Here is a 144,179-nt window from a genome sequence, read left to right as displayed (position 1 = left end):
TTGTGCTTAATTACTACCTTCACTTACCCCACATCTCTAAGGAAACAGTAGAATTAAAATTATGTAAATAAATATGATCAGATAGCTCATGAAAACAAATCTAGTAGTAAATATTGGGTAGAATATTTAAGTTACCATTGGTTACCAAATTTTCTTTATATAGCCAGTGGTTGAGGTAATTATTGAACAAATGGGTGAATTATGACTATCATTATTGAATGTTTTGGTCAAAATTCATTGTTTTTTTTCTCCCGTGTTAGAGGCTATTCACCTATAACAGTATCTCTTCTTGACTTTCATCATTCTAGTAGCCAAGTGCTAATAGTAATGCATTAAAGACTACAACTAGCATCTCTTAGAAGTTGGGTTATTCATCCTCTTCTCAACAAGAAAAATATGTGGAGATTGTTTGTTTTGTAATTATCGTTGTTAATAATATTTATTTATTTTTAAAAATGTCAGTGAAAGGAGCTTCAACTAAGAGTGGAAGGTGATGAGTTTGGTAATTGCTCTGTATCATCTGTAGGTTCACTGTACTCTTTAGTCAGTCAGCCCTTTCTTGTCAAGCATTGCTTTCTGTTTGCTCAAATTAGGAACATTGTATTTCCCATTACAAATCAGATGATCAGTCTATCAGCTGTAGACTGACCACCAGCTGTAGCTGTACTGCTGATGTTTCACAGCATGGTGTATTAGCTTCAAAGATCCCCCCTTGCTGTCCTTAACTCATAGTTAGAAATCAAGCGTAAAACAGGATAGAATAGGGTCATCGTGATCTTATCTGAGAAGAGATCATACACAGTTTAAATAGGGATGAATTATGCTCTCCACTCAGACATTTGGTTTCTTTGTAACTAGCCCTGAAGACATTTCTGCTTGGAAGATTGTGTTGTTTCATTCACTATTTGTTTTGGAATGGGTTCTACAATGAACATCTCAATTAAAAAAAAATCTGGTGCTTTTAATTTCATGTTGTTTCTGGTGTTTTCAGCTCAAAATGGATCATATTTGTTTCTAAAAGAATTAACAAATAACCTCAGGGTGGCTGTTAATTAACTCAAGTTCTTTTGTTTAGTTCTTGTTTAACCTGACTTGTGTCTCCAACATTTGCGGATTCTTTTACCTCGTAAGATTATTCACACACAGAATGTGGTAAATTGCATAGGGATGGAAACTGCAATGTGTTCTGAAAGGATAGCTTCAATGCTTTTCTTGTGGTTGTTTGGTTACACTTGTTGGGGGTATTCTTAAATGTTTTGTTTGTTTTACCATAAAATAGAACTTCAGTAAGAGCATACTTTATAAAGAGGTTGAACATGTTGCAGGGGAAAATATACTGTCTTTAAGGCAGAATTTAAAATTGGAATCACTTCTCAGTCTTCACTGAATGACCTGGTAATGCTCAGGAAGAGCAAAACAATAATTTAAATTGAGGAAATTGAAATTTAAGAAGAGGGACAGCTGGAGGCTCTTTTACGAAGATTGGATTAGCAGAGCAGTAAACTTTATTTTTCTGGAAAAGGGAGAGCTAGATGGGGAAATACATTTCTTCAGAATAACAAGAATAAGACTATTTCTTCTCTGCTGTCTGTGCTGTACTACGTATCACAAAATGGTGCAGATGTCACCAGAATGTTTATTGTAATGCCTAATTCACAGAAGCTGTACTGGTGAATAGTACCATCAACAAAATGTAGAAAATTGTTAGACGAATAGGATCTGAATGAAATGGACAGCTCTATATAAGAAATGAATTCAAAGTATCCAGTGGATATTCCTGTATTTGATGCAAGAACAATGGCTGTGTTCCACTCTCAGTTCTAAGACTGTCTCGAATTACCTTCACTCTACGACAAAAAATTAGAGCATCCTGAAGAATATCTTAATATATTTTTGAACTCCCTTAAGCTCACTTGTGCTGTGATACTTCCAGGACTGTTCTTTGAACTTACAGGATTGCTCCCGTTTCTTTTCAGACCTTTTCAGTAGAGTATCAGGTCAGAGTCTCTATGTGAAAATATCTGTGATAACCCTAAGACTGAAGATGATTCATGCCTTTTCAAATCTAAAAATCTAATCTAATCATTGCATATCTGATTGTCTTCGGTTACACGGGCTGCTCCTGCTGCTTGACTGCTTAGTACTTAGTTGGTAGAGTATTACTAAAGAATCAAGAATTGCCAAACACTAATTACATGGAAGGAGGAAGACTTTTATTCAAATTTTTGAAAAAAGCAATTGTTCTAATGACTCCTTAAAAGTGGGCATACTGTTTACCTTAGCTTCATAGGCTCTGTTTCAAATGCTCTGGTATTCTTACAAGCATTTGCATTTTTCAGAGTTTTAACATACTTGCCTTGGGGTTAAACATCTTAAAGGGTACCCTGTGGCTGCAATGTACATTGAAATAATTTCAGAAAATGGCATTTCCTCATGATTAATGAGGAAGGGAATCTCTCATATCATCAGTTGCTTCTTGTCGCTCATTCATCCCAAGAAACTCCTTGCATCTTGTGAGTACTAATAAATCTAAATTAGACTAAGGGCCTAATTCAGAAGCTATGGGAGTCAATGAGAAGGTTTCTTCAAAGGGATGATTTCAGGGAAGGGGAAATCATGCCTAACCAATCTGATAGCCTTCTATGATGGAATGACTGCCTGGGTAGATGAGGGGAGAGCAGTGGGTGTTGTCTACCTTGACTTCAGCAAGGCTTTTGACACCGTCTCCCATGACATCCTCATAGGGAAGCTCAGGAAGTGTGGGTTAGATGAGTGGACAGTGAGGTGGATTGAGAACTGGCTGAATGGCAGAGCTCAGAGAGTTGGGCTCAGCGGCACAGAGTCTAGTTGGAGGCCTGTAGCTAGCGGTGTCCCCCAGGGGTCAGTACTGGGTCCAGTCTTGTTCAACTTCTTCATCAATGACCTGGATGAAGGCACAGAGTGCACCCTCAGCAAGTTTGCTGACGATACCAAACTGGGAGGAGTGGTGGATACACCAGAGGGCTGTGCTGCCATTCAGAGAGACCTGGCCAGGCTGGAGAGGTGGGTGGAGAGGAACCTCATGGAGTTCAACAAAGGCAAGTGCAGGGTCCTGCACCTGGGGAGGAATAACCCCATGCACCAGTGCAGATTGGGGGCTGACCTGCTGGAAAGCAGCTCTGCGGAGAAGGACCTGGGAGTGCCGGTGGACACCAAGTTAAGCATGAGGCAGCAGTGTGCCCTTGTGGCCAAGAAGGCCAATGGTATGCTGGGGTGCATCAGGAAGAGTGCTGCCAGCAGTTTGAGGGAGGTGATCCTCCCCCTCTACTCAGCCCTGCTGAGGCCACATCTGGAGTACTGTGTCCAGTTCTGGGCTCCCCAGTACAAGAGGGATGTGGCACTACTGGAGCAAGTCCAGCGAAGGGCTACAAAGATGATTAGGGGACTGGAGCATCTCTCTTATGAGGAAAGGCTGAGAGAGCTGGGCCTGTTTAGCCTGGAGAAGAGAAGGCTGAGAGGAGATCTTATCAACGTGTACAAATATCTAAAGGGAAGGTGTCAAGAGGATGGAGCCAGACTCTTTTCAGTGGTGCCCAGTGACAGGACGCGAGGCAACGGGCACAAACTGAAACACAGACAGTTCCATCTGAACATGAGGAAAAACTTTTTCACTGTGAGGGTGACAGAGCACTGGCACAGGTTGCCCAGAGGTTGTGGAGTCTCCTTCTCTGGAGATATTCAAAAGCCGCCTGGACACGATTCTGTGCAACGTGCTGTAGGTGACCCTGCTTGAGCAGGGGGGTTGGACTAGATGATCTCCAGAGGTCCCTTCCAACCTCAGTGATTCTGTGATTCTGTGATTCTGTGGATTTTGGCTCAGGTCCCAAGTGACCAGTGACAAACTCCTACATCTCTGCAAGCAGAAAGGTCAGCTGCATGGTTTGTGTTGTATTTGAACACTAACCACAGTAGATTTTTGCCATTTCACCAAGGAAAATAGTATCATTTTGGCTTGCATCACCTGGCAGGCCAGTGAAAAAGTGAGAACCTTGGTCTCCTGAATCTTAGTTCTTGTATCTATATACTAAGCCTTGCTGATCTGAATATAAAACAAGATACCATCTTTCTTTTCCAGAGGGACTCATTTGTGAAACTGAAAATGGTATTTAACGTAAGAATGGAGAAATTAAGGATAAAATCAGTAAATGAGTTCTTCAGTCTGCCGTCAATGACAGCAAAGATGCTAAGCTGAGATACATTTTAGCATATTTAAAGAAAAAGTCACTTGTGCCTGGTATTGCAGTTTATGTTCCTATCAGACAGAGCCATTGTTAGTAATGGGACATACACACCTAATTAATTTATTCAGACTTGACAGGTTAAGAGTAGGCAGGAGTACATCCGATGAAAACCGAAAGAGAACATGGACTCAGTGAAGACTTAAATACTGCATGGGAGTTTGTATCCCCAGATCAGCCTGTCTGTGCTAAGGTTACAGAGTAAGTGTTTTTCAGACCTTAGTGAAGAAAAGAAAAAGAAAAAATCTCTATGCAATGTTCAGTGGAGCAATGTTCTTTCCCAATTTATCTATCACAAGGATCAACTGAAATATAATTACCAGTTATAAGGAGGCAAGCTGAAGATTCAGAGTAGGCGTAAGAGTTACCAAGTCTGTGGTAAAATGTGGTTATGTAGTCTTAATAAACTACATATGACAAGAAGCACTAGTGTTCTTCTGCCCTGAGGGAATGACATTAATCGAAGACTGCTGGCACTCAGTCACCTTTCCAACTCAGAGATTACATTCCTTCTCTGAAATATGTGATTTCTAAGATTCTAACTGTGCAGATGCACAACATCATTTTTATTGACAAATTCACTAGTACTCTGGGGCATTCAGGCACAAAGAAAAATTTCAAATGAATATCAAATCCATGTCTGTGATTATGACATTAAAATCAAGTGATGTAAGTGTCATTCTATGATCTGCTTCCAAATATGTTAAATATATGTTAAATATTCTGGAGCTTCCTTATAGAGGCTTACATTAGTGAATAGTCTTTACTGTATGATTTGAAGAGCAGAATATAGAGAAAAATATAGAGAAATATATATAGAAAATATAGAGAAAACTCTATATTTAAGAAAAATAACATATAAATATTCCACTCCAGAGTAGTGCAAGGCTGCTAAAGCCAAACCTAAAGGCAGTGATGAAGATCAACGCTTCATTATGGCGACCTGTATAGGTCACAGGAAGTGATACATAGAAAGAGACAGTCTAAGTCCCAGAGAGTTTAACAAGCAGTAATCCATATTTGCATTTCGGGGCATTTGCTCACACTTCTGTTGGTAGCTCCTCACCAGTGGGAGTTAGTATGTGGTCTTAAACGGAGCAAATAAAGAGTTAGCAATAGGACATATTATTAACCCCATTATCGAGATGGGTTACTATGGAATAGAAGGATTGAGCAGCTTGCCTGGGGATGCATGGGAATGACTGAGTCATGAATTTAATCCTCTTTTTCCCATTCCTATATGGCATCTTATCGAGAAGACCATCTTTTCTCTGAAAAGTTGCTGTTTGAACTAATTACGATTTACTGTGAAGTTCATTAGATGCTAGATAATATGTTCTGTCACGTACATTGTTTTCTGTCTTTCTGACTGTGGTGCGGGATACATGCTAGCTGCTATTTAAATTTTGAAATCACCAAAGTGACAAAAAATTGCAGTCAGATAAATGGATGGATTCCTTGCTCCTCTTTCACAAATTTTATGTAAATTATTGTCTGAGTGAAAAGTACTTAGGAGAGACTTGAATATAAGATCTTAAAGGTTTTTTCCCATTTCTATCTTTCTATTATAGTGTCTATGCATTTAGTACCCAGATCAGCATTCACTAAAGTCAGTAGGCTTTTTTTTTCACTGCTTCGAACAGTCTCCAGATTAGATCTGTAAAACAGCATTCACTATGTACATTATCTAACACAAAGGACATGTTTGTAGTTTGGGCCTCAGGTTTATGATGTACAATATCTGAATCGTGCAAAAAGGCTATACTCTAGAGACATTTTTTTCTCAGCAATGATATTTTAAAATGAAATATCAAAGTTAAAGTAGAAAAGTAGACAGCTAAGCAAAATTTGTCAGTACAGATATTTTTAATTTACTACTTTAGGTATTAAAGAAGTCTATAAAAATGGTGAAATTTCGATGGGATTTGGCATCCTGAGCCAAAAGCTGCATTCTTTATAATAATCCCAATCTGTAGCTGGTAGACATTGAAATTGCCCCACTGAATTCAGTTCAGCCATGCAAACTGAAATCAAAGGATATCTTCCTTATTTATTTAATCTTCTTTTAATTTTGTAACTCTGATCTCTCTTTTTTAAACAAATTAGATTAGCCTACTATATATTACAGCATACAACAGTAACTTTTCAGACAAGGATATTTAAGAGCAGCATCAAGGCAATTAATGGTTAGACTGTTAGTGACTGAGCAAACCATAAATCAGTACTGCAGCTCCATTGATTCTGACATAGTTGAGGTGAATTTGGGGTCAGGAGTTTAAGATGAGTTCATGATAAATGCTAAAGCAATAACAGATATTAAAGCTGGATTATTCTAAAGAGGATTTTAAAATAACCATACTATCATTTAAGTGTTCTCTTTGGCTAACATATGCATATGTTGAAGTTACTAGTCTTATTTGTATGAAATTATAATGGGTATGTTTTGCACTGAGATGACCCAAACTGTTTCATACTTTCATACTGGATAATTTTTTTCTGTCATGATCCTGTGTGGTTTATTATTAAACTTTCCAAAGCCCATTTGGATATTGGGCATCATGTACAAAAATGTATTTCTCTTCTTCCATTTCCAAATACATTTTTTCTTTTAATTTATTTAAGAAATTGTGTCAAATTTCAGCATTTACATAAAATATATGGTATTTCTATTTTAAGTAACTAATATATAGATTGGCATTTTTACAAAATAGGTCACTTGTTGTTTATATACATTTTACACTAGCAGGATATTTAGAGATTATTTAGTAACATCTAGTATATATATATTTCAGAACAAGAATATTGTGTTGGAAAACACTTGTCACCCAAAGTTTAGTTAGTTGTTGTTCTTGTTAAATTAGCCACGTACCACTTGAGCCATGAAGTCCTTGTAGCAACAGGTTCCTGTGAAGAAGGTAATAGTAGTAAATAGGTCCTTTATAAAACTATATCTGAAGTACTGTGCTTATTAGGGCTAAATTAATTATTAGAAATTAGAATTATAGATGTTAGGAATTATATTAGAAATTATAAGCAGATGTACTGTATATTCTTTAAGGTTCAGCACTAAGCAATTTTTTGTGACTATGCTGACCTGCCAGAGAATTAAATCCATCATGTGTGAGGTAGTAGAATAAGTTTAGTAATACAACGTACTTACAGAATGTGTATGTTTTATGACTTTCACAGAGAGACCAAAGCTCTAGTACAAAGCTGGGTGTAATCTGTCAGAACATTTGACAATCCCAGTGGGTACTTCCAGTCATCTGGTCCTTTCTGAGGACCCCTTACCTGGTGCTTTTGTTTATGTAAAGAATACACACATTTCATATGTAAATATGAAGAGGTTACAGTTGTGTTGGTCATGTGGTTTTTGCATGTGTGCTGGGTCTCGGGCACCTGCAGGCATTCCCCCCATTGCATGATGTGGTAACGCATGGTTATATGGCCCTCTGGTAAAGAAATAATAGGTCATGTATCCTGCTCTGGCAGAAAGCTTGGTCACTTTTGCTTTGCTGCATCCTCTCCCCTTTTTAAAAGTTCTGATGCTGTGAAAAGAAAAGAGAGAAATAAATAGCCCTTTTAAACCATTTTTTCAGTACCTTTTCTCTTTCTTTCAGTATTCTTTTTCAGGGCACTTCCACCAGTACACCAGTCTTTCACTTGTTTTGAAAAGATAACTTGTCACCCCAAACTGTAATTTTCAGTTTCCATATATTCTGATCTTTTCTATTTAAAAGTTGGTAGATATTTTTTTTGGACTAAAAACCTGTTCTCAGTACCATTCTTGCATGCTGTTTTCAGTAATGTACATTAATTTAGCAAGTTTTCTACCTTAGTAGTCGATGATTCTGAAATGATAATTCTGAAAATGCTTGTCCTCGCTACAGACATATTATCTCTTGTAATTAGAAATGAATTAATTTTGTGTATGTGATAAGAATTTATTTTTCAGATGAACAGCAAGCTATATCCTAATCTAGTCTAGGAATTTTTAGACATATTTATCTATCACACCCTTAATTTAACAGTAAGGCAGATGGTGTGTTTTTTAAATGAAGGTGACCTTACAAAAATCACCTGTCATCAGCAGTTAAACTATATGGAGAAAAATGATGATGATTCCAGGCTGACTTTATTGTAACTGTGTATGCCAGACGCATTTGGTATGGATATTAGATTTGCTGGGAGTAGAGTGCTGTTGACTTCACTGCTGTCATACCTTATTTATGATAACTAGTCTGTTGGCTGTTAGAATAAAAGGAGTGTACGCACTCTTCAGCGCTTGTTATTCATGACGTTAGGTTATTTTAGCCGTGGTAACTGGGCATATTGTGGCTCCATGTCAACTCTTTCTTGCCTCCAATGAATACCCAATACCTTGTACTGGCTGGGTAAGAGAGGAGCAGGCATTACGTTACAGAAGAATACGGATTTTGTTAATCACTTGAGAATTAAAATGAAGTAATGAAGAGATGCATGTTTATTTTCACAAAACTTTAGCGTAAGGAAAGCATAGCAAATCAGCGTACGAGAAATGTACATTGTGCCATAGCTGTACTTTGGCAATTCACAGTCTGTGCAACAAACCACAGGAATCCAGTAGTTACTTCTATGAATGTGATCAGTAGAGACTTTAGTGGTGTGAGCTGGAAATATTTCCATTTTAGTTCCGGCTTCAAGGCTGATCCTTTTGGAACACAGCTTGCATCATTGATGGACCCATTTTCATAACTGACTTACTTGGTGCATCTCGCTTTCTCGGTGTCCAATTTGAAATACATTATTCATGATTTTTAGCAGTAGTGAAAACTCACAAGTGTCATTGATTTCAATTTGAATTGTTCAACTATCCATGAATGAGAAACTTTTGAAAATGAATGCCTCAATTTCTTCACCTTTAAAAAGGAAACAAAATTAATTGATTACCTACAGTGTACAACTTACTGTATATAAGTTGACTGGAAGATATTATGAATATTATTTTTCATTGATTTGGAATAGTAGTTTTTCCTAATGCCCTCGTGAATTTCTCATAGTGATTTTCATATTTTATATCAAGCCATCTTACACTAAATCTGTGGTATAACTGGATGGATCTCTTCCCAATGATCATCATAAAAGAGGGTTTCTAAAATCCTGGTCCAACCTTTAGTTAAGTTTGTAGGAGTTATTCCAGGCCAATCACATTCTACCCGGAACTAGACAAGGCCATAGTTATTCTACAAATATTTAACATCCATTCTGCATATTTAAAATATTCATGAAGTATGAATTCATTAAGTAGTTTGAATATCTGTTATTAACCTTTCTTGAATGTTTAATGATAAAAGATCAGTTCAGGTTTAATAGAGTCAATGGTTGTGGGAAAACAATTAAGTTTTTAAGGAAAAATTGTTAAAACATTGTCAGTCGGTTCTCAAGAAATATGTTTTCTAAAGCAGCAGAACCATGACTTCTATTGTTATTCTTGTATTTGTTGGAGATGCTATAAAGCATGAAAGCAAAAGCTTTCTTCAGATCTCAGACTGCAAATGAGCACAGACCAATGCTTAAAAGTACACTACATGCCCTATGTGTGTGATAATCTTTTTAATAGCCCTACATATAACACTTTAACAACTTAGAGGATTCAAAAGTGCACTACAATGTAATATACACTTTACATTCAGGATCTTTCACCAAATGCTGTCATATTACTAGATCCATTGTGAGAATGAGAAGCTATTCAACACACATGAACATTACAAAACAGTTTGGGATGTGAAATGAATGAATACCTTCTTGATGAACATTGTAGAGAGAATGTTAGTTAGCCATAAAGTTCTTATGCAAATGACATCTTAAGTAGTCTATTAGAACCATAATTTTTAGATAATTCTTCATGAAAAAATAAAATATTTTTCATAAAAGTCTATGCAGAGTAATTTCTAATTTTTAGAAAAGAAGCAGTTTGCTGGAAATTAGCTTATTAACTCTACTAATTTTATGAAGCATTCCAAATCCTTTTACTTACCACAAATGGGTTTCATTTCTTTTCACATTTTATCCAAAGAACATTGTAATAAAACATAACATCTGAAGAATTTTGTATTATGACCCAATTGGTGTTGCACTGTAGCACTAGTTAGAACTGATTCAGAGGGAAGAGTACCCCACATCCTGAATAACCAGTTATGTATCATCATGTGCTTGCATGTTTCTGACATGTTGTCAAAGATGAGGCAATATAGTCCTGCCTGGGACTGAAAGGGTTTTATGTGGGCCACATGAGGCTGAGCACCACCTGGCTTCTCTGCATTACAGCTTAGCTATAGGGGAGGAAAAGGAATTATCTGGCTTACCTGGTCCATCAAGCATCCTTGTATTTCTGTTCAGAGTGTCCCAAGGAGTTAAACCCCTCTGTGCACATTAATTGTGTGACCATCCCCAGAAGTTTCCAGCACCCTGACTCACCAGTGAGGCAGGATGAAAGGTTTTCACTTCATTGAGTGACATGGAGTGAAATCCCCTTTGAGATACCCGCAGAGGAAAACAGATTTTGTTCCTGACCTTGCCTTAGGAGCTCAGCACATTAGTGCTCAATAAACTTGGTCTGTTTGGAGACAAACCAGGGGCTTGACTCAGTTGCCCACACATAGGTGCCTAAGATTTAGAGTGTCTCAGATATCGATGTAGGACTGGTAGATATGCCCATAGGACCTACGGGGACCGTGCATCCTTCTGGAGTGGCAGCTGGAGACCAGGCAGGCTATTTCAGAGCATTTCAAATATTACCTGACACCTTCATGTGGCCAGCTGAATCAAGTGCAAGGTGTCACAAGGTGGATCTCAAACTGTTTAATTAAGGACTTATCTAGGAGTGCTGTCATTGTAAAGGTTTTGTTAGCATTTCTATTGCAAAGAAAAAAAAAAGGAAACAGATGAGTTATTACCACTTGAAAGCTGGCTTCAAGTGACATGTCAGTCATCAGTTATACTCTGATGGTTCAGTTTCAGTCTCTACCCTTGTGCTTTGAGGATGCACTGAGGTGTGCTGAGGCTCAACACACTTTGACATCTGTCAAAGGCTCCTTGCTATATCAGTGCAGATTAAAAGGAAAGTGGAAGTGCAACAGAACATAAGGTAATGAAACAACTGTCTTCTCTATCACAAGATAAATCACTTTTGAAATTTTGTGCAGTGGGTAAAAATGTAATGCAGTAAAGGCCAGACTATTTGCTGCATTGCACTATCAGCTTTTTATCAAGTACAGTGGTCCAAAGGTGGGTACAAAGCAGCTTGTACACTGTATGCCAACATATGTTCCTTTTATGCCATTGGAAAGTTCACCAGCCAGATAGTCCCACAGTTGCTACATATGTTTAAAGCAGCTGTCAAAAAGAACTACAGACAGGACACAATGTGGACCAAAAAAAAAAAAAAAAGCTTTTTCTCCTGGTCTTATTAAAGAAAGGTCCACTTTAATTTTTCAAGAGGGTGTAGCTTTCTAGAAAAGATCACAGCTGTCTCCCAGGAGCTAGCAGCTATAAATTCTGCTGAGGTGAATGTGCCATGTTCTGCCTTTTGCTTTCATTTTTCTTGGAGTTTTGCTCAGTAGCATTCTCTATGAAAAGATTTTCAGCTGTGCTTAGGATGTGATTTCTCACAATGAATTACAATGCTTCTCAGAGAGGAAAAGGAGAGCTTGTCTTACTTTCTTACATTCGTTTTAATATTATTTCTGGTATTACTTATTAGCATTTTACCATCCATACCATCTTCTAGAAATCTTATAGGAACTTGAAACAAAAGAATATAAACCCATAGCTCTTTATTTTTAATGATCTCCATGCAGTTGTAAAATGTGTAGCTCCGGTATCACGTGTCGCAATGTCTCTCAGATATACACTTTCCCATATAATTAGTATAAAACTGAAATAGATTTTTAGCAAAAGATTATTTTTTAAACATGTGATATTATCACTTCTGGATTTGACAATTGCATCTGTTGTCAGTAAGAGATTGTGTATGTGGAAGTTTAGATGATTTAATCCTACTGATAGTTTAGGACTTGGAATCCAGATGTATCTGTTTTGACAGGGAAGGGGGTGAGAGAGAGAAAGCAAACATATTTTAGCAAAGTTTTTTTAACTAGAATTAGAATAAGAGTTATAACTCCCGAGTACTAGAGCAAACAAGAAACTTTCATAACATACATTTTGTCTTGTCTTTAGTTTGAACAATATTGTTAAAATTGTTATGGGGATGAGTGCTTTCCTCCACTTGTCAGAATTTTAGTTTTCTTCTCTAACTACATATTTAGAGGAACTGCAATACCATAAACCTCAGCAGCTGAGTGCAGCAGCCCATCTTTGTCTGTTCTTTCATTTTAGTAAGATAGAATTACTGTTTTCTAGACTACTAGTAACATTCAAATGGATAAAAAAAAAAAAAGATATATTTTAGGGATAATTACATTTAAATTAACTAATTGAGTCTTGCTTCATTATATCATGCCCATTTAAGGAAATAGTATTAATTAAGAAAATCCTAATAAATACATTCATACTACATGTAAGCCATTATGAGATTTGTTTGGAACATATTCTCTAATGCATAAAGCGATGCTCCACCATACTGCAAATGGCTTCTGCTAAATAGACTTTTAATGAGAAAAATAAAATCCAGATAAACTGCTAAGATGAAATACTTAATCTAAAAACATGCTATGTTTCTGTATGCATAATACAATTTATCCAAAGTTCACCCTTTTTTACCTATGTATTTCTACAAATTAGAGATGTCAGTTCAGTTACTTTTTTATCTGAGGCCTCCATATTTCATCATTGTTAGAAAGCATATGCCATTTATTTATTTATTATATATTATGCAATATGTATGTATTCCTGTAAATTTCTACTGTGCTTTATAGACTTTAGAGAAGACATCATCTCTGCTTCAGAGTGTTCACAGTGTTAATTCAGAAGGGTAATGGGTAATGTGTCCATAGCTACAGCCTTTACTGCCACTGAAATGGAACTACATGAGAAAAAGGTGTAAAATTTGGCCATTATAATCATTATTTATGGTAAAATGGCCATGAATATTAACTGTTAAATATTTATGGTGTTGAACAGAATCTAAGATAGCATGAGAATGCACAGACTCTGAGCTAGTGTAGAGCTGTTGTAAATGAACCATAGTTAATTTATTATTTGTCCTAGTTCTTAGATGCTCCAGTCAAGGATCAGGGTTCCCTTGTACAAAATGTTGACATGTATCAAAGGAAAAAATGATCATTGCTCTCTTAGTCACTACCAAGGTAAATCAATTATCAGCTGGCTGTCAGACATAGCACCTTCTGGCAAGAATCCTCCCTTAAGTGTGAGCATAGTATAGGTGTTGGAGACTACTTAAAGCAAGTGTTTAATTCTGTGTTATCATAGAATATTTTATTACCGAATGTTCTACATGTTGCATAGACTTTTCCCACTCCAAAAAATTTATACTTGAAAACCTAATGGCTTTGTCTTGTTAGTTCATTCTGACTCTTCTAAATTGATCAAGCCTGGATTCTTCCCTTCTACTCTTGCTTTCACAGCAATATCAGAGAAACATTTTTAGAAGCCTTAAATCCTTTGCTTAAATTGGGTAGTGTCCAAAGATTAGACAAGATATAATTTATTTTGGAATATTTTACTTTTTTTTCTACCTCTTCAGTACACTACTGACATAAGGGATTTTAGTTTTCCAACTGCCTTCCATCTAAACGCTATTAGGTTTTAAAAGTGACGTGTAAAAATCAATAGCATTCACTTACAGTTCCAGATAAAGAAAATCTAGCAGTGCCTGTAGTTTAGACTTTGGCTCCTCTACATAACCTTGAAAAAATTAGAATTAATCAATTGGGATTGTACTGGAATGCAACCAGAAAGACTAGATTGCGAAGGACACCACTCCCAAGACATACATTTTTAGTAGTACACAAAATTATAACAAGATGACTTCCACATCACTCCACCTCTGGGGTGAACAAATGTACTGTATGAATTTGCAAGTTAATGCTTTCTGCTGTGTGTTAATATTTCTGAGTCCCCCAAAAAACTCTTCTCAGAAGATCAATAATGCCTTAGTGCCTGAAAAAAAAAGTTTATTTTTAATATAGTCATTTCAAATTCTAGTGGCTTCTATGAGTTGCTAAATCATAAAATATTTCTAGAATATTCTGTGCATGTCACTTTCTTGGATAAATACTTTAATGGTAAAATGTTAAATGAATGACCTAGCAGTGTGAATTAAAATAACATCTAAAAGCATGTTTTGTATTGACTGAAAAATTTATTTGTATTGCTGAAATCAGAGTGTTAAATCACAGAAACTGCTCTTTCCAGGGGCTCAGTCTTTTCTTTTTTTTTTTTTTTTTTAAGTCTGCAGTCTTAGGTTTTTAGCCGTCCACCTACAATACAGAAATGCTACTAGAAATATTTTTAAAAAGTTAGAGGCATTTTGCAAGAAGATTCATTTATTTTTTCCTAGACTATTCATCCAAGGAATGTGATGAAATTTGTCTTGTCGGTACTATACAATAGCAAGAAAAGTGAAGAACTTTATTTATTAGAATATCAGCATCATGTAGTTTTGCTCTATCTGTTTTAAAATGTGAATCATCTTTTCACTAAGGACTGATCTCTTTGAATAGAATAATTTGCCTTTTGCTTGCATGTAACCAGGAGTCCAAGTAGGAATTTCTGGGACTGAAGTCCAGGGCACAGTTCCCATTGGCACTGATGGGGGGGTGATTCCACCCCAAGCGTTATGCAAGGTCACGTGAATACCTCACTATCAAAGGCTGAGATGTATGTCAGTGTGAATACGCACTTTGACAACAAAAGTCAGGTATACTGGATAATGTTGACTTATGAGACAACACTAAAATGATATTGCAGTAATTAAAAAATGCTTCAGTTTACTGGATACTGCCACATCTGTTTAAATCTGTTTTATCTGCAGTGTCTTTTCACTGTATTGTATTCTGGGGGTAATTTGACACATGGTTTTGTAGTTTCTTAATATAAATAAATTTCTGCCTTTTTTATCTTATGACATGATTTTTTAACATGATAAAAATTATAATCCTTATCCTGCCAACCCTGCGAAATGTTAGCAGTCCCTCTGAAGTCAACAGGGTAATTCATGTGGAAGAAAAGCTATTCATATGCTTGAGAGTTTTCAGGATCAGGTCTTAAATTTGTTGCATGACTTCTTCTCAATAGTGAGAACATATATACCTTTAAAATTGGCTTGTAGTCGTTCTGTGTGGTAGAGAAATGTATGTCCTCCAGCTCTGAAAAACTGATATGCTGCGGGAGGAAGTTATACCTCATGACTACATCACATTTTCACTCCATGACAAAATAAAATATATATACTTCTGGAGAAAATTCACTTTTATATGAAGAAAAATAATTAATACTAAAGTAAAAGGAAGATGAAATTATTAGAGAGGTGAGTGAACATAACTATTTTTTCATAATTTCCCTGGTGGTTAATCCTATATGGACCATTTATTTATTTAATGCAATACACAGCACAGGTAAAAAGAAGTACATTGGGTAGCTCTTCGTCTTGCCTTTTCCTTTTGTTCCTTGGTTACTGAAAAGTTTTTATTTACCTGTGTGCTTTTACTACTTATTGTTTTAGATTGATTTTGTTTGTATGTATATTTGTAATGAGGCCTTGCCAACCATATCATGCAGGTGTGTACATCTAAATATAAAATTAACCTCAAAAATTTATCAAATTTCCATAGACTCCAATGCTTGATAGGACTGGGCTTTCAGCAGTTTCTCCATTGACTTTAAATGGGTTTTAGATTAGGCCATTAATACATTTCTTTCAGACCAAACCACTTCAGTATTAACTTACTCAGTTCTGTCTTTCTGTTTTTTATACAGAAGTTCAGCTACAGTTATTGATTATATGCATTTTTTAAGCTCAGTTTATAGGTCTATCCTTTTCCCACAGTGCTGGGAAGCAACATAAGAATAGAAATATCATCCCCATAAAGAAAATGAAGCTTTTTCTTATGCTTCCTAATCTTACCATAAGTACAGAATTTATAGATTGACATGATACTAAAGTTAAGGAGTGACTTCTGGGCTATATGCCCAATTATACTGTGATTGGAAATCTTGTAGAAACAGATTAGACAAGCATCTGGTTGAATTAATGTAGGTATAGTCTTTAAGTAGGGAAATGGAAATTATGGTCTCTAAAGGTCTCTTCAAGCATTATTTTTAAATTTAATTGTTTCTAATTGTCAGATGCCTACGATACATGTATTGTGAATTTTAAATTGTCATTGAGATTTCAAGAGATTATTTGAATGTAGATCGCCTACACATATGGGTCAAATTTATTAGAGTGAAAAAGCAGTGTTGGACATAGATCGATATATGCTGGTATTTTTCATATTTTTAAAAAAGCAATAAAACTGGGGGAGAAGAGTGGCTTCTTTGAATAGTAATACTGTTCAGTTAGGGAAAATAAGAATGTTCAGTTCTTTTTCCTGAGGCTGAATATTAAAAATACACTGGTAAGCAACACCATTTAGTTCTGATAATATTGTGTGTGGACACAAAAAATATTTCCACTTGCTGTAATTACTTAGCTGAAAAAAAAATTTGCTCACAATGATCTAAACAACTGAGAAAGTAGCTTACTAAAAGCTGCTATAAAATGTTTATAGTGGTCTCTCTGAGAACAGATAGTATATTAATGGAATAATAGAAATAGGGAAAGACTTCATAATTTCCACAAATTCTTATGGTTCCATTTATGTTAGCTTTGCCAGAGAAAAAATAAGAGGCACATAACCAGTGAAATAATAGAGAATTTTGTTCCTGCTCACTCTATGGAAATGGAATTTGTAGAGAGTATATAAAAGTTATATAATTTGAATAATAACGGCAGAAATAAAGCTATTGGGATAAATGGAAAAAAAAGAATCTTTCACATTTCAAGCAGAAATGAAAGAATACAATGAAATAATAACGTATACCACAAGCAGTGCTACAGCCTATTGCTTGATGGGAACTCGCAATAAATTTTATATATATTCCAAATTATAGCTCTACAATGCTCTAGTCCATGAAATTGCTGCAATAGAAACAGCAGTGGAGAAATTACGGTGGAAAGATAACCCAGCACATTTAAATTGATATTGCTGAAAAGTATAGGATTATCAGCAGATAATTATAAATGTTACTAAAAGTACAACTGGAAGGAAAAATGTGAAATTATTTCTGCAGGATTTGTGTTAGGCATGAACAGTCATAAAATGGATCAGAAGAGCTCCTATAACTTGGAAGATGTTATATCCCAGGATAGAACCACACAAATGCACAGTGGAAAGAAAAGAAAAGAATAAAATAGAAGGATGCTATCTCAAGACACCTTTTCAAAGCTTGTGGTGGTCCTTTAAAGTCATTCCATTCTTCGTTTCCCTTTGACATCTCTTTTTTTTTCTCCATAAAGAAAAGCTCCAGACCCTTCTTCTGTGGTCTGGAGGGATAGTTCAGCCATAAGGACAGCTCCTTTTATTTAATTCAGGAGTGCTCAACATCCAGTCTAGCTTCCTCGGCCACTCATATTGTTGCTTTTTGAGATTTTGTGAATTTTCAGTTGTGCGTTGGTAACTCAGATCCATACACTTTTCCCTTCTGGTGTTTCCCGTTCTGGGGGAAAGAAGTAGAACATACACATTTCCTACTGCCACAACTTTATCAACTAGAGCAGGGACAGAAGAGCCCCACTTTCCTTACAATGAGAGGATGTTGACCTAGAGCCTTTAAAGGTTTTCCTTCCTCCCTCCTCACACCTCCGGCAGAAAATATTTCCAAGCATCACTGGCTCTTTCCGAATACTCATTTTGATTTTTCGTCAAGTTTTTATCTGTTCAAGAACTTCAAAAACCTTGTAGAGCCACATCATATTTTCTAGCTTCCATGTAATACTGTCCCTGAACTGGACATTCATAGTCTTGTTTGCAGCTTATGATATGCAATGGAAATGGGATTAAAAGCCTTTAAGCAGTGCTGATTCTATCTAAAGCTACATTGCAGTGTATTCTCCTGCCACGTGGAAAAACACAGGGATATGGACTTATGGCCAATTTGAATGGAAACAATTAACTTCAATGCAGTGTTTTGAAAAGAGTAAATTGCCTGTATTTTTTTGGAGTCAGATGCACAAAGAAGATAATTCTTCAGTGGTATGTTGGCTTCCTAATGTCTGTACCAATCTTAGTATGAGGGAATTTCCAATTTTCATAGGATAAATGTCTTGTCATTCACTTTTTCATTTTATGAAGAATTGTTTTCATCTTATGAAAACAAACTACAAATCCAAGTCTGCTGTATGTGTTAAATGTAAAAAAAAAAAAAAAAAGTATATTGATCTGATTTTTTAGCTGATCTAATGATAAAACTTCCTGGACAACACTGCACCTTAGGAGACTGAGTGACATAGCAGGCGAAATGGCAGATGAACTTCAAGATAGACACAGGTAAAAGGATAGACGTGGGGAACAACAATACTAGCTTCACATATAAAATGATTGTAACTGTTCAGGAGTTGGACCCTAGGTTATGGAACATCTGTGCAAAATTTCAGCTTAATACTCTGTCGTAGTCAAAAAAGCAAATCAGGTATTAGGAGTTATTTTAAAAGTAATATGAAATAAAATATAGATTGTTATGCCATTTAAAATATCCATAGTTCTCCCACACCTTGAATAGTATGTAAAGTTCTGATCCCATTATCTCAGGAAAAGTTATATTAGAACTAGAAAAGGTTCAGAGAACCGCAACAGGAATGACCAAAGCATGGAAAAGCTTCTTTACAAGGAACAATCGAATAAGATAGGATTTTTCAGTTTAGAAAAAAGAGACAGGTTAGGAAGTGCTGTGGCAGAGTCCTGCAAAATTGTAAGTGGTATAGAAGGATGAATAAATTCAGCAGCTCTTCTAACACAAGGACCAAGGCTAGTAGGAGCCAAGTTCAAAGCAAGCAAAATTCTTCAGACCATGAGTAACTTGTCTGTGGAACTACACACTAGAGGATGTTGTGGACAGAAAAATTTGATGTTAATTCAAGAGAAGCCTGGACTAGAACTTGTAAGAGAAATCCACTGAGGGTGTCTAAATAGAAAAAGCCAAGGAAACCCCCTGAGCTGTAAGTAATCAGAGGCTGGGAAAGTACTTCTGGGGGGGTATCACATATGCTTGCTCTGTTCTTAATATTCATTGGGCATTGAATGTTTCATGTCCTTTGGACAAATAATAAGGTAGCTGTGGCATGTTGATTGAATTTGATCTCATGTAAAGGGCCTGTTTCCAAAGATGCTGAGGGCTTCCTTCAATGTGTCTTTAAGTCAGTCTGAGGTTACCTTTTTGTTAGTATTTCTTCAGATGCTATGAATACAAAGCAATTACAATAAATCTTACCAAATTAATTTTCTTAGCAGGATGGGGAATTCATCCATGGAAGTTCTGCAATGGGTGAACATTTTTTTTCAGATGAAAATGGGATGCATGCAATGATACCTCTGGGTAGTGATATATCTTTGCCTTCAGAAAGCAAAGGAGGAGAAATTAAGTAATATATGAGCTAGTCAATTCAGGGATACATTAGCTGCCTCAACCTGGTTACATGCCAATGCCTCATTTGCTCATATAAGAATATAAATCAAGACAGATTTTACCTTTACAACCTTTTGATACAGGATATAACTGAGGATAGAATGTGACCCACAGAAGTAGAAACCTGTTTATCCATTTTTGGACTGATAAATTCTCTTTGCAATTTTGCTGCTTAAAATAATGTCTAAATTCTTAGAAAAAATCCACAAATATATCGATTTCTTTACGAATGTCTACATTTTTGCCTGTAGCAACCTGTGTGTAAAAAAGTTCACATTATACTTCTCTCTCTACCTCTTCCCACACAGTCTAATTTGTTATATAGCAGCTGCCAGAATTTATAGGTGACAAACTCAAGGTTTTTCACAGAAAGGCAGTTCATAAAAATGTCCTTGAGCTTGTCATAGTAATCGTCATCTCTTCTGCTTATCATTATACTGACTATACTATTAATTATTGTGAATGAAGATGTTCTGTGAAAATAGCCATGTTTTCAGCACACCATTACTGAATTTCATGATAAATTTATGTAATAGCAGTAATGCAGAGAACACAGTGAGCCTTCACAAACAGACTTTTATTGAATTAAATTAAAAGACAATGAGGTTAAGGGAGCAGAGCAATTAATACCTCTTCCCTTATGCTCTAACTGACAACATGAACAGTTTCTATTTTTGGATGGAGCAGGAAATCTTTTTCTTTTCTTCAAATCCATGTGAAGCACTTTTTCTGAAATTTAATACGCTGATCTCAAAAGATACATTGAGCTTCTTTAGGGTAATGTTCAAATAAAATAAAGCTTGAAGCTTTCTAATTCATATGTGGTGGAAGAAACTCGAAGCAATCAATAGCATAAATACAAACATAAATATCCTCCTTTTGAATGCAGGTTAGCAGCATTTTTAGCGCCACACTCTGCCCTGATTTATTATTTGTGAAATATAATTGATTAATATCTGCTCTCAGAGAAAACATAAAAAGCAGTGATCAGTCTAGTGCAATATTTATATGTGGAAAACCAAATAAGATCAACCCAAATCTGAATATGAACTAAAGTACTGTAAAACTAGTTAATTCTAACAGGAAAGCCAGACTTAGGTGATGATGGATATATTTTGCTTCTCTTAAGTATTCTAGTGACAAATATGTGTTCCCATCCATTTTCATACAAGCCAGTATAGTGGGACACCACTCTTCACCTGAGTCTGTAGATTCTCCTATACAAAAAATATTTGGTCTAGGCTGCAGAGCCATAATTCTGTCATTTAGCACTGCATCTGATCAATTCCCCAATTTCAGGAAAAATCCTAAGTGTCAGTGGGCAGAATGCTATTGACTGGGAGGACAACCAGAAAGCCAAAAAGGGGAAAATGGAAAACCCGTAGAATCTGTTTTGCCTGTTTAGCACTGCAACGCTCAAGCACCTTCGTAATTGTCCATTAATCAAAGAACTGTTTGATAGAAAGGGCAAAATGTAAATGCACTCACGCTTGCCAGAACTAGGCTGGAAAATGGCTCCCAGAAGGTGAATAAGGTGCACAAAGGACATAGCTCTGGGTATGTGAGAGTAAAGGCTGGACAGCAGGCTTTACAGAGGAGGAAAATGAACCCTTGACATTTTTGGTAATCAAAATTAAGGTATATACAGAATTAATGGCAAATATAGAGTTCAAAGGATTCCTAAAGAAAGGTAGCACACAGGAAGCTTAGGTGTTGAAATGGAGGGAGCCCTTGATGCGTACAGTAAATTTGGCTTACAGAGACTAAAGAATACATGATCTCTCAATAAGTAACAGGATATTTTTGAACATTTTATATGATATTAAACGAAAAATAATTGGCTTTGGGAAAGAGCTGCTGCGATTCTCTCAGCAATCTAATTAATGATTCCCCTCATCTGCATACAAGTTTTCACCCCCCACATACTTCCCATTTAAATTTTCTCCTGCTATATGTGGTGACCTCTGACCATATTAATACAATATGCAAAGTAACTTAGTGCTATTATGAAACTTTTTGTTTCATCTCTCAGGCTGAGGAAGTTTCATGGGAAGCAGACAGCACGCAGACGGTGGTGGGACGTCTTTGAAAAACACTGGAGGCCATCATCTGCCATGTGGGAAAGGGCGAGAGCTCTAAGAGATGATGAGAGAGGCAGAAGTGTCTAAACCCCCCAAAAATTTCTTTTGCACTTTTCCCAGCTGCTTCTAATAGACCTTCCTCTTCTGCTTTGTCGTTCATGTAACCTATTCTGGAAGTGATTAGGGGCAGAGTGGGTGAGCCGGTGACTGAGGAACAGCAGTTAGAACAATGGCTGGCAAATGTGCATTTTGGACAGCAGCAGGCACTTTGTTAGTACGCTTTGCGTACTGAGAATTAGTACACTGTGGCTAATTCGCTATTGATTCTGTCAGGCAGAATTTGAACAGTTCATAAAGTTAATAGAGAAATAGCAGGATTTGAGGGCAGGGTATTGGGGTGTAAGAATAATAAAAATGTAGATTGGGCACTGGACTAATCATTGCTTCTTGTCAAGGGAAAGGATTAGAGAGTACTGCAAGTTCTGATGATGCCAGTTCTTGAATCTTTTAGCATTTGGCATAAGAAACAAGTACAATTTATAGTATAGTTTGTGATGTCCTAGCAAATGTAGCATTTAAAAAACCCTGAAACTTAACTAATTACTGTTACAAAAGGAAGTGGAAATATTGCAGAATAGCTTGAAACACATAAATGGTTTATTTGTATTCCCTGTCTATTACATTAAGAGAGAGAAATACACACAAAAATGCAGAGTGCCTGAAAAATATTGGATATGTTTCTATCATAGAAGATTAAGCAGTATTTCTGCTTGATTTTTAATTCAGCTTGCAGCCAGAGTTATGAATACATTTCTAAAGCATACTGAAAAGGGAAAATTTGGTAAAGAGAATATAAGGAAGTACATACTACTGAAATGTTACTTTGTTCTAAACAGAAAAAAAAGTCTTTAAAATAATAAATGAAAATTCCATTTTTTAAAGTTTAGATCAGCTTTAAACTAAATTAATTACACTTGGAATCATAGAATTAAATTAAATTAGTAGCTTCGTAGTAAAATCAACACACTGATTTATAAGCATCCTAACACAAGGATGTAGTTTTATTTTCAACAGTTACTGGGAAGCTTAACTTTGACAGAGATTTTAAAGTGGGAAAACCTTTTAAAATACATTATTTTGCAAAAAATCTTTCTATTTTTTCTTTTCCCTAAACTTTGAGCTTTGACTGTCATTTTTATGTAAATGAAAAATATGTAACTTCTGATGAATTAGGGTACAGTCCTCAGCCACCTAGATAAATGACAGTGATTCCCGTTGATTGAAGTGGGTACATGATTTAATGCTTAAAACAAACAAAATCCTCTTCCTCCATGCTGCAGCCTTAGATCAACGTTCACATCACTATCTCTTAAACTTGAGAATGCTAACATTTTGCTGAAGTGCCACGGTGTTTCTGCACCTCAGCATGTGATTCTCATGATGTAGTCTTTTCAGTCCTTTCACTTGACATGCGTCATTATTTTTTCATTATACAATTTAATGGCTTTATTCCCCAGTTGTAGGGAAATAGATTTCAATACAGTTGAGGCATGGCCACAATGAAGATATGCATGTCCCCTTTCTTCTTTTTTCATGTAAATGTGATTTCCACCAGCTTTTTAAAAGCTGGACCATTTTTTATGGTCTATTAGTTTGGAAGGCATCAGCCAGAGCACCCCACATTTCCACCTTTCTCTCTCATCTAAGAATATTCCCAGTTTGTAAGGAGTTCTCTTGAAGAAAAACTGGGAATAGCAAACTGCCAAGAAGGCAGCTGAATCAACAGTTCCAGGATTATGGAGAGAAAAAATTGGATGTTTGTCTATGGATCAGACGAAATAAGCAGCCAAAGCCTGTTTTTGCTTTTTTACTTTATTAATGACATTCTGTCAACTGCTTAATGTTGTCTGATATATGATGATGATGTACATGGGGATTCTCAAACTGAGCATGCTTTTCACCACAATTGTCAGCAATGGTGGAACTATACTGGCAACAGCATGAGTTTGTGCCCCTTTACTGGGCCACGTTCATGCACAGGAGAAGGTAAGTCCCACCTTTCTCTCACATGGAGTTAACACATATTATTGGGCTCTCTACATTCAGAGGAGGACTATAAAAGGCTCCTTGTGGTCCTAAAATTTTGGAATCTATAAACATACATCAACCCTAATCTGCAACGCACACTGCTCAGCCCAGTCAGGTAAGGCTCTCTCCTTCACGAACACTGCATGCTGCCAAATTGCATGAATTTTAGAACAAATGAAAAATATCCAGTTTGCTCTTTTCCTATTTGTAGGCAGGCATTTACAGCAGCCAGGAACAGATCCCCCTTTAGTGCCTCTCCACACAGGGCTGAGAGCTGGCTCATCGCTCTCTAGTTTACTATGTTGCAGTGGTTTGCATATCACAGACTGGGAACACTTAGTCTAAAACAAAAACTTTTGCTAAAAGTTAAAAAGTCAAACAATTTAGAGGATCCACAGGAAGGAATTAACTTGTGGCAGCAGCTTGTATTACTTCCCGTTTAATTCTATTTTTAGGTGTACAGATCTTCTGATGAACATGAATTAAGACTTACAACATTTGAAAGGCAGAAATTTGAAAGGATGGTGATGGAGAGGTTGTAGTGAGAGCAGTCAGAATGACTGGTTTGACTGGTTTGAGTCATGAGAGAGTGAAAAAAAAGCAATATTTAGAACAGTATAAAAGTTTAAAATATTGGATGGAAGGAGGAGTCATATGGTTATTTCTTCCATGTGTGAAAAGAACGAAGTTTTTAACAAACTGGAGGAGTAGAGATTTTAAGCTGTTAAGGGAAATCTGAACTGTAAAAAGCTGTAAGTGATGAAGTTATGTATTTTTTTTTTTTTGTACATGTTCTTAATTTAAAAACATCTAATCATTAAATATTTTAACACGGCAAGGAAGAATATTTTCCTCAGAAGAACACTCCATAAAGGAAATTTTATAGGCTTCTGGAAACAGCAGTTGAAATCTCAGTGCAAAACAATGAATATTAAAATGAAAGTGGAAATTTCATGGGGCATTAAGTATCTTGTTCTTGTAAACTTTGTGATAAGGTACTTTTGTTCTTGTAAACTTTGTGATAAGGTACTTTTTCAAAATAAAAAGCTTTGAAAAATCAAGAGGCCTGGTATCTGGCAAGCTCTGTTATTTTACTGAGCGCACAGGAATTTTCAAAAGAGTCCATGAAGGCAATATGCTTAATCTGGGATTAAACACTGGAAGTCTTTTTTGGCTCACTTGGAGCAGCATTCATGCATGTGCATCACAGTGTCATTAGAAAGTTCAAGCCGCAGCATTCCTTCCCTTTTTTATGTACTTGACATACCCCATGGTATGCCTGTGTTTTTCTTAATGATTAATAGTACAAACATATTTTACATGTAGCAATTATCCACTTTCTTCACCACTGCAACCTAGAATAATTGTCTGGAATTCTAACCACCCCAAACAGATACACTTTTTCTTTTAACTTCTGAGATGTGGAAGACTATAGTTTTCCCTGTTGCTTTACATTCTTCACTTAAATTCTAGAATATATTGAGTCAAATTAAAGGCTAATGAATTGCATTTTTTAAGTTAGAAATCATAACTTAACTGGAAAAAGCCCCTACAGCTTTTTCATACAAAAATAAGTCTCTAGAAGTTGTTACGTTGCAACAGCCTTTTTAGAAAAATCAGGGGAATGCAGGAGCAAAATAAGTATTTGTGGAATATGTCCATTTTGTATTAAAGTTGATATAAAATTTGAGGAGAGATTCCACAAAACAAATCACGAATCCTAGTAATGCAAGACTCTCTGATTAGTTGCTTATAAAAGTGCAATTCTTAAGTGTCTGACAAGACCCTGTAATATTAATTGGAACTCAATATATGTCCACTGCTCTTTGATGAAACCATCTTTACAGGCGGAAAGCTTTTCATACAGAACAGTTCAAACCTCTCTGCATAGTCCCAGGTGTCCACCCTGTAGGATGCTAAAGGAAACCAGGTGAATTGTCCTGGTGAAGCTGCTGCTGTGAAAGCGAATCAGTACTCCAGCCACCTAATTAGGGGGGAGTCATGCGTTTCTGTGACCCAGTGACACTGGCACGGTGCTGATAGCACCTGACAAGATGGTTAGCATGTGTGCAGGGCAATCTGCAAGATCACAGTTTCACACCAGCAAAATCTTTCTAATGTCAGGGATAACAGAACAACAGCACATTACCTATGGAGGTTTTTAGGAAAAGGTGATCAAATGTCTGTTGAGACTAGCATGATGTATTGTTTGGAAAAAAGGAGTGAGCAGATGACTTCTTAAGGCCTCCTTCTGCTGCACTGTTTCCAGTTGTTTTGCAAGGAAGGGTTTCTAGAAGGTTTTGGAAAGCTGCAGTATGTTCCAGACCTCCCCTAGAAAATGGCCCTGGGCAAGCAATCAAAGATTTCAAGATCTTGAAGAAGCCCCAGCACTTACACCTTCCACACTTTCTCCTCCACATTTATGATTATTATAAAACAGGATTTTAATAAACAGACTTTTAAAGCTTTTTTTTATAAGTTTCCAAATGAGAGAAAAGAAATCCTTTTATTTCTTTAAAGTCGCAGGCCCATGTTATCTCAGTTCCCTGAATGCTACACTCCCCTGAGCAAGGAGCGAGGAAAGTGCCTAAGCAGTTTTGCTTTTGCACAAGTGTTAGCACAAGGTCTGTTTTATAACATTTATAGAGTAGTGCTCACAGCCATCAGGCTAGGGTTCCGTTGTCCATGTTTACTATGTGCATCCATATACAGATACACAGGAAATGCCCACAACCTGAGTGAGGCAAACATATCATAACTAAGGTGCTGAACAAGCGTCCTTATTTCTATCAAGGGCGGGGAGGGGGCCGAAGCAGAGGCAGCCGGGAGCCCACCGCCAGCCGCGCTGAAGGGGCAACGGGCGGGAACAGCACCAACGGCCGGCACCACAGCCCGAACGTCACTCCCTCGTGCCGCTCACGCCCAGGGCCTCGCTTATTGGCCACTTCCCCTGCCCACCAGCGGGTCCCGCCCCCTCCCGCTGTCTGGCGTTCGCTTTCCGTCTTCCGAGTGGTCGGCGAACCTGTCAATCTTCCGCGCAGACGGCGAGAGGGGCAGGCCCATGGTTTGGGATCGAAGCCCCTCTTCTTCCCGCCTTCACCCAATCCTGCCCCTCTTCTGCCGTGATAAGCCACGCCCACGGCCGCGTGCGCCCTCTCCGCAGTCGGGCGAGGTGCCCCGCCCGCGCGTGCTGCCGGCGCGCGGGGGGCGGAGGGGGAAGGGGCGGGCGCTCTGTGCCGCCGCCGCCGGGGCCGTTTCCGCCGCCGCTTCCCCTCTGACTCGGAACACCTCTCCGGCTGCGCCCTGCCCGTCTGGCCCCACCTCTCAGCCCGCACCGCAGGCGGGGACGGCGGCGGCGCAGAATCAGGCGGGATCAGTGCCGAGAGGTGGGGGCTCGCCGCCGGTTCTGCTGGCCGGACGTCAGACGCTTGAGTCCTTGCCGCTGAGCGCGGAGCCTCCCTCCCCAGCGCACTGCGGAGCCGGGTCCCTTCAGCCCCCCGCAGCGGCCGTGGCTCCTCCTGCTTCTCACAGCCGGGAGGTAACTGTCCCCCGCCACCCTTCCACGGCGCGTCGAGCGTCGTGGCCGCAGCAGCCCCTTCGGCCAAGGCCAGCGCCTTTTCCCCGTCCCCCTTTCCCCGGTAGCCCGTGGGGGCAGAGCCCCGCTTCGTGCAGAGGAGGGCAGGGACCGCGGCCGCGGCTCGGGGTGCGAGTGGCCCTGTGTGGGCGCCCTGACCCGGGTCCTTCGCGGGGGCAGGCTGAGCGTGTGCGGCTGGCGGTTGCAGGTGGGGGCTCGTGGCGACGGTTGGCAGGGCTCGTGCGCAGCGAGCGCCGCGCGCCCGCGGCGGGCCCATCCCGTCCTCGCAGGGGGCTGCGGGGTGCTGCCGTGCTGGGCGAGTGCCGGGCGCGGGGGGCGGGTGCGCGTTAGGCGTGAGGGTGGGAACGGCGGGCAGCGGTCCTGACCCTCCCGGAGGTGGCGTGTGCGGGGGCTCCGCGCCGTGCTGCTCCAGCCAGGATCCGGGAGGGAGCGGGGAGCCTGATCTGCCTGCCGGGTAGGTGAGGAGGCTTAGTGAAGCCGGCTGAAAGCCCGCGTGAGAGTTTGTGGCGGTGCTGGGAGCGCGGAGCGCTTCCTTCGCCCCCCCGCCGGGAGACGACTGGCGGTGGAAGGGCCCCTCACTTTCCTGTAGTTTCTCTCCTGTGTGGCAAAAGCCATCGCTCTGAAACCTTTAACTACACGCTGTTTCTGAAGGAGTGAGGCTACCTGCTTGTTTCCTTTCCTGCCTAATTGTTTATTTTAATGCTATTGGTGACGTTTAGTCTAACCACGAGTTAAGCTGTTTTTGTAGTGAATAAGTTTGTTTTTCTGTTCTGTAAAAGTAGGTTGCTGGAGTACATTGTACGGGTTTGGTTAGCAGACAGTGGAGACAAGGTGAGCTGGCATTGCTGGTTTTTTTGACAATAGTTTACAAATGTACACTGAAGTTAGTGGTTTTAAGATTAATTAATTAAAATCTTTAAGAGCAATCATCTGGGTGATTTGCTGTGAAACTATTACAAAGCTTATGTTTGAGGGTTTTCCTGTTGACTTTGCAGGCAAGCCCTTAATTGGTATTAAAGTGATGTGCTGCATGTAAAAGCAGTTAAACGTGATAAAAGATCTTTTTCTAATGCACGTTATGTGTAAGGCGTTTTGTAACTAAATATACACTTACAAATTGTGCATTCAAAATTGTTAGGATTTATTTTAAATGGGATTGTTTCCATTTTTCAGTTTTAATAACTGATGAGCCATAATATAGGTGAAGACACATAATGTCCTATAAGTGTAGTTTTTACTAGAATGAATAAGAAAAAATTCCTTAAATTCTTGTAATATGGTGATTTGATGTAGGTGAAAATTTGGGCTTTATAACTTCAGAGTGTTCTAATAGCACTTTGTGTTTTTCAGTCATGTAAATATTTGGACTGGAATGAATGAGTATGCAAAAATATCTCTTATTGTGCCTGTTTCTAAGCATGATCATAAGCGAAGCACACTGTTAAGTGTATTAAGTTTTGCCACCTGGGTTATGACTGCTGCAGTGATAAAGAACTGTAGTGATAAATGCACTGTAAATTCACCCCTTTTCTGAAAACTGGTATATCCTAGTAGATACATTTTTGTCCTGTGTCAAGTTGGGGTGTTGTAATCTAAGATGAGTAGTGCAGTTGTTTTTCAAGGAGAAAAGATGAGATTTCTCTGTTAACTAAATTTAAAGAGATGTGTTCTATAGACCTGGCATCCTTGTTTTCTGTTAGTTTCTTTTGAATGGAGATGTTTCAATAAATGAAACAGTATTTACTTTGGAGATAAGTTGTATTGTATTGTGCTGGTCTGAAATACAGAAGTAACCTGTCAAACAGGTAGACAAATTCTTCAGTGGAGAATCACTTTCAGCTGATGAAACAGCTCTTCTGTCTTGCTACTGTACTTTTGAATCAAGTGGATGTATTTGCTAATAAAATGTAAATAAAATTCAAAATTTAGAATACCAATTCTGATACTGCAATACTTTGCTTTTTCAGTAGCTTTTTCTGCATGATCAAGCTAAAGATATACAAGGACGGTTAGGAGACTCAACCTGCTTCATTTTAATACCCTTTCTGCAATTCTTTTTTCCTTATAAAAGTCATTTAACTGTAGAGAGAGATTCTGTCATCTAATTTATGTGCAGTTAACAAGACTGATTTGACTTGTGGTAATATTTCACTCTTTAAGTCTCATAACTTTAAAAAATAAATATATTTAGTCTTGTTGATGCAATGTATCAAAACTTAGTGTCCCAACTGCACCTGCAAATATGTCCTATAAAAATAGGGTTGTTTATGCTTCCATAATGACTTTGCTAAGTTGTTTAATGGTTAGAAGTACCAAACTGGTATGTATTTGTAAGATACTTTTGTCTTGGAAAGCTGAACAGTTGTTAAATTGTGCTTTAATAAAGAAAATATTAGGAAGTCTCCTGATGATCAGGATGAATTTATTTTTGTTAGGTCTTTGAGATTGACCATAGATGAAATGTGTGGAGTAGAGAAGTGGCAATAGCTGTTACTTTTTACAAGTACCTTGTAATTACAAAAATAACATACTAAAGGACAGACAGGATCCTGATCAGCAGTACTAACTTTGCCTAGTTTTTATCAATGAAGTCATATCAGCTACACAGTCTTCTCAGTCTGTTGTAAACAAAACATAGCTAGTTCTTATTCATTAACTTTGTTTTTATTTGTAACTGTTTTTTGAAAATGCCTACAAAGATGATAATGCACTTAAAGGCAGACACACCATGGGAAGAACAAAGTTGTTGCAAAGGATTTTTGGGTTCAGTTTCACAGTTTAAGCTCACCAAGCCAGCTGGAAACTAACACTGAAAGAAAGTTTTAGTCAGTCCTATGTGCCTCTTGGTTGAGCAACAGAGCTGACCCTGTGTTAGGGGAAGAGTGGGACAATGCTTTTCAACAGCAGAGTGTGATTAGATGATCTTAAACTGATCATGAAGCATGGGGGTGGTTTAGTGATGAAAACGGGACTATAGTATGATGGTTAGGTATATCCCCAAGGAGCAACTAATGTACCCTGGAAGAGTGGGCAAAAGCAAAACAACTGTGTGCTTTGCTTTTGTGCCTTTAACATTCTTTTGAAGGGTTTTGAGGCTTATATATAATTTTTCCCCAATCTGTTAAAAGGTAAAAAAATTAATATTTAGCTAACTGTCACATACTTAATTTGTGGAGGCCTTAATTTGGAGATTTTCTGGCTATGAAGGCATTTTAACACTTCAGTGCTGGTGCAGAGCCAATGCAAGTGAAATCAAGTGTGCTGATGATGGGCTTATTTTTCTGAGCTTCTTTCTGAGTAGCCCCCTAGACATTGTTACCTGGGTTTTGGAATTTGCAGGCCACAGCTGAAATAGTTTGATGAAGGAAAAGGTGTGTATTTACTTAAGCTACACAGTTGCATAAAGAGAAGCAGAGTGGTAAGAAGGTTGTCAAAAACTAGGCTGACAGTTATGGTTGGAGCTAGTCATCAAAACATCTGTCCCTCTCTGTGACCTTAGATAAGCTACTTATCATTTAATAAGTCTACTCTTCTGCATAGTGAGAATACCAGACTGCTGTAGGATTGTTTTGGATTTTGACACATCTGTTTCAGTAGTTTTAAAGTTTTTTTAGTAAGTAATAAAATACTCAACTGTATTCATCAAAAAGATGAACATCTTTTGGTCAGGTTTATCTCACCTCTGTTACATTTAGTTCTAGTGTGCAACAGAGGATATATTCATTACCTTAAATGATTGAATAGGAGGCTTCTTTCTAAGAAAAGGTTTAGAGAATATTTGTAAACATAAGTATATAACACTTTTTGTATTTCAAATGTATTTACCAGCGCATTCTCCTAAGATGTTGATTGAACTGTTTTTCTCTCAGCTATTGCATTAAAGAACTTTTATTTGGACACGTTTCACTAGTTAGTCCTCATCCGCTGCCCTCACTTGCTGATTTTCTTTATCTGATGTAGATATCCTTCAAAAACATATTTAAAAAAAATCTATATACATTTTATGAAAGCTTTTCAATACAAGATAGACAATATCTACTTTTGGCTGTTCAAAGAGGATCATTTTGTACAACATAAAGTTGTACCTTGTAGGTCTGGGAAGATGACAGGTTTTTTGCTATTAATATGGCTAATATCAGTGCCTTGTGCAATGGAGTTAGGAATAGGAGGAGACTCACAGGTCAGAGACCTGCCTCTGCAAAAATATGTACTCAGATGACAGAGACACAAATAAGGTATTTAAATATTGTAACTGTGGGCTGATTACTTAATCTGACTCCGTGTAGAACATCACTAATGTATTACGATAGCTTTCCCATTTCCCTTCATTTTCCCTTTCAGCTTACTAGCCTGTTTAATTTCTAAGATACAAAGACTTTTTTATAGCTGCTGTTGTACTTAAATATAATCTGTTAGTGATTTTAATGTCATTTTTCCCCAAATGGATTTTTCTCCAGATTACACAGCTATAACTACCTGTATGGCATCTTCAAATATTAAGGCAATGAGAATATGGAGTGTAAGAACAGAAGACAATCAGTAGTAAAAAAAATCCTGAGGTGTTCTCTGACAAGCAGGACCTATTCCTTGATAAAGTATGTGGTTTATCACACTTTATTGCATGTTTATTCTCTGAGTAATTCTTGAGATGCTATTTTGGTGGTCTTTATTTAGTAAACTACATACAATAACAGTAGCTAAATCATTTTAAACAAAAGCAGTCATAATTAACAGCAGTGTTCAGGTGGCAGTTAGCATATGGAGTTCACTGAGAGCAAGTGTGCTGTCTTTAAAATGGGCCTTAAACCTACTGTGAAACACCAGTCTTTGAAATTACATGAGCTGGTTTGTGATTTAATGTCTGGCTGCTGCCAAGTGAGAAAATTCTGATCTCTACTGCCCAGGCTTTCCTCCCCTGCCCCTATTCCTGGCTGTAGTTTTGTACCCCCTCTCTTGCTTTGTATTTGTCTCTTGTATCCTCCACTAAGTTGATTTGTCTGCTGGTAAGGAGTAGGAGCAGCAGGCACCTGTAGCAGGAGAGGAGAGCCTTCCCCTTCTGTCTGTGTTGAGCCATTGTATTGTCTCATGACATTTTTTTAAAATGATTTTGGACTTAGATTGGCTGTTTTGCAGCCTTAAAACTATTTTGTTGGTTCAGTTTGTGTTTGGGCTCAGGAAGCTGGTTACATAGTAAATGTTCATCTGTTATATTTGAATGGCTGCATGGGCTGGATTTTTGTAGAAAAAAATGTGCTGAGCTTCAGAAGTAGGAGCGTCTGTGGTAGATCAGCTTTTCTGGAATGTGTAATTTAGTCCAGGGTATGACACCTTTGCAGTCTAGAAGCAAGTACTATTTTAAAATTGTATTGTTATATGGAAAATCTCTCAAGTATCTTTCTGTATTTAAGGCACTAAATGTTTTCCTTTTTAGGACTTTATATTTGGACTTAAATAAAGCAGTTTGAATTTCTATATAGAAAGGTATGAATGGCATTTCATGTATCAACAGCTTCTTAATGTGATATAAAGCAACTTTAAAAATATTGTGTTGCTTAACAGGAGTTCCACCAGCTTACAATCATGATAGTTATTTTCATATGCTGATGATATTGTCTGTGTCAGTTTACACGTTGATGATATCTGTAAATGCAGAAATCTTTAACAAAAAATTCTGCACTATGTGGAAATAGCAGTAAGGGACATGACTGCAGTTAGGGTCATGGGAGACATGCTCCACTTAAAACCTGACTGCTATTTTCTTACTTGTGGCTTACAAACAGTGACTTTTGAAAGCAAAGAAGCCCAATGTAAAACACTCCTCCTTTCCTTTTCTAGGTAAAATTGCCTCAAACAATTGCTACTCATTCATTTCCTACATTATTCTAGGAGCAGATGGCTCCGTGTATCAAGTTATGAAAGTTTCACATTTTACTTCTATTTAATGTTTTCTGTCAACAGGCTGAGCTCTGTCTAAATCTGAAAGGATAAATGATGCAGCTTGAAGTTACAGTTAACAGAGGAAAGATTTTCATCAACAGACAACAGGAAGACAATGTCTAAATTACTTTAAACTTTTACCAAACTAAGAGATAAATGTCTTTGACTTGCTATCAGAAATGCCTTTTTGATGTTTGTTGTTAATTTTCTGGCTTTAAGCTCTAAAATCTGTTAATTGTACTTAGAATTTTATTACAAAAACTTTACCCTTTTTTTTAAAGAAATGAGGTGTGTCTGATCTGCAGTTCTCATCTGTTGCCTATGTAAGTGTTGAAACTTCTTGAACAGTTTTAACCAAGTTTAAACTTCTGTATCTCCATCAAGATACTATGCTCCTACAAGCTTTATAAAAATCGGTATGGTATTTAGTATTTAGATAGAGATCTATAAATTATCCACAGCCTGGGAAAGGCAGGGAGAATGTTATCTGTTCTGTGTGGTAGTAGCTTGACAGCTATTCAACTTGCAAGTTGATAAACTGGGTAAACAGCAACACATGCTGGCCTGTTAGCTGAGTGAGAAAGGAAGGTAATAGTTTTATTGTGTAAATAAACTGGGTGTTTTGAGAAAAGAAAGCTCAAGGTGTTAGAGGGAGATCTGGAACTGTTGTGGAAACATGGAGGCTATTACCAAGGAACTGAGGTTATTGTAGGGCAGCTGTACTAACCTGTAGATACCAAAGCTTTGCTAATATTGTTGCTTTTGGGGAGCAACCTGAAGATTAGTCTGAATCTGTCTTAATCTCTTAAGTAGTAAATTAGAAACTTAGTATCTTAATGTAGGCACTATGTAGTAAAGTTGTTGTATTTTAGTGTATTAGAATTTTGGTTTAAGTAAAAATCAGTGAAGGTGGTTAAGTTCACCTTAGATCCTTGGCAAAACTGACTTCAGTAGAATACTGGTTATTTAATTCTCAGAGCTTTTCATTTACCCTAGATCGCTTCATGTTCAGCATTAGTTTTGTATAAAAAGATTTGGGAGACCTGTGTTAAAAAGCTCACTCAGTTTGGTAGAAGGTCATTGGCTTAAGTATGTTTTACATAAAATCTTTAATTTGTTATTAGTTATCTTAATTGTGGCTTAATATCTCTAAAAATTAGTGTCACTAGGCATCTTGTGTTTAATGTGCAAGTAGCTAAGTGTGTGTTTCTGGTTTGGTGTTTAAGGTTTCTTTTGCATCTGTTACATGCTTTTTTCATATCAAACTTAGGCAAGAAGAAAACATTTTCTACGAGCCTTTTTGAAAATATAATGCTGTAGTTGTGTTTTAATAAAGATATTTTAAGTAGACATTGTGATGAGCGCTTTGCATGTGAGGGAAGAGCTGCAAGTGTATCTGGTAATAGTGTGTGACAGAGCTCATTGCTGTGGGAGTTATCTGTCAAATTGAGATTTAGAAATTATTACAATAGTAGTATCATATGATTTCTGTGTTTGATTGCTGCTGTCAGAAAACCTTGATAGATTCCTAGTTGCAAAACTTACGAAGGAGACATTTTCATGAGATGTAGTTTTTAACTTGTGCTGTGTACTTTTATATACAGAGTCAGCAGGAACTTCTATGCTTAGCATCTGTTGTAAGGTTGTACTTTCAGTAGCAAAAACATTGTCAAATTAAGTCTGAAGTTTTTCATACTAGTTTCTGCCTCAGAATTAAAAATAGTATTAGGTCAGATTAAACTGGTTAATATCTAAAATAAACTTAGGATGTTCTACCAATTTAGAGAGGCAGGGAAACAAAGCCCTCAACTTATCAGTTCTGGTGCTGTTAAATTAAGTTAGGAACTGGAAGTTTAATGGGGTGGCCTGTCAACCTCTCCACTGATGTTTAACCAAATTCTGTTGAGTCTTAAGGCTTTGAGAAACACCATTTATAAATATCAGAGCTGACATTTCGGAAGAAGCGCTACAAAAATTCTCTCTTGAGCATGTCCAAGTCTAGGCTGCACGAGCAGAGCAAAACTTTTCTGGAACTGGTTCCAGGTGGTAGTGAAAGATCACTGTGGTGCTGGACACTGAACTTAGCACAGAGTGACTTTCCAGCTTATGATTTCAGTGTTTTCTTTGCTGCCCAAGAAAAGGAGGAAATACATGACTTGGACAGTGAACAAGTGAGTAGGGCTGTGACTGGGAGTGTTGTCAAAGCTGGGGGGTCCCAGGAGTGCTTCCTGCCTCCCAAATCCAAGTGAACATAACCATACTGGCCTTATGACAGAGCACACCTTGAGCTGCAGTTCTATACAGTCATTGTTGGACTAAAATAGAGCAGTAGGAAAAAAACGGAGTGATTCGGGAATAGTTGAGGGCACAGACTGGTTGTGGAAGTAAGATGAAAATGAAGAGGCACAGGTACTAAAACATACTCTCAGTAGTTCTGTGTTGTCAAAGCCTGTGAAACTTGCTAGGACCATATCTCTGGGGGTATTAGAGAAGAATAATGTTCAGTAGAGAACATAGAGAAGATTAATGTTCAATATGACAGGTGAAAGACAACTGTCTTATGGGTTCAGATCATGATCTGTCAGGCAGCAGTATGTGACACATTATTTTCCAGCCTTGTTTTTCCCTGAGTTTAGCACAGTAGTGAATGTCTGATGTGATTGCAGTTGCAAGTTGAAAATGCCAGTGTTAGTTATTTAACTTGAGTTTGGTCCTCCTCTAAGTTCTTATGGTAGAATACAATCATGTAATTAGATGGGTAAGGGGAAATTAGTTCCACTCAGTTGAGTTAAACAGATATACACTGTACATTGGTAAAGTGCTATTCATAATAAGTGCTCTTTGTCTAGCATTTGTGAAATGCTAAAGCACACTATTTACTTTATCCTATCCAAATTCTAATCTGAAAACAGAGTAATTAGTGTCTTTTGGCCTTTTAGGGAATGTTTTTCCTTGAAGTGCTGGAGTGCTTCACAGTCATGCTTAATTTTATCTTCAGATACATCTATGATATCAGATGAAATGTGGAAATGTCATCCTTATGTTGTTTTCTAACTTTCAGATATGTGTTCCACTTTAACTTAGATATATTAAACTAATCTAAACATTTCAGTTCTAAGAGTTAAATGCTGATAGTGCAATGATTGATGAAAAAAATTGAAGCATCCATTATGTAGCATCAGCAAACTCAGCATTAGCTTTCTGTCAGTTGTGGACATGTAGCCAGTTTAAGTGAGAGGAGGGAGTTGGAAAAGTGAGAAAACAAGTTATTGGAATGCTGCTCAACTATCAGTTACCCTTCTTTCCCTACTCTTTAGCAAATAAACTTTGCTGTCCCTATTAGATCTTTTTTCATCACCTCATATGTTGCTTCTCTCCTTTGTGCAAAGTCAGTTTTCAGAGTTCCTCTAAAATGATGATTGCATGAAGAGGCTTGATGCTGCAAGAAGGATGCGTGCACAAAACTTTTAAGCAAGCAAATGCATCCACCTACATGGAATCCTAAAATGAAGTTGGTGGGATTTTTGTTGTGAAAGCCTGTAATGAAGTGTGATTTGCGGATTAGCCAAACTTTTCTTCTAGGTCAGTGAGAAAATATAGATGTTTAATCATTGAACAGAAAATAGATATCTGCAGTTGATGTTCATTTTAAGTTTACAGAGATGAAGAGATTGCTTGAGGATCTTAACTTCTATGTAATTAGTCCATTCTGTCATACTTTTGGGAAAACTTATGTTGAGTTAGGGTCCTGAGTACCATAAGTGTCCTCTGATGTGACAAAATTTGGACCAGGATTGCCAGCTGGGTGGCAGGAGAAGACTGCATTATTGTTGGTTAGATAGTCTTTCAAATGACCAAATTAAATGTACAGGTCAGATACTAAAGTTTGAATGTTTATGGCCTTCAGATTTCTTTAACTGTGACTTTAGACCTCGATACAAGAAAAATTGTGGTAGCTAAACTAGAATGGACTTTTAAAACTAGTTTGAATAGATGCAAACTGCATACAAAGTGTATTTTTGGCTAGTTTTTGACTAAGTGGCTTAATGTATTTGGTTTAATGTGTCATATATGCACATTGATATGCAACAAGATTTTAATTGAAAGTATCAAATCTGTTCTGCTACGTTTTGAGTATTAAAGGAGGATTTTATGTGGTAATGTAATTTGATGAACTTTTTCTATGAAAAGAGCTATTTAAGTGTGGATTTGAAAGCTCATACTAGAACTTTGAACTAGTTGTTTGGCAGTTGATACTGGAAAAAGGAAACAATTTTGGGATTTATTTTTTGGCAGATATACATCTAGACAGGAAAACATAATTTTTTTTGAAGACTTGGCTGGCTAAATTTTTATTCATGAGCAAGTTGCTCTGAGTTACCTAGAGTCTTCAGTGAGGCTGCTTCTGTGAGTGAAGCTTGTCGGTATGTGTTTGTGAACTGAGACTCTATGTAGACTTCCTTTCAATTAACAAAAAACATCTTACCTACCCAACATTGAGGTACAATCTTACAAATGGGGATAAGTGAACAAATAAATATTTTTTTAATTCATCAGCACCAGGAATGTTGATAACCTCATATTTGCATGCCAAAATGTGTAATTCTGTTTCTTTTGTATTTATGCTGCTGGAGATTTTGTAAAACTGTTCCGTTAATCAAGAGTGGTGTGACGGCACAGAAGGTGGAAGCAGAAAAGACTGGATGCTGCCTAAACAGTGTAGTTGTTTCAGGTAGTCGTAAAGTCAACAGAATAATCTGTGAAAAACTGAAAGGATTTGAAATCAAAATGCCAGAAAGAGTAATGAAAAAGAAACTTGAGATGCAAACATCATAGTGTTGGAATTGCTGATAATGCAAACAAAATTAAGAGCATTTATGATCTGGTAGTTGCCTCAGACTAAGTGCTGGGGAAAAACACAAATCAACATGGAAGTGTTTTGAGGCCATATGCATTGAGAGGCAAATTGCACAGCGGAGTTCCTGCATACTCTGTTATAAGGGGATTTCAGTTGATTATGTTTGAAATTAGAGTATTGTATTTGCTTTCCTAAATAAGCACTTGTATCTTGTATTTCTGCAACTTGCTGAAGTGTTTGATCTGTAGGTCATCAAAAAGTTGTAGTTGATTTGCTAGTTTTCTCTCCTTGCTGATGAAACTCTAGGAAGATTTTCCAACTCAGTAGTATATTGCATACTTTTTCTATGTGAAATAAATGTAGTGAATACACTTTTAAAGTAAGGTGTAGTGTCCAGGCATCGACCTTCAGTATTCGTGAAGACACAAGCTGGCTGGGAAGGACAGTCAGCAGTGGGTTTTGGTGGCATGTATGTGGGTGCTTGCTGAAGATCTGATTCGGGTGCATCCTTGCTGCTTGTGTTCAGTGTTTCTCATTCATGTAGTAGTTCACTTTTCACTAAAGGACTTATGCTAACCTGAAAATGTTCATTGCTCTTTCTTGGATGCATTCAAATCTGCAGCAAAATATTTGTTTTGGGGGGAGTAGTGTTGCTTCAGAGGATTTGCATGTTTCTCTTACAATTCCTTCAAGGTAGTTGTTTTCCTGACTGAAGCCAGAGTGATATAATGATATGACTAAAATGTCCTCAGATGAATCAACTAACATCTAAAAACATGATGAATCTTGGAGTGTGCTAAAATGATAGAAATAGTCAATACTAAGCTGTATTTTCTTTTTATCTTAAGAGAAAGAAAGAAAATATTAGACTGCTTTAGACTCTGAAAAAATTTCCCTTGTCTGTCAAGTGGATGAAATTGATATGAACAAAAATGAAATGAAAAAATGAATAGTTACAGGTGAATAAGTTCTCATATTGTTGAGATTAATTTAGGCAATGCCTTCCAAGAAATGTAAAATGATAAAGTAATGAGAAATTTAGGTACAGACAACCAGGAAGAGGAAACATCACAAATTTTCTTGAAAATGAGTTTTGCTTTACAAAATAAAATATTTTTAATATTTATTGAAAGACTGAATCATGCTTGTAGGTATTTTGATGAGATCAGAAAGTTGAAGCTGAATTCAATCTCTGCCTGGTAAAAAGTATACCAGAAAATAGTGAGATTCGCTGAATTGTTGAAGAACATGCCTGTGTATGTAGCATCTGTGGAAGTTCTGTGTATGTTCTGAAAATTTCAGAGCTCTCACTTTGTCTTTACTTTCAACTGAAATGCTAATGTGTTTACTTTTTTAACTTCTGCAATGTAGTAAATCATGAAATATTCTTGATCAAGCATCTAATCTGATTTTGACCTATTAAGTTATGGAGTTAACTTTTTTGCTTTTGACTTTATTGTGGAGTTCTTATATGAAAGTGTCTTTTCCAGCTCAAAAATTAGAGCTAAAAATAAATAACCATCCAAGTATTATGATACTGACACTACAAGCATCTGTTTGCTTAAAAAATAAAGCTATGGATATGTTCATTTGTAATATCAAGCTGTTGTAATATCAACTCTACTGTTGTTTTTGGTCGTATGAAGATCAAGTGAAGGTTTAAATTTCTTTCACTGAAATAAAGAGATTGAAAATAATGAAATTACCCAACAGTTGATTTTTTTTTTTTTTTCATTTAAAGTAGATGAATCTTACTAAACAGAGCTGATTCATATTCCATCACAAAAGCTTTTGGAGATTAGAAACTGCTGAAGATAAGTCTGTTGTCCTAAATTTTCAGTGGTCTTCAATTCTGAAGCTTTTTGCTGTGGATTTGAAATTTCACTGTTGTCCTATTGCATGGAGACATAAAAATGAGTGAAAATGGTGCAGTCGTCTTAAAGCTAGCCTAGAAAGCTAGCCTAAAAAGAACAGTCTACTCTTTCAGTGAGGCATGCAACAGTATTTAAAATAGTTGATTAGATCTTTCAGTTGTGTACTGATGACCTAGTAAGGAAGCTGTCAAAATCTAAGCTTGATTTCAAAGTTGTGAAATAAATTAGTCTTTCTACTGTTAAATACTTTTAAGGAGTTTTGCTGAATAAAAACAATTCTATCTATATGCCTGCGTGGTTCACATGTATTTGTAACACTTGATGTTGAATGTTGAAAATTGAACAGGACTGTTCTTTGTCTGAAACAAGGGTTACTTATTAGGTGAATTATTCCATAAATGCTATGTGTAATGTTGGAGGAAGGTTCCAGGAAATCTGAGGAAGAGGCAGTGGAAACTTCCTCTGCAAACTTTTGGAAGGTGTGAAGAGAAGCTCTGCTGCTGGGTTAATAGAAGTGCCAAAAACACAGGACCTTGGGGCTGGAGGTTTGTGAACCAAGAAGCTCGAGGAAGCAGGAACACTGAAAACATGTATGAAAACAGTAGGAACTTGGTTAAATTTTTAAGTACTTTATATTCAGCCAGGGGGTGTTTTTTACCACCTTACTACTTATTTCATGGACTCTTTTCTCCCTAGCTCCTGTGCTACTGTATGCTTCTTGTAAAATTAGAGAAAAATGGTAGTATGCTGATACTAGAACTGATATGGGATCTTGTAGTTAAACCATATATGGTAATGCATATGGTACCTCAGGGAGCAGTTAAGGTTGCATGTTTCATTTAACTATGTCACTTCCTGACTCTAGCATGTTTTATTTAGCAGCTTTAATGCTCTCTTAATAGGTTTATTTAATAGTAGGTCTGAAACATTAACAAGGAATTAACCAGCTAGTGAATTTTTATTTTAAAGGTGACTTGCACATTTGAAAGTGAACATTACTATGACATACACCCCAAAACATGTAAACTTGCATGCTATTATAGTGGTACTGCTGCAGGCTCAGCCATCTGAGATGCGTCTGAATGATGGTGCTTAAATGAGTTAGTCTTCAAACCCCCTCTCATATAGGATCTTTTTAAAGTTTTTATTACTGTTGAGTAGGGTCTGTTATGTGGCATATAATGTCTAGTAGTGTTAACTGAAACAATTTTAACTAACACTTAGAGATGTGTACAGTCCATCTCTGATCCAGAAATATCTCTGATCTCTGATCCAGAAATATCTAAAATGTTTTCTAGGTGTAGCCTTTACTGGTGTGTCATTCCCTGTATTAGAATTTGAATTTTAAGTCTGCTAATAGTCTGGCAGTAATTAGACTCTGCTAAAACTCACTTTGAATAGGATATTCTTATGTCCTGTTGAGTGAGACACTGCAAGAAATTAAATATTCATGTGATGATAAAACTTCATAAACTTCATGTTGTTTTAAAATTGTCAGCCCATGTGGCTTTCAAGTGAATGTGGGATTTTTCACCAGTAAATGTGAAAGAAACTGAGTGGGTATATATGACCTTTGATAGTGGTGTTACCTAAAGAATTGACACTTGTCTTCAAGATGCTTGAAGGAGAAATTTGATACAAATGTTGTGATTATATAGTTGAAAAAGATTCAAGCAAATTTTTTGTGGTCTTGTGTGATTATCCTTTTTGCTCATAGCTGATGTTGCAATACTCTCTTAGATTATGAATACTGAATCTAGGAGAAAAAGGTCAAGAGGATTTAAAAGAAAATTTCTCTAATGAAGATTAAGGAAAAGATTATTTTACTTCATAGCAGTATATGTTTGCATATTAAATAATACATGTTCTATCTGGGTGGTATATGAACTTGGAACAATAGCAGCAAAGCTGCTGATTATACTGATTGTATAGTGGAGCAGAATGGAAGACATTAACCTGAATATTTTTCAACTTGGTGGTTTATACACTCTGTATATAATATTGCAGTGCTTTTCTGAAGTGTTCTTCAGATATTTTTTCTTTGTCTGTACTCACAAGCATAAACGATCAGGTCATCCAAAAATTGCCACCTGCTTGTTGTGGGGATGGGTGATGGGTGAGGAATACTTAAGTTTTTTTACAGTATGGCGGAATTTGGAAGTGAGACATGCTCATTTACAGTTTCTATGTTTCTAATTCTTAGGATAAAAAGTTTTCAGTGTTAAATTCTTTAGGATTATACAGCTGTGCAACATGGATTTAAATACAGAATTTAATTTACGAATATGTTGGTGAATTGCAAGATCATTTTTGCTTACACATCTATAGAGCTCCATTACAACTTATGGAGTTGCTCTGTGTGTAGAATTTATTTAGCAGAGTGCAAAACAGGCATTTCAAATAAGCTGAATTTTCTAAGCTGAATCTCCTTGTCTCAACTAAGCAAGCTTTAGGTAGAAATCATCAATGTGCAAAATATGATTCTGTAAAAATGTCCTTTCAAGGAATATAGGGGTCTGTCATCTTCAAATATCACAAAATGCTCATCTAACCTTTGGGAGAGGACTTTAGGGAATGGTTCATGTAGTTCTTATCTTGGCTTTAGTGAGCAAGTATGTAAACACCTATTGTACCATAGAAAGAACACTACTGAAGTTGTAAGGCCAAGTGTGTAAAAGCTTGGAAATGATAATGTGGGTAGGTAAACTATGGCATGGTAATTTCATGCAGTGAAGCACTGAGCAAACCCTCCTGAGCTGGAAGTAACTACTATAGTTCCAGAATCAGAAGCAGTATAGACTGTGTTGGTGAATCCAAGGTATTGAGTTGCCTTTGGATTCATACCTCAACTGAGATAAAACCAGCCCTGGCAAAAGTAGTTCATTCTCTGTGTATCCAGTAAATGCTGTGTCCTCATATGATTCTTCATTACAAATTGGGATTGTGTTTTGGGCTGATGTTACCCTAATCTTGTGGATAAGTTGGTATTGGGTTAATTTGATTTGGGTTAATTTGGGTTAATATGGTCTAGATCTAACTAGTGCATTGAGAAGGACCAGTAGCCTGGTTGTCTTTTGTCAGCACTAATTTTTTACTTGTCTAAAATTGAATCCTAGATCACTTTTATTCTTCTGCAGGTGTTTGGTGTATCGGTGTGCTTTCCGTCTAATGAAACATGTAACTAGCTATCATCTTCACTTTCTCTTGCATTCTTCACCACTCCTTTCCCTGCTTTTCAGGCAGCCTCTCTACAGTGCTTGGGAATATCTATCAAATTCCATCAGATAAAACCTCTTTTAGCTAATGGCAGTTCTGCATCTTAAGTGCTTCCTTCCTGGTCTTCCAGTTTCATTTCACTGTTTATCTTCAATCTATATGAACTGAAGATCTAATTTCTAATTAAGATCTAGTTTCTTTTCCTACTATGTAATAGCATTCTGACTTTTTTCTTAGCTTCCTTTGCCCTCTCTTTCTCTTCATACTTCCACATAAATAGTCATTTCAATTCTGTGACATTGCTTTGTTAAGTTGGCTTTCATTGAGTGTTTGCCCTTGTACTGTTACTTAATATTTTTTGAGCACATCCTAGCTGTATTTCCTGCTGTCTGGCTGAAACTTATTGGTCACGTTATTTATGCCTTATGTTTTTTTATAAGCAGATTGCTCATTTATGAGAATAATGAAAATGGAACAGAAAAGCAAACTGGGAACTGGAGAAGAGGCAGGTGCACTGTATGGGCAGAGTACACGTAAAGAGAATGTATACCATTTAACTTAATGTAGCAAGAAAAAATATACAAATAATTTAGAGCACTTATACTGTATATGTTTTTCTTTGCCTTAGTTGATATGTGCTTTTGCATGGTGTCTGACTTCTGAATCTTAAATTATCTTGAGTCTTTGAACAAGCTAATCAGCTGGCTCCTACTTAACTTTTTAAGAAAACTAATGCTATTAACCCTTAATATGTACTTTACTTGAATTCTGTATCAGAAGTATTAGAATGCCCAAGTTGATTGCAAATGCTACATACATCTCTTTGCCTTATAGTGTTTTCCTTCTAAAATGTGAGCATTATGGTGAAGAAAACATATTGCTGTGAACAATATAACTTTCATGGGTAAGTGTAATGAAAAAAACCCAACCAAACAAAAGCACGAATGCCTTTTATATTTCTAAGACAAGTATTTCATAATGTTATACAGCAACTTGTGTGCAGTAAAGTTCTAAATGCTCTGTTTATGTCGACTTAGGTGCAGATTATTTTATTAGGAAATGTTGTAAGAGAATGCTTGTATCCTGGAGAAACTGATAGGAATATTTGTCTTCCTTCTAACATGTAATATATTAAAAATGTACAAGGCTTCCCATGTTCCTTTAGCAGGAATCTGACAGAAGGTACTCAGTTCAGTTTATTTAAATAAGCGCACCTGTAATGTAACTGTAATAGCTGTTAATTCAAAGCAGAAAAGGCAAGCACATAAATTGGCATATAATAGATTCATCTCTGAAAACTAAAATGTTTGTGTAAATGTATTGTCTTCATGAATTATTTCTGTATGTTTCAGTAAAACACTCCCTAAACCATTGCTTAATCATCATGGAAGAGTATTTTAACCTTTTTAGGAACACATTCAGTAATGTTTTTTCATGATATACTCTGTTTTGTTTCTTTTTATTAGTGTTTTTTCTTGCTTTGTGATTTGCTGTCAAAATGTTAGTACTAGTTACAAAAATGACTATTGGATAAATGCTCAAGCTTATCTGTATCCTTTGAACACAGTGTAACTTATCTTTTTGATTGTATTCTAATTTTTAAGGTGATGTCTGGCTAACATCTTTTTGTGGCTCTGTGTGGATATGAAAGTTTCAGAAGTAATAGTTTCTTAAATTGAAAACTTCATGCTAGGCTATTTGTACTGGAATTGCTTGCTTCTTTAAAGTTACTCACCTGTACTCACCAAACGCTCAGTGTTTGGAATTTCACAAATTTGAAAGATATGAATTGCTTTTGTAAGGCAGAGACAAGAAATGGAATTAATTTCTAATAAATGCTGAAGTACTAAGTTCAACCCCTTAACTTGGCTATCATCCAGAAAAGGGGTGGAGGTAGTTGTGACATGAGTAAAGAAACAGGCCACAGTGTGACCTGAGCAGGGAATAAAAACCGCTTATATGCAGTTTGGAAACTATATGAATACTGAAAAGGACCATTTAAAAGAACTCTCTTGAATTCCTTCAAGTAGAAAACTCCATTATACTCCCTACAAAGAAGATATAAGGAACAACCCTGGATCAATAGGGTGGCAGAGCCTTATGATGTGTAGCATATTGCCAATCTCTTCTCTTACTACTTTGCATTCCTTTGGTCTTGGTCTTTCTCCCCTTAGTGCCTTTCTAGGTGATGCATTGCATCAGTTACAAGGCATTTTTTTCTGAAAACAACAAAATAAAGTTTCAAGAACTGTGTTTGTGAGGAACATCCTTGCTTGTTGTAGGATATCACTCAAACTTAGATGTAATTTGTGAAAATAATGTTTTGATTGCTCATTGGAGAGTCTGTATAAATTAAACTCTTTTTACCAGGTAGGATGGCATGGATTTGGGGTGCATGTTTTCATTTTCCATAATTATTATTATTAATTTTTGTAAATGCACAAGAAATAGTAAATACTACTTTAAGAATATTTTCTTCTCTTAGACTGGAGAATCTTGTTTTGTGGCACGCTTAGAAGTGAGATCCTAAAACACTAGCTCTCTTGTTCATTTTAAAGTTAGCTGACGCTTCTTGTAGGATAAGTCCTGTCAGATTTTCTGAAGTCTTGGGACAATATAAATAGCTGTAAGATGTGTCTTAAGATATATTATCCAATTAATATTGGCTATTCTGTTCCCCCTGTATCTTTATTTGCAGAAGATAACATTGTGTAAATATATTTATAAATGTTTGTTTTTGAAACTAATTATAGCTGTCAACTACTGTGAATTCAATTGCAGAGTAAAAAGCAGAATTAAATATTGGCAGTAGTTTCTTTAATGCGATTCTAAATTGGCTGTGTTTCAATTTATAAAGCAACTTGTGTATCAAATGCTTACAAAGAACATGTGATTTGATAATTGTTTAGGTGTGCAGTGTTATGTTAAAACACTGTGAGGCTGTATATATAAAAGCAATCAGGAAAATCTTGTCTTGATAAAGATTGTATTAGTATAACTGAGTTGAAAGTCAGTTATTAGTACCTCTATTAGATAACATCTAAAATATTAGACTCTTCAATTTGTGGAAAAATTTATTCAGGTATGCAGATATAATGTTTTAAATGAAGAGTCTAACCTTATTATAAGTCTCCATCTCTGATGACTTAATACTATTTAGAAATTATAAGTATACTATGTGCTTGTCTCACATGCTTAAGTGCAAATCTTGCATTAATGCATTTATAAATGGAAGTCTTGAATAGAAAGTTAGCATAGCATACCATTTGAAGGCATGCCTAACTGGATCAGAGCAGGACATAAGGTGAATCAACTTCAAAAACTAGCAGACTTAAATACAGCATTTAAACAGTCTAGAAACTTCATAAACTGAATATTTACAGTATAACTACAGATATCTTGGAAGAAACTCACTGAACCTGAAAATTTTATTTATGTATTTTCAAATAGGATATTTTGTCTCTATGAATTTAAGAGCTTCAGTTTGGTGTAATCTGTACTCAGGCTGTTTTTACGCTGCTGTGCTATGGGCTAGGTATGCATTAACAGAAATTGAGCTAGCTTCTGTCATGTGCAGTGAATAAAAATATTAAAGTTGAAAAGCAGAGTTTTCTCTTGGTTCTGTTTTAGCTTTATGAATATGTATGAATACTTAAAAGAATCCTTATTTAGGTATTCATTTAATGCTTATTTATAAAGTTACATAGAAGATAGTTTAAAATAAAGTTGAGGTTGTATAATAAGGGATTAAAGAGAGGCAGAATAAAGGAGCCAGGAGCTTGCTATCCTTAACTAAGATACCAGCATTTGGAGAGGTGTATACATAGCATAAGTGTATTATTTTAATGGAGATGAGTGATATGATAGGACACCCAGGCAGATGGTGCTTTATGGCATATATACTTAACTTTGTTATAGTAAACTACACAGAAGATTGAAAGACTTTTAAATTAAAAGCCAGGAGAATGTTATTTGAATGAAAGCTAAACTTAAGCAGGGAGCTAAAGTCTAGGAAAAACAGAACAAAAATAAGGATGTTTGTGCATGGCAGCCCTTACTCGCTGTTTCCTGTTGTAGATGAGCCTCTGCTTCTAGGCAATCTTGTGACTGAGTGTCAGCAAATCCTGTCCTGTCTTTTCTGGTTTCTAGGGACTTCTTTGCCCTCTTCATTAGTTTCTTAGGCTGTGCATGAGTGGCAGGCCATTTACAAAGGTCTCTGGATCTTCACTTGAATATGCTCGGTAGTTCACTTGCCTTACAGGAGCTCTGCCTGGCACAACTCTCTTAAAAGAGCACAATTGTGAACAGAAAAATAAAGCAAATGCCATCTGTCACAGATAGGAGTAGCAGGTTACCGTGTTCTGTGCCAAGTATCTCATTCCCTTCTAGAATTCATCCAGGGCTGTTCACATATTCCAGAACTGTGGAAGAAAAATGAAATTTGGGGCACTGAGTTGCATTGCAGGCCATGATCTTTTATAGATGCAGAATCTTGTGTTTGTCCTCCCACCATATTAGTCATCTTCAGTTTGAGATGGAGGGATTCAGATGGAGAGAAAACAGGAGTGGCAGTGTTCTCTCTCTTCCCTCTGAGTCCTGTTTTAACACTTACCATTTTTGTCCCTTTCTTCCTGGACTTTCCCTTTCTCCTTGTTCCAGTGGCATCTTTCCCTGTTACCTTCAAGCTTTTGTCCTCCCTCTACGATTGAATTGGACGTCTCTAGCACAGTGCTTGGGTTTTCAGCAGAGTCTGTTAAGAACAAGACTGTCATTTTCTTGCTGTCCTTTGAATTTCAGCCTCTGACAACAGGAAGTCTCATTTGTAGGGAGAATAGATATCTACAACAGCTGGAGTTGTTGGAGACTGTTTAACATCATCAAATCTTTTTGTATATGCAGAATGTATTTTTCCCTTTGGGACCTGTAACTTTGTGTGGTTCTACAGTGAAGGCACAAGGCAGTGCCTCCTATTGCGCTTTAGAGTTTGGAGGTTCAGAGGAACATGTTAGTCTGTTTCAAAGAACAGTTTTCTAGATCAGTTTTTCAAATAAGGACATAACACTTTTGTTTTCAAAAATAATTTTGATTGAAATATGCCATCATTTTTCTCTCTCCATCTTCTGAGTTTCAAAAAAGTCTGAGACAGTCAGCAGGTATGGACAACAGTGTGTCTTATGTGGATGACCATTTGTAAACTATGGTCTTGCTAATGGCTCCCTGGCGACCTTCAAGACTGAAATCTAGAAGCTAAGACTAATTCTAGGCATTGCTGTTAGTGTTTGGTTATGTGTGGGGTGGGCTTAGTTGTGGTTTGGACTTTGCAAATTAAAGCTCTTCCTATGATTATAGATGGATTAAAGTTATTACTTGTGCAAATTAATTTCTCACTGGTAAAGCTTCAGCATCTTGGAAACTACTTAATAGGCTTCATCTGGACAAGCATGCACACAGAGCAGCTAGCGTGCTCTGTGTAAATACTTACTCATCTGTCCTTGAGCTCCCAGCTTGGCTTCTTGGTTGGTGCTGTTTTAGTGTTACATGAGCTGAAACAGCATGAGATTGGGAGCTTTTCCAGTGATGATGGACCTTCTTTGGCTCACAGCTGCTTTCTTAATCACCATTGTCTTAGTACTGCTATTGAATCTCTGCCCTTTGTCCTCGTCTTGCTGCTTGTTATTCCATGCTTCTGACACATCATCACTTACTTTTCATCACCCTGACTGTGCCTGTTATAGCAAAGTTTTCTGCTCTATTAGCAAGACTACATGCTGTGCCCAGGTGATACTTAAACAGGCAAAGGCAAAATGGGGAATCTGAAGTAGATAACAAACTTCAGAACTATTTTGACTTTCTGAAGTGAAGTTGTGATGTATTAGAGGAATTCAGTTTAAATAGTTTAATATATAATTACTTGCTGTATATGTTAACAAGTCTTCTACAACTTACCATTTAGCTAGGAATCCTATTTACTCTGAAATCAGATTTGACTCTCTTCAGATTTGTCTACATGCCCAGTCCCTTCTAGTGTTCTGTTGTGGAACCCATTGATATGAACTGTTAGTGCCTCCCTGGCTTTTCACTGTTCCAAGGTCTGTCTCTCTGCTCTTTGCAATATGAACATTTTGGTATGTGCAACATAGTGCCAGGAAGTTGAGCCTTCCCCCTGCTACTGAGATTACCAAGGCATCAGCTATGGTGGCTTTTACTTTTTGGTGCTGGCAGTACTATGCATAGCTTTTATTTGCTATGGAGGCTGCATATTAGCACTTTGAAGTCTAGAATTGTTTACCTCGATATTTCTCATTGGAGAAACTGAGACTTGGAACGTAAGTATTTTTTCTTTGGTACTTAATACATTGTTATGCATGTCTACTGCTTCAAATGTGCTGACCTTCTAAGTAATAAATGTTGCCCTTGAAATCCTACCTCAGTGCATTCCACTCCTAGTTTTCTTATTTCTTCCCTAGCTTGTGTAGCTCAGTGGGTGAAGGAAATTACCTGTCACTTCCCACTGAGTCTGTTCCTCTGAGATCCATAATTTGAAAAGTGCCTTTACGATATCCAGTGGTGCTTGAACTTGTAAGAGTATGCTGTAACCAAATATACTGGTGTTTTCCCCTCTTAAATGCTTCTGTCTGTACCATACCACTACTCAATACTGTAAGCATTTATCCTTTTCCCTTGCATTAAACAGTTCTAGTTGGACTGGAGCCTGCATTTGCTTTCTTTCATTGGTCTCAAAACAAGTCTTTCACTTCCCTCCCCTTGACATTAAAGTGATCGTGTTTCTTTGCAAAATAAACTTCTATGTGCTTCATAATTCAGCTGGTAGGTTAGTCAGCTGTTGATTAGTGTTTTTCAAATATCATCTACTTAAGACCATGCCATGAATAATCCATGATTCAGCAGATGCAACTAGTAAGGTGGTGGTTCATATTCTTTTGCTGTATTTTTCTCTACTGGCTCTTTGACTTTTTAATAAGCTATGATGTGTATGATTTTTATTTTTGAGAATTAGGTTTAAAAAAAGCTCCTGATGACTGACTTTAGGCTACATAAATAACATTTTGAAGCACAGTTTTTTTTTCTAGAGGATGTTTTCTTTGACTACCTTGTATTCCCAACATTCAAAGTAGGCTACACTTCAGTGAATGTAGCAAAATAGTTTTGAACAAATATTTAACTCTCCTTAAAAGTTGTTGCTATGTAGTAGGCAATTATCTGAATTTTGGGCTTTTTTTGCATCACTGTTGTCAAACAGAAAACAATAACCACTATTCTTATTATGGCCCAGATAAAAAATAAAAGCTTTCTTGTGTTTCTTTATTGCAGTAGTAAGCTAACATTATGTTCTTGCTAAAATCCCTGTTGGGATGAGTGTCAAGGCAGTGAAATAAAGGAGGGGAAACAAATGTATGATCTAATTAAATGGGAGGGGCAGAATTGCTGTGGTAAGTAAATAGATCTTATTTTCAAACTCAGGAGTTACTAAAAAGTGCAGTGTCCTTATCATTGAATTAATAAATCATGCGTCTCAGAAATTGTAATTAAGAAAGAGGTAATGCAAACATTTTAAGTTTGAATATCATTCAGTGTTATTTAAGTATTTCCTTTAGTAGATAGACAGATACTACTTTGAAAAAAGTAGAAATTAAATGCTTTCTCTTGCAAAGCTGGCATAAGCTGCAATGACTGTTTAAATAGCAATGTTAAGTGTATTCACTGGGTCAGAAAGTGTTTTTTCCAAAGAAAAGCCCCTATAAAACTGTTATATTCAGCATTGATTTTTTTTAGCTCACTTCAAAGCTGCACCAGTGTCTGTTGCAGTTGTGCTATAATCAGAGGATTTAACCTTACAGTAGTGCTGTTCATGGAGGGCCTATAAAGCAAATATCATTAGTTATATTTTAATTGTATAACTTTAGTTGAAGAGAGGTAATTCTCTACAAGAATCTTACTGCATTGAGTAACTTTGTTTTTCATTTTCAGAGTTCCCGTAGACCCTAGTAAATTCTGCTGGTAGGATATATTCTGGAGATTTACTACAGAAACTATCAAGGAAAAATATTTTGTGAATGGGATGAATACGCCATTGTTGACTGCTAACTGACAGAAACCAGCTGGGCACTTCACTAGTGATGTTTTCATTTTCACATTGCCGAATTTGAGTTTGCTTATACTGATTTAAAAAGAAGAAATCAAAGTGGAGTACCGTAAGCTTGATATGGATAGTAAAAAAAAAGACAAGGACAAACCAGATGAAAGAATGTCACGGCCTAGTGGGAGATCAGGCCACAATCCACGAGGATCTGGTTCTTCAAATTCTGGAGTGTTAATGGTTGGACCTAACTTCAGAGTTGGCAAAAAGATTGGATGTGGTAATTTTGGAGAACTACGGTTAGGTAAGATCTCTATTTCTTTGTTTTGGTTTACATTATTCAAAGCATGCATGCAGACTAGGAATGAACATGTCTGAACAGACCGTTACAGCTCTTTAAACTACTTTCAGATATGTTAAATTTGCCTTACAACTCCACCGTATGTTAATAAGGGTGTATGTAGTAAGAGACTTTCTAGGACTAATAATACTTCATACCTAATTGCTATTCTGAATTTAGTCAGTTGTCTCTAAGATGCTGGAAATGCCTTCATGGTTACTGTGTTTTGCTGTATCTCCTGACCTCCTAAAACAATTCTGATTTTTGGGGCTAAATTTGTAAAACAGCCTCCTTCCATACTTCTAGCATAAATACTGTATTCTTGGAGATTTCTGGGAGACAGCAGAGAGCACAGCGTCTGCAGTGGGCACGCCAGAACTGCAGCAAACTCTTGGTTTCCTTGGTCATCATTAGCAGTATGGCAAAGCTGAACAGGAAACTGCTTACTGTTGGTTAGGCACTAAAGATTCATCTGTAGAAAACTTTGGAGGTGGGGGTAATGCTGTAAGTTAGCTCTCTCCTCACCAAGTCTTAAATGGATGAAGACAAAATGGTGGAGAGGGGCAAGGACTAAGGAAGGACCTGTGGAGTTTTGAAGAATTTCTGGGCCAAAGTGTGTGTGTGTGTTTTTTTGTTTTTTTTTTTTTTTTTCTCCTGTTAGGATAGACACAGTGTATAAAATAGGTGTGTGCTTTTGGAAGAGTTCATATTAATTTAGTTTTTTGGGGCTTAATTTCCATGATGGCAGCATGGTTAGCCAAGGCTTTTAAGATCTGGGAATTCTGTATGCGTTAGCAAACAGAGCTCAACATTTAATGCCAAGAATTTATTCCAGTATTCCTGGAAGGCTTGAGTTAATGCTCTGCTTCAAGGTTTAGAGAGGCGTGTTGAAAAGCAGGGTATTTGAGTAGGGTGGGCTGTGTAGAGGTAGCTATTGTGTTTCTGTTCATGTTTCATTTCTCTGGTAGAACAACTTCTCATTGTCCTGCAGAGAGACAATATAACATGGTTTTAGTATTGCATTTTCTGTGGCCGTTATATCTGATATGAGTCAGAAGTGTAAACAAGCGCAGCATGAATGTTTTTGGACTCTTTACTGAAGAAACTATTTAACACAGTCTCAATAAGAGGTGTTCTAATTATTTGTAAGAATAATGAAGCAAGATTGATACATTTTGACTTTTGAAGTTAGATATGTGCCTTTGCAGTTTACAAGTTATGCAGTTCTGTTTTCAGATCTTCAACTTTCCTAAACTGACCTTGAATGTTTTTCTTTTAAAGCTCTATGTGAACTAAACCATACCAGTCTAATTACTATGTCACATTTAATACTATAGACAACTGTAAACTAATCAAGTTATTTCCAGGGTTTTTAGGAAGAAACTTTTTGCCTTGCCTGTATCTTGGATTGCTCACACCATATGGAGCTGATAATCTGATATTAATCTAAAATAGGTAATCTTATTTACTGGCAGCAGTTGAATACTAGAGTGAAATCATGTATTTCATTGAGAAACACTAATATAAAAGTGGCAAAGCTTTAAATCTGATAATACTGAAATAAAATTGGGTGAATAAGTAAAAGAAAAAAGGAGGAGAATAGCATACTGCCCTCCCAGCAGCCAAGGGCAGCAGGCTTTTTTCTTTCAACCTCTGCTGATTTTTTGCATATGTAATAGATATTTCAAGTACTAATTTACTATTGTATGTAGGATAAGATGTATAAATTACTGAAAGTAAAAGTTAGGATTGGTATTGCAGATTCTGATTTAAATATTTGGTATTTTTGCAGTTGTTACTACACTAGCAAGTAAATTAAAACAGACACCCCTCCTACAAAGATGTATGCAAGCACTTGTTTATGTACTTCTACAGAGCTGGGATATATTTTGAACATGTGTGTAAGGGTCCAGTCTTAAAGACTTAAAGGAGGAATAAAGTTAATAAAGAGCAGTGAAGTTATACTTCAGGAAATAAGAAATTTAATTACAATCCAGTAGCTGTTGTGGTTCTTTCACCTGAGAAAAGAATTGCCAGACTTCTATGTTGGCATATCATAGGAGATCAAATAGTAAATTTTCTGTATGTAGCGAATGGATATCTGTGTGCAACTAGCACATTTGCTTGCAAAGGGACTGTGTGCTAAATTGGTTTGAAGATTGAGCTGTTAATCTTAAGGCTGTCCTGGGTTAAAAGTTAGACAGACTGATGGGGTAATAAAAGAAAGCTTACACTGCTGCTGTATGTGCTGCATTACCTATTCTGTGGTTAGAGATCTCAACAGAGGTGTCAAATCTGCTGTCCTCTATATTTTAGAGACAGTTGTCTTGAATTCAGAGTTACAATGCCCCTTCTGATGGTGTTTTCAGAATGATAGGCCTGCCATTATGACATTATGACTGGATATTGAGTTTCATCACAGTAACTGGATTTATTAGCTACTGTAGTAGCTGCCTGTGATACCTAATAGATTCAAAGAGCAAGGCCCATGCAAAAATTTCTTTTTAAAGTCTACAGATCCTAATAGTGCGCAAAAACACAGAAGTGGCTTCAGAGTATGTTTTTGGTCAAAAAACATAACTAAGATGGTTGCTAAATAAGAATTATTATTTAAGATGCCTGGAAATCTGCTCAAGTCCCTGGATAAATCTTGAAATTCTCTTAGTCAAACTAGACCGCACTGCCCATACCAACTTTCAGTCTATAGCCTTTGGGTAACTCCTCTTCCTTTTTGTAAAGCTGATCTTTTAACAAACAAGTGACTTTGATATTTTTTTTCTTCAGCTTTGCAAAAATAGTCTTTTTTTAATAGGGATTGGAGCTGAGATCAGTCTTTGACTATAAATGTAACATTTTGCTGGGAACCTTTTTATCTTAGTCCCATACTTTTCTTTTTCCATCTGATTTCTTTAAGAAAACTTTTGAACTAATCTGAATTTGGACCAGAGTAATATTAGAAATACAAATGATTGTCATTACAAGTAGTGCATGTTTTTCATTTCTTTGCAGCCTTCTGCAAAGGAGTTGAAAATGTTAAAAGTGACTACCTATTTTTTCGTTGGATATTTTTCAATTTTATACTTTTAAAGCTTGTTTAACATCTTAGTTGTCATAAGGATTTGAGGTAATGCTGGTTGAAGTACTCTTATTAGGCTGTATATCAGTGTTAAAATAGCAGATACAACTTCCAGAGATGTAAGCATTTAATTTAGTAATATTCTTGCTCTCTCTCCTAATGCTGAGTTTAGTGAATTACAAAACTGAGGGGGGAAAAAAATAGCTTTTACTAATTCTAAGTTGTGGTAGGATCTGACATTCCAATACCATAATATAATTTAACTCAATTTTGAATGGCTTGCAGTAATAAGTCTGAATATAGCAAGTCAATACACATTCCACTTGCAGTAATTTATCAATTTTTCAAGCTTTTTTAGGCTATCAAAATTTCTGTAAAATTGGTGAAATAGCCCAGGCTATATCTCAGTGAAGGGATAAACCAGTTCTTACGCTATTCAAGAATCAAGTTTTCTGTAAATTTAGGTATCACGCTATTAAAATCATGTTTTAAATCAGTACCAGAACATTTAGGGTCTTAGATCAAAAGTATTAACAAGAATTTATTGAGATTTAAATGATATTTTACTTGAACAGGGAACATGATCCCGCAGTACCAGAATCTGTCCTTTTTGTCACAACAGAGCGTGGATTTAATTGGCCTTTTCTTTTTTAACCTCTAGTCTTACATTAAAAAAAGTGCGTATATAAAGCTAATGTCTAACCAGAAACCTCAAGTATGCATAGTAATTGTTTCTGATGAAGACTTGTTTCATTTATCTTTTGTGTTTTAGTGATGTGGTTCTGTGTTCTAGTTAAAGCATTTTCAGGATATGTTGATATTAACTTAAGTGATTTTTTTTCTGAAGGCTTCTTGTCATATACTTAACATTAAAAAAAGCTCTGAAAACTTACTAAATTATTAGTACAACTTGAGTTGTACACACAGTAGATCATTTCTGTGTTTGATTGTGAACTATTAAAACAGTGAACTATATTAAAAGTTGACATAAAAATACAGCATGTTTTAGATTGTTTCAGTAATTCAGACCAAAAATGTTAAACTCTAAACCACAAACCAAGTCCTTAGACTTTCTGTTAATCTGACTAAACTACTGTTCATGTTTTACTTGCAAAGGTCATGTGTTACTTTAGCACAATTAAAGCACAACATAAATTGTTGGCAGAACTAGTCACAAGCCTAATTATTACTTCCCAGTAAGCTCTCTGGCAAGTAGTGGCTGAAGAAAGTGGTCATAAGTCTATTTTATATGGATAGTTTTTGGCAGAATAGATCTCCCACAGTTCTGTGCTTTTATAAACTGTCACTGCCAAAGTCTCACCTTCTTGTTTTTTTTCTTTTTTAAGGAAAAAATTTATACACAAATGAGTATGTGGCAATTAAGCTGGTAAGTTAATTTTTTTTTTGTTAAGATTGGGGGTGAAGAAATCATCAGACTTCCTTTCATATATAATGGTTTGATTTCCTTAATTGAAATCTTTAGTCTTGTGTATTTTCGACTGATTAGATGAAAGTAGTTAGTGGTAGACATAATTATATGCCTTGGCCATATTGAATAAAACCAGTGTTAAATGTTGTCACTGATCTCAGAAGTAAATTTACCTTTGTAAAGTCAATGATGGTTGACTGCTTCTTCAAGGATTGGTTGACTGCTTCTTAAAGGATATGCTCAGCAGTCTTACCTGGTAGATTCCTGTCTTTCAGCAAGTGGAAGAGAACAAAATTTAACATCAGACATCAATGACTACAAAAAAGCTCCAGAAATCCTGCAGAATACCTTCTTTCCAACACCTTTACTCCCTCCCCAAATTCAGTTTTTCATCTGTTATCATTGCTACTCACACTTCTGATTGTATAAGTGTGTTTTTACTTGCTAAGATTGGTAAAATGCTTCCTTACAAATGTACATAACTCACATAACTGCTAATATGACGTTGTTCTGCTCTTTCCAAATCTTTCTTTAGAATGATTTAGTTTACTTCATGTTGTACTTCTGGATGCCTCTTATGGAAATAGTCATTTACTTAGAACTTAACCAAAGTATACCAAGATGAAATTCAGTTCTGTAGGTTTTGTTTTTTGAAGGCTTTTTAGGACTTGCATAATTCTCTTGTTGCTGCAGTCAGACAATTTTTTTCATAGCATGCTATGGTAAATACTCTGGTTCCATAAAGTAGAAAGTAAACTCTGAAAATAGAGAAAGATATAGCTTAAGTCTAAAGATCTTTGCATATTTATATAATAAATGTCTCAAATATCTGTGTAAGTATCCAGTGGTTAGAAAAATAATTATTTCAGGTGTAGTTATAGATCTAAAAAATGCCCAAGTTACTCTTTGATACAGCAACAGTGGATGCGCTTCTAAGGGTTATTGTTTGTATGCTATATCTGATTTAAATTCACTTTAATGTATTGAACTTATTTTCTAAGTCTAGTAAAACTTGAAAATGTTCTGAAAATTCCTCTAGTTAAATGTTGTTTACTGAAAAGCACATTCAGTGATTTTTTTGAAGCACTAGTTAATGTAGAGCAAGAGAACTTTAAATTTGATTACTGGGTTTTGGTAAACCATTTTTTTCTGATTCTTTTTTGTGATATTAAACTCACTTTTTAAAAATTATAATGCATAAATTTAAATTACTAAGTTACTTCTATATTAACCCATTTCGCTTTTCAAAGATATCGTTCAGTGGCAAGCTTTACTATATTGGTTTCCAAATGACTCAGTCTCAAGTTTATTTAAAACTGTGCAAAAGGCTTTAACTATTATTGAATAACTTCTTTAGAAGTTACTAAAGATCTAGTGTAGTAGAGTGTGTCTGATTTCCTACTGCTGCTTAAAGGAATCTGAATATATAGTTACTTTTTGAGTTGTCCTCTTTTTCATATCAATGTGTCTTCATAATAATCAACAGCTAGAAGAATCAGTAAAAATACTTTTAGTTATTGGCAGGTAGCACTAGTGGCTTCCTTCCACATCGTTCTCAATTATTTTTCTTTCAGCTTTTTTGGAATTTTTTCTCACCATTGAAAGGGATTTGGATTGTAAGGTTTAGTCTTTCTGCTACAGGCAGCTGCATGAAACTGTGGGATTTGGTTTAATTTTGCTGTGTGGGTTTTCTTCTACTCCTATCAGACACTGTTCCACGACTTTTTGTGTTCTAATGGTTAGAAAGGTTGTGTTTGTTTGTGACTGGTATACCTTCCTTCCTCCTTGTTAAGGTTAGTCTAACATTAGGAGATGTTTTTCCCCCATGCCTGGCACTTACTCTGATAGCGTTTTGAAAGCAGTCATCAGTTCCTGTGCTCAGCCTTTTGTTTTGTTAGCCAAATGAGGCAAACTCATAATTTCTTCTTTATTCCAGTAATCCTGTGCCCCAGTTCCAGTTTGAGTTTTTTTCCTGAATGGGGTAACTAGAATTGTGTATTGCATTTTGATGAGCAGTAACCCTTGCCAGGTACAGTTACAAAAATACCTCTCCTAATTTATTCTTGAATCACACTTGCCCTTCTCATGGCACCATTCCACTGTTGACTTACTATTCCCTTGTAATCAGCTGGTAGAAGCATCTTTTTCCTCTTATGCAAGATGTTTTGTGCGTAAATGGTAACCATTTACCCTGGCACAGAAGGGTTGTGTGGGTTACTCCTGAAAGGATGAGTTTTAGTTGCTGCATTTGGAAGTCAACTTACAGGCATGTCTGTCACTACTGCTAACAGTAAATGGATTTTTTAACTGCTGTTTTGACTTTAGCTTTCCATTGTGTGGATCACTTCTTAATGTTTTCCCTCCTAGATAAGTGTGTGAAGTACTTTACTATGCATGATGCTTCGTATCTTAACTTTGGGAAGATAACTTTAGGAATTACTTCTCTAAGGAAAGATAGTTCAGACTTTTAATTTTGCTTTTATGACAGTCCTTGCACAGGTACACATTTTAAAGCATAAACTTTATATGTAAATGCATATCCTAGTAAAATGACTTCAGTTGCAGGGTTTTAACACTTCTGGCCTCTTTCAGTTTGTGTTTTGGGCAGGAATTTGTTTTAAAGGTCAGAATGGACTTTTTAAAACTAGAGTGAAAATGTTTACAGCAGGGTTTTGTCAGTTGTATGCCATCTGTATGTGTTCGTCTACCAATCTGAGAGTAAGTATACAGATTGGTATCTTGCGACTAGGTAGTTCTTCAGTAACTACCATTTGCTGCATCTGAACTGTACCTTTCCTGATAACCTCTTCGTTTATTGTCAGATTTAAGTTTCTTACTACATGTCCCTCTACTTTGCTTTTGCCTCATGTTTCCTACTCTGCTCTCCACTCTGTATCATGTTTCTTCCATTTCCCTTTGCCAAATTTCTTAGTTGCAGAAACTCATCTCCTTTACAGGATGTTTAACCACTAACCAAATTACTAAATATTACTGCTTGAGCTGCATCTGGGAATAACTATTTTTTTCTTTCTATCCTTGTATGAAAGAGCAAATTGAGGTAGTCACTGCTGTTTTTAATCTGTTTGGGGCGGAGAATGGGAGGTTGCAGTTGGTTCCAAGGCTAGAATTTTTCTTCCTTTTATGTTTTGAAGAATTACTGCTGTCCAGGATGACACCATTTCAGAACCTCTGTGTAGATGCATAGACCACACAAGCAGTAAATCCAGATCAAGTGCAACTCTGTTTTGTAGGCTGATCTTTTCCTTTTTACAAAACCTGTATATTTTATAGAAATTTTTCTTGGAAATAATTTGTTTGCTCATTATCCTTAAAGAGACTAGGAAGCAGAGATAGAAGATTACTGAGTAATAGTTCTCATTGGATTATTAAAACTAGGCAATTTGTAGCTGAATGTTTATATAGTGCTCTAGATCAACATCAGAGATCTTAAATTTCTAACCTTATGGTTAGAGCAAGTAAACTGCATCCATTGTTTTCTCAGAGTCTTTTAGAAGGAAGATGCCTTATCTTCCAAAAGTGTACAGTAGCTTACTCCATATCTTTGGAGCAAAAACAAAATTGCAATAAAGTGTCTTTATCTTATTTGAATATATAAGCATCCTACAAAAGAACAAGGGAAAACCTCAGCTGAAAGAACTTGAGTTAAGGAGCTGTTGTGTCTGTTTCTCGGGTAACTTGTGCTGAACAAGCTGCAGGCCAATTCTTTGGCAGCAAGAACGCAGCTGGAGCCCCAAGTCCCTCATTAAGAGGGAGAAATGCTCTTTTGCAGGGAAAAGGAACTACCTACTTTTTTATATAGCAGCTTTAAAGTAATTAGATTTGAATGTGAACTGTGTATTGAAGGTGGTTTGCAGAATACTGGAAATCATGGAATGGTCCTTTGAAGACCTGAGCTCTTAAGAAAATCAAAAATACACCTCATCTCTTGATAAGAGGATTAGGTGGCTTTAAAGTCCTTCAGGATTAACTTAAGTTTGAACAGTGCTCCAGTTCTGGGTTTCCAAACTTATCTTTAGATACTGAAGCATACTGAAACACTCATGAAAACAGGAGGAGTTCTTCTGGTTTCTTTTTTATCCTTAAACTTTTTTCAGACTTACTCATAAAAATGCAGTTTCAGTGCTGTATTCTTCACTTCTATGTTACAATGGAAGCTAGTGCTTATCAGATATTTGTCTTGATTTATCCTTATGTGTTCTACTTTTCTTATATATCAATAGTTCACTGCATGCTCCAGTGTGTATAGAAACAAAATAAATTGGCTATCAATACCTTATTGTGCTTTTCCTCTCAAGTTTCATCAAATGAAAGATTGTATTTGCTTTCTGTTTGAAGCAGAGTTACTGAACAGTTGAGGATGTACCTAACTCCCTTCCCCAGCCACCACCACAGTATATTCCAAAAATCCTACAACCAGTATATGGACTATAACTGCTATTATTACACTTTTTTTCACAATTAGGGGAGGGTGTAAAAGTAAAGTATTTAAAGTATCTTTTTTGCAAGGTATGTTTTTTCATTTTAGTCTTTGGCTGGTGTGCAGTTGTCAGGTTGACTTGTTTGACTTTTATGAACGTTTTCCTTCTGAAGGTCTATCAGAACTGTTTGCTGCTGAGCAAGCAGCATTCATTTGAAGATCTGTCTTGTAGGTGTGTAGGTCAAAAATCAGAATTTGTTTTCCCTAGGCAAATTCAGTTCTTTTCTGTCTACTTACTTTTAGTAATACACGGAAGCCATTTTCCCCCCTTTTAATGGAAACATCTCATAACACTGGTGATAAATTGATAATTTAGTATCAATTAAAGCAGAATTGTGTTACTGAAAGAACAAAATCAAACACAGTCCCCAAAAGCCAGTGTCTTGTGTTGGTAAACTCCACAAACATGAAGAATTTTATGAACTTCAGAGCCTAAAATATTTTCCTCTTAGCAGGCAGAGTTACAAGCAAAGCAGAATTAAAAGCTTTAATTAGAGAATGTATATATCATTGTATACTGTGTAACTGAGAGACTTTTATGATACTGCAGGCAAACTAGTAGCAAAATTTTTGTGCAGTTTCACAACTGGATAAAATCACTTGGTAACATGCTTCAAAGTGGGTTTATTAAAAACCTGTGAAAGCTGATTACTAAAAGCTGATATATTTTTTTTGTTTGTGTTGATATGCTTGGACCCATATTTACAGTGTTATTGAAGGAAAAGTAGTCTTTAATGCTTGACACTGCATTTCATGTGTTTTCCAGATTCTCTGTAAGTGGGAGTTTGTGGTGGGCCAGTTAGTCTTGCTTGACAATATGGTCATTTTGTTTTAGGAAGTTCTTGCTCAGGTTTTTGCAAAGAACTTAAAGTATTCAGCTAGGATGAATGCTCTGAAGCTTGGAAAGTGTGTATTTTCATTAATTTCTCCTCATTTTCTGTGGAAACTGTTAATGTGTCCATTTTTGCTTGTGTTCCTCAACTTTTGGTACCCTGCCAAAACCAAATGCACAAATGGACTGTGACAAGGACTTTGGCACTGGCAGCAGCAGCAATTTAAAACACCTGAATTAGATGGACTGGGAGGGAGGACTGGGTTTCTCATGATTGCACTTTGGTTTCTATGGCCTTGGATATGCCACTGCAGAATATAATAGAGGCTAAAGAACTCTTAGCTTCTGGAGAAGATGGTATGAGAAAGGAGATAAGAACCTTTCCCAAACTTTTCCTGGAAATTGCCATCTAGCAGTATATCCTCTTCGTTCATGGATAAATAGTTTGTATTAACACTTAGCTGTTACTAGCTACAGTCTTAGTAGCAGCCTATGCAAGAATAGTTAATATGCAGTTAATGTTCAAATGGCCACTAATGCATTGTAAGATGTTATATATTATAAAGCCAAGCATGACTTCAAAAAGGTGCTCTAGGAAGGTACTTAATGGTCTTATGATAAAGCACTATTTACTTTACAAAGTGAAATACTTGGAGTGTAGTTTTATGTTGCTGCTTTTTTCTTGTGTGTGAGTGCAGTCTTCAGTGATGATGTGGCCTTTTTTCTGAGACCAAGCCACATTTCTATGTAAGACATAGAACCAAGATTTCATTAACTTATATAATTTATCTCAGGAATAGAAAGATTTCAGTTGGAAAATTATTTTGGTGCTTTTTTAGGTGTCATACATGTAGTTTGGAATTGTGTGACTTAATCTCTATAAGCTATTACTGTTTGGAGGGATTTGGTATTTTTTGTCACAAACCAGCTGTAAAACTGTTGCTGAAGGTGCATCTAGCACATGTACCAGAGGTGTAGACAGTCTTTTTGATTTGTTGAGCTGCACACCAACACTCCCTTTTGAAGGCTGCAAGATGTACATCAACCACATGCTTTGGAGAGCAAAGAGGAGGGACAGGTTAGCTCAGGTGGAAGAAATTTATTGTGGGTGGGGTCTGGATTGGGTTTGCAAGTTGGGCCCTGAGATGATGGAGCAATACAGGATGTAAAAGCCCCTGTACACTCTAGTCTTACCTGACTGGGGTTTAGGTTTCCCAGTAGCCTAATTACCAGTCATTGTAGAAGGAATACTCAAATTTTTTCATGTGGCTCAAAAGCCACAGGGTTAGCATGGTTGGTACATAGATTAGGGCATTGATTTTTAGGGTTCAGAACAACAGCTGAGAGGCTTTATTTTAAATGTTGTTTTTGTTTTTAAATCAGGAGCCAATGAAGTCAAGAGCACCACAGCTACATTTGGAATACAGATTCTACAAGCAGCTAGGATCTGGAGGTAAAAAACTGTCATGCATAATACTGTAATGTAATCCAGTATCAATTTTCACATTACTTTGCTGATCTAGGGTATAAATCTTTTTTATTTTAAAGTGTCCCTAGGGACTTAAAGCAGCAAAAAAGACCTTGAGTCAGTGGATTAATCTAAATTTTTCTACTGGTGAAATATTTTTGTTCTTCTTTAAGGTGTGTCCATTAAATCCTCAGACTATTTAACAAATATTAAATATTACAAAGTTTGTGCCATATGGGTATACCTTATACTAAGTAGTCTTACAATATTCCCAGTGTTTTCCTTTTGAATAAACAGCATAAATTACCAAATAGCTAATCTACTAATCATGTATTTTTATTTACCTTAAAGTTGCTAAGATATTTAAGTAGCTGTTTTACTGTCAATTTTACTTCACTGTTAATTCTATTGACACTGTCTCTTGCTTCATGTAATATTTAAGCATCTTAAACACATGAAATGCATTTAAAATTTGAATTTCTCGTTTCACTGTCCTTGGTGCTTTTATACAATAAATACTTTTATGATTGTCCTCTAAGTGACCTGATAAAGACCTTTTGCTGTTATAGGTGAGCAGTGCCTGAAACTCTCATTTTGCCTATTTTTGCACCTTTCACAGAACTGTGTATAGTCAGTTAGCAAGAGATGAAACATCTTAATCTAAGAAAGTGAGTACAAAGTTTCCCAAAATTAGTTAAATCAAAAAAAAAAAAATTATTGTATCAATTCCTTGAAAATGTTCCTTAAAACTTCTGGATTAGCTTTTAATAGGTCATTTAGTTATAGTTATTGCTTCCACTTTTTATTTACTAATGTAAAAATTTATTTTATAAACTGGACTAATAGTTTGTTTTATACATGCACACTAACTTTTCTGTCAAAGATTTGATTTCTGTAACAGTGACTTTAGGAAAGTTATCCTTAAACTTCACAGAATATTTAAGCAGAAGAGCTGTGTCTCCAAAAGTCAGGGAATGCAAACTGAACATTGCCCATGCCACTAATTTTGTCCCTGCGTGTATGTTATGATGAATTTTAATACTGTTTTTAATACCGTTCTTAAATATTTCTTTTGCCTTTTAAAATTTCTGATTGTATGTTCATTATACAGGCTGGCTAATAACTGTACAGGCAGTGTTTTTCTGGTTGGGTAACTTTCAAAATTTTGTCCTTTTTAAAGAACCTTTATTTTGAAAGATATTATCTAATCCTTTCCCTTCATATAGAACTTATTTTTTTTTGATGCTGTAGCATAAATGCTGTACAAACAAGAACTCTTTAGAGAATTCCTTCCAAGACAGGACAGTATCTATTCTAGTCAATAGATGGAAAGTTAAGTTGCATATTGTAGTCAAAATTGGGTGCCTTGGATGCTGACTGATTTGAGAAAGTCATCAGGGGATGGTGTCTTTTTTTAAGTAGTTGTAAATTGTCAGCATACACTAGATTAGCATCCTAAAATAGCTGATACATTCAGAGATTTTTGTCACTTGACTGATGAGACAGGGCAACCAAGAAGTTAGGACCAGTAGCCAGTTGTGAAAGCCAAGGTGAAATCCTCTAACATCACAAAGGAGCCGTGTAGCAGAGGTAAGAATAAAAGCTGTTGGATTAGATTGCAGAAGCTATGCAATGCTTCCTAGAGACCTTTTGGGAGAAAATCATGACACATGAGTGAATATTCCCAAAAGAAATGAGGTGATTTTTCTGGAACACTGTACTGAAAGCCTGTAAAGAGTGTGATTAGGCAACATTATCCTAACTTCTAATGCTTTTTAATGGAGTAGTTTAGTGCTTTCTCTGATCTTGCATTGTTCTTGGAAGTTTTGTGAGCCCCCCGATGGAAGGAGTAGCATTTTGAAATTGCATATTTTCTTGGTATTCCCTTACCTCTAATCAGTATTTGCCTACTATGTCTGGTTCCTTGATATCCCTTTCTTTCATTTCTAGTGACCTTGTGACTTAAAGTTTTTTTTTTTTTTTTTTTTTTTTACTTTTCTGTGATAAGTTTTTTCCTATTCTGCTTCTTGAATGCAATGAATGGGTAGAGGACGTGCCTGAGTTTGAAAAACATTTTGGGGACCTCTTGTAGTTCTGCTCCCCGAAAGAACAAAATATCCAAGAAAAAAATAGAAATGAAATGCTGATAGGTGTGCAGTATTTATACACAGGACCTTTGAACTGAGAATCTCCATTCTTTAATAAAACAAAATGCTTGATCTGGATGTAAAACATAAGTGTTTCAAAATTCCCTTGGAGAGAATCTGCTATTAAAGAAGCATTAATCTGTAACTTTATACTCAAATTTTTTTTTATACAGTGAACATGTCTGAATATACAGTAGCACGTGGGAGTTTGTCAGGAAAAAGTATGCAAAGAATCTGTCTTAAACAGAAAACATTTTCTGTACTTTTGGAAAACTCCTGAAACACTTAACTATTTGGGGGATGAATCTAAATGTTATTAAAAATGAGTTCTAAAAATCAGTTAGAGAACTTATTTTGATCCCATCATTATTTAACTTTCATTTAAGTTTTATATGATAAGAAATGTTAATTAAAATTGCTTTTATTTTTTTGCCATAATTTGAGTTTTTCAGTAACTGTGGGCAGGAAAATCTTGCTTGAAATGTGGTCATGAGGTCTGAAATTTTGTTGTCATTTTTGCAGAATATCCTAGTTAACTGAATAAGCAATCTTACGCAAAGATGGAATTCAAGATGAATTATCTTTTGTTCTAATATAATTTTAGTTAAAAGTATTTTTTCCTAATACGAGTATGAAGGACAAAAACCATGATACATAAGCAAAAGCATAATATTACAAATACAAGAAAATCACAAAAATACCTGTGTGTACCTGAAATTATACTAAGACTTTTAGAATGAAGAGAAAGCAATTCATGTTAATTTTTGTCCGTATCTAATCTTCATAGTATCTATATATATCACTTATACCTACCAAACTTGTTTAAAAAATGTTTTGAATACACTTTTGTCTTATGGCATTGAAAAGTATTACTCAAGCTGAGACCTTGAGTCTTTTGAGAGTTGGAGTCTTCTATTCTGAGGAACAAGCCCTCCACACAAAAAAGCCCTGACAACTTGACAGGTTCAACAGTTCATGCTTTTAGAGGTTTTAAGCTGGGAAATGAGCTATGCCCTCATGTTTCATTTTCTGCAAACACAAACATGTCCCATAGTGTTGCAGTATATGTACTGTGAACTGTTATCTTAGTGACCCTAATATTATGGCAGGTGAAAGCAGGGGAGGGTACCTGAGGCATCCTTCTGCTGGGCTATGTTAAAGCACACTTTATTGGCTGAATACTTTCATTATTACAGTCCACTCTTATTTACTCTTAAACAATGTTGCTTTTGGCAGCTTTGACAGGAGAAGCTTTGTTATTCTGTGTTTAAAGATCTTACCATGTAAAAGTAAACAAAGTAAGTTTTCTCATAGCTTAATCTTGTGGGCTAATATATTCTCAGCAGGGACAGTATTGGGAGAGAGGCTGAAATCAAAGGTAGTATGGTAGTGTATCTACAGCTAGACTAACTTTTTTGTAGGTACACTGCTAAGAATTATATGGTAAGTGTAAATGATAGAAAAGTAATGTCTAGCTTGCTTGTATGATGTGGAAGGTCCCCAAATCTGCCTTGGTTGAGGAACTTGGGTTCTGGAGCCAGATGTTTTAGGTTCAGTGCAGGCTATTTCCTGACCAGCTGACCTAGGAACCCAATTTTGGGCAGCAGCTTACTACCTCCTTGTATGTCCCAGTTGTATTCCCTTTTTTGGGAAATGTAGCAACCTAGCAGTTTTGTAGTTTTAGACTATAAATCTTTCTCTTCATGGTAAGAAAGTTAGCTTTGTAAGATGTGAGATCTTTTTCAAGTGCCATGCCCATAATTTAACTTCAACTAAATTCAGTGTGCTTTCCTACTAGGAGAGACTGGCGGGGAGGGGGAATCAGGAGCTGCTGGCTCAATTTAAGGATTAAGTAGTAAAGCTGAGATTTTTTGTGTGTTTTTTTTTTTGATTTAAATCTTGAAAAAGAATGTATAAGCAAAACTATTGAAAAGCTTCAAAATGCCTTATTTCTTTGACAGGTGTGTGAAATTTACTGTTTGCTTCAGTTTCCTCTTGCAGTAAGGAGTCCGCACACATTTTGAGGTGTTACGCACATTTAGTAGTGCACAAATTATTCAGCATTTACTATCTGATTTTTCTAATATCGCTTAATAGTGTGTCTGTGGGCCATTGATTATAATGGCTTGGAAGTGTCTACAAGTGAATGAACTCTATTGTACTTACCCATCTGACAAGTAGAACAAAAGAATGGTTACTTCTGCTGCTGCTGATCCTACCTTAGTAGAGCTCGTGTCTGTAATGTTGCTGACTTACTAGAACAGATTGTTACCATGGTGTCTGTTTATAGCAGCAAGAGGTATTCGTGTCAGGTTTTCATTGGAGGTCTTTTGTGGAAGAGACAAAGATCTCTTCAGCTGTGGATTATCATAATTCTGGAACTGCTGTATTAACATTTCAGAGAAGGCAGATGCTCAATATTGTTAATACTTTATTTTTCTTAAATTCTATACTTCTCTCCTTTCAGATGAAGTTTAATTAGCACTTCCATTCTTAAAACTGGTGCTAAAACCCATTTCTTAAAGGGCAACCAAAAGATGGTACTTTGTCAATGCAGGTATAAGATATGCAGTTGTGTACTATAGAAAAAAGTGTTTTATCTTAAAAGGCTATGACAAATGTGAAACAAACACTAAATATTGCATGCTCTTCATGAGAATTTTTTCCGTGTTTGGGTTCTAGTAATGTGGTAATGCTCTCTGCATGGCTACATAAGAAACACATGATTCTATTTTGGAGTTGTGAGAACCCAAATAGATAAAGCAAAAAATCATACTGTTTGGACTCTAATGAAAAAGTTAACTTTGGGTCAATGGATGAACAAGTTGCAGTGCTGGCATAATGTGATTTTTTTGGAAGAGATATACACACCTAATAAAGTTTGTGTATTGGTTGGTAAAGCAGTGTTGGGTAGGGTAAGAGAAAAATCAATCTGTACTCTTGAGAAGCTGGAGCCACAAAAAGTACTACGCATTTATGCCAGTATGGTCAGCTCCTGTTGTAGAGGAATGGAATCTGCTCATTTTAGCTAATTAGGCTCAGTACCATATTTATTTTTATTTTAGTGTTTGGAGTATGTCAAGATTCTCCTTGTATCTGTGATTTATTTTGGTTTTGGGAATGTAGCAAAGGCAATTTGAAATACATTAAGTTTAAGCTTTCTGTGGTGCAAAATGCCTTGAGGTTTGTGGTAAAACAATTTTTTGTTGTAAGCTACTTTCTGCACTGTTCAATGTGACCAGTAGATTAGGCATTACCAGTTATTTTCTGCTCTTTTCATTATTACAAAATTGTTTGAAAGGCTGATGTTACCAAGAGTAAAGTTGGTGTTCAGTACTATTTCCACTATTGTTAAAGACCCAAATATTCATGGTAATGAAAATAAGGTTGAACATGTGTATTGAAAGATTTGATGTTCAATGACAACTTTTCAATTTTTTGTACAACCCCTGCTCAGTGTACAGAATACCCTGAATTGAATACGTGATTTTGAAGCAGAAATTTAAGTAGAAAAGGATGCTGGCTTTTGTATTTAAGGTAGTGCTAGATGATAATTTTAGTATTTTACAATGAGTTACCAAAAAAAGTTGCTTTGATCTGAGAGAGAAGAGTGGGAATTCAAAGAGTTAGAGATGGATCCATAGATCACTCCTGTCTTATCGCTTGGTGCTTAGTCAGCCTTCTTGAGTAAGGGAGGTGGTCGTCTCCGTCTCTGGAAGACTTCACCCCATGTGAAAATACAGTTTTGACTTTTCTGTGTCTTTTGGTTTTCTCACTTCATAATTGCCCACGTATCATGCTAATGATCATCAGTATAAACTCAAAGTGAACTTTGAGTAACTTTACATGGACACTGCTTTAAGCAGTGTTCTTAGGTTATTAGCAGAGAGTTTGCTCTTAAGCTGAAAACAGAATGCTGATTTTTTTTTTTAACTGTCCTGCGTTTACTATTGCCTTTTGTTCAGTTTTCCCTGTGGATGTTATATAGGAGAATAAGCAATAAGCAGTTATATGTATTTATGTGTATGTATGCCTGTGTGTACATATATTTATATACATGATGTCTCTATTAATAAATACAGATCAGATGATCTTAAAACAAAGTTCTATGCTTAATTTAAAAATTTAATGTTAGTACTGCTTAAAATGCATCAGTCTCTTGAATGAAGAGGTATCTGTTCATGCGCACTGTATTGTGTGCACAGAGACTGCTATGGTTCTGTAATCAATTGTTTAGGAAATAACTGGCTCAATTTTGAGTTCCACTGCAGCTGGTATGCTTTGCTAACAGCAAGGCTGAGCTGTTGGTATATCAATTATTAATGTGACTATGTCAGTATTTACATTCAAGAGAATGTAAATTTGAGGCATTGTGGGTGCCTGCCAATTCACTGCAGGGGTGCTGTTGTTAATAAATACACTTACAGTGTAAGTGATTTGGTAAGAATGACAGTTGTATAGATTTAAATTAGACTTAGATGCATGTGTTCAAATCTTTTTGAAAACAGGTAATTACTGACTAAGAGGCATGGTAGCATACAAAAACTTATATTGATTTGGAATATGACATCACACAAATGGTTTCAGATGGAAATCTGTGCATTTTTGTATAAAATAAAGGAGATATCTGTAATCATAAAGGAGTTTTGATATGGTACAATGAATGTTCTGAATATGGCAGATGAAGAATGGATATTTACATTTAATAGAGATGCATTTGTTTTAAATTTATTTACTGTTTTCTTTATCTAAATTACTTTAGATGTTAGGTCTATTTTAACGGAAAAAAGTCTTGTAGTAACTATTTTAAAACTTTTTTCCTAAAAGGCTTGTACATTCTGTAAATTTGAGACATCTCTTGTGAAATATAAATTTTTCTGACTTTACCTTTAGCCTTTTCTGATGTTCTTGAGCCATAACTTTCTTGTCAAAAAAAGATAGAAAAGGGGAAGTAATGTATGACTACCTACTTCCAAATGTATGATCACTAGTTCAAAACAGGAAAAAAAATGCACGTATACACTGCTAAATTACGTATTGTGTTATTTCCCTTATTTTTTGACTCTACTCAAAAATAAGACTATACAAAATAAGAAAATTCTGTATAATAAAATGATATACTATATGTAATATACATTACAGATTATATATGGTATATATAGATGGTATATAGAATATACTAAATATAGTGTAGTTTAATAGATATGCAGTATATATAACAAGATATACTTGCTATAACATGTTATAAAATGATTTTATTCTATACAGTAGTGTGCTATGTGTATATTATAAATTTATGATCTATGGTATAGACAATCTATAATTTATGGGATGTTATATAACATAACATTAAATGTAATGTTCTGTAATATTATGTAGAGTTGTACAGATTGTCTAGGAATTATTTTATATAATACACTTTAAATGCTGTAATATTGTATAGTAAACAATAGTACTTTAAGTCTTACGGTAAATATACAATACTGAGTCGTTTTTGGGGGACTAGCTAATAGTTAAAGCTTTATTACTGAAAAAAACTGTGCAGTAAAAGGATTAATGAACTTTGATTATGACTATTTTCTGTTTAAACAGTGAATTTTTGGTTATGTGCAGAACCATATCAGAAACTGAAACTCGTGACCAGTCAAGTATAGGGAGAAGATACTACATTACCCTTTCACAACTATTGCTTGCCTACATCTTCCCTGTAATGGCAGTTGGATTTTTCTCTTATGTAGTTCGTTGATTTTTTACAGAAATAGACCCTTCAATTTAAACTAGTTTTTGCTGATGCTAATGAGTTTTCAGCATTTACTGTAGGCAGTTAGTGTTTTTGAGTTCAGATGTTACCTAGTTTGACACCTTTTTTTAACTTACCCTATCTTTCATGAAGTTTTATATAAGATCTTATTTTTAAAAATTTATTGTGGAAAAAACTGATACTCTTAATTAGTAACATGTTACTGCTTAACTTACTGCTCTTCTGAGGAGGTAGAGATGTGCAAAAATAATATGAATAACTGAATATTGTTAGGTTAGTGTTTTTAAGCAAAAATAAGACAAACTTTCAGGAGACCTTTGAATTGTTAGTATAAAGTGATTTTATGAACACAAGGAATTTTGGAAGTAAAACTCCATTTCTGCCTCTTAGAAATTAGTAAGCTAGTATGTTGAACATCAGCCTTTTGGGGAATTCTGGAATTTTTGTCTAATCAGAAAACAAATTCCTTCCTACAGGTAACCAGCGTGTACTCATAGAGATCAATCGTAGAAATCTAAAGGAAGCCCAAAAGTCTTCTGACTTCCATATTTTTGAAGCACTTCTAATATTTAAAAATATTATGAGCAGATACAGAGCAGAGGCAATGGTAATAGTGGAGATGAACTTTTTGAGAATACTTTTGAGTGAGATGGCTTTAAACATCCAGATATAAGAGTAGAGATTCTCAGAATATATCTCTGTACTGTTACAAGTGTTTTCCTTTCTTTCAATCTCCTGTTCCTTTTTTTCTATCTATACCCTCAGGCTGTTGTTTTTGGACTTGTGTTTCTGCTTGTCTGTTGGGTAACTGCTGCACGCTATTTCTGGGTATAATTTCTCCAATGGTCTGAATTTCTGGGTATAATTTCTCCATACCGGAAAGTGGAGACATAAAAGTTGAATTCTGTGATTACGGTATCCCTTTATGTATATATGTATGTATACTTTGCCTGAACCTTTATCTGCTAATTAGGAATGATTTTTTTAAAAAAAGGAAAACCAGTAATAGTACTATGTTCTGATGTAGTCTGTACTCCTTCCTTTGTAGGAATCAGCTATTCATGTATAAATCTTTCTGGAATGGGTATAATTATGCATGTTAAATATGTTGGTATTGATATGACTGTACATTTTTATACTAAACACAAGCTCTAGTCTTCAGCAAATGGAACAGTTAAGTTGACTGGCTGTTAGGGGTCTAATGAAAAGGTTTTAATTATCACTTGTAGGAAAAGATGAAAAAGTAATCACAAAATGCTGCTTTTTCTTGCTTTTACATTTGCTAAGCAGTAAGTATTTTTTAGCCAGGGCTGAAATGGATACAATTACATATTCTTGCTTTGAGTGTAAGTAGCACTTTAATAAGATATGAAAGCATTGAGACCTGATATACCTCAAAGAAAACACTGAAAATTAGGGATGTTTTTATATTTAAACTTCAATTTGACCTCCAGAGAAAGATGAGATCCAGTGTCTCATTGTTACCTTAATTTATAGGGGGTATTTTTATTCATTTCTGTTTGGAGATGCTATGTGATGTTTTATTCTGAACTTAATTTTTATTTTCATAACAATCAAAGTAAAAATGTACACAACTAAAATTTGATTTGTATTTATTAATATAAACTTTTAAATGTTTTTGAATAAAACATTTTCATCTTAAACCATTTTAATGATTTAACAGTAATAATTGAACTTAATGGATTGTGTCTGGACAGCATGGACTTGATTTTGAAAGGAATGTAAGAATTCAAGATGAGTTTCTGGTGTGATTCTTCAAAAGTGGGTTCAGGGTGCGTTCAGGATGAATTTTTTTTATCTTAGGTTCCCCTTGAGACTTCTGAAAAATCTCCCATGTTATTTGTTCTTAATACATTTAAAAATCTGTCCTTCAGATGGTTTGAATGAATTGATCTCAGTCTACCTTACATTCTATTAGAAAGCTAGATTTTTTTTAAGTTTAGCTCTGGTGTTTAGATTTCTAATGAACTAATTCAGATTTAAGAAAAATGCTTTTATTATGTGCTGTCTAAATAGAAATGAATAGTAGTGGAGGAGGAGAAGACAGGAAAGGCCTTCCCATGCAAATTTAAGCAGAAAATACTTGTATTTGAAAAATAGTAATACTAACAAGTGATGACCATAACAGCTTGTCAACAGCATTTTCATTTTAATAATGCATGTAAAACTTAATGTCTCATTTTAAGTATTTTCTTCTTTGTTCTATGTAAATTAATATCAATACCCTTTAACTTACCAGTACTTGAGGATTCATTAATCTATTGAATTTTTAAATGATTTTTATTGGTGATAAGGTGTCTTTATTCCTGAATGTAGCTTTGTCAGTCCTATTTTAAAAGTTTATTTTGTGAAAAGGTACTTATTTAAAAACTCTCTTGAAATGTTTTTTTAAAACCCTGTTTCATTTTACCCTTTGAAAAGCTAATGGACAGGTTCTCTTTTTTTAAAAGCTTTAAATCTTTCACAAGCCAAACGTAGTTTTCAGAAAAAGTTATTGAAACTGATACTACCTTCATTACTCCTGTTGTAACTGTAGTTTTTACAAGGTTTTACTGTTGCTTTTATGTGAGACAAGTATTTTTAACTTCAAATCAGGTAAGAATTTTATGTTCATTAATCTTAACCTTTTATAATAGTATTTTATCTTCCTTTTACAGATGGAATACCTCAGGTCTACTATTTTGGCCCATGTGGCAAATATAATGCCATGGTGCTAGAACTACTGGGACCTAGTTTGGAAGATTTATTTGACTTGTGTGATAGGACATTTTCTCTTAAAACCGTTCTTATGATAGCCATACAGTTGGTAAGTAAAATACATTTATGCATGTTAATTTGAGTGTTAGACTACTAGGTCAGTTTTTAAAATGCACATTTGACTTGTTGAAGATTTGTATTTTTCATGATTTAAATTGGTGTTAGTGGTATTTCAGTCTTCTAAAGAGCCTGTGGTAGACAGTTTTAATAGGAAGACCTTACATAGTTTTTCTTGCCTTTTGTTCTAGTTTTTCAAAGAATCGCTGTGTGAAAATAGTATTGTTGTCTTCTCAGTTCTCATATTTAATCACAACCTGAAATCATGAATTCTAGTGATATTTAGTTAAAAGCAAAATCTTCTTGAAATAGAAGTATTTTTAATCCATGAAAGCAGTTGGATGATGGGATTCTTAACATTTTTCCTGGATGTTCTCAAACATAAAGAAAAAAACCCTGAGAAATACTAGGATAGTACAGATTACTCAATGAAGATTTTTTCAGATTTTTTTGAAGCATTTCATGGTATGCTTTTCACTTGAGTAGAGAGACACAAAGCTTTTCATTCTTTCTTTGGTGCAATATGTTTTAATAGGTCTTTCTGAAATATTAAAGATCCAGAGCCTCCTCTTCTCTAAATAGTGGAAGAATTTTTCCTCATGAAGAGTAAAAATGTCCCTTTAAAACACTTCTTTAATTGGATAACAGAAAGGTCTGAAACTATCATTCAGCTTATTTACAGCATTTATAAATAGTTCATTTTTAAACCTTAAATCATCACAGATCTGAAGTCATCATTAGTAATTGCTGTTCCTTTCCAAATACATAAACTTTGATAGCAATACACCTAGAAAGGAAGTTATATGGATACTGGTGACTTTCTAGTGCTTCTTTAGTTTGATATCTATAATGTATAATAGATCTACATGGAGCTTTGCTGCTTACAGCTTGATGACATAATTTCTGGTTATAGTTTTAATATGCACAGAAACGTACTTGTTGGTAGTTCTCAAAGAAGGTCAAGATTTGTAACTTGTGTTGTATAGTGACTGATGTCTGACTTCAAGTGTGAATAGTTTTCTGTACATGATGTGGTGTATCTACTCAAGACACATGTGCCATTTGCTTAAACTTTAACTGGGAGTTACCATGTTAAGAGCAATAGCCCTTTGGTTTTAAAGTTAAGAGGGTAATGCCCTCTAAATACAAAGCTAATGTAGAAATACTTAGCTTCTACCACAATTTCATGTGGCAATCTGAAGCTTAAACTAAACTTTCTGTCGTTTTTTCCTTTTATTAAAGATTTCTCGTATGGAATATGTCCATTCAAAGAACTTGATTTACAGAGATGTAAAACCCGAGAACTTCTTAATAGGACGACCTGGAAACAAAACCCAGCAAATTATTCATATTATAGATTTTGGTTTGGCAAAGGAGTATATAGATCCAGAAACAAAGAAGCACATACCATATCGAGAACACAAGAGCCTTACAGGAACAGCTAGATACATGAGTATAAATACACATTTAGGAAAAGGTACGTGTGCTTTTTAAGTGCAGAAACAAGAATTCAACAGCTGTCATTATTTGTGTGAAATCATCTTGTTTTCAAGTTGTAATTTTTATCAAGTCTGTAGTCATTAAGAACTGAAGTTTCCTGTTCTGTGCAAAATTTTAGTTCAGCCTCATTAAAATACCATTTATGGGATTAAGTTACTCTGGGTTTCCAATCATCATGGTCATGTCTCAGCAAGTAACTGCAGTATTTTCATTAGATATGTGTTGAAGAAAGATGAAGTGTGTTTTTGTTTATCATAGCATCTTCACATTAGAGATATCCCAAGTTAAAAAAAAAAAAAGTAAACCAGTCAAATCACTGCATGGTAATGACTAAATAGAATGCTGTTTGAATCAGTGATAATGTTGCACAATGCTTATAGTTCAAAAGTACTTTATTTTAATATGGCAGATGTGAAACCATTCACTCTTTCATAATAGCAATAAGGGATTTTTTCAATAAAATCAAACAATTGTAGCTTAAATAGTGAGCTACTGTAGCTGAAGAAATTAAGTTAAAAGAAAATGTGGTTTAATTTCTATTTTTCATAATGAAGTCTTGAGATTCCCTTAAGAGGCTAATCATGTACACATGACCAGCCTTTATCCCTTTTTTTAAAAAGGAGTTGAGTTACCTTGTTTAAAGGCACAATTTTATACTTAATCAATTTGAGACTCATCTTCCTATTTCTGCTTATTCTTTTCAGTTCAAAATTTATACTTTTGTGATAGAGCAGAAATTGCTCTTGGTTCCCACTTCAGTCTCAGAATAAATCAGAATGAAAGACCTGTCTTTCACTTTCACAAATACTTATGCTGGCTTCAGATATGCCTTTTCTACAAAAATGTAGAGGGAAATATATACACTTAGTGTTCAGTGTTTCATGGCAAATGCAGAGCCATATTTACAACATGGCCTTCAATAGCACTTTAGTACAGTAAACTTGGGAAACTTGCAGTATCTCCAGGCAAGCTAAAGAATGCAGAGCTCTTTCAAAGTAAACAAAAAATGCAGATGTTCAAAATAGTCAGAGAGAAGACTTGAAGTAGATACCTTTAATTGATGGTGAAGAGGTGATGTTTTTGTTGACTATTCCAAAGGGTATTGATTTAAAATGGCCAGAGATTACTTTCTCATGTTAAATGTTTTGAATTGTGGTATCATGTGACTTTCATCTCTGCATCCTCTGGCTACTTTGTTTTTTTATAAATATAGCTGAAGGGTTTCGCTTTTATTATGTGCAAACCAATTCTGCTCTGCAGGCCAGACATCGGCATAAATTAGTCTTGCTTTCTCCTTGAAATTCCCAAAGCAGCCTCAAATTTTTCCATTAAGTAGGGAGAAAGAGGCAGGTATATGTAGGCCTATGTTAGATATCCAAATATACGATCAGCTATATGTATCCCCAGATAGGAGTATATAGTCGGAAGTCACTGAATCAGACAATTGCTGAAAGGCCACCTAATTAAGTCTGGTAAGAGTTATAATTGCATACTCTTCTTCACCTCCATCTAAGTAACTTATTACATACTTACACAGATTTTTCAGAGAAGTAGAAGAAAGCTGCTACTTAATGAATAATTGCCTTGCCTTTATATTTGATAACTGTTTTTTTGGAGGCAGTCTTGAAGTTGCTTTTAAAAATCTCATTGGTAGTCGTGCCTCTTGGAAGCATCTTCATGGGCTGATTAACTTCCTTAAACATATGTTCAAAGGGGAAGTTCTAAAAACAAGATATTATTAACAAAATTATTATTAGCAAAATATTAGTTGCTTCCCTTTTTAAGGGTGGGAAATTACACTTTTCTGCTGATCTCTTCATTTTTTTGGAGTTGCTTCTATAGTGAGTATTAAATTAAGATACTTTAAATTTTTATCGAATGGTTGAAACACTGGTGTAATTCCTAGCATTTACACATCAGGAATGCACGTAATTCAAAAATATTGTTTGTCAAAAACAATTTATGGAATATAACTGAGTTTTGTGAAAAGCAACTGGGACTCTTGGCTCTAGGAGCATCTTAGAATATAGCTTGTTAGCATATTAAATGGGTTTATATGTAATGAAACATCTGTGAAACAGTTATCCAGTTTGCTTTTTTTAGACTAAGACCTTTGTACATAAGCAGAAGGTAATCAATGTACCAAGCTTTTCTGCCATATTGTAGTTAAATTGATAACATGAGATAGGTGAGAAATATTTTTCTTTAGCTCACAAGCTGAGTCTTGGTAATTTGGGGGGATTCTTTGTCATCAATCTTCCAAACTTCCTTTTCTGCTGATCAAAATTGATTCTGGAAGCATCCTTCATATAAGCACCGTATGAAGAAGGTGGTTGACATGGGCAAAAGAGTTGAGGACTAGTGGCAGGGCCTCAGTGATTCACAACTTTGACTTTCAGGTAATTAAATAGCCCTGGCTTTCATATGTAGATTCCATGACAGTCTGTCCTTCTCCAGGATTTTCAGCCTCTGAAATATGTCAATGTTTAATGTAGTTTTCCACTCAGTTCTTCACTTATAAACAATACTTTTAATCAAAAAACACTTTATAAAATGGGATGAATAGTGAAAGATATTAGTGCACTTTTTCCATAATTAGTGTTTGAAAATGCAATATACAGAGCTAAAGATGCAAATTGGCATGTTAGAAGTTTGTAGTTTTAAAGATTGCTTATTAGTATTCATTCTAAGTCATTTATTCTTTGTGTTTAAGTAGAATATAGTGGTAAAAAGTTTAAGAATTTAGAGTTTTTAATAGCTTATGTTTGAACTGATGGAAGTGAATTTTACAAGAAGTTACGTACCAGTTTACTGTAGGGTTTGGACGATAGTATATAACTCACAGTGCAATAGCAGATTAAAAGTTGGACCACTTAAGATGGTGCTTACCTCTAAAAGGAAGAATTCATGGCTCGTAGTAGTCATAGGAAGGAAGACCAAATGGCTGATGAAGAAAGTTATGTACAACTATTGATCTCAGCATTAAATAAAGTTAACAAACCTTGAATTTAGTTTACTGAAATTAGACTATTGCTGCAGCCAGCTGTGTTTCAGCGGTTGCTTCAGTTACCCCTAGCACAGCCCTTAGCAAGAATTTCAGGGTGTAGGGGGGAAGGCAGGTTCTCTTCAGCTGATCTGACTTTCCTCTTCCACAGCATGTGAGCTAAAGTCTCCAAAAAGATTTGGTTTGAAACTTGCTACTTCAGAGCTGATAGCAATCTTTTTTTTCAGATCTCTAGCCATGTGTGTGAAGGGGAGAAATCTTTCCTTATCTCAGCTGATACTTCAAAGTATCAGAATATTGTCCTTACTGTTTTGTGCTTCTTGAAGTGCTTGTTTGGGGCTCAGAAAATGTCTCAAGATTGAAAGATATTGGGTCTGTATTTCAGTAGTGGTCAGTTTAAAGATCAGCATGCACATCTGCCATAGCATCATGGCCACTGTAGCTCCTTTGCTCATTACAAAAGTGCTTGGAGACCCTTGGCAACTAAAGGAAGATTCCATTAGTGGGCCATACAGAGCAGAAAATGTTTCCTGCTTTTCCTCTACATTAGATTATGACTGTTCAGTAATTACAGTCGGAAATTTGTCAGGTGGATTAAAGGATTATTTATTACCTTGTTGATCTAATATTTATTAGAGGTGATGGTCATGACCTCAACTTGATTATATTTTTTGTTATCATATTTCTTTTGGTTAAACTATTTCTGCACAGATTTTGAAACCACTTCCGAGGACTGGCCTAGCAGAAAATTTTTTGGTCTTTTACCCACACTGGAAGTGAAAAACATTATGACGACTTTGTTTCAGCAGTTACTTTAGTGTTTGAAATAGAGAAGCTTATTTTAATGCTTCAGCAATATTTACTAGAGTGCTACAATATTTTCTAGTTATGAGTGCAAGGATGACAAATTTCTCACTGCTCCAAAAGTCTTGTTGGCATTGTGTTAGGAGGTTTTGAACTTCTTGATCAGAAGCAGTTTCTAAATTAAAACAGGTATAGAAGCATATTTCTAGCATTTAGATGCAATGAAGGCTCCTCCCATCCACTCACCATTCAAAAAATGTTTAAATATGAAACTGGGACCTTAATATACTTATATACAAGTATAATACAAGGATGTGTAAAATGGTAACTCAGCTATTTTAAGTTTGTCATATTTGCTAGAACTATTGTTCTTGCCCAGGTAAAGATTTCAAAAGACTGCCATGTATTTATGCCGTATTAAAGACAAAACTTTAAGATTAGGTGAAGTGATTTTTCATGCTAATGAAGTATAAATAAGATAACACAATCACTTTTAAAGTCAAACAAGATTTAGTCCTTCTTAAATAAAATACCTTCCACCTTCCCTTGTATCATTTAAGAAAGAAAATTAAAACTTAAAACTGGTAATTATTTGGAGAACAGTTGAACTTTGAAGGGATTACATGTTTGATATTACAGTGGAAACCTAGTAAATGACACTTCCCCTGGCCCCAGGAAGAGTCTTTTCCACTCCTTAGGTGGAATCTTGTTTGCTGGTTGGATGTGTTTATTTTCATTTAATGGTACCTTAACCATTAAAACAGTCTCTGTGAAAGTTCTGCCAAATATAACTGTAGTATCATGGATATGTCTATACCTCTCAACCATGCTACAAAACTGAGAATGTGGGTGGGTATATACTGACGCCTCTGGCCGGGTAGCTGTGACAAAGCTAATACTCTTTAGCAGCGAGTCTCACTTCACTGTAGTGTGCCTCCTTCTCAAAGATATAGGCAATTCTTAAATGTAAGCAGAAAAAGCAAGTCTGAAACCTTAGGATTCTCTCCACTCACAGCAATGAGTGAGTCTGAAACTTTAGGACGCTTCATTCAGAGCAGTGGCTCTTCTTTACCTGAATATATTTCAGGCATTTTGTGGGTCATGGAGAACTATTAGTCATATCTCATAGGCCTCTAATGCACACCAAACAGTGTAAATGAGGCTCTTATTTTCACAGACTCTAGCTTTTGTGTGGAGATTGTTTTTTTATGTTCTGTGATTCCCCTCTAAAAAAATCAAGGTTTAATTCAGGTAGCAGGACATACAGAATGCTGAAACTGTTTAAGTTCTGTTGTCCCTTTGATATTTCTCTGTACTGTTGAGACTGCAATATAGGATATGCTTAGCACTGTCTGAAAATACTGGTACTGAGACTTTTTAGGGCAACGTTTTCAGTCTGAAGGTAATTCCTCCAGCAACTTGAATGATCTGATAGCAAAACTAATGTGTATTACGGCTTCTTGACCACCCAAGTTGTCAGCTGACCTTGTGAAAAATCAGTACAATTTAACTAAAGAGATTATCGGATTCAGATTCTTTTATAGGTTGATCTAAAGTATACATTCATTAAACCCTAACTTGATTTACATTATTACATATGAATGAGAATGTTCTCCTTTGTTCAAAATTATATTTGAAGATCCAGAGTGTTTAAAAAAAACTATCATAGCAAGTACATAGTAACTAACAAGACTTTAAATGGTTGTGTATGTTTGTACAGACTTAACGAGGCCCAGTCTTGAGGTGCGTATAGAAGATGACATATAGTTACTAAGCACTCTGTAGCCAGTTGTTTCAATGTTTCAATATTTTTTTGTTCCAAAAATATGCATTTGATCAAGTGCTATTAGGGGCTGTATACTAAGCTGGGTAATTTGAATCTTGGGTAGGAGATATTTCCTTTATCTGGAAAAAATAAAGTGGCTTTATTCAGATAGCTGTTTGTTTGAAGAAGATAGAGGTATTCCACAGCCCTTATCAGCATGTGACTGGTTCCTTTGCACACATGAAGTAATCTCCCTTGGGCATAAAGTTGTTTCATGCTTCTTTTCCTGTCCCTTTTTCAGGAAGGGAGGAGATCCCAGAAAATGTAGCTTCTGACTAAAGAAGATAAAAATAAATAAATAAATAAATAAAATCTGCCTCTGTAAAAATTCTAGGATCTTTTTTATATTTGTTGAAAATCTAAAATTGGGGATTCTGCTGGTTACTGGTGTTTCCCTAATTTCAGAAAAATAGTATACTGTATTTTTGTTTATTAAATAACTGTTTGATTACAGGAAGCTTAGTCACATGAAGCTGTAATTGCCATAAAGTGGATATCTTTAATGTCCTCTGGGGGGACAGCATGTGCATTTATCTTTGGTTATACTGGTCTTCTCTTGGTAGTACATAATTATTGAAGAGGCAGAGGTTAGTTGTTTTATTATAAATGCCTGAAACTCCTTTGGGAATGAAACAGTTTTGCTCTGTAATGCTAACTGAAAGGCCAAATGAAGCCTTGGTGTTTAAACAGAGATTCTTTTCAAAGAACTTAACGGGGCAGACCTATCATTTAAAATTATTAGATCTTGTGTTCTAGACTTTAAAATCAAATTTCTAAAGACTAAGCTTTTCTGAAATCCAGAAGAGCAAAGATAATTCTACATTGGATCAATTTTAATGCATTTCTAAGCATAGTTTTGTGCACAATGCATGTCTGCACTCAAAACTATTAGCTTAAATCCTAGTGAAACTCAGAAGAAATGTTCCCTGTACTTATGGACTGTGCTTTGCAGCCATGGCCATCCAGGAGCCCCAGCAACTTTTTCTTGCCACTGAAGTGGTGATGCTAGGAGGAAGTCCTTTTCCAGACTTAAGACCAGTGTAGGAGGTTTGCTAGTCTCCTTCTATTATCCACTGAATTGTCACCTGACCTCAGGGACCTGAGGCCTAAGAGCAAGGTAGACTCAAGAACTGACCTCACAGATGCAACAGTACCACTTACAGGTCTAATGCAAAGTAGTGGTATGGCAAGCAGAGTAAGGGTTAAGTGGAGTGTTGTGCTATGAACAGTGGTTGACAGATGTGACTTGTAAGCAGCAAATGGGGTTGAAAATTTTAGAATATGGTTATATGTTTTTATTCCAGGGATTTTATTAATTTTTAATTATTAAAATACTGCTTTTCTTATTCATGAAGAGTTAATTTGTCTGTATGCTTAAGTTAATAGGGTAGCTTCAAAGTCATATTCTGACCAGGTATCAGGACCGTGTTGCCACAGTGAGATCAACATGCTTGAAGTGAATTATAACAGTTATTTAATGTTATTGTTTAGATATTTATCTCTGAAATAAATGTTGAAGTTTGTAGTTCTCTGGTCTTGGTCTGCTTTTGGATAAGTGTTAGCTGAATAGTCTTTTTTTCTATGTAAACTCAGAAAATTCTTGGTTGTATATAACAGTGCTTCTAGTATGCACTGCTTTGAGATTCTAAGTGACTAAGATGAGAAAATTTAAATTCAACATTTGCTAATAAATTGCTTTGCTCCCTTAAAGGTACAAGTTAAAATAGGAATTTTCCTTGAAGTTCACATTTTCCTTATGTAGCAATTAGGCACGCAATGTGTGCTTATGGTAAAACTGGCTATAACTTTGTTTTTAAATTTAATGACTTTGTTAAGAAGGGGATGCTGTTGTGTTGTTATTGCATAGAATCATACCATTTTGAATAAGACTCCACATTATCACTGGGTGATAATTTTTAAATTTAGTTATGCTAAACTTCTACAGACTTACAGTTCAGCTCATGTAGATAACCATTAGCCCTCTGTTCTGTGATTACAGTAAAGAGCCTGTGTATCAAGCCATGTGATCATCTCAGTACCAATACTGTGCTTTTTGTTCATCCAAATAGATGATAAATTTCTACTGTTTCAGCATTCCTGTAGCAAGTAGTAAAGTACTTTCTTTGGAGGGGAAGTGCAGTGCTTATAATAGATGTATACTGAAGACTGAATGTCTTACTTGGCTTGTTTTATGATTACTTTACCACGAAGAAAAGGTAATTTCTGCAGATGGCCTACTGAATGAGGCTCTAGTTCTAATTAAACTCGACCTACCAGAATTAAGATGATTAATTTGTCTGTAGTTTGTGAGCTAATGGGTAGCCAATCAGTTTCTGTATTAGGTAGCTGGCCTCAAGTGACTCTCCTTGAGAGAGAGGATTTTGCGTGCCCTAGAACCTTATTTTCTATTTGCTATCTTATCGTATTACCTTTTAGGCAACGGATCCTCTCAGTCTCATTAAACTGTGATGCACTAGGATCAGTGTACATCAGCAGCTCTTCCTCCAACTCATGTTTGAAATCGTTTTGTCTACCAGTTAGTCCACTCCTAGTTTTTTTCAGCTTTCATTGAGGCCGTTTTCATAACAGTAGCAATATAATCTTTGGGTTTCCTGTTTCTCAGGTTTACTGTGGGGTGTTCCATCCTAGAGGAAGTGATATTTGATTGCTATTTATTTTATTACTCTAAAGTGATCAGTGATGGACTCCTAAGTGTGTTCTGATTAATAATCCACAAAAAAATGCAGTATTAGGGAAAAAAATGCTTTCTCATAGCAGAATCTTTGAAGGCATTGTGAATTTTGGTATATCCTAGAAATATTTTGCCTACAGAAATGTCTCAAACTATCCAAAGTTCATGCAAAAAAATCCTCTTAACTGGAAAACGTTTCAGGATAATGATTGAAAGTTTCTCCTTTCATGGAAAAGGCTCTCAATGAAGGAGCAGTGGCTCAGAAATAAGAAGCCTTTTAAAGGAGAATAGGTTAACTTTTCATCAGCATGACCTGTAGAAATTAATGCAAAGAGGAATTATTTTCCCTTAGCAAAGACCAAATAGAGATTTCCAATATCTTTTTGTGGGCTATACCTTAATACTGTTCACCAGCCTTTGACTGCACTTTTCACACTTTATGCTTTGCCACCATCTGCTTTCAACCAGTGAACTGTCTTATGTAAAACATGTTCATGTTGTATTGTACAAAATTTGTGGTGAGCAGTGCTCTTCAAGTGCTTGTTGTCTCCATGTCCACCTCATCTCATAAAGAGCACAGGGTTCCATGAGGCAACTGGAGTCAGCATTTCCTTCACATACTGAAATCAGTCAGGCATGGAACTCTAATATTTATTCCTGCTCTCTCCTCACGTATGTGGATGCATCAGCATGGCACTTAAGCAGTATGAGGCAGCAAACAGGATGTTGCAGGATTAGCAGAGAAATTCGCGGAAGACCAGGTTGTCTGGTGGGTGTTCAATTTGAGAAAAGTGGACAACATCAGTGAGAGTGGCAAGGGAACTGGAAGCATGGTGAAGAGTGAAGGCCAACTGAGTGCAAAAGCAGCATGTCATATGACTGGCAGATGTGTGATGAAGTGAGGGGTTCTAGTGCATACTCTGAATTATCATACATTTTACTGGTATTTCCTTAATCATTTGTTAGTATGTTTACCTAGTGTTCAAGTGTGACCAAGATAGGGCTAGCAAATAGTAAGAAGTAAAACTACTCTTGTTATATTGAGTTAAGATTTGTTGTTCGGGTGCAGTATATTTACTGTAACATTTTGGGTTGATTGGATCAAGACTAGATTGGCTTTGTTGAACTTTGTTTTCAAAATGTAACTGAAACTGTTTTTCATCTGCTTTTCTGCTCTATTTCTCTCCCTGTCAAGGCATGGTCATTTTATCTTTGTGAAAATACTGAATAGAAGGAATGTTAATATTTGGGTTTTATATCTTCTGTTGGGGAAGGTGCCAGAGGGAAGTAATGCCCCTTAGTACCAAACATAACACACTAATTCCTCTTTCTACAGCAGTACAGAATGAAGTCGGTTGATAACGTGACATTTGTTTTCTACTAGTTCTTTAAAGACCTTGACTATTGTCTCTCTTTCATTGAGAATTCCTAAGTATATTAGATTTTATTTAAAATTAATATGAATACACTTTGAATACATTGTATTGTGTGTTACTTTACTGTTCGTAAAGCTTCTGTAAGTTTTTTGAGGTACTTCAACCAAAATCTGAATTCTGACTGGATGACTACCACTTCATGACTACAGACAAATTTTGTGCCGAACAATTTCTTACATAACTTAGCTCTAAGTCAGCTATATCTCAGAACAGACTGTATGTACGTGCCTCATGGATGCTGCTTTTTGATCAAATAATAAGACTTCTTGGCCTTCTTCAGAAGACTTTCAGCTTACTCAGAAATCCCATAAAGGAGTGCAGAGAAATGTACTATCTTTTCTGTGATTTTATAGAGGAAAAGTGTGTTCAGTTAAAGAAAGTTTTCTTAAATTGTTCCAAATCCACAACTAATGCATGAAAATTAGTAATAGAACGCAGTTGGGTATGTAAAAGTCAAAATATTGTTTAAAATCGGAGCAGTTTTTTACACCAATGTGATTTGTTTAAAGTACTGTTGATGAATATACCAGCAGTCTGCATCTGCATTTTCTGTTTTAGCTCTGTTCTTGGTGGCACATCAACCCTCCCCTCCAAATGCTCAGTTTGATTTCAAGTACTTTATACCTTTCAATAGCTTTTTTGTGATTTGTAAACTAGTCTTGTTAATGTAAAATTCTGCACATTTATTCTCCTAATAATATTTGGATTTTGTTTCAGAGCAAAGTAGAAGAGATGATTTGGAAGCTTTAGGTCATATGTTTATGTATTTTCTCAGAGGAAGCCTTCCATGGCAAGGTTTAAAGGTAGTGATTTTTTTGATATCTTCACCTCCTTCCTGTTTTCAGATCATCAGCTTTTCTTGGCATGATCTTTTTCTTTTGAAAAGTTTGTCTACAAATTGTATGACTTCAGAAAATGCTTTTGTTCTTGTATCCTAGGCTGATACATTAAAAGAACGTTATCAGAAAATTGGAGACACAAAACGAGCAACACCTATAGAAGTATTGTGTGAAAACTTCCCAGGTAATATCTGCTGTTAATAAAAATGTGTGCTTATCTGAGAAACAAAACTGGCAAAGATCATTTTTTATAAAATTTGGTATTGTAAGTAAAATAAAACAATCCTTCTAAATACTATTTTACATATTTTAGTAATGGTTATAAGAATTGTCCTTTGAAACAGCAGTAAACTAGTGCTGGCATTTTTCAAAGATAATTTCTTCTAAAGGGAACACTAAAAAATACATATTCCTACAATGATCAACTAGTTTATATTCAAATATAAAATTTGCAAGCCTTCTCCACTCTAAAACTGACACTTATTTCAAATCTCTTTTTAAAAATGACCAGCTTTTCAGCTGATATGTGATCGTTAGCAACAGCTTGAAATATTTAAAACAGTGAGTTGCAAGTAGTTCCAGGTGATGCTTGCTGTATGGTTATCCTTGAACTCATGGAGTATCAATAAGGTATTAGAAGACTTGAGAAAAGCAGGCATGGTGTTTATCTTTTAAAAGTTGGAGTAACTGAAGAATTGCAGGTGTGGGTGGAGGTGAGGAATCAAAATAGGAATTAACACTGTGAAAGAATCAGGAGATGATTGATAGGCAGAATGGAGTGGCCAAGAACAGCTCATGGCAAAGCAATTAGATTACGTTTTATGGCAAGACAGGTCTTGTGGAGAAAAAAGGCAGATGTCCTATGTCGTGAGACCTCAGTACTTTTGAGACATTTGAAATATTCTCATAAGTAATCTTAGAAGCATAATCAAGAAGAATCTACTCTGGGAGGAAAGATGTAAAAACATTCAAAGTACTCAAGTACTGGTCATATTGTTGTCATATTGAAAACATGACATGACAAGAAAACATGAAAACATTCCAAAGCAATCTATACAGGGACTGCTCAGTATTTTTATGAATGCTTTGTATAAATGAGTGTGTTTATTAAACTTGCAAATGATAAGCTTGAATACCCAGCTTGGACAGTGCAATTAGAGTGAAAGGATCTTGACAAATTATGAATGTGGTCTAAAAATATAAGGTACATTACAAAAAAGATGCGTTCTAGGTAGTATGTGAAAATAGGATCAAATACAGATTGAATTACTGGGTACAGTGAGGTTCTTTAGGTAATGATTTAAAGGTCAGTCAGTCACAAAGTGAATGGGGGACAGTGTCATGCTGTATTTAAAAAAAAAATATATATATATATATACACCCCAAACTGGATTATATACAGAGGATATAGCCTGCAATACGCTTGAAATACCATTTCCACTCTACTTAATTCAGTAAAGCCTCAGCTGAAGCAGTATGTCCAATTTTGGGGATTGTACTTCAAGAAAAAGTATCCTAGTTTAAAGGTTTCTTGCGAACAGAAGCGAGAATACTTATAAGTCATATTTGCTAGGCCTCTTACCAAAGACTGAAGGAACAGGGATTGTTTTAGCCTAAATAAGACTGAGGAAATGAGTGTTTTCTGTACCTTTTGGTTGCAAGAAATACAAAAGGAATCTGTTTGCTATGTCCACAGCAGAGAAGAAAGTAATGTATTTAATCCAAAACAATTAAGTTTGGGCTTAATTAGACTTAACCCCTATGTTTTAAATATAGTGAAGAGGTACCTGGGAGACTGGAGTTTTTCCCTGGAGTTGTGTGAAAACAGACTAGACATGGCTATAACTGATTTGCTACGGGATAGAGTGGTGTACTAGCTGACCTCTTGAAGTTCTTTCCAACCCTGTGTTACTAAGCAGGCCCATTACCAATTTTCTGATGCTTTTAACTTCATATTCTCTGTACCTGAAGGTTTTCCTTCACTTCTTGGATTAAAGAGTGAAATCAAGTGAAACTGACTCTTTCAGTACAGAACTGGAGCAAATGTCTGAACATAAAATGTTGGCCCACAAAATAAGTGGAGGAAAAACCCCTGTGTTTTGGCATATAAATCTTCTGGATCCAGTATTGCGTGCTTATTTTTCTGTAGTTGCTAGCATCCTTTTAAAAATATTAAATCTAATTTGACTATGTATGGTGCAATTCCTGGAAATAGTTATGCATAAGACTAGCTCCATATATCTAGTGGACTACTTGCACCAAAGTTAATCAAGTACATGGTTGTTTGCAGGTTTGGGCCCAAAAATGAAACAGGAAAATATATTTGATCCTGGAGAACACACAGATAAACTTCTTGGAGAGTCCACATCATAACAGCTGTATTCTTGCATGTGGAAGTTCTTGCATTTCCAGTGTCCATAGATGATGTACCTTTGCCCTGTCATGCTTCCCTCTTATGGCATGGAATATAATGGGAAGTGCATCTACCACCTCTTCAGTTCCTTTCAGTCAGCTAACTCAAGTTCCAGAAGGCAAGAGAATTCAGTACTTTCAGCGGAAGATGTTTTGTTTTTTGTTGCATGTGAAATGCATCTTTTTCATCCCATGTTGAGTGAGATTGTACTGTCTTTGAGAACTGCCAACATGGCTGCTCTTTCAAGCCATACATAAAATGTGAGCAAGGACTTAAACTCAGTATTTCTGCTTCAAATGTGCAATGAGGGTCTTCTCTGATTTTGGAGTCAGCAATTGTTTTGTAGCAGGTTCATCCACATTAAATGGCTTAGCTCCAGTCTCCATACCTCTGAATATGCACCTTGTATCCTTTGAGTCCTGATTTACCACAGGATAGGTTGGTTAAAGAGGTCCTTGGTGATGTATCAACACTTCTCTTCACTTTCTTCAAACACTGACCTCCTCAGGCAGTATGGTTATTGCAGAGTCTTGCTTGCCTGCTGACTTGGATCTTTGTTGCCAAGGAAATCTTCCCAGTCGCTGCTCCATCTGCTCCTGCCCAAACCATAGTGCTTAATACTGTCTTTCTTATAAGACCTGTTGGAGTGGAAAGACCTATAGGACTTTTGTGAAAGCTTGGTAACTTTTATCTCTTCTCACCATATGCTGCTTTCTCAGACTGCTGTATTTCCACATGCCCCTCAGTTCATTGATTCCTGAGGGCATTACTGCAAATGTGATCACCTGTCTGAACAGTTTCTCAAAGGGAGCTGAAGCCTGTGCTTTTCAGCTCTTGGATTCTTGTCTTCTGTCCATAAGGGTGGCTGTTCCTTATAGCTATTGTCTCAGAAGGGTGTTGGAAATTCAGCCCCTCATGGCTTATATGATTCCTAAAGAATAGGACTTCTGTAACGACTTGCTCTATGCTCCTGCCAAGAGCTGGTGCTGGAGTTCCATCTTAATTAGGCAGCTCCGTCTGCTAGTGCTCAGTCTGTACTTCATACTCTTAATGACTAGGATAGTTCTTTCCTTTTATCTTTACAGGTCCAGGCCCTTTCAAAAATCTCCCTGGTTGTCTCTGCTACCAGGAGATCTGAGAGTTCTACAATTCCCATGTAATGCCCACCCAAATGAATCTCCATTTGTATGCTGACCTGCTATTTAAACAGTAATAGTAAACTTCTGACACTGGTCAGAAATCATACTACAAGAGCTCAGGTAATGTCAGTTGTTCTTTGTGGTGTTTCTGTTCTGGATATCTGCCACTTCTGTCCAACTCCTCCACTGAATTTGATGCCTGAAGCATCCAGTGGTGCTATAGTCTTCCATAAGGTCATATTACAGTGATTGCTCAACAGCAGAGACCATACCAAGTGTTTTTTGTCAGGACAGTTGGAATTGCCCACTTCAGAATGTACATGTGGATCCCTTCTCAAAGAAAGGGAGATCACTTTCCAGTGACAAGTGCTCTTTGAGACATAGTCCACCCAGTATGTTTATATGATCCCCTTTGCCTTTCCTAAGGCTTGTTTTTGTACAGTTTCTTGAGGGGGGGGAAGTAAAGAGGCATTTCCCTCCACACCTTTCTGTCACACAGAGCATGAGTTTGGGAAGGTTGGATGGAAGATGGATAATCTCTACAGGTAATGTGAAGGTGAAATTAAGGGTATTCACATGGTAGGATGTGAGTGTATTTTCCTAGAATGTATTTAGAATGTGGCAGTGCATCTTGAATACTGTTACTGTTAGTAACTTTTCTTTCTGATAACTCTCAGAATCATGGCAAACTGTTCAGTTCTTATGGTGAGAGGCAGAAGAAAGGGTTATTTTAAAATGTCATAATAATGTTTTTGGAGAGCCATTGAAACACACATGACAGTTATGCATGTTTCTTATTTATGTAGAGGAAATGGCTACATATCTACGTTATGTAAGAAGGCTAGATTTTTTTGAAAAGCCGGACTATGACTACTTACGAAAGCTCTTCACAGACTTATTTGATCGGAAGGGCTATATGTTTGATTATGAATATGACTGGATTGGCAAACAGTTGGTGAGTACAGTTAAACTGTTAAGATGCTGGGTATTTTCATCAGTTCTGAGATGTTGTTAGTCTTGAATTATAAGATACATGTGCTTCTCATGCCAGCTGTAAGAGTTGTAAGCAGTTGCTATTACAAATCCATTTTCAGATGCATTTTCAAATGTTACCTTTTGGCTTGATTTTTTTTCATACTGAGTCTCTTCCCAAACATGTACTCTTTTTAAGATCAAACAGAATCCCTCTTCTGTCTTTAAAAAAAAGTTGTAGGAATTCAAACTGTTTTTTCAGCTGAAGAAGAAAGACTTTAAAACTTTGCGACTGACTGTCATCACTGCATGTATTTTTCTTCATTTGGAGAATTTTCCAGAGTTTCTAAAACATTAAAAAAATCACTTCTCTGCACCTGAGATTTATACCAGATACTTATCAGTTAATTATGGAGAAACTGTATGTACATTTTATAAGCATCATTTTAATGAAATACAGTGTAGGAAATCAATTTTCATTGCAGTGTGCCTAAAGTTACAGCAAATACTCTGTTTTTTTTTTTTCAAAGAAATACTAAAATGAGATTTTTTCAGAACATAGAAGTTGTCTTCCCCTCTTCAAATGAGTAGGAGAGGGGTTATGTGTGCATAAATTCAACAATTCCAAATTATACATTCTCCCCTGAAGTTCCCTGTGCGGTCTCTGCAAGAATTGCGACATTTTATTGCTAGTATGTTTTTTCAGCATTTAGCATTAAAATTTGCTTTAAATATTTTTTCTTTAGACTTTCGCCAGAACGTCCCATAAATGGATGCTAATTGAAGAGACCTCATAGAAAACTGACATGATTATGTTCATAACTGATACTTTATGCAATTGTGTAGTTGTTGTTCTGGGTCCAGTCTTCTGAATAAAGCACAGACCACTTTGAAAATTACAGGGTTAGCAGATAAAATTTAAAAATGTTATACAATTTCTTATATTTATACCAGTTTAGAATAACTTAATTTTTTTAAGGAAATAACTTTGTAATTAAACAGAAAATTACTGTAATTGTTGTATTTTAAAGAATACATAAAATAAGATTTGCTTTATTTTTGGTATTGGTTAATATCTACTGTAATTTTACTAACTTGATAATTTGAGACTATATATAACAATTGATGACAGATTTAAACTTTATTTTGGATTACAATGCAGTAATTTTTGGTAAGACTTAGAAAATTTATTTTTTTTACCAGTTGCTACATAATGTTTATATTTGTAGCCTACTCCAGTGGGTTCAATTCATTCAGATCCTGCGCTATCATCAAACAGAGAAGCACATCAGCACAGAGATAAGATGCAGCAATGCAAAATTCAGGTAAACTGCTCATGTGAGATTAGCAGCATTACTTTGTCTTCTCTCTAATGATTTGCCACATATGTGTGTTTTCTTGCTTTTATTTTAAAACCAGGATAATAACAGTGTTAGTAAAAACATGAATTTAGATCTTTGTCCATTTACCTAAGCTTAGTTACAGGGTTATAATGGTGGTGGGCTTTTTCTTATGAGGGATTTAGTTTTAGCTGAATTGCAGCTCTTCTATCAAAATATACTTGTAAACATATGTATGTATATAGATAGCATGGATGTACATTCTATATAGGAATTGAATGTGTAGAGATTCTGTGATTTTTTAGAAAGACAATTTATACATGAGCGGTTTAAAGTTTTGGATTTTTATTTTTCCTTTTGCATATATGCCTAACATGTCCAAACAATGGTAGTCAGCAGATCATAGGGCAGCTTGGGACTCCCAGCAAGCCAATCCACATCACTTGAGAGCTCACTTAGCAGCTGACAGACATGGTGGCTCGGTACAGGTATTTTCTGCTTCTTTGCATGACTTCGCATAACTTCTGTGTTATGTAATATTAGTCTCCTGTAGTGCCTGACATGATTCCTGTTTTCAGCTTAAATTTGCTTTCCAGTTATGTTCAGAACGTGCCTGCTATTTCCTGCTTTACAATTACCAAAATGAAATGAAAACAGGTGTGGAAAGCTATGGATCATCTTATATGTTGAATTTCTGCTGCATGTTTTCGGTGAAAGCCTAAAACCTTGAAACTATCCATCTTTCTAAAGGGCTATATACTTACATCAATGAAAACAATTGAAGTTTAGACATCCAATATGGTATTAATTGTACTAGTGACTAGAATACTATCAGTTTAATTCGGTATTTATTAAAGTCATACTGCTCATGCAGACTTCAAGCAAAAGTATTAACTAGTGATTTTGCTTAAACTTTACTCTTTTTTTTTTTTTACAAACACCAGCTGACTAGAAGAATGTTTCCTAGGGCTGTACTTCATACTTATCAGTAATCTAAATCACAAATCTAAATTTAATATAAAGATTCAAAACTTCAGCTGCTTAATCTGTATAACAATTTGACATTTCAGTTCTAAATTAAAGTGATTGAGGTAACATATTACATGTTACATGGGGAAAAGTTAAGTTTTTCCTGTGCTTGCATTTTTGATTCTGAGAATATAAGTTATGTATGTTTCTTTTAGTTTGTTTTTGGAAAGTTTGTATCTGTTCCTGAAGATAAGGGGTGAAAATTCCAGGGTAAAGGAAACAGAGCTACAGTCCTATCACCTTGATAATTCAGTAGAATAAATGTAGTATCTTCTTAGAGTGCTTTGATATTTAATTTAGACTTTACATCCACTAAATTTTGCTGCTTTAGAAACGGCTATTGGGTCATATAAGAAAAGCTAATAAATAATTATTAGTGTTTACTAAGAAAAGCTTAATTGTTCTAGGCTACTTCCTGAAAAGCTTTATTTTTAAAGCCATGTTAATAGCTTCCCATTGACAAATATTTTGAAAACTGTACCAGTATTTTTGACTTGAATATAATAGTTCTCTCCATAACATCAACTTTAAATGTAGTGAGTTTACCTCTGAGAACAGTATAATAATGTGGAATCTAAATTGGATTTGAGATTGTGATTGAGATGTGGAGATGGTCATGCCTCCTTATTAAAAGCAGATATAAAGTATTCACTTTTGTTCTGAAGTTTGATTCTTCTGCTGTTAAATATCTCTTTGTTGTAGCAGACACTAACTAAATCATGCTTATAAGTTGGAACACTAACTAGCTAATTTGGCCAGATTCCTGATCATCTCCAAGAGGATAAGTTCTAAAAGTACAGATAATTGTTCAAAGGAAAGTTGAATCTAAGGAATGGACTTAGTGTGTTTGTATTTTCTGTGACATTAGTGAGTCATTTCTCATCTCTGAGATCAGCCGTTTGCTGAATTATCATCCTTTCTGTAATCTATGAAAATCTCCTGGCAGAAAACTTTCTTTTAAAGAGACATCAGAATGTTAGGTCACTGCCATTACAGATTTTTAATTCATTGCCATCTGTGAGGTCCTTCTGTAGCAGATTTGTTTATTAAAATGTTAATGATTCTTCATTGTTATGTATATTAAATTTGAGTGGATTGTATGCTGGTGTATGTGTGTGTATATATATAGTTGGTATGTATGCTTATGTTCTTTGTAATAATGTTCAAATAGGAAACAATCAGATTCTAAATTGTTTGGTCATTAATAGTAGTTATTCTGATTTTTGTATAAACTTAAGCTAGCCTAAACTCTTTAGGCTATATCACATAGGGATGTTGTGCTTAACATGTCTAATCCTATGCTGTAGCATTAATTCATGTTAAAAATACAAATACTGTTAGCAAACTGCACTCTAAGGGAAAACTATTCCTCCAAAAATGTCACATTCATTCTTTCACACCTCTATTTGAAATAAGGTAAAAATGCTGTAGTACAGTGGTTTTCTAGTTTTTATAGCTTTATTAGTGAAAGCAACTTGCTGTATGTCAAAGCAATTAAAAGTTCTGCTCAAAAGTTTAGATATTGGATGTAATTACTTTTGAGTTGCAAGAAGCCTCTTTCAAGAAGTTAAGATATTAATGTTAGATGAAACAAGTCGGTATCCCTAAGTTTGTGTGTTAAAAAGGTAGCATGAATTATCTTGATTCTTTTTATCTTAACTGGAAACTTGTTGAAAGTAAAATATGGCATGCTAGATGTCACTAGTGATTTGCTTAGTTATGCAGACTGGCTTTATTTTTGAAGAGTGGGGAATTTGGTTACTAAGACTTGTAATGGAACAAAAGATTATTTGCTTAAGTAGTCTTCAACTTTTAGTAGTTCCTTATTCCGGTGGTAAGCAAGTCAAATGTCAGATACGTTTTCTGAGAGCTGTTCTGCCTTAATTTTGAACACAGTAAATAAGATTAATTTGCCTGTACTCAAATCCAAAACAAAACATGGTGATAGCCTGAAGATTTACTGTTATCATTGAGAAACTGGTATTCAGGCTTAACTTTAGTCTTATTATTATTGGCTCTTATCAAGCTTTAAAAGGAATAAGTATCTAAGCTAATCTATTTAACAGTTAATATGCCTGGCTATTGGGTAGTAGGTCTAGTATTGTAAACTTTTGTTAGCTTTATGACATACAGGATAACAAGCACTGTCCAAACTGTGTATATGTGCTCCTCAAATTAAACTTCTAAAAAATTGATGTTCTAAATTTAAACCAAGATATGATCTGATAGCAAGATGCTTAAAATTGTTTTAAATCTCCAATCTCCGGATGACTTTTGTTCTTATTTCTGTCATTCCCTTATGTTTTCCTGTGACATATGTTGTGCTGATTTCTGGGACCATTAGTATCTTGTCAGAGAGAGAAAAGTCTAATGGCTGGTCTGACTTCTGATCCCAGAGCATGTGAGCTTGAGAGTACAAGTGTTCATTTTACCCTGCTTTACCAGTCTTTTACCAAGTCCATGTTTTGGTCAGATTCTGAGATATTTTACTGATGTCACAGGAAACTAATTTCTAGTATTGTAAGTTATTTTAGCAAGGTATAGAACTTATGATTGTAAGATCACAATTGTAGCCCCACTGATACTAATATTTTAATGAGACTTTTCCTAGAGCTGTCTTCGGCAGTGGTGGATTGGAATGCAACTCAGGACATTTGTGTTTGAGGAGCAGGACTGATGCTGTTTTGGTTCACTTCTGCTTTCAGAGACCTCATGATCCCTTTCCAGAAAGATGAAGTTTATATTTTCCTTCCAGCTAAATTAAGCCATGCAGTAGGCAGTTGTTATATTTGGATGTATATCTGGAATATGTGTTTGGGAAGGACTGAGGTCTCTTTCTCCTTAGGCTCCCTAGAGGTTAACTAGAGGGAGGCAGGACAGTCTCTTACCATCTGGTGGTAAGGTTTCTGTAAAGTTTATATAGGTGAAATTCCTTAGAGAAAACAGACTTCTTAATAATAAACCTGAAGACAAGTGCAGAAGGAAGACTTTTTCTGCTAAAATGAATCGTCAAGAAACACTCTTGAAGTTGGTTTGAAGACTTTCAAGAAAAGAATCACTAAATAGGTTGCTATAGCTTCAGAAACAGTGCACTCTCTCTGCTTCCTCTTCTGTAAGCACATAAGCTTGTTGAAAAACCCCAGTATAAGCTTTGTTCTTCATTACTGTGAAGTAATGCATTTGCCCAAGCAGATCACTGTTGCTGCTTTAAAGCTGAAGTCATCTTGCATCTAGAGTTGACCATAGAGGTTCCAAAGAGACCAGAAAAGAGCTGCTGTCAAAAGGCTGATAAGAACCATCCACAAATTTTGAAGTTTGAGTAAAAAATCCTTTATTTTGCTCATCTGCCTCTTCAAAATAGATTTTCTCTAGCAGTGATGAAAGGGCAGACCATAAAGTGTTCAGATACATTTTTGTTCCTGTCAAAATGTTCTCAGTTTCTCACCACTTATTCATCAGAAGAGAGAGAAGAAACTACAACATGTAGCTTGAGAGATAGTTTTGATAACTGAAGTGTTAATGTAGGAATGACTTTCAGATGCCTACTTTCCTGTTTGCCAGTTCAAGTGAAGAATGTATACATACTTGAATTTGATCCCCTTTTTGAATCTGCTGTCCAGTAAAGGTAGACATGAGTGGAATCAACACTCCTAGGAAAGAGGCATGAAGGAGAAAGCCATGTGAAATCTCCAGAGATGACAGGGTTGGCCAGTGTGTTTGATCTTTAAAAGGGTTAAGAGTCATAAATGTTTTCATTTGCTTTTTGTAGGAAAGTGGGAAAAAATCTGACTTTTTTTGCCAAACCAGTGGAAATTATCTGTTCTTTACACCAGTCAAGAATGCTAAGGTGTACTTCCAATCCAAAATGATGTGTTTTTTGTTGTTTCCTGGGATACCCTACTTATTTGAGGAAACTGAAGGCAAAGATTTCTGGTTCTAATCACCTGTTACTAATTCATGTGCACAGGTCTGAAGATCTCTTTAGGAGAAACTTATTTTAAGTCTAGATCATGGAGCAGAATTCGTGACTGATTTGGCCTGCAAGGCAATGTTGTCTACAGTCTTAATTGGGTGGCATTGCTTTATATGCATTAGTACAGGCTAGAGTTATGATTTGGATTCAAAGAGTCCAAAACTCATTTGGATTCAAACTCAAGATGAGCAATACTTGTTATCTACCCTTACAATTTCATCAGATTTTTATCTGATTTAGCACATAATCCTCGAATTTTATTCTGAAAACAGTTTATTCTGCTCAGTTTATTCTGAAACACCATATGCTTCTGTGGTGCTTAACACTGCTATAGCTGGGTATTTCACAAGTAGTAATGAATTTATCTGCTCAGTCCTGGTAAGATGATTAGGATGACCCTGTTTCCCCTCACCAGTAAGCATGGCAAATGGTGACAAGTATTAAGATAATATTGTGAAAATCTACTATGCCAGGGTGTTCAATTTAAAATGCCTGGCTTGCCATTTTGTTTTGTTAAAGTACAATTCCCACTTGCTTCTGTCACTGAATGTTCAGTGCTTCTGCAGTCCCCAGTGATCTCAAAGCATCTTGTGAATGAGGAATACTGTTAGTTAAAGCCACCTGGTTGAAGCTTCACTGACATATCCATCACAACAGAAATCAAGTCTAGTCTCCCAGGATTGCTTCCAGTGGTGTTGACCAAAAATGGAGAAATGAAGTCTCTTGCAATCTCAGACATCGTTTCTTCTGTTTTGGTGTTAAGCTCATGGAGGTTGCCAGGGAAAGTGTATGTTGCTGCTGTTTGTTTTTTGGCAGTGGTTCTGATACTAGTGAAACATCAAAAGGAAAAAACTCAGTCTGAGCCAGGTATATGGCATGGAAAATAGCTAAAGCTCAACATACTTCTGGAGCTCCTCTTGGTTACAACAGGAACTATAGAGCAAGTCTTAGTAGGCAAGGCTATTAGCTCTGCTTATAGATAGATGAGACATAATAGTTATGCTATTATTTCCCACCCCCTTAATCTAATGATAACTTCCCTTCCCTTTGCTTTCTTCTACCTTAATCTCTGACCTTCAGGCAATGGCTGGTAAGAATCTTGAAATACATCTACTATTGGTCCACTTTCCTTTAGCTTAAGCTATAATCTTGATTATGTTTTACAGATGCTTTCTGCAGGTTCTTCTATTATCTGACCAAAATGATGTTTTTGTGCAAAGATGCTTGGCCAAACACTACTACTCTGTAGCTAGTAGACCTCTTATACTTTAATGGATGGGTTTAGCACTGTCAGCTGATCTGATGTCCACTCATCTATATCCAGTTAACATCTGCCTGGCAGATTCTTTGAGGTGAATAAGGGAAAGGCCTCTGGAATGGCTACATTGGTTGTGCAGTAAAACTGATAGGAATAGAGAGAGAGAATAATACTGGACTCCTTCTGGTTTAAAGTCAAAGCAAACATTCCCAGAGAACCAGGATTGTCCTGGTGGCTCAAGAATTATGAAGGAACTTGAGAGGAAATTAATGGGATTGAAGATAAAATCTAAATTTTTTGATGATAGTAATGCTCTTGTGATCTTGGGAACCAAGAACAAACACCTAGACTGTTAGGTCTGCAACCTTTTCTCTTCTGATGATTGCTCTTTGAGATAAAGCTGAGTCAGCCCACACAAAGAAGGAAACAAAGGAACTTGAATACATCAGAGAAGCAGAGGTAGGATGAGACTACCTGAATTAGTATCAGGAAAGGAAAAGGCCCTGCTCCTGCTTTTTGCCTTTCCTTAAGGCTTGTAAAAGGCACTTAGGGGAAACCAGCAAGCCTGATGAGCAGAGTTGCTTTACTTAGTCCACTCTCTTTAGAGAGTCTTCCATAGAGATCTCTGTTCCACTAGTAGAGGTGATGAAAGTCTGGCAGGAAGCCAGGGGTGCCTGAATAAAAGTTAAAATAATAATATTAGAATGAAAGGAATTGTGGAATTAACTAAAATAAGTCTTGAAGATGTATTGTAACTTCAGGAATTTACAAATACAAAGTCTGCCACTAGCATGATTTCACTTATTTCTGGTGATTACAGGTAGTAAGCTCAACAAATGGAGAATTGAACACAGATGACCCAACTGCAGGCCGTTCAAATGCACCCATCACAGCTCCTGCAGAGGTAGAAGTCATGGATGAAACAAAGTACGTACTTCATTTTGCATTCTTTTGATCCTGTGTGCTTAGCTACTTATCTAGTTATTTGAAAAATCTTGTCTGAATTCGATAACCACTGGTGAGGGGCAAAATAGTACAGTGCTACACTTAATTTTGGCATTAAATATTAAAACAGTATACTTTCTTTATGCTGTTTTGGGCTACAGCTCTCAATAACGCATCTCTATTAGAGAATTGCTTGCACGTTTGATTTTTTAACTAATTTTGAAATAATTATTTTAAGATAGTGTTCTGACTACCAAAATTTATGTATAAAAGATGTAGAATTCTTCCTCTGTATTGTATTCTGATTCTCTTTTCTCCCTTATTTTCTTTGTGTATAGCTGCCAGAAAGTGTTGAACATGTGGTGAGTTCTAAAGCAGAGACAGGCAGAAATAGCCCCACAGTCTTTATTCTCATTGCTCTAAAACTTATTTCAGAGAACTTTAATATGGCAATTCAAATTGGAAATTAAAAGTGTTTAATATCATTAAACAGTTAATTTTTTTATAAACAGTCATGCTGAGGAGCTATTTTGCCTGCTGCAAATCTTGCTTGCCTTTAAGTTGTGTAGTCTGTGGTGTACTCCATCTAATCCTTTTTAGTGAGTAGTACAATATTTTTACTTATTTGCTATGCTGTTTTAGAGGGGAAAACATTGTTTTTCAGGTGTTAGAGCACTCAGCTAGTGTTTTAACATATAGAAAATTGCTCACATATATGAACAAGCAATAAATGCTAACTGATGTTTGAACTTTGCTCATTACTTCTTTAAATGTTGTACTTATGAAAGTATCAGTCTTTGACAACCTGTTAGCTACTTACTAAAAAAACTTTGGGGTGCCTAAAACTACAGTGAAATGAAAGGGGGAAATATTAAGATTTTTAATATGAGGTGGACCACTAATGTGTATATACATTCAAGTAATCAAATGTTTTAAAAAAAAAAGTACAGATCTTGATAGCTAAAGACAGAATAATTTTTAACATCTTTTAATTTTTCTGAGAATAGAATTTTGAAAGGGCATGGATCTTAGCTGATCATAAAATAGAGGCACTCAAGTATGAAACCACACATTAGTAACAAAAAACAAACAGTAAGCATTTCATTATAGCCATGAATTTTGTAGGACCCCATTTTCCTAACTTTTTCAATGATGGAAAATTTCTTAGTGTTTCCTGAAGTGATTGTCCTATAGATTCTGGTTTTGATATACATGGTGTGCATATGTAGTTAATTGTGAATGGCAGTGTCTGTTGTACCACACCTGTGCCACTGCTTTCTATATTAGATGATGTGTGGGAAGGCCAGTTCTTTACCTGCCATGTTTAAAAAGAGTGCTCTATTGCTTTCATTTATTCTTCTGGCAAGAATCCAGTTTATTTAAAACAAACAAACCCAGCAACATCCCCCCACCACCACCAAAAAAGAAAGAAAGAAAAAAAAAACTAAAAAAACCACCTCTAAAGAGCTAGGATATTGGTAGGTTAGAAGAAGTTACCCATCCCCTCCTTTTGGTAAGTGCAGTGATAACTTTCTCTGAAGCCTACAGGACCCAGTTTATCTACACACAGGAAAAACAAATTTTTAAAAACTTGGAGTAGTGCTAGAATGTTTAAACCTATGTTTAGATTTCTACCAAAAGCAAGGGAATTCTGAGACATTGAGATACTCTTGGCTCCTTTAAAAGTATAGAAGTTACTAGTTTTGGTCATTTCCTCTAATTTGAATAATGGATAGACAAATACGTAATCCTTGACCTTTTTGGCCTAGTCTTACTGGTGGTGTTGCATGCAAAAAAGATTTAATCTCAAAATCCTACAGTTTTTTTCAGGATGAAATGCATATTTTCAGAGGTGTCTGAACTGTATTTTCCTCATTCACCATTTTTTGAATTCTTTTTGTATTTTGCTAATAATTAAGGCACCCCCCCACCAGACCTTGCCACCAAACACCAATATATAGGTATACATACTTTTCTCAGTAACAATACCTGAGAAGGCTTAAGTAATTTTATATTTTGACATGATAGTTGTAAGTTTAATATCAAAAGATGTTGAGATGTTTAATAGTTGCTGAACAGTGTAAGGAAATGCAAGTACCAGTATTCATTCATGTCAATAGCATAGACATTTTGTTTTTTTAAGGAGACTTATTGTTTTGTCAATAAGTTATTACTTTGTACCTTTTTCATAATCCTTTCTCCCTCTGAAAATACAAAGAAAGTTAACCTCTCTTGCTGATATCTTCTGTTTGTAATATTTCCTTGTATTCTGAGGGCACAAACTTGAATATTTTTTTTTTCTGAAACAGCTTTGTTCTGAATTTCTTTCTCTAATTTGAAAAACTTAAGGTGACTATATCCCAGTTTAAAAGACTGAAGAAAGGGTGCTCTTTGTGACCTGTGGTTTAACTATGAACATAAGTATTGTTTGACCGAATGTTAGATCTACAGTTACTGTTTGAGTGTGACCCTGTAAATCAGGCTAAGTTTTTGAGCAAGCATTTTACTGTTTGGGCCAATCTGGCCAACACATTTCTTTTGTTCGATGTGTGTGTTTACATATGTATTCACATAGAATTCTAGTCTGCATAAGGCTCCTCAGATGTTGCTGTGTCACAAGTCTGACTTTAGCAGTCTATCTTAAATTAAGATGATTTCTTCTTCTTGTAGAAAAGTAGCTTTTAGCCATCTCTCAAGTATTACAACAGTTATAGAGTGTGAAGAATAACTTGATTGCTGTTCTACCTGGGCACTTGCAGAGCTTAGCTTTTCTTTTATCATGTAAAGAACTAATTTTTACATTTACTTCTATCTGACTGTTGATCCAGACTTCTAGAGGTGGTTTTACAGTTATCACTGAGCAATTAGCCTTTCTTTCCTTAACTCCTTGCTAGCCATCTTCATCAGAACAGTTTTTCTCAGAAATGTGTAGTTTGGGTAACCAAAAGGCTCTGCCATAGGCAGACAAGGGCAAACAGGAAAAGAGAATGAAATGATCTTCTATCCTTTCCGCAGCTCACATTCTGGAAGCACATGCTAATAATCCTACAGTAAACTACTACACATACACAGTTGCTTTGTTATGCCAGGGGACTGCCCAAGTGATAGAGGGAAGGATATTTAACAGGAAAAAAAAGTATGATAAAGATTTTGAAGCAGGACAAGAAATATTAGTAAACAATACTGAGATTGCTGGCCTGGGTCATATCTCAAAGGTCACTTAACTTTCACAGAAAAAGCAAAAACATTTCTAGCAGACTGTATAATTCCTATTGTGAAGAGGTTAGGGACCATTTTTGTACATTCTTATTGGATATTGAATATTGTGATAAACTTGTATTATACTCCATAACAATGCCCCTATCCTCTAACTTTAAATTTGTCTTCAACCAAAGTAATGTGTGCATAAGTGATAATGAGGCCCTCTAGTGATGGTATTCTTAAAAACATGCCATCATTTTCTGTTATAAATAGTTATAGTTCTTCAGGAGGTTATACTGTGGATCTCTAGCTTAAGGGTTACGTTTTTTCATAAAATTTCTCACCAGGCAACTTAATATGCCATCCCCATCCCGTCTAAATGTGCTTATATTTATTTGGTTTTGGAAGGCTTGCCAGGTCTAGCGTTTCTAGGATGTTAAACATGCATTTCAGGAATGGTTTCCAAGCCAGTCCCCTCGTTTACAGTACTGTATGGAATTTATATTCCTTTAATGAAACATTCTAAATACATTAATAAAGGATTTATTTTCCCACACCAGAGAACTCTTGAGCATTATATAGTGAAATTTCCTGAACTAGAATACAGTATAATAATTTATCAGATAAAATCAATAGCTGTTATTAAAATACTCTTCTTAACAGTATTATGCAAAATCCAGAAGACAAGGGGGTTGAAAAGGCAGTGCATTAATATTGGTTAAGGGTAGGATTCTTGAATTCTCTATTGTGTGATGCTGTGCTTCTCAGCTGACAGAAGGAGCAAACTAAATAGGCCATGGAGAAAGAATAAAGGACAGCACAGGAACTGCAGCAAAGGATGGGTTGAAATTTGCTGGGAAGGAACCCAAAGCATCCTTAAATTGCACAGAGGGTCAAAGCAGTACTAAACCTTGGAGATGCGGACTGATGTTCCTTGTACACATTTCATTTAAGCAAAATATACTACAACAGTAAAGGCTTAAAGATTTCTAGATAGCATTTTATAGAATTTAAATTAACAATCTGTCACACTTTTACTTTTCCTATGGTTACTTTTGTAATGTGTTCTCTACATAGTAAAATTGGGAATCAAGACAAAACAGTTGTGTAAGCTTTCTTTGAGGCCTCTTAACCTGAAGCAGATGCAAAAAGTGATTTACCATCAGAAACCAGAGTAGAATTTCCTTGTACATAGGATCACAGAATGCTTCAGGTTGGAAAGGGACCATTGTGAAATATTTTGTTTTGATGTGATGTACATAATATATACATAAATAATATACTTGGAAGAAGGTTGTGGTGAATGAAGGATTAAGCTAGATTGGACCCCATACATCTGCTTCTAAACTCAAAGCTTAAATAATGATGGATGTTAGTGGTTGTAGATAGATCTTAAAAAAAGAGCTTGTAGTTATGGGGGAATTTTGGTTGCAGTTGGTGGCTACCAACTTTCCAAAGCAGTTATATCTCTTTTTATAAGTCTTCTAAGGTAAATCTAGTATTATTTCTGGTAGCTATAAAAATACTTATCCTCATAGTTTCCCCTACTGAATTTTAATTTTGGGCTTCCTCTCTATCAATAACCAATTTTTTATTTTTTTTTTTTACTGAAAGTTATGTAACTCTCAGAGCAGCTCTGGTCTGCCTCTGCCCACTGCTACTTTTTCAGTGACTGAGCAAGAGGGTGTCCTTGGATATTTTGAGAAGGTAACTTTTGTCTCCCCTTGCTTTGGATGTTGTTCTCACCCCATTTAGAACCTTATTTTTAGACCCTTATTCTCCCTGGTTTTCAAATTCTTTCCCCTTCCTTTCTCGTATTCCAAACAAACTCAGCAGGATTCCTTTTGAAGTTTAACTACAGATAATGCTTAATGAGCTTGAGGACTTGCTGATGGCATATTGATGCAGTGAATTTCTAGTTTGTCATTTCTGTTGTGCTGCATAGCTTGAGGAAAACTCAAGTATCAGTCTTCATAGTGTATATAGCACTGCAGTAAGCAGTTCATTAAGCAAGCTACAGAATTCCCTGGGGCAAGCTATCCTGAAACAGGAAGCTTGCATGTTCATTTTTGATCGCAATTAAAGTACTGAGAATATTTTCCTGAATGAGAGCTTTAATTTTATAGGTGGTGGTCAGGAGCTAGGAGTTGCTTAAAATAACACCAGGCTAACATTGCATGGAAATGAAAGTTTTCTTTGTATTTGTTGCTTCCTTCTCTTTAATTTGCTTTCAAAAATACTTCCTGGACTTCTGTAGACCTCTTCTCTAACTCCCCCTGTGCCACCTCCCCATCACCCTCTTTTTTTGCTTTTGATGTTTTATTACTAGCTGATTTTTTCTGTTATTAGGTGAAACTGACAATATTTGTTAATTTCAGTTTTCTTCTTATATACAATGAAGCAGAAGAATGTTGGTATACTTTACACTTAAAGCTGTGATTCTCACTTTACTAATATCACAGCACTGAATTAGAATTTTAATTTTTATTGTTGATGAACATGGTTTTCTAAAACTTTTTTTTGGGGAAAAAGGGCTTCTTGGAGTTCTAAGTGCTAAAAGGAAGTTCAAATTGTTCCCCTGTCTTAGCAGCAGTAAAGTCTTAAGTATGCAGTTCAGGTGATGCAAACTTAAGATATGTTCAAGCTTGTATTTGGCATATTAACAGTTATGTGAAAGAGTAAATAGGAATTAAAACTTGCCTTATTCTTGCAAATGTATTTTTAAGTCAGCCCTTAATGCTCATGCTTTTTATACCATCACACAATACTCTAAACTTTACCTATTTTTATTTTGATTTTTTTCCATTGATATAATTTGTTCACCAAAAAGGGTGAAATGTGCCAACTTTACTTCAGTTTTAGTTTCACTAAAAAGTCAATCACCTGCAATAGAGCTTAATATATTCCTTGTAGTGGTGGCTATAACTTCTCTACGTGCTTCAAGCGAAACGGTGTTTTTTGTGGCTTCTCTTTTTATATCGTATGTAATCCATGTCACACCTGCAGGTGCTGCTGTTTTTTCAAGCGAAGGAAAAGGAAAACCATTCAGCGCCACAAATGACTTTAGAAGCAAGCAGAACATGGGAAATTGCTTACTTGTTCAACTGCTGTCTTGTGATCTAAAGAAAAATCTCTGTAGTGACCACACGTTTTCCAAGGACTCCCTTAGAAACAAAATGTCATGCCTCTGTGTTTTGATTTGATTCTCCTACATCCATATTTTTCAATTAATCTATTCTGGAAGCTTTAAAGTTTTGTCAAATATGAGTGCTTCTTTGACCAACAATAAATGGACCAACAAAATGGACACTATCTTCACTAAAGCTAAACTTCAAAAGTATTTCTCCTGCTCTACAAAGTTTTAGCAGTGTCTTAGCTGAAGAAAGATGTCATAAATCTGGTATTAGAATTCTGTAACAGCATATCAAAAGCAGTCTTTTAAAAAGTGGAAAAAATAGATGCACAAGCATTTAGAAAAATGTCTTAAGATTTCTTTTCTTTTGCGTTGATTTTCTTTTTCCAGTATTACTGATGGTACTGCAGTTAAACTGTATTAGCATTGTCCTCTCTGTGATATCATGGTACAGTCACTGTCCAGAGATATCAAGTAGGAAGCGGCAGTGCAGGTGATGACAGTTGTCTAAATGCTGGTGATACTAATGAACAGAAAGCATTTCTGGTAGTCTGAGCTTGAAAATCTGCTTTTGTCATGCCTGTAACGGAGTTGCAGTATAGTAGAAATGATGAGAGTTTTTACAAAAAATAAAATGTTTGTATAATGTAAGTTGTGCTTCCAGTAATGTTAGTAAGATTGAAGTATCTTCAAAAGAGGATCTACAGAGGAGTTATGAAATACACTACGAAATAAATGTGAATTTGGTTAAAGTGGAATCGGTATTAAAGCCTAAATGTTCACTACAGTAACTGCTGATTGACAACATCTTTAAATTGAACATGTGGACGTGCCATGTAATGATGTTAGAGATCTGTTTGTAAATTATTTTACACTCTGATTTAGAAAACAAATGCAATGAAAGTGGGTTAGACTTCTATTGCCTTCTCTACGTACTAGCCCATAGCACCCAAAATTTGCTGTGATTTCTTTTTGTTTTCTGGAATTTTCTTATCTTTCAGTACAATATTACTACTATTGTAAAATACCATGGCAAGGATGGGTCAGGTACTTTCCCCACAGTCCTAAGAAGTGCCTGCAATATGAACAAACCAGCTGTTCTGTAGAAAAGGCAGCCTGTTTTATTTTTTCAAGTCTGCTTCTTTTAAAGCCATAATGACAGAGGTGTGCTTTTGTCATGTTTAGCTGCCAGTTACTTGGAAAGATGGAGTAAAAGATGGAAGTGACTAGACAGATTTGTTGGCCAAAACTCCAGTTCTCTCAGTTTTTTTTAATAAGTCTTGTAAAGCTAACTAGTAATATTTTTTTCTATACATGCATGCCTTTTGGCATACTTATTTATTTTTAAACTGTTTTGTGGCAACATTTAAAATGTATATTAAAGATAAATGCACACCTTTGAATTCATTATTGCATTTACAGGGATTTTAATTGTATTTTGTAATTTATTTTTCCTTAACAGCCAAAAGTGTAGTGCATTGTTTGGGTTATGTGCTCATATGAACACATTGTGTACTTTGATCTTTGTCACATTTGCTGTTGATGATCTTAAGTTTTTGTTTTAAAAAAACTGAACTTGGCCTACAAAAACATACTGTAACTTGATCAACAGTCTCCACTCTACCTGTTTGTGGTATTGATTATCTCAAACTCATGGAGTTACTTTTCTTTTGAGCTGAAGAGGTCGGAGGTTACTTGACCATTCTAATGTGAAAACACGTCCTTTTTTGCAGTATTTGACCAAATTTGTTGCTTCATAATATTTGTAAATACATGTAGTATCTGTATTTCTCATGCACCTGATTGGTTTCCTTCTTGGAGGTTTTTGGCCTGTACAGTGTTTATAAGATACGAACTCCTTACACATAACAAGAAAATGTGTATATTAATCCAGTTATGGACTTAAAATATTTTAAAATATAAAATCTGTTTATTTGCTGCAATGACCAGTATCTAGACACTTGCTTTTTAGCAGTATTTTTAAGTGCTCCAATTTAATGCTGAAGAAAATTTTCTTCTAGCAAAACAAACTGGTCAGTAGTAAGTAATGCAGGTATGTTCAGGTAAAGCCAATATGATTTGCATTTATATGCTTTTTTTTCCCTGTCTAAACTAATGAAGTCAACATTGCCTGGATGTCTAAATAATGAAATACATCCCCGTTTAAATGTAACTGAAGAAAAAAATAAAGGTAGTTTTTTTAATTTGCCTTTTTCCCTTTCCTACAGTCTTGGATGAAATAGAAGCTGTTAGTTTGAGAATTGCCGAACAGTATTAATCTTTTTGGACAGCAGGAATTTGAACATATGTTACTCAAAACAGTACCTCAACATTGCAGTTATGGGTATGTTTGCTGAGCTAACAGGTGTTATTGTAATATGCTTTAGTATGCCTAATGATAAAAATCGTGAAGAGACTTTGAAACACATGTTAATAACTAGGAAATCTACTCATGGTATCCATGGATTAAAGTCTGTCCTTGGTATAGTTCTGTGCTACCTAGAATAAAAACCATCATAGATGCATTGACATATGCAAGAAATGCATCTTAATTTTACCAAGTAGGTATCAAGAAAAGGACTTAGTTAACTCCTCTGTCAGCAAATGTGCACTATAGAGATTATTGCTCTTACCTGTAGAGCATTTGCTATGGTGAAAGCAGGGCATATATATTTGAGAACAATGTTTATAGGCAAAATCGGTTGCTAGACTTCTACTTCAGATTCCTAGAACTTTCCTTCAAAGGCAGATGTTTTCATTTGCTTGTACCTTTACAGATTTAGAGCAGTGAGCTATAGTGCACTATAAGAGGCACCTGTGTGTAGCAATGGGAAACTATGAGCTATTTAAGAAATTCCACTAGGATCAATTCTTAGTCCTATTTGAGATCATCTATAACTAGATAGATTGATCAGCTAATACAAAATGAGATTCTAGGTTCATACTGTCATACTGCTTTTCAAATGACCAAGATGCTGGCACTGAGCAGCCAAAACTTGGACAAGAAAAGGCATAAATGAAGAACAGCCTATTTGCAGTTGAGCTTGAGTTTACTTAAGGACCAGAGTTATCTTATGTCCCATCAGCTGTGGATATACCATCTGCATTTCACCTTGTAGACTTGTGCTGAAAATCTCTGCTTTAGACTTATTTTCAGCATCAGTGCCCAGTGAGAAAGAGGAATTGGAGGGAAAGTTCCTCTTAAGTATTGGCTGGATGGCAGTAGATGCACACAAGTCACTCAGAACTTGACAGATAAAATCTCATTGCATGGACTGAAATCACAGGTGGATTAAGCAATCTGAACTTGCCTCAGCAAGACTAAACTTGCCTCATGATTATGAGAAATCTCATGTGATGCTCAAAATCAATGTTTTTATAAAGATTTTTTTCTAAGTTCGGAAATCGTATTCTGTAACTTGATTGTGCTATATTTTATAAAATAGTTGCAAACATTTTTTTTTCCAGCAAAACAAAATAAACATCTTTAGTCTCCTTAGAAATAGCTGAGAGTTTAGGAAAAACTAGGCCTATGTTTCAATGACCAATATGGGGAATTTCAACAGTGTCTCCTAATATTGCCTCTGCGGTTAGTATCAGTTTTGGCTATTGTATCAGTAAGCAACCTATCATGCAGTATCTAAATGTCAAATGACATACTGTGTGTATAAATAGTAACTGATTTTTATCTTGTACCTTTGATTCAGTAAAGGTGATTCCTGTGCCTTCTGACTTTGGCTATTCCCACTGCACAGAAGGCCACATTTTTGGTATTATCCCTCCCCTCCCATCCCTCAAGGCTGGGTTTTCTGGCTTCTATCACTAGGAGTGCACTTGAAACAATTTCAGTTTGCAGTGAAAACCTCTGCCTCTTAGAGGCAGATGTCATTTTAGATGGTATGGTGTCTTTGAACTTCACACCTATTTAAAGGAACAGATTCCACTTGACATTTATGATGATCTCCTGTAATGGTGCATGCATCTATCACTTAATCTTTAACCATTTTTCCTCTTATGCTTCATCCTAGGTTAGTTTAAATACTATAACAAAAGATTACCAAGAGTTGGTATATTTGAACTACTTAAATTTGTCCTGTAAGTTGCACATCTGTGCTCTTGGGTGAAAGCTGAAGCCACAATGAATAACAGAGCATCTGTTTGTTGCTTTCTGTGTGCATATTTTCAGTGTGTTCCAAGGCCCTGGATAGGGTAAAAATTTCCATGCAGAATTTACCTAATCATTATGATCCAGTGATACCTCTTCTAAAGACCATGTCCTCCTAGGTACATCTTTCCCTGGTGAGTGGAGAGGAGACATGCGAGAAAACATTACTTGCATAGAAGGCTTTCTTCCCTTTCCCTTTTCCTGTTCTGCTTTACTCTCCTTTTCATGGAGAGATCCCATGTGAAGCCTTTAGTGTTGTGCTTGAAATGGCTTTTGGGCAGACAATACTTCTAGCTAGTTAAATTCATTGGCCACAGAAGTGCTTAGGACAGCCCAAAGACTGGGGAAGAAAGGGGAATAATGAACAACAGGAACAGGGTTGACCTATTTCATTTGAGAGCAAAGCTGGTTTATGCTGCTTTAAAGTTCTTGTGCAGCAATAATCTTAAGTGGAATTACATTCCAACTTCAAGAAAGTAACCGAGAAAGCACATGTGTAACAGAAAATTAATGAGATGCTTCTGTGTTTGGTGAGAAAGTCTCCATGGACCAGCACAGAAGCCCTGTCTTCTATCATCCTGACACCTGAATTTTAATTCTTTGACTATAACTTCCTATGCCTATTTGCTTTTTCTCATTTTGGGCACAATGACTTGCATTCCTAGGTTCAATGGTTCAGCCTCAAACAGGGGTCAAAAACATCTTCAGACTGTTTTGTATTATGGTTCTTTATTGGGAAGTAAGAGGAATAGGTTTGACCTCTCTTAGCCTCAGATAGTCCTAGAGCCAGCTGCCTTAGAAGAATGTTTTACCACCAAGTTAGTAAGGAAAAGCTGGTTGCTGTTAATAGTGGGAACATCAAGAGGATGGAGAGGAGTGATAAGCTTCTGTTCATTGGAGAATATCCCATGTTCCAGATCAGATGTAAATTTAGGTACTGTTTTTGTAGGTTTGACCTGCCCATCTACTTAACTCCTATCTCCCTAGAATTCAGGATTGTAGCGTGTGGTCTTTCTGAGTGATTAAAAAGCTCCTGGCTTGGGGATTGGAGGGAATGGGAGAAAGAGGAAATGGGGAATTGTCTGTGACCACCATTTGTGAGATGGTTCATTTTGGAGCCTAAGCACCTAACCCTCAGTCTTCCAGTTGGGATATGCATTTCACTTTCAGGCATTGCACCAAATAATTTCAGAGTGCTAAAACAGGTGCTTCAGCTCTCACTGCAGATTTTTATTGTTTTAGAAATGCTCAAGCTGAGGAGGCAAAAAGGAACTGATGTTTACAAAATATTAATGACAGGTAGCTTGCTTTGCCTTCTGTTTCCTGGTGGCTTGAGTCAGGTAGCTTGTCTATTGTTGCAGACTGGTGTTAAGTGAAAGATTGCTCTGGGCTTGTTGTATGTTATGCTTCAGCAGACTGTGTATTATAGAATACCTGTATATTCTCTAGAAAGCTTCTCCTGTTTGGGAAGTTTTACTGCTTTCACTGCTTCTAAGCTTTTCTCATTCTCCTAGCATGGATGCATTTGTTGTAGTGTAAAAATGCTTTATACCAGTATATTTCACTTTCATTTAGAACTGGTAAGGATTTTCAGTATAAGGTGTCTTTATACCACTACAGCTGCATCCTCTGCAGAGCTCATTGCTACAGCTATGCTGGTTTAAAAACAAACAACCCCCCCCCCCCCCCCCATAACTTGTACAGATCAGTTGATGTTGTTATATCAGCACAGTTTTAAATGCGAGCAAGCTCTCAAACACAAAATAAGCTCCTTTGAGCTTATCTTTTTGGAATGTTGTTAAGCAATTTTCCTTCTTGTATTGAATATAAAGCCATGTGAATGTAGAAAATAACGGAACAGAGAGGGGGGGTACTTACAACAGCTAGAGGTGAAGCGCTGAGTCTAAATGAGTCAGCACCTTGATACCAACTTTGATTCAAAGAACAGTTGTATTAGATTACAAGCACTTTTTTTAAACCTGGATTTGGACACTGTCAGATTAGAACAACTTGCTTTCAGCAGTAATTTGGATTTATTGAGACCCGTGAAGGAAGAGGAAACATGTCTATTCAGTCATTGTCCTGCAGTATCAAACCAGAATTAATAATGGGTGATGTAATCACAATAGTCATTAGATGTCTCCTGTTACTTTGCTTCCTTCAGATAAGTTATTCATTAGTGTATTCAACATACAACAGTTCCCATGATGTAGCCAGAACAAGTATATTTTTATTTGATGTAGAAAGCTATTTACAAAGATACATATTTAATGCTGTAAAAGCATGAAAATTTGTGTATAAGTCTTTTTTCTGTTGGCATGTTTAAGTATTTGTAATAACTTTTTACACTGTAATACTTTATTTTAAAGCTGTTCCATTTTTTTTTGCAGGAAGAAAAGAACATCCACAATTTGGGTCATGTTTTAGAGCAAAAAACTTTGACTAGCAAAACTAGCAGACTTAAATCAAGTAGTAAGTGCAGAAGCACGGTTCAAATACAAGAACTCTAAAAAATAAAAGTTTTAGGTTAAATACTTGTGAGATAATGGTGGGATAGGAGCTTCAATGGCTTGTAGTTTCAAAACTTGTCTGGAGATAGCTTTTGTGTTTGTCAGCTACAGACTGATTTAGATGATTTTCAGTTCAGAGGAAAATAACTTGAGTGGTCATCTGGTTGAATAATCCCCCTCGAACGTGCACCAGATCCCAGTTAGAGAATCCCAGTACACATCCTTAGATGTTCCCTTCTTCTAGAATCTAAACACTAATAAGGTGCTATTACTCTGCAGATCTGTAGATATACTTGCTAGGCACAAAGAGATTTTCTCATATGCTTTCTTATGAGCTTGTTTGCATTTTTCCCAAAGTCAATGCCTCTGTTTCCTCTCAGTTTTTGGATGGCCCAAGTGTTCCATCTGCATTTAGAAAGGCTGAGTACTGCTTTCTTATCAAGCTGAGATATCGTAATTTGCATAGGCATATTGCTCATTGTCACAGTTATTTATTTTAAAGAGAATTTTAAAGAGAATTGTGACAACAGAGATGTGTTTCCTACTTTGCATATTCATTTAGGGATTCTGACCAAAATAATTGACAGATATGATTACTTCTTATACCTTCAGGCTGAGTATCTGGTTCATTCCCAGTATGAAAATAGTTTCATGACCAATATTGTTGGCTTCTGGAATGATCTACTTAAATACCCAGAAAACATTGCATCTAAAGAATATGGTTCCATGATGACAGTTTATGGTTACTGATTGGTAAGTAACCTTTCTGATTTTCCCTGAAGTCATAATACGAGCTTTTACTTTTAGCCTGCACAATTATACTTTTAGTTTTCTGCAACCTTTCCTTATGTTAAGCAGGTCTAGCAGGCCACGAAGGGGTTGGATTTGGTCATAGAGTTTGAGAACTACAAGAAATTGCTTTAGGAGGTAGCAGTCTTCTGCAAGTCAACATTAATGTAATACTTGTACATTTACAGGGGAAAATAAGTTTCAGTGTGTTCATTGTTGCTAGTACTGCTGGCATTCAGAAAGCAAGAAAACAAGGTCTGGTGATTATTAAAAACACTGACTTTTGCAAGAATCAAGCTTATTAACCACATTATGAACTGAATTTTTACTTTCTGTATGCTATTTTCTAATGCATTTTAAAATAGATAAAGAACTTGTTTTTAAATTATTTTTGATCTTTATTTTTGATTGTTAGCATTACTTTATCCCAGAGATGGTGCTGTTTTCTGTGGTGTGTAAAATGAATTCTGTTGCTAGAATGTGAGAGTCATGAATAAGTATAGCTGCTAACACCCTATGTATCTTAAAGGTGTGTAGTCCACATATTTGTTTTTTTTTGATGACTATGCAATAAATACTTGAGGGCATAATTGAGATTTTTTGCCCTAGCAATCTCTGTAAGATGTCATCCACTTCTACCCTCAGCTAACACCTGTGTAAATAGTTTGAAAGAGCCTCAATGGTCTTGTTGATCTCAGCTTGCAATGTGAAAAACATTGAGATTCAGAATAGAAGGCAAAATATAAATCAAAGTTTTTAGAGAGCCATTAATGCTTCAGCTCAGGTTGCTCTATGTTGCTTAGTTAATGAAGGAGCGAGCAAAAGTCTAATGACGAAAATGTAGTATGAAGAAAACTGAGCTGTGTTTACGCTCGTAATGGAACACACTTTATATGTGGAGCTAAGAGTTGTTGAGAGTCCAGTTAATCTTAAAACATGCTAATTAATACAGAAAATTCTCATCAATAACAGTTAAAATTGTTATACAAAAGCTGCCTAGTATTTACACCTTTTATCTGGTGTTATGCTCACTATTCCAAGGGTTCTTTGGATCCCAAAGCTGACAGTTTGTCTTCCTCAAGAAGAATGAGAGAGAGCTTGTGACGAGTTGTCAGCATCTTGAGGTCTTTGACAGGAGTATTATGATGTTTGACGTTTTCTTCCTCCTTTGTCTTGGGTCTATATGGGTTTATTTTTAGAAGTTTTTCCCCAATGCAGTCTGCTGATTACCAGCTAAAGTTTGAAGGTTGCACAATAGCCTCCTGCAAAATAGTTGATGTAAGGAGCTATAGTTTGTTACACAATGACTCCCAGAGCTTAAGATAGACAGGCGAGGCAAGAGTCACTTGACTTTTAGATGGTTGTTAAAACCAGCTTAGGCCAAGGCAGTCCCAAACAAGACCTGAGACCCTTCACTGTCATCTAAATAAAAAGCCTATGGCCTTTTCTCTGGCAAAGGCAAAAAAGATCATATTTGCTAGGCTACAACTAAAGTAAAGGTGGTCAACTGAGATGGGCTGAGGGAGTGGACTGTGATCTATATATCTATGTATCATTTTGGCATAAGGTAGGGTATAGGACATGCCATTGTAGTGTACCCTGTGGAAACTGGTGGGACAAAATGTCTCTAAGTTTGAGCCCCTGAAGGGCTGGGGGGGGGGGGGGTTGTTTTTTTTTTAGTTGTAAATTAGGTGTTATTAGAGTTCTGCCAGTTCCTAGCAACAGACACTTAAAGATGCATCGTTTCAAGTTTAACTGGTTCTTTTTTCAATATCTTTTTCCCAGGGACTGGCAGCTCATCTTTTTGCACTTCTACACATTTTCTTGATATTCATTATTAGCATTCAGTAAGCATCTTTAATATAGTTCAGAAAATAGAATGGTAAATTAATCACCGATTATTTGCAGCAGTACTAGATGACAGGATTACTCATAATTTCTTTTTTAGACCTCAAAAGCAGTGAGGAAGAAAAGGGGACCTTATTTGTCTACTTTAAATTGGCAATGTGTGACAAGTCGACAAGACATCTTGGATATTATTAATATAAATTGACATAACTGCATGAGAACAGTAAACTGAATAAACATAATTACTGTGTACTGCATTTGTTTTTCTTCTCTGATTAAATATGCCTGCTTTTGTTTTGCTCTGTGAATAGTAAAAAGCTTCCTGTTCATTATGGATGCTTTGAAAGCTTCTACCTTCCAAAGCCAGGTTAAACTTCTGTTTCACAGCTGATGGTAATGCAGACCCCTATAGGAGAAAGAAGCTGTGTTGTTTGGAGTAGTAGTTAGTGTGAGGTTTTCTAGAAAAAAGGAGAATTCTAAACTCAGTGCTGGTGCATTTAAATTACTGATAAACTGATTTTGGATAGTATTTTCAAATATATTGTAGTTATTCTTTTAGGAGCTATCTAATGTTTGTTTGATTTTTTTTATATATCTTATGTTGCTATAGTTCACCTTTTAAGAAAACATTCAATAACTTTTAAAGCAATTACTATAGCTATTAATAAAGAATATGTTGACATCAAATGAAAGGTGAGATTTTAGATTTTCTAAAAGCAACTACCAACTGCTTAAAAAAAAAAAGCTGCCAATTTTGAGGAAACTGTCAATATGCCAGATAGTTCCTCTTAGCAGATGCATTAACTCAGGGTGAAAATAACTGTACAGATGGGCAATACAAAGCTTTTTCTTTAGCAGCTTGAAGGCTGATTTCATACTGTGTCTCATTTTGTTTATAAAGCATCCACAGTCTGTGGAGTTTTTGTCAGTGCTTACAAATCTAATGTATTATGGGAACAATACAGAGTGCCTGACCTTAGGGGGTTTTTTGGCCTGGGGTGGAGGGTTATAAGAACTTACAGGTTACAACTTCCAAAAAGATTAAAAAACAAAACAAAAAAAATTATGTGAGGTGATTTCTTGCCACAAATGTCTAGTCCACTCAGAGGGCCTGTACAGAGGCTTTCAAAAATGTTTTGAATCAGATCTTGCTATGAATATTGTTGATACGTTTTACCTGGTAGCAGTGTGTAATTAAAACAAATTCAGTGGGGATCAATGGTTGGCTTATCTGAATTGCCTTAAAACACTTTCAAGAAAAGATAATGCCAAAAATGCAAAACCAGCATTATTTGATATTTTGACCTTGAAATAGTTTTATTTACCAGTTTTTTGACATAACTTAGGAAATTAGCTTTTAAAATGTATGGTTATCTTTCTTCAGTGTCATTTTGGATTATCCATGCCTGTATTAAAGGGAAAAATAGAATATTTAGAGAAGATGTTGTATGTAGCCATTTCTACTTTCTTTTGCTGTGACTCTGATTTGCCTCATTGATTAACCTGCTGAGTCCCAACATTAGTATTTGCATAAATTAGATTAATTTACTGAGTGTAGTTCTGGGAGTGTGAGATTTTGTTGGCTTGCTTGCATTACTTTTACACATCTAGTCTCTGTTCATAATTCTCCCTGTTCAGATTTCCTATTCCTTTAGTCTCAGTAAAGTCACTTAGCATGGAAGTGACCCATTTCTGTGTTTTCATCTTTGAGCTTGTGTCAGGGAGCAGTAGTGAATAAGTGACTGAGTGATACTTATGACACTTTTTTAGACTTGTGTTTTAGACTTGTGCATTTACTCCAAAAACTGCTAGGATGCTGGACTGTTTTTCCTGATGGAGATGTATGCCTTCCTTACTCTATATTAAGAATAATTACAACCTCCAGTAAACCCATGTAGCTTACCTAAGGTAGTCTGAATGCTGTTCCCCAGAAGATGATATCTAGAGAACAGTGGGGTCTCTGAGAGGAAGCCATAATCTTGAAAATTGAGTTAGTAGGTACCATATATGCTGTGTTTCATTACATATCCTGTATGCACTGTGCAAAGTTACAGTTGAAAGTGTAGTCTTAACTGTAGCATGAGCATGTTTAATGATGCATTAAAGTTATGTTAGCAAATACTGTTTAAAATTTGTATTCATTATAAGCATACAGAATGTTTTTATATCTGAAAGTTTCACCAACAGCCTCGCTTAATTAAGAATTATTTGTTTGCATTGTTGATGAATTGGTAACCATAATGGGCGTCAGTTCTGAGATCTGAATTATTTTTGTTAGCTGCAGTGCTCTAGGAAATCATGATCTTATATGGGCTGTAGTACAAGAGGACAATTGCTCTCTTACATTGCTTTCATGCTTTAGAGATAGATGTGAACACATTGAATGCTTTTTAGTTTGTGATTGAAGCAAGATTTTAGATATATGTGTACACATACACAAACACATATTAGCACTTCAGAAGTCCAAACTCTGCAGTTTATTCATTAATTCTTTGGACTTGAGTATGATTATTGTATAAACTTGTTGAATTAAGCATACTGTGCGTAAAGGAATTTGAGGGCAAAAGATTAAGAGGCAATACGACAAAAGCTTAGCAGATTTGGAGATATTTAGAAGAAAAAAGTCTAATCTTTATACATACAGATTTCAATACATGATGTTTTCCAGTCTTGATTTGAATGATCCAGAAAGTGAAACCAATTCAATACTGTGTTTTTTAAGATTAGCATTAAAATGCTACACACCTTAGACTAGTTTTCATTGATAAGTATTTTTTTGTGTCCTGGTGAAAATGATTGTATTCAGACTTTTAGCTGCAAAGACTTTCTCAGTGCTATTCCTATCATAAATGAACTTTTGAGTACCTTTTGCATCTACTGGATGAGTTATTGGCAAATTAGACAAGTACAATGCATCCATGTTAAGTCATTTTTAAACTATGCAATTGTCACAGCTGGTTAAGTTGTTCAGTCACATTCAACTGTTGGATTTTCAATATGAAAAGCATTAGAGGTACTTCACAATATTTGATGTCTGTCAAGCAGGTCATCCATGCAAATGGTAGCATATTGAATTCAGTGATCTGCATTCTTGTAGAGTCAAATTCACTTTGGAGGACATATTCTAGAAAAGAATTATAATCCTAATGCCTGTGAAGAATTTGGTCTATGCAGGCAGCATTTAACCTGGCCCTGACGCAGGTCAGTAACTATTGAACTGAACTATTAGATTACATGACTGTTTTGTCTAGTCATGCCTAGTACCACACTGTAACTGTTCTTTAGTCCTGCTTCTCAGTATTGAAGTCTGCAGATAATATACAAGGTGATAAATATCCTTGTCTTGGAAATATGCTAGACAATATTAGCATTAGGTTTAACATTTAGTATGCTAGCAAGTTTTTAGATGTGACTTTTGAGGGATTTAATAATAGGGCTGATGGCTCAAAACATGATTATGGGCTGAAAGTGCTGTGTATTCAAGAGTTTCAGCTGTACAGTGTAGCTTTTTGACCTTTCATAATTATAGAGTGCATGTGAGTGCATAATGGGCAATGGTATTCTGCAACGGGGTGGAATTCTTGTCTCTCCTCTCAAAATAATAATAATTTTAAAAGCCCTCTAATATAAAATCTTTTATTTATTCTGTCAAGTGTATTAAATAAGCATTTTTGGATTTCACTGGATACAACTGGCACACTTGGATTGTATTGCTGTTAGTGTGTTGCTGTTAGTGCTGAGGTTGTTTCTATCAAGTTCATATTTTCACAAGTATAATTATGCCTCAGCTGGTCTCTGCTCCTGTACAAATGTAATACCTTGACAATAAGCATTTGTAAAACTTTCACCCTTTGGTAATGCACCTCTGTTTCCCTCTCTTTCCCAGGCTAACTGCATGGCTGCTAAATTTCCTGCCTCTTGATAGAGGTAATCCCTTATGTGAAGGCAGAAGCACAGAGGTAAGGGTTGTTGTGAGAGGGGAGTCGGGCAGCCTAGGATCAGAGGCATGGAGCTACTGAGAGCGAAGGAGTCCTAGGCTAAAAATTTTTGTACTACCTGTGCAGACACAAAACATTGCTGCTGAATTACAGTTGTGTGTGTGTGTGTTTGTTTGTTTTTTTCTCTACAGAGTTGTGAGCTTTGGTTTTTAACAGACTTCCTGCTCTGGGTGCTAAAATACTTTATTGCAGCTGTGCTACAGTGCTATCACATAGCGTGGATGTTTGAAAGTTCTGATGAGTATAGATGCTTTATAACTAAGATTGCTAAGGTGCTTTCCAAATAAAATACATATAATCAGGTGAACAATGGAATAAGTATTTCAGAAAATGCTCCATTTCATAGCTAAAATGTGTTGCTTTAAAAAAAATACACACAACTGATCCTGTGTCCAGTATGTTAAACTCCTGTAAATGTTGATGTCCTGTGAGTGTTCAGTAGGTGTCTTGCATAACCAGCCTATGAAAAAGACCATGCATGCATTTTTTAAAAGCTATCTATAAATATTTGTATTTTTTTTACAATTTATTGAAAGTATGTTGTTTTAAATAGTACAGCAGAATATTTTCTGTGAGCATTTCTGATGGAAACATAATTGCAAGGCACAAATAACTTCATCTGCGTATTTCTATATGCAGTTATCTATCTTAAAGAAAAGGTAACTGATGTTCTTGACTAGAAAAAAAATGAACAAAAAATTGTAGTAGAGGTCTTTTCATAACAGCAGTATCTATTGTTCTGAGCCTTCCAAATACTTGTGAAAGTCTAATGTACAAATGTGTAATACAGAAGTTAGCACAGTAGCTATAGTTACTGTATACTGGTGACCAGCTAGAAACTGAGAAACTGGTGTCCAGGTAAAACTGAGTTAGAAATCAACCACAAGTCTTTCATTGTGGAACTAGACTTGTGTTAGTTATTCTTATTGATCAGCTTTAATAAGAACACCAAGCTAACAGCTTGTAGATCTTTGGGATCTTTCCTTTGTGTGCAGGCTTCAGAAAGGTAAAATTATTTCCAAGGGGATAAATACACATGAATAAAACTCACACATGACTGTTTTTCAGCAGTTTTGCGCAAGTACGGTTTTGAATCTGAGTACTTGGTATTTTTATCCTGTAGGTGGTGCAGTGCTAATGATAAACTATGTAGCTGACTTACATGGCAGGGTGGGGGAAAGAAGGTCAGGAAAAAGCAATTCTGGCAAACACCATGCTATAGGTGATTAAAACAAGGAATTTAAATGGTATGACAATGGAAAAACATGAAACATTTTGTTTGCCTTTGCGTGAAGCTGGTATGACCTTTTTTGTACGAAATAGCAGGAAATATTATTTCTCCTGTAACTATACTACACTTTTAGCCTGATGGTTGTTAAGCAGAAGCTTAGCATGAATAAATACAGATAGAAATTGTCAGGTCACATTTCAGTGAGGGTTCATGTTAAGCAGTAATATAAATGTAAGAGCTTACAATGAAATGAAATTCATAGTGTAAAGGTCAAACCTGCCTATAAGTCTTTTAAGGCAAGCTGTTGGACTGAAAAGATTCCAATTTTGTTTTAATAGATGGTAACATATTACAACAAAACTGGGTCATTTCTGCTGGATAAAATATGACATAAATTAGGGCGTGATTCAGCAGAAAAATGGTATCAGTTTTTCATCATGTGGATGATCTTTCCGTGTGACAAAAACTGGCTGGCTTTCTTCTGAATGTTGCTTGTAGATCCAAATAAAAAAACCCATAGATTAAATAGCTGTTCTAATTTTTCACTTAAAGCTATTCACTTACTAAAAGATCTTTATGAATGCTGAAGTGCTTTATTAGTTTAAATTCAGGCATCCCATAGTATGAATATTAGCATAAGTAAAATATTAGTTTATGGTCTTCACAGAGGCTATGTTTACACCTTTTCTGCAGCAAACACACTACTGTAAGTTAAAGAGCAATGCAGCAGTGAACCTACAAAGGAAGGTGCAGAGTTAAATGCGAAAAATTCAGCCTGCGTGGAAACTCAGCAGACCACTTCTAGTCAGTGGTTCATGTGGGGATATAAGAGTTGTCTGGCCCAACAGCTGTCAGGCTTTTAATGAAGTATACTTAAACTAGGATGGCTTAGCAGAAACCCTAAGCAGTCTCAGCATAGGAAGGTGGTGACAGGGACATTGTTAAGGAATTTCTGTGATTTTTCAAATGTGCTTAATTTAAATTAAGAGTGAAAACAGAACTGTTTTGAAAATCTCACTCTGAGAACAACCATACTGCAGCAGACCAAATATTTATTTAGCAGAGCATCCTCTTTCCAGCAGTGATCACTATCAGATGCCTCAGGAGAATATGAGAAGAGGAAAGCATATAGTAACGCTTTCCCCAGTACTCTCCTTGTTCAGCATTCTGCTGTTCAGGGAATTCCTGAGCAGCTACTTCCAAGTACTATTTGTCTGTTTAATATCCTTGATGGATTTTTTCTTCCATTAATTTGTCTGATTGCATTTTGAACTTAAGCATCTGCATATATCCACAGTATCCTGTGACACAGACTTGCATGTTCTACAGTGAGTTTACTGTGAGTCGTGTATCTCTTTAGACACTAGATACTTGGGAAATGTTGCTCTTAATCTTCCATGATTAGTTCAGCAGCACTTGTCAAAAAAAAGGTTTTTTAACTTTTGAAAACGTACTGTAGTCCTACTATATGAAAAGTCCTAGTTCTGTGCAGTAATCTTAAGACTTCAAAGGCTGATTCTCAGTATGCAGGGTCATAAAAGGTTACCACTTGGCTTGGGATAGTTCTCCCCCCCCCCCCCCCCCCCCCCCCGGTAAAACATCCTGCTCTGCTTACCACAGGTGCAATTCCAGTATGCTAACAATGAAAGCTTTAGGGACTAGATGCCAATGCTACTAGCGTTTTAGAAATTGGCTGTAGACTGTCACTGAACAAGTTTAGCAATGCCTGATTACAATGCTGGAGCCTGATTTCACAGTTTTCCCCTCTATTGCTATAGCATAGCAGTGGTAGTGAAATTTAGTAACAGCTGCAGCATTAGTTGTATTGGTGGGTTCTGACTGTAGTCTTGGCTGCATTGGCACATTAACTAGCCTTAATATGTAGTGCTGCTTCTTTTTTCATATTTATCTTTGATTTTAGTTTTTTTTGTTGATAATGTGTTGCAATATTTAATGATGTCAAGGAAAATAATATGGAAGAGACAATTGCCATCCTCTTTCCCTTTGGAATACCAGTTTTACCATTTGGCATCTTTTATCTGTAGTAAATTTGTCCTCAACTGGTAACTGTTGGAACTTAAATCAATTTTCAGTAAACACTGAAGGTCTCTATTTCTGAGCAACTAATAAATGATAAGATGTAGGCTGTTCAATTACCTTTCTCCCAGTTATACATATCTCTGTTTAAAAGTACTTGAGGCAGAAATTAAAAATGTCAGTGTGACACCAGCTGGTCCTAGCTGTGATCTTGGAACACTGGAAAGGAAAATACTAATGCTACAGCATATGCATCACATTTGAGCGTGAGGAGTTTTTTTATTTTATTTTATTTTAAATGTTCATTCCCTGTTCATCCACAGGCTTCCTAAATGGAAATTTTATTCTGGACTTCTTTTTTGCCAGAGTGAATTCCGTGGCTTGTATTTAAAATGCTTCCTCAACACCTTTCTTTTTCTGATCATCTGAAAAGTGTATCTCCTAATTCCCTTTAAACAACAATATAAGTCAATGCTGTAATTAAAGAAAGTGCTATTAACTAACATTATGCATGTGCCTGTAACTGATTCTAACTTTATTTTGTGCATTTTGTCTTCATGATGCCATTTTCCCCTAGGCTTCCCCTTCTATTTCAGTTCTTATTTTAGCTTGTATATTCATTGGCATAATGACTCGTCTTTACTTGCCATGTAAAGTACCATGCTATGGCATTAATATTTACAGTGGAAATATATTGCTTTGTGACACTGTGCATACAAAAGTTCACTAATAAAGGGTTAGATAGAACACAGATTTCTTGCCTGCTGCCTTAGCATTGTTACTTACAGTTTATGAACTGTTTACTGCAACATTAGGCACATGAAAGCAAAACTCTGGAGTCATAATAGCTGGCTTCAGTAAACCCAGTCTTCTATCAAATCAGCCATTGGCTACTCTAAGTTTCTGCTGGTAAGGCTCTGGAGAGCACCTATTAATATTGTAACTTCAAAGAGATTGCGGTGGTTCCTTGCTTATTCTTTCATTTCTTCAGTGGAGTGATAACAGTTAATTTGTCATTCACTATAAATGGCACTTCAGTGGCTAATGCTTGTAGCACTCTGGCTGGTGATGAGTAAAATTTGCGGACATAGACAAGAACTGGTTTAGATCACCCTCCTTCAACATTTTGGAAGCTGTCCATGCAGAAATAATGCATGGAGGAAGGAGTCTCTGAGCATACTTAGATAATCTGACTGCTTCACAGACAAACAGAATAAAAAACAAAACAGCTCGTTCCCCAAATAACTTCTGCCAGTAAAGCTTTTACTTTCTGTCCCATACCTCTTTATTTCTGTTCATGAGGCAAAAGCTGTAAAAATGTATTTAAATACCTGCTTGATCCCCAAAATGTTGAGTCAAGTTAATTTTCTAAGGAGAGACTTATTTCTTTCAGACAAGTGCTGGTTTTGTTGGAAGGTAAATCAGACTCTTATTTTTTGGATATCCTGTTTTACCCAGCTCGCAGGAATATTGTGAATAGCCTTGCCTATGAAGTGTTTGGAGATGGCCAGGCAATGAGCGTCATGGTTGTGAGCTCTTGAGGTACAAAGGGTCCTTGTCTCTTTCTGACCACTAGGACTTATATAGTATATTGAACACCCTGAATTACATGCCCAGTATAACTGCAAAGTGGTTTTATTTTTTCTCGGTTTTATATGTGGGCAAACTTATTTCAGAAAGTGACAAAAGACCCTTTGCTTGGCAGGAGGCTGAAATGTGCTTACTGATGTTTTAGGGTGGTTTAGAAGGTCTGGGTGTAGATTTTGGTCCAAGGAACACAGGAATGAACCACTTTTGTGGTCTGTCGAGGTCTTGGGTTTAGGCTTGTATGAATTTAATAGTCATGGGGTGTTTGCTGCTCTTTGTTACAACCCTGAATGTGGTAGCTGGCAGCAGATTGAGTTTCAGCTGGTCAACAGAGCTGAGGGAGAGTGGACAACAGTACCTACACCCTGGAAAAGCTGGTGTGACACTTGAATCTGTAGGGGAAAATATGAACTCGTTCAAAAAGAGCCTTGCATCCCCTTTCCTATCTTTCTTGTGCTCCTCCTTTTATATATGTACATATTGGGAAGTATATGCAAGTAAGTGTGAACTGGCAAATATGACCAGTATTGCAACTGTTAAGTTTTGCCACTTGATGGCAGCATTGGCTATATGTTTGCATCGAGTTTTATGGTTCTAAGGCTAGTCTGAGCTCTCGTTCAGCCTCGTTAAACATCAGTCGTGTAAAAGATTGATAGCAATGCAAATGTATTTATAACCACTAGAGATAGTCACCTTCCACCCCAATTAGCCTTTGAATTGATTTAATGAGAAAATAACATCTATTATGGAAAAAAGTCTTACAGATTAGTGTTGCATTATTTCACTACATTTGATGTATCTGTAGGTAAAAGGACCTTATAGGCATTGAGAAGCTTTAGTAAAATAATGTGCTTTTAGGCTACATCAGAAACAAGTTACAATGTTGAAGGTTTGCTTCCTGAATAAAGTATAACTATTGGTATGTTGGATTCTGAGCCTCTGTCACATTTACAAAATCTAGCTCATAAGTTTTCTTCTCATACTTTTATTTTTGAAGGCCATTAGTTCATGAGCAGTTGCTTAAAATGATTACAAAAAATCTGCTTTTTCTGCAAGCTAGCAGAAATCAATTATGTCTTGAAGTTAAGTCTATTTTTTATCTATTCTCCCTTCTCCCCAGACCCAGCTTGCTGAAAAGAGCCTTGAGAGAGAGTGGTGGTAACAGTTCTCACTGTGAAGTGCAAGTCCTAGATACATACTGGTGACTGACTAGTGCTGCTGGGGGAAGGTCCAGGAAAGAGCAGAGTTCTGTTTAGAAAGAAACGAATTAGGTCACATAGTGTTCCTATTACAGGTGAGAAATGCTGTTTCTCTGAAAGACAGAATTTCCCTAATATTTTGTACTATTGCCCTGTTTTTTTGCTGCTTTGCAGTTGTGATATAAATAAGCTCTCTTGCTAAGGAGTATGTGTGAGTATGTGGAGTATGTGTGAACAAATAGGAGCTTCTGACAACAGAATTGGTGTAGTAGCTGGGCGCTTGCTGATTAAGACTTTTTCCACTCTTCCTAGTGTAAAATCTGTGCAACTCTGTTTTCTATTTATGTATTCATTTGTGTTTATATAAAGGACTGAAGTTTAATGAAGTTTGAGGTCACAGCAGGATAAACCACTGTGAGATGAGATGTGGCCCTCTGCTGTGTGTGAGAGCAATACCTTTGAGCTGGGAGTGTTCTTCTGTTCATTGTTTCTCGGTCCATTTTTACTATGTAGCTTTATATGGTTAACACCATTAGAACTTAAAAGGTCATTTCAAAATATATTCTTTTTACTTTTAGTGAAAAATTTAGGCACCAGTTTCTATTAAAAAAGAAAAATATTTCACACAAGCCAGTTTGCTATGGGTTTTGGGGGAATGAAACCTTTAAAGATCACCTTCCAATCCTCTCAGCAGCTATCATGACCATTTCAAACCCTACTCTTAAATTTACCTGAATTCATAAAGAACATATTTCCAAATGACAGAGTATTTTGATTAACCCCAAACAAAAAGACCCTTCTTTATGTGAAACTGTAATTTTACTTTAGGTATTTGTAGTTTGCTTTCCAACATTTAATCAATGAGTGTGTGGACAAAGAAATGGCAAAATAAGAAAGAAAAAAAAATTAGCAACATTTGCCAAGTATTTCTTTGTAAGCACACCAGTGTGATAAGGTTTGCTAAATCTAGACTACCATAAAAAAAAAAAAAAAAACTTATCAAATGAATAATCCCGCTTTTAGCTTCTCTTGTATCCCCGTATTGAATCTCTGTGGTGCACTGCAACATTGATATCAGATAATACAATGCTATCCCACTTAGTCATTGTGAGGAGTGCTTGGCAATCAATCAAAAATCAGCTAGAAGCAAAATCTCATAAAGGTAACCTAAATCTGATGGGATTTGTCTTTGTGTGTGTGCATAAGTGTGAGAGACATGCAAGCTTTGATCATAAATGACATGCACACAAACTACACTGTGATTTAAAACGTATATTGTGCATTCTGCAAAAGGTCTGCTTCTGCATACCTCTAATTCAAAAGAAATAACCAGTTGTTCAATAAAAACAGCATCCAGGGACCTAAAATTGTCACTGATTTTTAATTTACACAGAAGTTATTACAAATACATATCAGTGTCAATTAAAGCAGTTTCATTGCTTACAATGTATAAGAGATCAAATTCCATAATCACATTTGCCACGTGGAAAGTAGCACTACTTCCAGAGTTTGGAGGTCACTGACAATTAGCGTAGGAGTTAAAATTAAATTATATTACTGTTCCCTGGCATTGCTTTAAAATTTGACAGGAAAGTGTGGTTGTTAAATATGAATCGTGTATTCTGGTAGAAAACCTTAGTTGTCCTTTTCCTCACACTTGCATTTTTAGATGTTTAATTTTGTATTCAGTGCATAGAAAATAGTTCATGTCTTGCCTAGGTAATCAGATAGAGCCTATATACCATATAAACAAGGGTTTATGCAATGTTTGTAGTAGCTTGGAAAAACAACAGTGCATATAAGACTACTAAAAATGCAAAGGTAATAACCTGGCCCTGGTTACACATTTCACAGGATAGCAACAAAAATGGCCCAGTTCAATCAATAACTCTAGGGTTGTATTCATATTTGTAAGATTTATCTGTTTCTCCTCACAACTTTTTTGTGGTTCAATTTCTTTTCCAGTTTCATTATATTTTTACTGATTAAAATATGTGTGTGTTTTAAGTTTAGTGGATGCTTTTCTCCTAGGAAGGGAATATTAAAATGTGAAAGGCCTTACAGAAGTAAGGACATAATTTTAAAACAAGTATTCTGATAGAGTAGATTTAAAGAAGGGAGACTATTTCAATTTTGTCTGTAGATACAATTTGAATGGTTATAGAATGGTCTCTGCAGCAATTTAAGGATACTAAGGCAGGAGTGTGTCAATGCAGAGCTTACCCTAATTGAGTTTTTTCTTGTGTCCTGACTGGCAATTTCAGATGTGCTAAGAAGATCTGCATAACCAGCTGAATGTGGGATCTTTGTGCCTTGTGTAGCTGTAGAAAAGAAGTGGGGAATAGACTTGGGCCTATTGTTGGAAGGGTTTGCTAATGCCTGTTTAAATGAGGGCAAGCTGTCAGCAGTCCTCAAACAAGTGATGTTTGAGAAACTGTTTCTTAATGCTAACGTCCTCTTTCATTATTGTCTGTTTGCCAAGCGATTAGAAGATGTTATAGTCTGTGGTGCTTTCCATATCTTGATAAAGTTAATTATGTTTAGTAAAAAGAGGAAGCTGGTCAGAAGTTAGTTGACTTCAGATCAGCCTGGACAAAAAGACAGTTTTCAGGAGATGGAAATATACAGCAGTCCACTTGAGTGAACATGTTCTCAGATGTGCACGAGACCATAGAAAGGATCTCCCACATCCAAACCTTTGAGAGAGAAGGGTCACAAAACATGAAACCCATAAATGCCTCAATTTTCTCACATTAACAGATGAGAATGATACATTAGATGTACAGTATTTGGAGTGCTTGTAAAATCAGGTTTCAACAGGAAACAGAAATCTAGTACTAGAAAAAAGATTCTTAGAACATCCTGCTTTAAACTTAAATCTGGAATTTTCCAGATTATAGAACATGATCAAACAAGTCCTGAACTTAGGAAAAAGGCAACACTACTATAGTCTGGGTTAGTGTTCTGCAGACTTAGACACAGAAGGAAAGCAGTAGTGAAATCTGTAAGAAAGAATCTGCAATATGTAAATGGGGTGAGTGTGCAAGGGTTTGTGTGAAGATCACATGTGACATGAAGAGAACACAGGTCAAAAATATCCTGCTTCTGGACAGAGCTATTTTATTAATAAGAAACAAATGTTTTAAGCAAAAGCTAGTTTTAAAAAAAACACAAAAACCTCTACCTCCCCCACTCCCAAATAATGTGTTTTCTTTATTCTAAAGAATTATTTGTAGAAAATTCTCAAGAGACAGCGGTATACTAAATGATTATAGCATCCTGAATGGAGACTTTATTGTTTAACTTGTGCGCCAGCGTAAGCTTCTAATTTTTTTTATCTGAAATCACAGTAAAGCGTAGATAAAATCTGGATATGTGGAACACACACACACACACATGCTAATCTTATTAGAGAGATGATTTTTACTGGGAAAATGAGTGAGTTTGAAGTAAAAGTGAAACAAAATCTCAAGAAACACCACAGAGAGGCCTACTGAAGGGAATGCATCTGTAAATCAGCCTGTAACTGCAAGGCTGTAGTCAAAAACTGGCAGAGATTTGTGTGTATGTTAGAAAAATCAAATGCCATGTTGACTCTAGATGTTTATTCTAAAATAACTTTTTAAAAATAGCTATATGTATATATAATTGTTGCTAGACAGAACATACCAATTATCATGGCAGATAGTGGGGCACAATGTGAATGACTTCTAAAATCATATGCTTTAGCAATTCATTTAATGTTGAATCAAATGTGCGCATTCTATTGTCATGTGAAAAAACAGTCTCAAAAAGCAGTATTGCTTTCAAAGTTGCAAAGTAGTCGCTTTATAGAAGCAGTGATCATTGAGGATTTTCCTATTTCTCTTGTCTGTTTGACAGAAGAAGTAGGAAAAAATAGGCGATGAGTTTCTGACCTCGGAGGGAGAACAGGGTTGCAGGTGATCAAACCACAACAGGAGAATGGACTGAGAAGACCAATAAAGAGGTGCTTCAAAGATTAAAAAAAGATTGAATCGGAGACTGAAAACTTTTAATCATAATTACCATATGTTTTTTTTTAGCAGTGAAAGATGTAAAGTGATCTTGTCCCTTAAAGTTCTGGCTGACCTGTAACACCTTTGGAATATTCTGTCTTAGATGGTTTTGGTTACTCAGTCTGTTCTATGCTGTAACTTTTGAGAAACATTCAATTCTCTTTCTCCTCTCTTTGTATTTTATTTTATCCCTTTTAATGCTAAAAGGTTCCTTTCACTTCTTTAGCCCTATCACAGACTTTTCTTCAATGACCAGAGCACAGTAGCTAGTTGAAAATTGGGAGAATGTCTTGAAGCCACATAAGCCATCTCATTTTTCTCATCTGAAAATGTTGAAATATACCTGTGAGTCAGAGCACTGAATGTTAGTGCTAGGAAATCTGAATGCAGATTGTGCTAGGAAATTTGACGTTTGTGGTTATGGTTGGTGTCTCTGCAAAGCCCAAAATAGCATATAGTCTACCATCTTAGTTTTTGTCTGGGAGATTCTTTTAACATTTTAGGGCAAAAGAAGAAAACTACATTGAGCAATAGGTCTAATTTTACACACCCTTGGCTCATATGAGTGGTCCAAATTCATAGAGACTATATAGTCTCAGTGCTTGCACTGAAACTGCAATAAGAATAAGAACTTGAAGGTTTAAGACCTCGCGGTTGCAGCCATATTTATTTTTGAGTAGAACTAGAAGAAGGTAATCTGCCTGTACGGCTTGAATGTGCTGGAATGATTTGTTACCTTTCAAAGATCTCTTAGAAGGTACCTAGTGAAACAAAGTTGGTAAACCACTGCCATACAGTGTTTTCAAATCTGGCTTACATTGAGAACAGTTACTATCTGATGTTGTTCAGCATCGTGAGTGCTTTAAAACTAGTTTATAATTGACAGGATTTCACATGGCATCAACCCTTATCAGTACTGGCATTCTCAGAAGACACAATATACAAGATCAATATTGTGACTAAACTAGGTAAAGACAAGCTTCAGAAATGAATGATGAGGGTTTTAAAAGATTAATTAGATGTCAGACTGAACAGGAGGATAATGCTCTTCAGTCTCAGATAGTTTGAGAATTATATCGCTCAGAAGCAGGAGACTGAGATCAAATTCCCATATCAGAACCATTTCTGAATTTTTTTTAATTTTTTTTCCTCCCTCTTTCGGGTAAGAGGAGGATTTCTGGACTAATGAGAATTCCAGTCCTGATTCATCCAACAGTAGAAATTACGTGGACTTAGGTCAAATGAGGATAGCTCATCCCCAGTTGCACATGTTCCTGGCTTCTGGCCCTGTGCTTTGAATTTTCATATGCTCTTAGGCCATGTATAATCTGAAATGTATCAGATCTTGGTAAGAAATAGATTTCAGGAGATGCATCTGTTCACCTCTAGAGATATAGGAGATCTGGGGAGTTATTGCATTTTTGTACTACTAAGGGTCATAGACAACCCTCATGAAATACAGATAGAGCACAATATGACAATTGTATGATCTACTTTCTTTTTCTTAGGTAGCCGTGCAGATAGATGTAAGCAGTATCTTTCCCTGAGTATTATCTAGTATCACAAGCATTATCTTCTCCATTTTACAGATAGGAAATCAAAGCTGAGAGGTTAAATCATTTGCCTGAAATCATCCTGCACATCTCTGACAGAGGCAAGACTGAGTATATAGTGCTCGAATCTAAAGCTTCAGGCAGCAATTCTGCTGCCACTTAGGTTATAGGATGATTTGTGGTCTAGTGGCACTTTTTATCGCACATTAACAATTACAATGACATGTTGTAAGTACACTGTAAAAATGCTTCTTTGTAAGAAACAGTACGGTGGTTTCTTTATTTTCATTTTAGAAATTCTTATGAGTGCCATGCTATTTTGGATTACTGACTAGTTTTAGTATTATCCTCATTCTTGACTATTTATAAACTGGTTAGCCATTGCCCTGTTTATAATTTGAATGAGGTATAGTTAGCAATGAGTTAATCTCTTTTAGTTCTGTTTTGTTTTTAACGGGCTCTTTCAGTTTGTAGAAATGTAGAATTTGTTTCCATGGTAACTTTTAGGCTTCAGGGCTTGTGGGAAAAAGACTGGTAAGTGTATGATTTAGATTATGGCTGCTGAGTTTTATTGTTTAAAATGTGGTTAAGTTAGAGCAATTTAGAGAAGTGAGTTTTGGAAGGTCTGACTGAACCATTTTGCTAACATCCTCATTCTGAGGTACAAATAATGAAAATTTGACTCAGACCAGGCTTTTTTTATTAAGTGAGCTTGCTATGCAGTATTTGCATTTGTGGACTGAAGTGGTGTTTGCATGCTGCTATTTCAGCAGAAACATTTTATTTTGTGAAAATGGTAATTTTTTTTTATGGGCAAATATTGAAACTTAAAGGCTAAACTAAATTCCCAGTATTTGTTGTTAGTAGCTATATATATAAAAGGAATCTATTTCTTAATTACTAATTCAACTGCCAATGTAATCAGGAAAACTCAAATATTCTTATATCATTTCACCTCAAGATCATAGAAATTGAAAGTAAGCTCTTGAAATTGGAAAATGATGTTGTAGCTTTGGACTACCATTTTATGATTTCAGTATTGTCAAATCCAAGCTCGAACATATATTTTGATTCAGCTCCAAACCTTAGTCTGTATCTGATCTGATTATGGTTGCTGTTGTCTTGAACTTGGTTTTCTTCTGTCAGAGGCATTGGTGATGCACAAACCACTACCTGTATTCAAAGCCGTGGTACGTGTAGCTGGTCTTCAAGGCTGGTCTCAGCTGGTCCGAAGAAACATCTTGCTTCTCTAGTGTCTTCATTTATAAATTCTATGAGTAATTTTGAGGGCTGACAAAGGTCTAGGGTCCAAAAAGTTAGGAAACCTCTGGTCTGCATTGAGTATCAGTTGTTTTTAGTGTCCTTCAGTGTGAGAGATTACCTCTGACCGTGCAACTTGGTAGGACTCAAACACAGCATCTGAACTGACATAGTAAAAGAGCTGTTTATTTTTCTGTAGCTTAGTATTCTTTGACTAAGCTACTTCTTAACAATTTTCTTTAGCTTTCATAATAAAAAACTTCATTTAAATGCATCTGTTCTTGATGGTATGGAAAATGTTTGTTGTTCGTAAAACTAAAGGCCTTTCATATTCAAAGCAAGAAACCAGAACACAGTGAGATCTTGCAAGTTCAATAATTCTGTTGAGAAGTATTTGGCATGGCCTGAAGTTGATGTGTCTATAATCAGTTTTACTTCTCAGTTTATTTAGATCCTGTCCATAGAATCTCCTTGCTCTCTCAATGCTTTGTGGAAGGGAATACATATTTGCATCTACCGAATGGACAACAAATCAGTCTACTTGCTGCTGAACTGTTTTTTTTTTTTTTTTTTAAAGAGACTATTTTTTTCTTAGGTGAGGGCTAGGTCCTTAAATGTGTGTGCTTGAAAATGTAGTATTTTGTATCTCAAATTTACCATTTCAGAGAGAGGTTTAAGTGAGATACATTTGTCATATCTTTCTTTTGATAATTTTTGTAGGTGATATTCTGCTTCCTTTCCAGCTTAAATGCATTATCTACATCTGGTAACAACTCTTCAGATAGTGCTACTGTTACGTTGACTACCTTCTCCAAAATTTGTTCTTTTAATAGATCAAATACATCAAGAACATCTGAACACCCAGAACTGTACATATTCCTTGAAACAAACATGAACTGAACACTGTTATGCAAACTAGTGAATTTTTTTATCTTTACACAGACTTTGGGAGGAAAATTTTGTTGTTTTTACTGTGCATAATACCACTGGGCCATGTTCCTAACTGGTGTGTCTGTATGCAATTATGCTACTGCTACTGCTCATAAATACGTTCATAAAAGTACCTACCTTATTGTTAGAATAGTCTCGTGAGATTCTTTAGAAGAAAATGGCAGGTATCATGAAAGTGAATAGCTGTGCAAAGTTTACCAAAATGTTATAATTTATAACTCTATAATGTGGAAATCCATGCATAACAGATGAAGTGCTTTTAAATTTCCTAAATTATATTCCTAAAAGTCTTGAGAATTTAAGTGCTCAGAGGGAGAGGGACACTCCTTCCATATTCATTTGTGCAATTGGGTAGTAAAGGTGTACCAGATGACACCAAAGATTCAGATTCTTTTAACTTTGAAATGACTGGTTTTGAATTAAATGGTTTGGGGCTCTCTTTTTGAATAGATAGCTATTTTTCAATTCCTATCATGAAATATTTACTTTCATACATGTAAGTTAGGTAGAGGTTGAACATTCTTCAGCTTTTAACAGATTTTATTAGTCTTAATTTAGCTAAGACACCAAGTGGGCAACCTCTCTCTCATATCCTATTCTACAACTCTACTTTTGCTACAGAACTCTAATGCTGGAGAAACTGCAGTAGTTGTAGAATGTTAGATGGAGGTATGTAGACCTAGTCAGTCATAGATCTAATTTGTTTGTTATTTTTATTTGATTTCAGATGATATGCTTTAGACGTTCTTTCGGGGAAGGTTACATGGATCTCTTGACTTTAGCAGCCAAACTGTCTTCATCACCAGCTTGTACTGCTTATCAACTTGTCTTATCCTACACAAAGCACTGGACAAGCTAAATTAATAACTTCACCCCTTCAAGTAACGGTAGCAAAGCTGCATCTTGCAGTAGGTGCCAGCGTAGCTGTGTCAAACAGTAACAAATCAAGAACAGGTGAGCAAAAAAGATAATACCCATACTACTCCATTTCATTTTGTAAATGAGTGGTTAAAATGCCTAGCTTCTGAAGGAAGCCATCTGTTTGTCAGTTCCCTTCATCTCCTCCAAAAATTGGTCAATTCTGAACAAATTCTAACGAAAGGTAGATTTCTCAAAGGTAATTGCATTCCTTCAAGATTCATGAAAATTGGTGGATTGAGAGACATGGCAGGAACAGCAAGTAGAACTCAACCAGTAGCCATTCATTTGGCAGCAGCCCCAATCAGCACACATCCCTCACTGCTGGAGATAAATCATAGGGGCTGTAAGGAAGATTAGGGCTGTCGATAAAGATGATCAAGGAAAACTGTAGGAAACAAGACTTCAAGAGTTCTGGCCCTTTTGTTGTTTTAAAAATATTTCAAAATACTTTCTTTGCACAAAGAATGACCACAGGTGAGAAGTAGATCATCTTTCCCCTTTCTTTCCCTCCGCCCCCCTCCAGTTTTGGTTGAAGATTTGAAGTTTTAAATTTGAAGAGTCATCAAGAAAAAAACTTTGTATTTCATCATTAAAATCCAAGGTATCTCCATTTATATCTAAGGTATCTGCATCTATAGTGTCAGCACAGAGCTATCTTTTGCTCTGTTTGCATTCCAACCTGTTTGGAAAAATACATGTTGTAATCTGAGGGCTCTGTGCTCAATTATACGTCATAGTCTTCTGATGGCCTGGCAGATATCCTCAGATGCATGTATTACATAAAAGACTCTGCAGACAATTCTCGCCTTGCTAGTGATAAAGGCTTGAATAAGGGCTGCATCCTGGCTGGATGGAAAAATTAGATCTATATTTAGGAATTCACAGATAGATATAGATAGCTCCTGTCCAGAAGAGAAACAAAACTATATCCATAAACTTTACTGGCTTTCTGCACAGTCATGAATTTAACCCGTTTTTGAATGTTTAGATAATGGGAAGTTACTGAATATTTTATAGTAAAGTCACACACAAGATTAGTAGGAGTGAAATTTGACATGCTGTAACATGAAGTGTAGTACATCTTTAATAGGTTGTGGGGATTTTTTTCTGTACAAATCAGAAGCCTTGATGATATTCTTTAAAGTTTAGTTCAAATTCTTTAGACTTGAGAAACAATTATTCCTGTATATATGCTCTTTCTGTGTCTCTCTGTTGTTTGGGTAACTTTTCAAGGTTTATTGTTCTTAATTATCCTAAACATAAATGTCATTCAAAAAGGGAGGGGAAAAAAGATAATGCACCCTAAATGTAGATTAGGAGTGTGTCAGCATTTACAAGTGCTTGAACAAAATCTCTTAAAATGAGCAGTGTTGTTTATTTGCTACCCCCCCCATCTTTCTTTCTCACCTCAGTATTATATTAACTGTAAAGCACTATTTTTCAAGTTACAGTTCAAGGAGGTGGAAAAAACACCTGGACAAGCAAATGAATGGTTAACTGTTGTAACAATAGTGTAAGTGTCAAACTCTGTTCCTTTGTGTCATTTACTCATCCCAGAAGCAAAAATATATGTGCAGTTAAGACAAGGAGGCTGTGACAGCAATGGCTATCACAGCTATGGCTAGTTATGGAGGCCTCCAATTCAGTTTCACATCAGTGAATAGTATTATTTTATGTTTATGGACAATACTGTTGGATAATGATTTTTCAGGTAGGTAGTCATATATTAATTTATTGAACACTTAAGGGAAAATCAGAGGGAAACAGTTCTGGAGGGATTTTTTGTGCTGATGTTACATTTTTATTGATGGATTACATTTCAGGGAGAAGGGAGGCTTCAAGATAAGTAGTGCATTCTTTCAAATTGAAAAATATGAAATGTGGTAAGAGTTCCTGGGGACCTGACTGTGAATAATCAGTACTAGGAGCTTTGTCTGTCTATAAGACCCAGATTTGCTTCCCTGTAAGAGTCTATTGGTCCTTGGGGCCTGAAAGAAGCAAATGTTGACAGCAGTGCTTAAATCAGTGTGGTGTTTTTTACTGCAGGCATTTTTTTTTTTGCATTGCAGAGGCATAATGGTCATGCTGTTGTACTTTTTTTTTTCCTTCTTATCATAGATTAGATTTTCCAGGTGAATAGGACTTGAAGCACTCAACTGTTATAGTATTTTTTCAAGAAATTATGTAAGCAAGGTGGGAATCTTCGTGAACAGTTGCAAAATAAACCCACTTTCTCAACAAAAAACCTTGCCACCAGCAAACCAAACACCTTCATGCTATTGTTGCACATGCAATAATGGATTATGCTGTCTGAGTTTGTGTCATGTCAGTGGCAGATGGCACAAAATGAGCAAACTACTGTTTTGATTTCTGCATGCTTTGCATTGTTTGACCAAATGAGCAATAGATGTAGCTTATGCTTTAGGCCCCGATGCGTCATGGGCCATGAGTGCAGAAGGCTGTGCTTGTTCTGCTAGAGGGAGTGTTCTGTATGCGTGTTTTCCTATTAGAATCTGCAAAACAAATATGCTCCTGGCATAGTCATGAAATTTGGTTCTCTGTTTGATTTGTAGATGCTATGTTTTGGTATCTGCTGATAAAACATTCAGTGTCATCTGTTATGAGAAGACTTATTTTTGCTTAGTCGGCTGCTTTGCTCTGTTCTCCTCCTTCCCTCTGTCAGGAAAATTAGGAAAAAAATAAAATGACCTTTTATTCTTGTGTGTTTTTTTTGTTTTGTTTTTTAATACTAACCAAATCTATATTTTAAAAATGTCTCTGGAATGTCCTGTTCACTTCTTTCCCTCTTTCTGCTTTATTCCAAAATCAGCTCACTCTTATTTTTCTAGTTGCATGAAGATACACAGGGAAATTGTACTATTACCTGGCCATGAGATTAAAAAAAAAAAAAAAAAACTTTGCAAAAGCCAATTCCAGTTGGTGCTGATGTTTTACTTTTTGAAATATCAAGCAGCTGAGCATTTGATTGCACAGGATCAGATTGGAAGTAATTTCCTTGATTTTCTTTGATCTCCAAAGACAGAAGGAGTTTACCTTTTTTGAATGCCTCTTGGCTGTAGGTTTAAAAAAATAAATTTACAGCTTGTGTGAATGTCAGTTAGGGCCAATTATATCCTGGATGACCTGCCCTGGTATTACAGTGCCTAGCACAATTTGTTCTGTCCTTAAACAGAAATTTTGTGTCTGAGTATGTGTCTGAAATTTACTATCTGTAGGATTTAAGTCATGACCATTTAACTATAATAATCAGAATTGATTGTCCAAGTCTTTGTAACCGGGTTCCATGGTAACAGTTTGGATTTTAGTATGTTACAATCAAAGTGCCATTGCTATGGCTACACTGACTGAGGTCTTGATCTTAAAATGAGCTTCATATGAGAACAGGGGCTTATGCTTGTCTAATCACTGGCATTTTCACAGCCTGTTGAAATCAGTTGGCAAAACACTCAGGCATGAGCAAGAAAGACTGCTGTTCCTGACCACTTTAATGTTAATCTCTCTGCAGTAAGGGCGGCAGAAGACTTTAGGAAGAACCTTCTAAAAAGTTTGAAAATATGGTAATAGTAGAATAGCTAGCGGCTAATGCCAGGGGTTTGTGGCATATATAATAAAGAATGATTGTGCATGCTAGACAGGGCATGCATTTTTTCCTCATGTGAATGAGCAGGACTTTGAAATCTATTGACTCCCACTGACTTTAGCTGATCTTTGATAAGGCCTTTACTACAGCAGAAGACTTGGTTTTACTGTTTTCTTGAGGCTCTGTCACAGGATGCCTGGAATTTGTTAGTGAAGATGATCTAGCACACTTCTAGAGCAAGTTCAGTTCAGTTTTCCCAGACTAGGATGGTGAGAGGTCAAATAAGTGTAATAGGTAGAGAAAAAGAGAATTAATAGGAGTTTGAGGGAAGAAAGTCTTCTAAGGAGATGTTTAGGAGGTTTCTGGAGGAGGGACAGGTACTGTCTGGAATGTTGACCTATCACTTGTTCTTAACAGTCTTTGAAAATCTAGTATTTCTTGTGTTGTCATTTGATGTAAAAAATTATAGGCAATAGTATAAGATAACCATTGAAGGTAGAACAGGATGAGAATATAATAATTTAATGTATATGATTAACAATTACAAGCAGTTTAGGTCAATTTAGCTTTAGTTAGGCTAGGTGAAAGCAAAGGACCACAGAATGAGATGTGAGAGAAGCTGGGGCTTTCCACAGACACAGATTAGAAGAAACAGCTTGACCACTTTTTTGTCTTACTTAAATTAAGAGAAGACAAGCTCATATCTAGTTACCTTATATGGATATTGGATGTCTTTAAAATAGGAAAGAGGGATCCAGCTTCAAGGTCAGAGGGAGATACTTCAAAAGATTGCTTGAACAGCCTGAGAATGAAGGGAGATGATTCCTCGAAATGAAGAATCTCGGTAGCTTCTGCCTGGAAGAACTATCTTTGAAGGACTGGAGCTGGTAGAAAGGAAATTCAGAAGATGGGGGATGTTGACTCTGGTATATGTGTGGCTATATTATGTATTTGCAACTCTGAGGTTATGGTTGCGTGGTTCAGGGCAGTGTTATGCAAAGAGGTCCTGAAGGATGGATAGCTGCATCAGTACTAGTTAATCAGTACTATTGAACTAACTAATCCTACTTCTCGGGGTGGGGGGGGGGAATGCAGCTATACTTCTGCAGACTGAGCTATCATCTCTGCCTTGCACTATTCTTTGTCTTGTAGACCCAGTAGGGTAATGTGTGAGTGTACTTTTGCATGGTATACGCTGGCCTCAAAAGCTGCATGTCCTTGCTAAGTAGACCACCTTGTGGCAAGACTGAAGGCTGAGAACTTGACTTGTATTTTTAAATAGTTGCATCTGCTGTAATACTAACAAAGCCTCAAGTGAAATCCTTACAGTAGTGAGAATAGAGAGAAGATGGAGGCAGCTGGAGACACCCCTTCCCTAGGCCTCTAGCTCTGAATGGGTGAGGAAGGAGAGGCTGTGCATTCCTTCAGTTTAGCAGTTTAAAACAAAACAAATCCCCCCACCCTGTGAAAATTTGTTTTCTCTTAGCAGATGTTCCTAAGAGGTTATGCATATGTTTCTGTAAATTGAATTGTTTTGAATTGTTTCCTGGGCTTTCGACCATTTAATTCTAATGCAAGCACCTTCCAATTTTTTATTATTTGACTGAAGTCATTTCCTTTTAATCTAAGTTCTGCAATTTGCGAGCTTGTTTACCAGCTTTTCTTTCTCTGAAAATTTCTGATTTGACTTAAATCAGAGTCACTGTTTTGTTTAAGTAATGTTGACATTGTATATAAAATGACATTTTTAAGTGTCCCCAATGCATTGCAAGCTTTATTGTTAAATGGCTTGTTAGCAGAATGTCTTGTTAGCTGCTATGTAATTGTTCTTAATGCTTTTAGGTTTCCTGTTGATTTGTAGCTCATACCATTAATAATATGCAGAAGAAAAAAATGCATAAAGAATTGTAAGTTGTTTCAGAAGTAGTTGGTTAAGTTATGACAAGCTGATAACAAATTGATGCTGTTTCCTAATTGAAAAAAAAGTTTCTTTAAAAAGTTATTATTTCACCATAATCTAGAAAATAACACTTTTTTTCTTCTAGGCATCAATATTAATCTTTCTGTGTGTGAATACAGCAAGCGATTACCAGGAATAACAGCAGATCAAGACAATGACTGCAAATAAAAGGAAATCTTTAAAACTTTTCAGGTAAAAAAGCACTCTTTACAATGCACAGTGTTAGAATATCTTTGACATGTTATTTTGAAACCAACCATAAGTGACTTTCTGTGTAAACAGCACCTTAATACTTTAATACAGAAAGGCTGGAAGGCTGAAGTCTTGATTACCATCTTAGCTGTGGTTTCACTCTCTTTGAGTGCATCACCTCGGCAATCAAACTTCATGCTTTTCCCTTTGCTGTCATGGCATCGTGCAATTCTCCTGTCCTTAGATTGCAGGAATAGGGGAGAGGAAGTCTTCTGTACCTCAGCACCTCTTGCATGGTTTGGTACCTGTCAGCATCATTTGCAAAGGGTGAACAGAGCAACCAGACAACCTTTGCTGACTAAAGTCTTTGGTTTAATTGAAAGAGTAGGAACACAACTTAATACAAGGGGAAGAGAGTTTTGGAAGGCAATGAAGGTAGATGTCTCTTAATAGGAGTCCTGCACCTTTCTTGTTGATAACTGAGATGAGGCCCCACTATCCTGGTTAGTCTTAGTTACAGATGGCTGGGTTTGGGCCTGCTTCTTCTCTCTGTCCCTTCTAGAAATTAAATAATTTTTTTATCTAGACTGATATACTTTGTTAGCTCAAGGTTTCTTCACCTTTTTAATCTTGTTGATCAAAACTGATAGAATGTGTTCAATGGAAAGCTGACCCAGTCTTTTCAGAGTCAGGGAGGACTTCTTATCCTTCCATCACAATTTATAAGCATTTACCAGATCAGAGGGGAGATTCTTTTTGAAGTAAGCAGAAACATCTAGGCAAGATGATTTCCAGAAGTCTTGTTGGTTTAACCCAATAGTTTGACAACAATCAAGTCAGGTACAGTAAGAGTAAATTGCTAAGTAGCTCTACTTCTGCTGAATTGAAATTAGTGATGTACAATTCCTGCCCCCAGTGACTCAATATATTTCTTTTGGGGGTGAGAATGGATCTGAAAATAAGGTGTAAAACTACCACAGGTTGAATGAAATACCGCAAAGTTCGGTTTAGGAAGAACAGCAGTAGGAAAGTTTAGTAGGGAATGGAAAATCAAGCATTGTTTTGCTTGGCATCATACTGTACAACAAAATTATACAACATTCACATAAATGTAAATGCTGTTCAGTGCCCTAGCCTGTGAGAAAGGATTTTCATCTTAGTGTTGACCTTTTTCTCAGTATTTTCAACACAGCAAAGTTTGATTTAAATCTTGCCAGTTATTTTTTAAATAATAAGCTTTTCCCTATAATAGTGGCCTATTTTAAGAACTGGTCTCCCAAATCACCAAAGCATATTTGTTATTTCTCTGTTTCTTTTGACTTGTGTTTTAGTTGTCAAAATGCAAACAGATTCACAGGCTCAGTTACATTTCAACAGAGTAATTGCTAAATCATTTAGGAGAAAGAAAATCAAAAAGTCACGTAAGCAGTTATTATTATGCATGTGTATTTTTAATGTCTGATTCTCAGTATAACCTTAGATTACAATGCAGATTAAATTTCCCTTGCTGATTTATAAGTATAATGTAAACTCTAGACACAGCTAGTGATATTGCTATGTAAAACTGTTCTCTTGCAAACTAAAGACCTTGCTTAGCACTGCAAAGCTCTGGGTTCATTTCAATGTGATCATTCAGGCACTATGCAGGGATTATGCTTTTATTGTATTTTTTTCATGAATACATGAATGAATAATAAGTTCAACAAACAAGAGTTTCCTACTGGGTATGTCAAACAAATCATTCTGTAAGGTGCTCTGAATTTCAATCAATCATCCTCAACACTCCTTGTCCTGCTGAGGTCTGTGCATTAACCAAGTCAGCATTTTAGAACTACTATAAATGGTCTTGAGTCTGGAGCAGAACGTCCAAGATCTGGAAGTTCAAAAGGAATGCAAGAGATGAAGTTTCCTTTGCATTCACCCGTATTTTGTTTGCACCTACCTTTTCACATATGACAAGCATTGCTTTTGTTAAAATTGCATATCCAGAGCATGTGTTTGTATTGTGTACCTTCACTTTAAATAAGTCATCTCCCTCAAAAAAGGTAATACTAAAGCCACAAATTATATACACTTGTATGTATGTGTGTACATAGACACACACACATGCATATATATAGATATATATGTATAAAAAGAAAGCCTGGGAGCTAGAAAAAGAGCAAGATGGAAATGCACACAGAATGAGGGCTACACTTAGAGCACTACAGTTTAAATTCCACCTCTGTAGAATTTTATGGATGTGTGCACTAAATGATAAACTAAGGGTAAAATTCTGGTTCATTAAAGGTATGAGGGGAAAAAAATCACATTGATAACAAGGCCAGAACTTTGCAATATGTGCATGTAGTAAGGCAGCATCAGTATCAAAACTATCTAATTTGTCTATACTTTTTACTATAAATAGTAGAAATAGGTACACAGTATAGTACAGTATAGGTACACTGTATATACTATCCCAGGGCCTAGGTGTCTTGTGGAGATGTATCAGTTCTGAATTAAAAAAAAAAAAGGGGGGGGGAGGGATTGTTGGGTGGATTTCCCCAAGGTGAGTTGGAAATTGGGAAAAAAAACCAAAGATCTGTTCCACTGGAATCAATAGTTTAGTACCAGGGGTGTAAATCTGGGCCTTGACTCAACTTTATCCATACCCTACATTTTTCTGAGAATGGTAAGGATTGTGACCTATATTCCCTGCTCTCCCTCCAGCCCTTCTTACTACCCCAAGCTCTTGCTAAGGCCTTTTTTTGTTATTTTTGTATCAGAACAAATCCAGCTTGTGAACTGTAGTTTTGTGAAAAGCAACATGATTTTTACAGATAGTCTTCAACATAAGCATCCTATTAGCTATCAGGCCTCCAACTGTGAAAGCTGAAAATGATGATGTTAGATGTCATATTCTGCAAAAGTTAAATATTATTTTTGACACATGTTTTTCTTGGTGTAGATACCTGGTCAGCACTAAATTTTCCAAGGATATAGTTCCCACAGACGCCTACCTCTCCAGCATCCCTCTAGGAGGTACCGCTAGTGGCTGGCCCTTTAAATTTGGCAGAGAAAAGTAGCTATGCCAACTAATATAGTTGTTTGGCAGCTTGCTGCTGTTTACAGTATCTTCCTTCCCTCCAGCTGGTAAGTATTGCTCTTATGTCTTCTCTTTTATCACTGAGGACTTGGCACATCCTTACAGCACTGTTCTCAGATTGATTTAGGGGGCATTACAGAATGATAATTTTTCAGTTCAGTTTAAGGATGTCTGCATTTTCAGCTGGACATCTTTAAGTGTGAGAGGTCAGTTAAATGGAATGGTGAAATTGTTGACTTGTTTTATGGGATCTCTGTCTAACTCTTGTGCATGAATGTCAAGAGTGAAAGGTCATTTGAAAACTATTTTCTCTTTATAAATACCAGCCTAAAGTTCAGTGCCTGCAATTTTGAATACCTTTCAGTGCTGAATTATTTGGTGAATCCAGTCCTAAATTTTTTGGCTTTTATATGTAAATGTTGGTGGGGTTTTTTTGTTTCTTTTTTTAAAGTTGCTTTGGCACTTTGAAAAAGATGATGCCAATAGGTTTTTCATATGGAAACAGTCTGACTAGTATGTAAAGCCAGTGTTTTGGATATGCATGTTTGTATCTTCATTCAAGTATTTGGAAGTGCATTCATATGGGAAGCAGTCTCTACAGATAATGCTCTTGTTGATGACTGGAATGTCCATTTTCCTGATATGAGTCGTCTTTTTTCCTGTTTGTGTAGAGTTGAGGTTTTGGTAGCTAACTGCCTAAGAACAATTATGGGAATTGCAAATGTGAAACAAACAACACCTAATGTTCTCAAACCTAAAATACACTGAAACTGGATATCCTATGCCATCTGTAGCTTTCTAACTCTTTTCTAAAATTTTTTATATAGTATAGTATTTATAATATTTAAATTTTTAGATTTATATTTTTAATATAGGCATTTGTTCTTCATTTCTTAAAGATCATGGTACCTGCTGGGAGTCTCTAGGGACAAAGGAATCCCAAAACAAAACAAAAAGTGGCTACCACTTAAAGGAAGTTGAGGCCTGAATTATATTATCGTTTCATTTGACACAGCTCTTTGCTCTCCCAATCCATAATTGAAGCTGTGTTGGATCAACAGTCAATAAAAGCACCTGCATTCTTGGTGAGTTTTCAAACAAAATGATTCCTAAATGGATGTCTTAGCAATGTTCAAAAAAATGAGAGCACTCTTCCATGCAGTTTTCATGATTGAGGTGAATAAAAAGAGGTGGGATTAATGTCTATCAAAACCTAACATGGACAAAAAAGCAGAACACTGCAATTAACTTCCCATGGTACTGTGCTCCATTCTGAAGGTATTCTCATGTCACACTCACTTTGGTCAGTTGGTCACTGTGTTGCTCAATTGCCAATAAACTGGGCTTCCTTTCAGTGAAATGAATTCAATTGTGTCCTTGGCTCTACTAGACACTGTATAAATTAATGCAAGCGGACCTTTGGCCTCTTCCATATCCTCATATTTTGTATGTGCTCTCTTTGTCACACCCTTTGAAAAATGCTGTTGTAATTCTTACATAATAATAAGACAGTACTAGTGCAGAAAAATGTGTTCAAGGCCCTGTCTGTAAAGCCTCTGGGAATGAGTTATACCTCAACTCTTGCCCCCAAATAAACCGTTTATTGGTATACTAGTCAATTTCTTCTCACCAAAATGGTCAAACTGCCTTTTGAACTG

At 36.0% G+C, this 144,179-nt stretch overlaps 1 protein-coding gene across 13 annotated transcripts; it reads left to right on the top strand.

Moving 5' to 3' along the window:
• Positions 1-27,402: 27,402 nt before the first annotated feature.
• Positions 27,403-107,801, top strand: CSNK1G3 (casein kinase 1 gamma 3). Of its 13 annotated transcripts, none has more exons than XM_067315185.1 (14): positions 51,605-52,012; positions 56,471-56,511; positions 63,267-63,336; positions 73,938-74,086; positions 75,337-75,571; positions 86,073-86,158; positions 86,294-86,378; positions 90,553-90,701; positions 91,948-92,043; positions 92,451-92,540; positions 99,139-99,245; positions 99,602-99,625; positions 104,079-104,171; positions 105,471-107,801. In XM_067315185.1, the coding sequence occupies exons 1-13, from the start codon at positions 51,835-51,837 to the stop codon at positions 104,134-104,136; spliced, it is 1,368 nt and encodes a 455-aa protein (XP_067171286.1). In that variant the 5' UTR covers positions 51,605-51,834; the 3' UTR covers positions 104,137-104,171; positions 105,471-107,801. The 13 variants fall into 13 exon arrangements, 11 of the variants coding, with proteins under 11 accessions (XP_067171295.1, XP_067171286.1, XP_067171284.1 ...); XM_067315183.1 differs by having other exon boundaries at positions 92,451-92,546; XM_067315194.1 differs by lacking the exons at positions 51,605-52,012; positions 56,471-56,511 and adding an exon at positions 27,403-27,668 and having other exon boundaries at positions 92,451-92,546.
• Positions 107,802-144,179: the final 36,378 nt, after the last annotated feature.

The sequence above is a fragment of the Apteryx mantelli genome, chromosome Z, assembly GCF_036417845.1.
Source record: "Apteryx mantelli isolate bAptMan1 chromosome Z, bAptMan1.hap1, whole genome shotgun sequence".
Classification (NCBI taxonomy): domain Eukaryota; kingdom Metazoa; phylum Chordata; class Aves; order Apterygiformes; family Apterygidae; genus Apteryx; species Apteryx mantelli.
This window is presented reverse-complemented; position numbering and strand designations above follow the sequence as displayed.

Bases quoted from the DNA above. Each gene is read 5' to 3' on its own strand.
- CSNK1G3 (XM_067315183.1), top strand. From the start codon at position 51,835: ATGGATAGTAAAAAAAAAGACAAGGACAAACCAGATGAAAGAATGTCA. The intron at 92,547-99,138 runs GTATTTTCTGCT...TGGTGATTACAG, and splicing joins GACATGGTGGCTCGGTACAG to GTAGTAAGCTCAACAAATGG. The intron at 99,246-99,601 runs GTACGTACTTCA...CTTTGTGTATAG, and splicing joins GAAGTCATGGATGAAACAAA to CTGCCAGAAAGTGTTGAACA.